Raw genomic sequence first — 144,179 nt, 5'->3', positions numbered from 1 at the left:
TGATGCTGGTTTTTGTCTGATCCACTTCAGTTTTTATTGTTTTTAAGGCTGTCCATCATGTCCAATTCTCCATCAAAACAGTTTTTAAAATAATATTAGATATAATGAAATCTCAGGTTGCAAATCCCAAATAACCTTAAATTCATACAATCCCACTGTGAGCAATCAGTACATATTTAAATCCATTGCAATAGTTGCATTCATCCAGATGACTGTTGAAAAGCTTCACAAATTCAGAAGTGAAATATATATTTACTCTTCATCATTTTCATATTATCTTGCTGCAAAACTTCAATTTTGTCAGGAGCAGAAAATAAATAAGACAATTTTGGTGACTGCTTATAAGCTTTGAATAGTATCTTTAAATGCTTGAGAACAGAATTCAGTCTCACTGTCTGTGATCATCCTTAATTGTTCTTAAATGTCAGACACAGTTGAAAATATTTCATAAAGTTGGTAAATATAAATAAATATATGAATGTTCACAATGTTTTATTGCATTGTGACCCTGGGTTACCCTCAGTGAAATTTTTATAAATTATTTTTCGAACAGTTGAGATTGCATGTGAAATCTTACTGAAATCTAAGTTGCTCTTTTACCAATAGGCAGAAAAAAGGGGTTAATTCAGCAAGGTGCTTTCAAGTTTTCTAGGCCTTTTATAACTAGGCCTTTTATAATATCGTATGCCCTTGACATGTCAGAAAGAAAAGTTGTTATTTCATATTCAGTAACCTAGCAAATTAGTGGGTGACATGATAACAAGAAACACCAAGAACTTGGACACACAGGTCAGACTTTGTTTTCAAGAAAAAGCTGATGCTTTGTGTAATGTCTCAGGGTGTAATGTCACTGACAATAAAGGCATGTTTAGAACATTTCTGTTCATTGCCTGTTACAGCTCTTGCAGTGGTGCATTGTTCCAGCAGCTCCAGAGTTCACAGCTGATCTGATTTGCTTTTATGAGGAATTTGATCATTATCTGTGGCAGTTTTCTTTTCACTAGGATTATAATCAAATGGAAGGACTGAAGATTTCCTGACTCCTGCACAGCCTTACAACTGTAACAACCGATTTCATAACCATGAAAAATTCTAGACAGATACTAAGTCCTAATGCTCAGAGATGATTCTTGGGTAGCCTTATTCCAAGTGCAATAAATACAACTATCGAAGGATGTATTAAGAAGGTCTGATGTACTTTTTGCTTGCTTCCTCAATTCTAACAACTACCACCAGAAAACAGCTTAGACAAATCAATGACTCTGCTCCCAGTGGAAGTGGAAGTGCCATATTTCTTTTCTGCATTTACATTCATGATGCAAAATACCTGGTGAAGTCTACCAGCAAGCACTAGAGATTTGTATGAGTTTTGAGGACAGCACCAGGGGAGAGGATATATGAATCATTTAAATAAGATCATTTAAGTGTGAAAATGTTCCCCAGCATGAGCAAGGGGTACACAACACCCTGTTACACAATTTTATGTCCACCTTGGAAATTATAGTTAGATTTGCTACAATAGGAATAGTAAGCTCAGAGGTTTACTACTCCCAGAAGACCAAAGGATTTAAGATTAAGTACGATAGTGTGCTGAATAAAACAGTAATTAGAGTAACAGACACAAAAATAACAAATTGCTTTGTCACGTATTGATTTTTAAAAATCTTTTTTTGAGAAAAAAATAAGAGGAATAATGGATTACAAAAGTTTGGATTTGGGAGAAAACACAAGCATGTCAAGAACCATGTTATGCAGAATTAAGTCTATAACTATGATTTTATGTGGAAAACTCTGAAGAAAATATAACTGAACATTAAAGACTATTTTGTGAGAAAGAGTGACTAAGATTTTCACATTTATATGTGTAAGTAAAATCCTCACTCAAAATCTTAATACAAGACACAAAGCATTAGATAACCAGTAAGTTTAGCTTCTACCGAGAGTGGAAAAAAAATTACAAAAGAGATCATTTATAACATTTTAAAAACTGCCAAAGTGATAAGGAATCTTAAGTCCCTTAACAACAGAAAAGGTTTTTCCATCAGCTTCAGTGGAAATCAAGTTGAAGTATATGAAGCAAAAACAATTAAAGATAACTTCCTTCTCTGGGGCTCCTAGTGCCTCCCAGGCTTGGAATCAACACGCTCCAGTGGAAAACTCTATGTGAAGTTGGGATTTTATTCAACACTGGTCCCATTATACTGTGTAATAAGTAAATAGAGATAATAAAATTTATTTCTATATTCAAATGTATCTGCTCAACTTAAATGCTGAACTTTGTTTTTGAGACAGCTTTTCAGAACCATCATGCTGAAATGCTTTTTGAGCAAAATGAAATCCTGACATGATGGTATTTATTTTTCAGAAAGTAAACCCAGGAATTGAAGTGCACAGAGAATGCAGGTTAGACTAAAATCTAAAAAAAAAGCACAATTTTGAACACATTTTGTCTAGTTATTTCCACAAAAAGTCAAAATAGAAAATTCTAAACACTAGGAAGAGGAGGAAGTTCACAGTGGTAAATATAAAGATGTCACTTCCCTAGTGACAGATTTCAAACCCTCTCTTCATTATTATTTTTATAAAGATCTAAATCTAATTCTCTATATAATGTAATTTGCACCTCAAATCCCGTGTTCAGTTCTAGGCTACTCATTACAAAAAAAATGTTAAGGTGCTCGAGTGGGTCCAGAGAGAGTCAACAAAGTTGGTGAAGGGTCTGGAAAACAAGTCTTATGAGGAATGGATGAGGGACATGGGATTGTTTGGTCTGGAGATGAGAAGACTCAGGGGGGACATTATTGCTCTCTACAACTACTTGAAAGGAGTTTGGAACAAGGAGGTGGCTGGTCTCTTTTCCTAAGTAGCAAGTGACAGGACAAGAGGTAACAGCCACAAGGTGCACCAGAGGAGATTTAGATTCTCAATTAGAGCTAATTTCTTCACCAAAAGGGTGGTCAGGCACTGGAACAGGCTACCCAGGGAAGTGGTGGAATCATCATACTTGGAAGTGTTCAAAAAATACGTAGGTGAGGCTTTTAATGACGTGACATGGTTCAGTGGTGAACTTGGCAGTCGTGGGGCAAAGGTGGTACTTGATCTTAAAGAGCTTTTCCAAAGTAATAATGTCATAATGGTTACGACTGTAAAGTATTTTACCCAAAAGGAATTCAAATTACTGGGACCACCAATTTATTTTTTACCTGAAATTCTTCTTTTAGCTATTATGCTTTGGGTGTTGAGGGGTTTTTTTTGTTTGTTCGAAAGACAAATTACCGCTGTGTTAATGAGGCTTAGGCCTTGACTGTTCCCCACTTGGAGTACTGTATGCAGCTCTCATGTCCTCAACATAAAAAGGACATGGAACTGTTGGAACAAGTCCAGAGGAGGGCCACGAGGATGATCAGGGGGCTGGAGCACCTCCCATATGAAGACAGGCTGAGAAAGTTGGGACTGTTCAGCCTGGAGAAGAGAAGGCTGCGTGGAGACCTCATAGCAGCCTTCCAGTATCTGAAGGAGGCCTATAGGGATGCTGAGGAGGGACTCTTCATCAGGGACTGTAGCTATAGGACAAGGGGTAATGGGTTAAAACTTAAACAGGGTAAGTTCAGGTTAGATATAAGGAAGAAGTTCTTTACTGTAAGGGTGGTGAGGCACTGGAATGGGTTGCCTAGAGAAGTGGTAAACACTCCATTCCTGGCAGTGCTCAAGGCCAGGTTGGACAGAGCCTTGGGCGACATGGTCTAGTGCTAGATGTCCCTTCTCATGGCAGGGGTGTTGGAACTAGATAATCTTAAGGTCCTTTCCAAACCTGATTATTCTGTGATTCTATGATAAATGTATTAAATCCTATGGGCTAGTAATAGTGCTAATCATGAGCATCTGATTATCTTAAGAACACTCACAACCAATTACTACACAGCATAAGGCTACTAAGCAATAAAAGCATAATAAAGAGCAAGTCAAACAATAAGAACATATATTAAATAATAACATAGATGTCATCTGTCTCTGAAGATAACTTCGTTGATTCATTATCACTATGATGTGATTGTTCTTAGTACTTCAGATCTCGTTAACAAACAGAAGTTATAGTAGAAGTACTAAAGAGCTATTAGCTGCATGTAAAATGCAGCTTTTATCAGGCAGACACCAGATTTGCTAGCTAGGAATAGCTGTGGTGAGTTTGGTGCTTACTTAACAAGAAGCTTTTCTGTCCTGTTAAATCCTCCTTACCTATTTTTAGATGCCTCTCATACTTATTCATGCAGTGTTCATTGGCGTGTGAAATTAAAGCATGAACTGATCAGTATGTGAAAGTGAGATTCATAAAGTTAATTTATGAATAAATTATAACAAGGATGCTGAATACATTTAAGGAAGGTTATGCCAACTGCTGAAATGAGCTACTACTGCTATATTGAGGGCCAAATCCAAAATGGCTGAGAGTGGAGACTGACTAGAATTTACTAAGGTCAGGCAAATATCAGCAAGTTACTAAATACCATAAATATAAATAAAATAAATTGCATTTTGCTAGGATGGCTAGTATAAAATCTTATCTTTAAACATGAAAGGCAGAATTGCAGAAACTTGTTTTTTACCAAGTTAAAGATGTACAATTTAAAGTCAATTTTTTAATCATAGAATCATGGAATTGTAGAACAGTTAGGGTAGGAAAGGACCTTAAGATCACCTAGTTTTAACCCCCATGCCATGGGCAGGGACACCTCACACTAAACTAAGGCTCTGTCCAACCTGGCCTTGAACACTGCTAGGGATAGAGCATTCACAGCTTCCCTGGGCAGCCCATTCCAGTGCCTCACCACCCTAACAGGAAAGAATTTCCTCCTTATATCCATTGTAAGCTTCCTCTGTTTAAGTTTTAACCCGTTACCCCTTGTCCTATCACTAGTCCCTAATGAACAGTCCATCTCCAGTATCCGTATGGGTCTTTTTCAGATACTGGAAGGCTGCTATGAGGTCTCCACGCAGCCTTCTCTTCTCCAGGCTGAACAGCGCCAATTTTCTCAGCCTATCTTCATATGGGAAGTGGTCCAGCCCCGTGATCATCCTTGTGGCCCCTAAGCTATCAAACTGGTTTACAAGTAAACTGTTTCTGTTTAATTATTGAAATCAACAGCTCCATGTATAGTTGTAATCTCTGTATGTTAGGGATGTGCTTTAGCTCCTCAGAAAAAGGCATTTGGGAGTAAGTAAGAAGTGAATATATCCTGTAGTTAGTCTTGTGCTCCCAAATAAACTGGATCACTTTCATATAGCTTGGGTGCAAAGAGACTGTGAACAACATGTGGAGTTAGGAGTAAAATGACATGGAAAAATGATAACATGGAAAAACTCCAGATAAATTCTCCATTAGACCTGAAATCCTCTGGAAACAGAAAGCATCCAGGAAAGAATTAAGCCATGCACAGAGTACGGGTAGGAAGACAACCAGAAAGTAGACTAATTTCTCATAATAGAAGGTTCTGGTACACTTAAGGCATCTAGACAGATAATTGTGTATGTAAATCAATTTCGTTTGATATAAGGTACATAGCACAGTAATGTTTGACATGATTGATAGTTTATCTACTCCCCACTTGCAAAGTGGTGGGTTTCAACACCATAATAAAAGGCTATTTTACAGAACTGGATAAAAAGTATTGTGAGGGCATGATGAAAACACGTAAGGTAAGCTTCATCTCCTCATGCTCAAAATGCACCTAAAATGTGGTTTTGCTTTCTATTCTGAGCTGTTCCATGAGTATTTGACAAGCCGTATGTATTAACTAATAAAGTTGTAGAAAATTAGCATAAAAAGCCCTTATGATTTAAAATTATTATAAATTTAAAATAATAATAATTTTGAAAATGTTCACAAAATTTTAAATTTCTGGTCATAACTCCACAATCAGCTGTATGTAGATAGAGCTGTGGGCCTACAGAAAAACTGCCGGTAAGGTAGAAGGATACATTCAAGTCCAGCAGCTTCTGAAACTAATGAAGACTATTTCAGATATTTATGGCTCCTATATAGAAACACTCCCCTTCAGATCTGTAGGCCATAACAGTTGTGTTACTCCTCTAAACCAAAACAGATTTGTGATTAAATCATCTAACAAAAAAATAAAGCAGTTACTTCTCAAGTTAGAGATTCATTGCTTACTGAAGGTCTGTGGACAGCAAATGTGAGAGGGCTGGGATACCATACTTTGAGGGGCTTCTGAGATTTATTAATTCAAGCATGCAGTAAGTGCAAGGCTAATCATATATGAGCTAAGTGCCGATAGTGAGTCTCTTTCCTCATTTTGACAAATGGAAGATGCTGATTCTTGGATTCTTCTGAGCTTTGCCTTACTCTCGTGCATTATTTTTCTTTTCCAGCCATCTTACTGATCTTGACTCTTTGCTCTTTGTCTCATTGTCCTGGGTTTAGCAGTAGCAGTCAATTTTTCTCCTTCTTGGTAGCTGGTGCAGCATTGTGTTCTGACTTTCAGCCTGGGAACAGTGCTGATAACACCAATGTTTTCAGTTGTTGCTAAGTAATGTTTACCCTGACCAAGGACTTTGTGAGGCTCATGCTCTGCCAGGGAGGAGGGGAAGCCGGGAGGAAGCAGAGACAGGACACCTGACCTAAGCTAGCCAAAGTATTCCATGCCACAGTACGTAATGCCCGGGGGAGGGTAACTGGGAGTTACCCAGAAGGACACGGGGTCTTCTGGGTTGGACTCATTTTTTTGGCAGGTGGTATTGTATTCTCTTCCCTTGTTATTTTCTTTTACCATTGTTGTCGTTGGTGGTAGCGGTGGTGATTTGTATTGTACATTGGTTTCTGGACTGTTCTTGTCTCAACTCAAGGGTGTTGCATTCTTTCGATTCTCCTCTCCATCCCTGTGGGAGCGGGGAAGGGGAAAGCCCCCGGGAGGGGTGGGGAGGGGGTGCGGGCCTCAACTGCTTCCAGCCTGGAACCACTCACTGGGAGTGAGTGAACGAGCTGGCTGGCTGGGTTTAAGCCACGACACTCATTCATAGCAACTTTCCCAGGCTCTGTAGATTCCAGTCTCTATCTTAATGACACCAGTCACTGTCCCCATCTTTGAATATTTTAAATCAAAATTGAATCAAGAGTAGACATACCATGGAGACTATATTTTTTCTTCCCTTCCAAGTACAACAGATCCATTTATTTCTGGCTAATAATATAATTTTCATATACTCCTAATATTTATTTAAAAATAAGAGGGAAGAAAGGAAAACACACTAAAATCAGCAAACACAAGTATAAAGCACCATGTTTCAGTGTGAAGTTTAAAAAAGTTTTTTGCTGTGCTGAAAGGGTGAAAGTTAAAAAAACAAATTTGATATAATTATCATAATGAATTTCCAAAATCCTAAAATACACATAAGAAGAATCTTTTATTCTTAATATGCCTGCATATTTCCTTAAACATTTGAGTAAGTCCAAGATTAAACTACACTTGCTTATTCAACTCTAAAAATTTCTTAGCCATTTAACATTTTTTCAGGGTAATGTTTTAAAAATTAAATTAGACTGACTTTAATAGATTCTGCAGCTTCATTTTGAGAATAGTTTGTTGGTGTTTTGATTTTTTTTACTAATTTTGGGAATGTAATTTGGTTTTGCACTCTGAAAATGAACCTTTCATTTCATTTAGAAATATATGCACAGTGGAAATTAAAATATTGTATATACATTCACAATTGTTTTTGTCACTGTTTTAATTGATCAAGCAACAATTAGTATTTCTCTTTGTTCCACTGTTGAATGGAAACTTTTAGAAAAGTGTGAAACTGTGTGCAAAAAAATCCCAAACACTCCTGTTTCAACAAAGTAGTAGTTTACTGGAAGTTAAGGCTTATTTGAAGATTCAAAAAGGCTGGAATTTTTCAGAGTTAGAAAGAATAGGGGATATGGTTCAAGAAGTGCAACTAGGAAAGAATGAAGTTAAAGAATCTTGTGGAAAAATTGAAAAAGAAGAAAATGCATAAGAATGTATTTTGTAGCACAGCTTTCGTCATGATTAATGAAGCTTGGTGGATTGAAAATAGGTCTTCTATTTTATGTCATATTGTCTGATATGTCAAATTTAGAGACTAATTTTGAACATATCTGATATTTTCCTATAATTGTTTTCTAGTCCAATGATTTTGTTTTGGCTGTAAGAAGGCATGTGTCAGCTGAAAGGATACAACCACTTATCTTTGCTTCTATTACGACTACATTTATAGAACCTTTTAGCGTTAAAAGAAAATGCTTTAAGTTTATTTAAAAGCAAGTAGGCTTCTAGGCATAAAAATGGAAATGTGATCAGCTTTATTTGTGTAAGTTGTGCATACACTACATTTTAAAGACTAATTCTCTGTGTACTGTTGTTGTTTCATGTATAGAGGTACAACTTGGTGCACAATTACATCACACAAAAATGTTAGAAGCTCTAATGCTGCCTTGTATGGTTTGTGAAATAATGAACATGTTCTGATCACAGCCTCAACCATTATAATGTTATTACATAGTCATTAAATTGAAGCTGTTATTCCACTGCTAAAACAACTGATCAATATCCATTACCATTCAGTGATGGTTGGAGTTGAAATGAGATTATATTGCAAATGAGCCACAGACAAGGTAATGATCCGTCCATTTTGATATATTTAAAGACATTCCCTAAAGCAGATAATTTCCTTAAGAGACAGTGCTTTTCTATCAACTTTCCAATCTAGGCAAATAAAAATGTGTTTAGATTATGAAAAGCCTTGCATAGTATGGTTTATAATGAAATAATAGTGTCCTCAGAAAAGATAACCACTGCTGGATCGATGAAATTGTTTCTAGTTTCTACCTACTGAGTTTTATGTGTTCTGCAGTCATAAATGCTGTGTTATATTGAGCCTGTATCTTACCAAAGAAACAAACTAATTGATGTTGGCTAGAAGTCCTAGTATATCTTAGGGAGGTAAATTTTAAAGCTTGTCCAAGGATTTTAGTGTCTCTTTCCCATAAGACCTATGATAATATAATTTTCCCCTTTCTTATCACTCACAAAGTCTGATCAAAAATCTTCCAAGCTGTGTTTGAGTGATTCCTTCAAGGCCCTGTCAGTCATTGACTAGAGGGATTGACTAGTTTTTTCTATCATCTCAGTTATCTCTGGCTCATTAGCATATTTGGTTTGTTATTATTTATTGGTGTGGGTTTTTTCTTGTATGTTAACCAGATATCCTCACAAGACAGATGTCCTTAGGTGTTCGCATCTCCTTTACATTCTACTTATCCTTGCAACGTGCAGAACACGTCAGGTTCTCCAGTTGCTCCATCTTGCACCTCTTTTCAGCTGATCCTGCAATTTCCTTGTTGAAGCAAAAAGCTTCACAAGCGTCTTAAACAGATTTGGACAGTTTACTAATAAAATATATAGCATAGTAATATATTAATATAAATAAATATATCTTACTATTATATCTCAAGTTCATTTTCAGTTTCCCACTTGTTTTTCTTCCATATTTACCAGATTTTACTCACATTTTTTCCCAGAGTGGCTGTTGTTTAATCATACATAGAAAACATGTTCACCTTCTTCCAAATAGCCCTTTGGAAATGAGAACTACTTTTTATTTTTCTTTTGAACTCAGCCTTCCATGATTTTGAATATACTTCTACAATACTAATAGCACTGTATCCCTCACTAATGTAGGCCAGCTCAAAAAATATAGCTTTACTTTTGACACTATATTGACTATTTGGAGGGAAATATACCAGTAGTTATGATAGGTGAAGATAGGCATTTATATACTAAATATAAATACTTCCCATGGCAGAAAGAAATTTTCAATACTAATGTGAAAACATTGGAAATCTAATATCTCCTTTTCACATGCCTATATTCTTGTAAGTTTTGCTTTCTGTGATACTGCTCAGTCTAAGCTGTGCAGTAAGAGTCTACAAGACTTTTGGCTTGTCCAGAAATCAGTATCTCTGCAAATGTGCAAGACAAAAGCGGCAAAGAAGCTTAGATCCTCCATGGACATAAATTAGGACATTCTCTATGCCCATAAGAAAGGAAGCTGTGATTTAACTCTCTACAAAATGGACAAATTGTCCACCTGAGCTATGCAGTAGAAAAAGCATGTTGGATATAGGGTAGGTTCTGGTTGAAATCTTTGCCATTGCTCTCTTCTTTCTTCCGTAAAGCTAAGGACTCCTTCAGTTTTTGCAAAACTCATGTTTCTAGCCCGTTTCTTCACAGGTCATCCTCAGCTTCTTATCCCTTTGACTTGCTCTTCTCAAAAGTTTTTCCCTCTTGCTGACCCTATTTGATATGTCTGTTTAGCAAATACAATTTGATTTTCTCCACCACTGCTTCTAATACTTGAAAAGACTCCGCAAAGATAACTACTTTTCAAAATCTCCTCCTTTTCTTATGAAAGGTTGAATAAAGGTATCACTAGATAGGCAGCTGGTGTCCTATGACCACTGTGCACATAATACCAGGCCTCACTGCTTCCTCCACTGCCTGCCTATCCCACTTTCACCTTGTCCTATACCTTGTTTGTAATGCCAGTGCATGAACATCAAGCTTCCTGGCTTGGCCACCACCACCATCACTGTTGTACTGCAGACTGCAGTGGGAGCAGCCCACATGAGGCCATACACAAATGAGATCTTAAGATTGTACCAGAATTTGTCAGAGGCAGCCACGGTGCGTGCTATGGTTATTTCACTGCTGTTACACACACTAGAGAGAGTAAAGCTGACCTGCAATGCCACAGTCCTGCCTATGATTGCTCTCTAAACATACACTCAGTCATGGCAGAGCTGTGTACAGCAGCAAGAACAATTGGATCATAGTCCATTGCTACTCTGAGGCATGATAATAATACCAATAATAAATAATAAACAACAGCAATAACCTTGCATCATCTGACAGCTCAAAGGCATATTTAATGTAAAAATAAATAAATCATTGTTATGAAGAGGCTCTTATGGCCCCTTCTATGCTACTATATTCTGCTTCATTTCATGCAAAGTACATATCCTAGCCTGACAGCCCTGACAGCAGAACTGTCAGAAGATTTAGCAGAATTGTGTGATTTTCTTTCTCTGATCAAACTGAGAATAAACTTGTCTTGGCAAATCTATAATGAGGTTTTGAATGTTGACAGAAGAAGGGCATGTTGGGGAGAAGTGAGGTCATAAAAGCTATCTAATCTAATGAACATTATAATTCCTTATGATTTTGCCTTGGTTTTTTTTCTTACATGGTTTTTTGGAGGCAGTCTTCTAGTCATAGTTTATGTATTCTATACGAACGCATTAATTACACCTCAGCTTTCAGAGATCTGAGTGTTGGTGCTGGTAGCAAAACTAGATGCTTCTGTTTATAACAATTGTTTGATCAATAATGTATTGCAGACACACAGCCCATAGTACGTTGCTACAAATATACAAATGGGATGCCTTCATATTGCACATGCTCTGCAGTAGCTTGCTTTGCAGTGCCTAGCACTATTCCACTCAAATAGAGGACAATGAAAATCTGCCTCTTTAATTGCAGGTCCATTAGAACACAACCAAAGGTTAAGTTATTGCAGTTACTGATATTTAAGTGGTAAATAAGCAAGGCCTGGAGAGGAGAAAGGAAGTGGATTGCTATTTTTATGGCATGAAAAGAATAATATTACTGGAGTCATAAGGACACTTCTGTTGTTATTTCAGAGCTGTATTCTAATTGGCTTTGGCTGAATGTTACATAATCATGTAGGAAAAAATAATTTTAAACGTTGAAGTGAAGAAGACCTTAATTCTCTTCTATTTACACCTGCCTCATCAAGACTAACTGCACTGAAGTAACAGTGTAGGTGAACTGATTCTAGTGGATTGATTCTTTCTTTTATGATCCAAACGCCAGCTGAACAGAATCAGATTCTACCCATACTCCATCAAGTTCAGTGGGTACAAATGACAATAATTACTAGTGGAATACAACAATGGATACAGCAGGGTATTTAGACTTGATGTTATTATAATACAAAATGAAAATTACTGCATTATATTCAGCAAGTAATAATGATCAACTGTAGCCAACAAATGCCTCAGCTTGTAAGGATGGCTTAAATAGCCCTAAGATACCTAAATTTTAATTAGAATGTTTCTTCTTCATAAATAAAAATTCAAAATGCTTTTTCCTACCCAAACTAATAACATTGTTAAAAGGAATAACCTGCCTTCATTATTACTTTGAGGGCTTAAATCAGTATTAAAAGTGTATCTTTAATCTGTAAATTCCGGAGCTTCATGCAGAACTGCTTGGTAAATTCTACTACTTGGGTTCCATAGAAAGATATAACTGTCTTCTTAGCTCTAAAAGCTAATAAAATTACTTTTCAAGATATTACATACCTAAGCAGTACAGTCAACATACTTTGTCAAGATGTATGATGTTAAAATAGGGAAAAAAATCGTTTTAATTCTTTCAGAAGCTAAGCAAAAAGCAATTATCTTACTAAATGGAACATTTTGCTGTAATTTTTAATTTCTATTTTTTTTTCATTCAGTCAATTTTGTTATAGAATGATAGAACCATAGAATAGTTAGGGTTGGAAAGGACCTTAAGATCATCAAGTTCCAACCACCCTGCCATGGGCAGGGACACCTCACACTAAACCATATCACCCAAGGCCTCGTCCAACCTAGTTTATTACTACTCACTAGCTTGCATAACTTCCATTGTCTTCATTAGTTTTCAGTCATTTTGTCAGAACTTCATATTGTGTGTTCTACTCAGATGATAACTGAATGTCCAATGACTATTCTGGTGTTTGAGAATAATTTGGGAAAAAACCTGAAAAGTTTTCTGATGATTTTCAGGTATTTTAAAGTATACTTGATTATCCAATCTGTCTTATGAACTCAAAAAGTTACACTGGTGAGACTAATCAGCCTTCTCAGAAAAGTCTATATATTAATGGCCTCTATCAGCTATATTCCCTTTAACATGTTCCTGTCAGAATCTTGAATCCCTCAATTTCTATTACAACAAACACACATTCTGCATTGAGAGATATATAGAGGGTTTTTTTAATTATACACAAGCAAAATTTCATTGCCAACATTGTTCTATAAATAGATCACACAAAGTTTACTGCCTGGCTGTAATCATAATTCTATCATATAAAACTTTAATTCTTTTAATACTGGTCTCATATATTTCCCTGTAAAATTACGTAAGCTTATAATTTGTTGCTTAGTCCTGTTCTGTTCCTAAAAGACCTTTATATATGCTCAAGTTTAGCAATAGAAATGATAGCTACATATTGTTTTATATCTTTTCAGCACTTCAGTTTATAAAGTGAAAAAAAAAAAAAGATCAAACTGTACCAAGTTATCTGGGCCTTCTTGCCTTCTGAGCACAGCATTGATGTGTGTAATGTTGTCTGTGGGATAACACCAATTGATTGATGATACTTTTTTCCTACCTAAATGCTGTGTTATAAATGTTTAGAATAAAATTAGTTTTTCTAATGGAATTTAGTGGAGTATGAACATCACTGGAGAGGATACAAACACAGTTTTTCAATGGTCTAATCCTGCTCCATCTGAAGTAATTGAAAAACATCCATTAATTTTCAGAGAGACAAGTTTAGGGCACAATAAATTCAAGATAGAAAGTCATGAAGATAAAGTGGCTAGATTTCAGTATCTTTTTACCAGATTTTCACAGGTATAACTGTCGAAACCACTGGAGATTCTCCCAGCTACATTGGTGTATATAAAACAGATTGGGCCTATGAAGGTTAGATTAAGACTGAAATTTAAAACAGTCACATGGAGTTATTCACACCTGATTCAGTAATTCTCAATCATCAAAACAAAGAACCTAATTTTTGCAGAATTATCAATGCAGTTTAACAGATACAAAACAGCCCAAAGCAGTAGGAGCCGACATTTCTTTCAGGCATCATTGGCTTAATCATAGTGGAAGATCACATTAAGGTTTTACGCATTCATATGTATATTTGACATGTCTCTGAGGAGTTGAATGTTTATTACTTTGACCCTAGTAAAATGGGAAAAATACTTACTTTTCTTTTAGAAGCTTGATCCTCTGTCGTACTGAGCACATTGTGGAAATGTCAAGGGCTTTGCACTGCCATTGAAGTCAGAAGCTTGAAAGGTTGAGTCACACAGACATTTATTTTACAGCAATTAATAACCTGAGAAATTAAGTCACTAATATACTATACATCTTAATTAGAAGCCCCATCTTCAATTTAATTTAATTACTTTTCTCTACCACATCTTCAATTTAATTACTTTCCTTTGCAGCTTGCATAACAAAGGTGCAGATTCTATATAAGATTTACAATGGATTCAATTGTTCTGTGTTTATATGAAACTTGATGAGAAGAAAGATGAACACTAAGTGATCTATTTTTACTCCCCAGCTGACATGCACAATTCTCACTGATACTGGAAGATGCATCACAGGGCTTTTAGGAGAGTATTGAAGCTACTCTTTATTTTAGATGACTAACTCTTTTTAGTGTATTCCTTCACATCTTTTACATTAATTTATGTCATAGCTTATCTTACTGCATGTCCAATTACAATTATAGGTTCAATACAGTGAAGCAAACAGAACTGAAAGGGCTTCCTTAAATACAAATTTCAAAGCATATCATGAACTAAAATATACCTCTCAACTTTTTAAAAAACCCCATACAACCCAAACAACTCAAACAAAAAAAACCACCCAAACCCAACCAAAAAACCCCAGCACCTCTTTCCTCCACTGTATTCTAGTGTATTTACTAAACCAGTTAAGCTTTTCAGGCTTTGCATAATTTGTTCACTTTTCACTAACTCAATGCTACACATCTAGCTATCACACTGCCTATTCCACTTTTACACATACCTTACCTCACCTACCTAATTCTGCCTTTACTATTCTCCTATACAGTTTACATAAAACAGCTTGCACACAGACATTTTGAATACAATATAAGTTGTGCACCTCATCCATCAGCATTTGTGATCAGATTCCTCATTAATCCAATTCTTCGAATTTATAAGAAATAAGAGGCAATGAGCCAATCTTTCTTTTTTTTTTAGGCAGGGAAACATCTATGCCTAGACTCTAAATCTGTTGTCAAAGGATCTGCCAGAATTTCCTGCCCTTCGAGAGCATGTGAATATTGCCTCTGACAGGGTACAGCTCTTTCCTGCCCTGCTGATTAGCCTAGGTAAATGCTTATATACCATTAATATTGACACTATCCCCCAACTGGCATGGTGTTCCAAATACTTGAATGTGTTTCACATAGCTTTGCCCTTCCTGTACAGCATGGTGTTTTGGTTTTTATGGTGATAGAATGCCCCTTTATTCACAGGAGTCTTCTTTCTCCCTCTGCTTCTTCCAGATGTCAGTGGTTTGGTTTTAGGATACTGCAACAGAACTGTTGGATATTGTAAATATTGTAACAAAATTGTCAAGAAACTCCTAATGTCATAAACCTGAAGAGATCTCAGCCACGTCCTAACCTAAGGTGTTTAGGTGTCTCTCTCTTCCTGTTTGCCTAGCTCCTCAGTGCTTGAGAGAGGAGTTGTAACCTCCCCATTTGTCAGAAGGTGAAGAGGGGCACAGAAAGCCTGGGTCCAAAAAAAAGGTTCATCCCCTAAACGTTCTTTGTATTTTGCAAAAGGAAGGCAAGGTCCCTAAATCAGGGTCTTGGATCCTGTTTCTATGTGTGTTGATATAGGATATTGCTGAATTATAAGTGTAAGTGTGTTAATGGGCAGTCTTAGATGCATGAGTGCCTATTAAATATAATGATCCTTCACTTGGTTCAGGAAATCTCCCAGCTGACAACTTTCAGTTGTGGGATGGGATGTGAGGGTAAGAATGTTGTGTTTCCACACTGTTTCCTGAGACACCTATTGCTAATCACTTTCCAGTTCAGGGCATAGGACTGGAGGGGTTTTGTTGTGATCCTATAAGGCTGTTCATGCATAATTTAGATGTTTATACTAAGAGATATCTTGACTTAAGATACTGAGGATGGCAGAATGAATAAGAATGAGTAATCATGTCTAAAAGGCAAACAGTCAGCACTGAGGATATTAATTTTTGTCATGAATACTATCCTGAAAAAAAGGCACAATTAATAGCAATGATTTTTTTAGATAACAAAGTTTCTTCCAGACTTAATATAATCTTTTACCTTTTAATATAAACTTTTCTATCTCAATGACCTGTACGTTAACATGCTCGAATTAGTTGTATCACAAATCTACAATGATGGCAACTGAAGTTAAGCATACGCATCTATGTGAGTGTGGATTTCCACAGATTTTAATTGTGAAAATATTAAGACATGAAGTGTTGATATTCAGGATTTACAAGTAAGGGCAAAAGACAAACAAACAAAAACCCCAATACAAACAACAAACAAACAAAACAAAAAGAAACAAACAAACAAAAAAAAAACCCAAGGAGAAGAAATATACTTTAAAAAGTGGCTTTGAATTATTTTTGACAATATTAGGAATTCTGCAAATATGTTGAGCCACTTTTGTCCCATGAATCTTCCTAGAGCTGGTGGATTTTGTTTTCTCTGATCTGTTGTGTGAAAAACTGATAAAGTAAATCTATCTTCACAATCCTCCAAAGGCAGTTAGTTTCTTGACATTTTAACGGCCCCGATTCACACCAGATTACTGTTGTTGTAATGTCAGAGCCATTTCAATAAAGAGGGTATTCCCAGTAGCCATGTATCTTGTTGTTCACAAATGCTAGGCCACTGTTTTATAAATAAATGTGTTGTAGGCATAGTGATCAGGGATTGATGGTTCACCTCTTGCGTCCCAGACCCCTAGACTTGTTCAGGCTAGTAAACCAAATGTAAAAAAAAATAAAATTCCTATATTCACAAAATATCTGCTTCATTTTTCAAAAACCTACATGGTAGGGAGTCCACCTCAGGAATATTTCTAAATCACCTTTGGCAGGGCAGACACAAAATGTAACATTGCTGTAGGGACCCTTTACCTGCCTGCAAGAAACATGCTTAAGTGAGGTTTGACCACCTGGCTGACAGCATGTCTCCCAAACAGATCTTTGCATTTTCAGCAAATGAGTAAGGTCAAGGTGGGGAGGACGTCCAAGGGCATAGGTAGGCACATAGTAGTCATCCTAGGGGAGAATGGCACAAAAAGAGTGAGAAAAAGAATCCCTGTGAATGACTGAGGCATATGACTGACTGAAACAGAAGGAAATACTTTATATACACATATATATTTCTCATTCAAATTTATTCTCCTATATCTTCCCTGCACCACTTCTAAAGCAGGATTTGCAAGGTTCTCTCCCAGAAAATTTGAAAAAGCAGTACCATACTCTTTGCAGGGGATGTTCAAATGTCTCCTTGGACAAAGCAATGTCCTGAAAAGGTCCACTAATAGCATGAGAGTCTTCAAAGCTGGCAAAGCTCAAATCTGTCTTTCAAAGAATGCCTTTGACAGAATTCTCTCTGAAAGACCTTTTCCTCTCGCTCATGGTTCAAAATAGCACAGTGTTGCCTCCAAGAGCTCTTGACACAAGCAGATCCCCATACATGAACATGTTTCCTCTTCTTTCCTGCCCCTAGATTTCCTAGGAAAGACCTGAAGTAGTAGTTCATTTTGCAAGAGAACATCCCTCTGCTGGAATGCTGCTGTCTGTGTACATTTTTGCCAGCCTTTGCACTGGTATTGATTTTTTAGTTATGTGCATAGGATCAGAAGAATAAGAGTATATCACTTCTGCATGTCAGCTTCTACAAATATAACAAGAAAGCTTTTTCTCTCCATTCAGAGGTGGTGAGCATTCAGAAAATAGGTGAGAATCTCCCTTTGTCCCTTCCTCTGTTTGGACAACTTTGAGAAAGCATGGCTTGCTCGTTGTTGTTCACCTGGTTAGAGCATAAAGGTTGCTGGTAGCTTGCCAGTAAAATTCTGCATCCCTACCAGAATATCTTTTGTTCACTGAACCACATGCCTAGAGCAGTCCTACCAGTTGGAAGTATTTCTGATTCAAACAGTCCAGCATCTCCAATCTGAGTAGTAACGAGCCACACTCTATGGGGTGCCTGCAAATTAGCAGTGTCCAGTCCTTCCTGCAGGTTACTATATAATTTCCCATGAAAAATCACCCATCACTTGGGAACTGAGAGCAGCTTCTTTGGTGCTTTAGCACATACCTTGCAGACTTGGCTCCTAGCAGTCCCTGAATAACTTTAGGCCTTGGAAACGCTTTTAATTCTTTAGAACATCTTTTCGTGTTTTCCAGCTCAGCCTATTAGGCTCTTCATGGGTCTCATTTTTGGATGGTTACAGTCCTTTTTCCTTGAATGTTCTGTGGTCAAAACATCTGCTTTAAAACAATATTTTACCAGTACATGAAATTCTTCATCAGGGAACTCAGGCTCTTGGAAGTGATTTATCTTCCTTCTGAAGACATTAAAAATAAAAAATAAAGACACAGCAAAAAGGAACAGTGACAGATGATGAAAAGCATTCAGAGACTTATATAGTACATTTCCAGCATTTTTTCAGAAGGTATAAGAAACCAAAGATAGTGTCAGAGGGTCCACTGCTGATACCGTGTGAGTGAGAGTATACGTGTGCATGATGGAGGGAGTGGGGAAGATGACAAAAATGCACGTATTTTATCTGGGAGCTACAGTTCCAGCTCAGGAGCAAAAAAGCTCCCCTCTAAAACAGACTTTCATTTCAAAATTTCTAAAATTCAGGCATAATGAATATTTGCTCAAAAAATGAGGATTTCTTTATTTAGTGACACATTTATTGAATGTGACACCACTGCTAATAAAAACAGTATGCATCCAGGTAAGACTATTAAAGATGTTTGTATATTTTTTAAATACTACTTGTAACTGACAAGGACTTTGTAAGCAACATTCAGAAACTTTTAGCAACATTCTTCCAGTATAACCACTTTTGATGGACAATGTGAGCTCTGTGGTGTGTCCTTAATAGGCTTCTGGAACAGAATTTTAAACTTCTGTTTTTATTTGTTATTATTTGTCTACCATATACATGCTTTTACTAAAGATTACACCCAGAGGTCTCAAATGAATTGATAAGAAAGTCTATTTTTAACACAAACCACCATTTCAATCTTCTTCCAATACTATTGTTGCATTTCTCACTTACTTTCTTCAGGCAAGAGTTAAGTACATTATTATATAGACAAAGAATTATTGTGCCAGCAAAATATACAATGAAGAACTTCATAGGAGATCTTTAGATCTTTCACAGAGAGATTCTTTTTATGCTTAAATACAATGTACATATTAGGAGAATAGTCCATATTTGAAAAATATTATTGAATGAAATATATATTCAAGAATTGTTCACCAGCTGTTGAAACTGGAAAGATCTCAATAGTAATAATAAAAATAATAATGGAATAATATGATAGAATATTACAGACAAAATAATCTAAAATTAAATCAGCCCTGTACCTAGACACAAAGAAGTTACATCTTGCTTTATCTGTTTTAATTTTAGTGTCTTCATGCTATTTTCTTTACCTTAAAAGGGTTACTTAAGATATGTTATTTTTAATTATTTTCTGTGATTTTAAACTTGAAGACATAGAGCTTGTTTCTTCCACTGACAGATAATGAAACAGAAACTTTTTTCCTGTAGGCCCATAATCAGCTAATTTTGCTAACATATCCATGATGAAACCATTGTATCTTGATCCCATAAAAACAGAAACATTGGCAATTTCTAGTTTTGGCTCCCAAGCATGGAAGTTTTACATCAGAAAATGTTTGAATCATTAAGCATTACATATCCGTTGTGTTTTGCTTTGTGTATTTTTTGTTTGGTTGGTTTGGGCATTTTTCCTCTGTTTTACTATGATGCTCATCTGTGATAATTTCATTCAGGTTAATGAAAGCAAAGCTTTTGCCTGCAGAACCTTCTTAAGCTAAATTTTCATGATGCACTTTAAGCCCTGTATAAGTAAGGATTTCATTTTAATCTTATATAAGGTGTCTCCCAAGGAAAAAGAAATAATAAGAACAACAAAAAGAACCCAAGAGATTCCTAAGGTTTGCAGAAATGTTGTTTTAAGTGTTCAGTGATGAAACCTAAGCACCTTCTTGACATCCTAAGCAAATGATTTATGGAAGGTGGGGGAAGAAACTCATGGCAAAACCAGAACATGCATGTTTGTAATTGTCTACAGAATTCCTGCTTGTTTGTTGCTGCATTGTTTAATGAAAATAATTTATGCTGATTTAAAATCATTGTTTTACATTTCTTTATTTTCAGTTTAAGTCTTTTCCGGTATCTAAAGAAGACAACGTTTCATAGATTTTGCAAACGTTTACAATCAAGAAAATTACCATTTCTTAAATATAAATATATTTAAGTATCTGATGTTGGAAATAGCTGACAGAGCAGATGCTCATCATGGGCATTAGGACACTTAAAGATAAGTTTTTCTTACATAATGGCAGATGGAAAATTTCAGGTAATATTTAGAAGAGCCAGCAGAGGTGAAAGAAATCTGTTCTTGTGCACCTCTGAGAAATAATAGATTATAATCAAATGCTTCTTATGAAATAAGCTTTGTTCTAGAACAGGAGGAAGAGAAGACTTGGACAGAAGATGAAGAATTTCAAAAAGATAAAGCAAAGAAGCCTCTCGATTCTTGACGATGCCGTTTGAGTAACTGACTTTTCAAACTGTGAGTAGATGGATATCATAGAATCATAGAATAGTTAGGGTTGGAAAGGACCTTAAGATCATCAAGTTCCAACCCCCCTGCCATGGGCAGGGACACCTCGCTGTAACCCATCACCCAAGGCCTCATACAACCTGGCCTTGAACACTGCCAGGGATGGAGCATACACAACCTCCCTGGGCAACCTATTCCAGTGCCTCACCAACCTAACAGGAAAGAATTTCTTCCTTATATCCAATCTAAACTTCCCCTGTTTAAGTTTTAACCCATTACCCCTTGTCCTACCACTACAGTCCCTAATGAAGTGTCCATCCCCAGCATCCCTATAGACCCCCTTCAGATACTGGGTATCAATAGAGCTAACAGGGGTGTGGTTGCAGTCTTACCTGTGAAGACCTAGCTAATTTCCTAGCTAACTGGAGCTACCAGTACCAAAGCAGATCCACTGTACTAATGATTCCCTTATTTTGTTTTCAGAGTATGTTTGCAGGTGTGATTCCTGCAGTGAAAATAAGAGCTCTAATACTGTCACACCAAATTAGGACACTAATTTCTATCAGCCTTAATATGAAGAGAATTAATAAAGAGAAAAACTCAGCTACGTTTGTGTTGAAAGTTATTGCCAAAGTATAAACTGGGGCTTTCCAATCTAAAGCTGTTGTTGTTTCCCCAGTAGTTGTTACCTAAATCAGCCAAGTCTCATTGGAAGAAAAATACCTGATCTAAAACTTGTTAAAGTTACTGTGCATGTCCCCACTGATTTCAGCTCGCTGTAAGATATTTAATTTAGAAAGTATTTGGCTAAATTTATTTGAAAGGGACAGAACATTAATCCTGCGATCTCTGGGTCACATATGATGGCTAGGGGTCAGATTTCATTCCTAAAGTTCTTGGTTTAAAAACTGTAATCTACTGCTTGCTTTTGATATATTGTCTTTACAAAGACTTTTTTTTTTTTCTTGTTTTGTTCACTGTTAATTTGTTCCATTAGAAGTGATACAGAGTTTGCCTAGTCTCATTATTGAAGTTTAATAACCTTTCTCACAGTTCTTCCTAAATTTTCTCCTTAAAGTACAGAAAACAAATTGGCAAAGACAATACCACATTAATCAGATTGATTTTAAGCCGTTAATGACTGCTAATTACAAAGCAAGGATAAACAAATGTAGCCCCTCAACCATTTTGTTTCCTTCGAGACCCCTTTTCAGCCTTTTGAAAGTTAGATCATTTCTAAGATAAATATGTTCCATCTCATCAGAAATATAATTTAATTCTAATATATTATTTGAAATCAAAGTTCTTATAAAAATAACATGATTTTACTACAATAAATGGTTTGTTTCTGTCATAATGATATTCAATTTCTTTTCTTCTGATTTTAATATGGTACAAGCTAAATGATTTTTCACTGATACACAAATTGTTATTCCAGTCAGACAGTCTACTTGCCCCATGCATCAGAACATTAAAACCTTTTAATTACTTGATGGAAATAGGCAGCTTCCTTTCCCCAGCACTTCCTGAATGCAATAACATAAAGTCTTTACTTCATAGCAGTGTTTCATATCACATTATTAGGAATCTCTAAAAGCAATAAGGACATGTAATTTTGATAATGGCAAAACTGGCAAATTGTAGCATCACCAAATTCAGATACTACTGATACAGAAGAGGGAAACAATAACTTCTATGCAAATATCTTAAGTATCTATCTATTAGAGTTATCATGGTAATGAAAACTCAAGAAAACTCATTGTCAAAATACTTGCTAACTTCAGTGTGTCAGGATGGGCTCAGAAGAAACTCTTAATCTTTCTCTCAAGAAACAGATAACACAATTTGCATTAGTAGGCTCTCTGCACTTCTTCATTCACTATAGTCTAACTTAAATCAAAGACTAGAACTTTCTTATCAGTGAATTTAGTGGAAATGGTCCCCAATTCTTATCAGATATTTTTCATAGCACACTTTTCAATCATTTCTCACTTAGGAATAAGCAGGACAAAGTAGAGAACTTCTGACTGCAGGCTACTGCTGTGACTGGAAAAAGTATTACTTAATGCTGTGAAGTATGCAAGTTTTCTTAATATGATGGATGGCAACAAAGTGGATGTTTGAGAGACAACTAGTTTTCTAAAAAGGAAAATAAAAAATGCTGTGGGTGCTTACATCAACAAATATGAAAAATCACGCATGGATTTTTTAAAAAGTCTGTCTTTTTCATTTAAAATCATATAAAAGAAAGCTGACAGGACATACAATGTGGGAGGGAAAAAGTTATTGACTGAGAGATGCAAATCACAGAGAGAGATGAAAGAAAAATTATATGGAGAATTTTCTGTGATAGATTGGGTAGTCTACATGTTATATACGCATAAATAAAGTGTGTGAAAAGAAGTGATAGTCTGAATTGCATGTCCCTGTGAGAATGACATATCTTCTGTTTCAAAATATTGATTACTCTCAAGGAAATATTTCAAAGGTAATTCAAAGTTTAGTTAATGCATGATGGCAACTGTAAATACAGAAAATAGGAACAGAGAATTATAATTAAAGTATTTGGAGAAAAAAAAAAAGAAAAAAGCAAAGTTCAAAATAACAATAACCTTAGAGGAATGGGATGGGCAACAGAGTCCGTGTGGTGTTTATTTAGCAGAGCACATCTGTTGTAAGAACTGATGTGTGAGCACTGAACCGGAGGGAACTCAGATATGTAGCAGTGAGACAGACAAGAGTTGTGGGCAACGGGAACCAAATTTAATCGCAGTACAGATAACTGAAATCACACAGATCAACAATATGTGATAGGAGGAGTGGGGAGCGGCTCTGTAGAAGATGACACCTGCATGTCTTTGCACTCTGAAGGGCGAGTCTGTCATTATTTCACATATTCTCATTCAGTCTAAACTAAAATGAGGGAAAAGTTGACAGGAAAGTAGAAGGGAAGTAGATGCCACAAGTGGCACCAATAAATGTTTATAGAGACAATGATATATATTTGCATGAAAACAATCCCCAAGATATATCCTTTCTGGGCTGCATGAAAGAAAACATCTGTTTCAGAGAGCACAGAGGCTTTGCATTCACAAGATGTTCAATCTTTTATGCACAATTTGGTCTTTTATGAATATTCTGAGACATTTATAATGGTGCCTCACATAAACTGTGTCTCCCTTGTGGAAGCTAGCATTGGGGTAGGTTATTTAAGACAGTAGCCATTACAGTGGTAATTTGAGCTGGGACAGAGTAATGGCACCACGTTATGAACCAATAATGTGATACTAATATTTGTAGTATGCTCTTACAGTGCATAATAATGAAGGGAAAGTATAAGTTTAAAATCAATCCTTAATTAGGTGGATGATTTTCTGATTCTGACAAACACTGAAACTTGCCCAGAACTTCCGTACTGACTCACAGGGTTTGCCGTATTTCTGCCTTAGTATTCATGCATGTCCTTACTAAGCAGTATTGCAGGCCTGTTTGCTTTAGCATCTATTGAATTAAGCCACCTCTGTGTAGCTTTTCCAGTCCCTTAGATTTGTATAGTTTTATTCCTGTAGCACCAGTGATCTTATGCCATTTGGCAGGACCCACTGCTGCAGTGAACGTGTCATGATTTCAGCAGAGTGAGAAAGGCATATGATTCTATGATTTTTGGAGCAGTCAGCTTGCTTTAGAACAGTGTGAGGAAACAGACACAGCTGATGAAAATATTTCAGTAAAAATACTCTAACATTTCAGGTGGCAAAGGCTATGAAACTTCCCAGTGTGTGTAAAGGCTGGCTACTGGACGCCTTGTGTAGGGAGGACAGTGTTTAAATCAGCCTGTTGCATTAGATCCAGTATGAATGACACCCATAAGGAATGCTGTGGATGCAGCAATTTTCTTCTCTTGGAAGGCCTAGATATCACGTGTTAGTCATATATGGGGGAGGAATTGATAAATTTAAGCAAACATATGGAATGCTTGAGTCTGCAACAGTATTTACACACTGGCCCAAATTCTCTTCTGCTGCACAGTGGCATGAGTTGGAGTTTATAGTCATCTAAATGGAGAGTGAAGTTGGGCTCTTCAAAGCTAAACTGCAGAAACTCTTTTTTATCTCTATGTGGTTCTGTTTTAATAACCTAATTATTTATTTATTTAGGAAGAATGTGTAAGACCTCTGCAGGTGCCCTCAGGTTCAGCTGTACCAGCTTCATAGTCCATTAAGCTAAACGTCCCTGCTATTTTTGCTAATTTCATAGATGTCGTATAAAGGTTAGGGAATTCTGCTAAATATCCAAAAAAACACATTAAAATCTGGACAGCACAGATACTGTATATAGAGCACATTCATCAGTCCATGTCTTCAAACATCTGTGACAGCTCACAAACTACTTGTCAGGCATCCACACCACAAAATAGCAGCAGAAAGAAAACTGTCCATTTAGCATCTCCTGTTTAAAATGCTTATATTAGGAACTCATTCATTCAGAATATTATTTGACACCCCCCTGCTGAAGCCTTTGGGTCTTCCTAGAAATGAATGGAAACTGGTTTAAAATGGTAATCTTCATGGGGTAGGAATTATTATATAAATTATTTGTATTTTCCTAGAGAAGCATTACCTTCCTCTCAGAATATATATTTATTATCAATCCCTCCTCAGTTTGCTATTTATCACCTGTCAGATCAACAAAGTCAATTTTTTAATGTCCAGTCATGATTTTAGGTCATTTAATTTAGGGCAATTAAGTTGCTAGAAATTTCAGCACATTCCAGGTCAATTCATTAAGTTTTGTCATTCTGAAGTTTAACACTTTTCTGCTGAATTACAACTCTAATTAATTATCTTCTATGCTACTCATCAAAAGGACTCTTCTTCTCCTGTCTTAACCTGCTAATAAATGGCAGTGTTTATGAAGAGGAATGTGCCAGATTCTCATTTGCACTAGGGCTCTTCACAGGAAATGACAGTAAAAGAGGCCTAATAGGGGTATAAGATGTTTGTCTCCAGTTTTAAAGACCCCTCTCTACTGATATAATGGGCAGTTATTTTGACATTATCTAAATTAGCAAAGATCTAAGATTTTGTGTGCAGAGAGGTGAATAGGCAACTTATGGCAAATGCTAATTCTAGGATTTAGAACCCATTATGTGTATATATACCATTTTTTGTTTGCTACACTGTTTATATATTACAAGAGGAAGAGATCTTTTCTTGGTATCCCTAGAGACATGTCTAACTCTCCCTGTTGAAAAAGACTTGGTTCTTTATTTTTCTTCTACCAGGTCCATTGTTTTTTAAAAGCCAGTCTTGGCAGCTACATAAATAGAAAGGGGGTAGGGGAATGACACACCACAGATAATGGGGTTATTTGTTTGTTTCTCTGACAAGCAGGTATTTCCACAAGCACATTGATGCTTCATTGTCCTCTGGACTCTTCTGTTCTGGAAGGAGAGCTATATTTTGTGGGCAATAGCTTTCAATAGACAGAGTTACAGCTTCATTCCTGTCCTGTGTTAGTTTAAGTGTATAACCTTTTTGTCCTGAACAAAATTATCATGAGCTGTTTTGAATGCAGGGAATGGGAAATTAGTGGTAAACAGAGCTGTCCAGGGCAGGTATTTGCATAGCTTCTATTCCTTGACCTGAAAAATACAGAAAAATTACAGGAAAGGCATTACTTTTAATCAACCACAATTGTAAAATGACAGGAGCTTTGTTGCTGTTCCTACATTTTTGTGACAATTTTTTTTTTTTCTTTAGCATTCCAGTCTCATTTTTCTTCCTAAGATTACATCTAGTTGAACAGCTCCTGTATGGGTATGTTGTCAGAGACTGTGAGGGCCCTGGGGAGCAAGCAGCAGGGCAGGACCTGGCAGGCAGGGGTTCATACAGAGGCAGACTGGCAGCTTTGGTTACAATTCTGACATGCCAGACGTTTGTTAAACTGTAACTCCTCTGCCACCTAAACACCGAGGTAATTGCCCATCCATCATCACCTAACTGCCCAACTGCCTCCAACCTGAGCACACACCAAATGGTTACACCCCAGGGCTTGTACCCAGGAACAGCCTCAAGCTCATCCAGCAGAACATATGGACAGTCACATCTGCCACATCCTGGAACTCCTTTGCTGCTCCAGTTTTCCCCTAAAGCCTTTCTTTTAATGAGGCGAAGGACACACCTGTTGTGCTGTTGGGGTGGCTCAGTTAGTGATGCTGCAGCTGAGCAGTTGTTCCCCATCACAGATCCGTATCTGATGCACAGAACTGCTGCAATGCAATCGATCAAAAGGCAGCTGGTGAAGAAAGCACTGTGAGCAAATGGGAAAGGAGGGGGAAGGGAAGGCCTGTGCTGGGAGGCAATTATCAGTTCTGGGCCAGACAAGGTTGGCAGAATTCATAAATGCTTCTCCCAATTTCCCTATTATTCAACCTAATTTCCTTCTGGAGGCATGTTTCTACCCTCTGCCACTTGCAAGAGAAGAAACCACCACGTTACCTATTGTATCCCCATCATCCACCTACTGAGCAGTTGCTGCTTATTTTCAAGCCCATGATTCCAGCCTCAAGCTCCCTCTCACACCTAAAGGCACAGAAGTGCTGCTGGCTTCTTCCCAGTGAATCTGCTGATGATTCCAACCTCAACCCAGGAAAAGCATGTTCTCTGAGCACACTGAACCTTCCTTTCCTCCCTTCAGGACCCTCTGCAGCCACTTTTCCCACTCAGTGTCACAGCAGTGCAGTGAGAGCCCAGACCCTACTAGTGCAGGGGGCCATAAGCCTTTTCCTCCTGTAGCTCTATACCCTGCCAATTCAGGAGTAGCTGATATCAGCTTATTGCCATCACCATCACCTGTGCTCTGCTTGGTTAGGAGCCACACATCTGCAGACTCCTATCTGTCTATACAAACATGGTTTAAGACTCCTTCTGTGGGGCAGCAACTCAGCAACTTGCTGCATCTTGGGTGAGTGTTGCATGGTTGATACAAGCTGCTGTGTGACCTTCCACTGCCCGTTCTGCACTTCCCACTAGCTCTGTCTTATTTTTATTCAAGGAGAGACAAAGTTGGCTGCAAGCCCGGATTTGCAGCTGGTGTCTCTGGAAGAAAGCTTACAGAAGGAAAAAAACCCACAAACCAATAAACATAATAACCCAAATTCCATGCTGAATTTGCAGACTATGCAGTTGGCATCATTCAAACATATAAGACATTGGAGACCGAGAAGGAGGTTAAGGCTGTGACTACTTTCTTTTATGATGGGGAGAGTAGCAGTAGTGATTCTCCTCCAGTGGTGTCCAATAAACGTAGAATTCCAGGTGGAGGCAATGCTTTTAGTTACATGGCTCTGCTGTACAGTGCAGGAGTTAGACCCTGAAAAGGAGGAAGAAAATAAGAATTTGCTGATGGCTTGCAGAGAATATACTATGCCACTGCCAGAAAATATCCCCACTGCCATAAAAAGTAGCTCTCTTTCAAAAAAAAAACAAAACTTAAAAATAGCAGCTTGTTTTCCCACCTGTATTATATACAAAACAGCAGAGCATAGAAGGTACAGAAAGGGTGATTCTGCAATGAGGTGAATACACCTTTTCTACAATTCAGCATTGTGCTTGGTAATGTAAGTGGACTTGCATATGTTAATGTCCTGGGTTTAGCAGTAGCAGTTATTTTTTCTCCTCCTTGGTAGCTGGTGCAGTGTTGTGTTTTGGCTTTCGGACTGGGAACAAAGCTGATAAAAATGATGTTTTGGTTTGGCCAAGGACTTTGTGAGCCTCATGCTCTGCCAGAGAGGAGGGGAGGCCGGGAGGAAGCAGAGACAGGACACCTGACCCAAACTGACCAAAGAGGTATTCCATACCACAGCACGTCATGCCCAGGATGTAACTGGGAGAGTTACCCGGAAAGGCTAGGTGGACTGCAGGGTTGGACGAGGTATCGGTCGGTGCTTGGTAGGGCTGGGGGGGCGAGTTATCGGTCGGCTGGTGATGAGGTGTTTTATTCTCTTCCCTTGTTATTTCCTTTATCATTACTGTTATTGGTGGTAGCAGTAGTGATTTGTGTTATACCTTAGTTACGAAACTGTTCTTATCTCAACATGTGGGAGTTGCATTCTTTCTGATTCCCCTCTCTGTCCCTCCAGGAGTAGGGGGAGGGCAAGAAGGGGGGGAGAGTGAGTGGACAAGCTGTCTGGCTGGGGTTAAACCATGACAGTTAAACATTGCAACAATTAAAGGCAGTCACGGGCCAGCAAATTATTTCTAACAGGTGCCTTCCACAGAGGCTAAGTAGTCCTTTTTCAGTGTTGTTCTAAGGGGCTTCAGGACCAATGTCCTATGCAGTCAACAAGCAGAAAAGTACCTTCCATCCACCTACCCGAGTACTTCTGCTGTAGTAGATGAAGTTACCAGCTGTGCAGCATTAAGCTGGATAGACCTCTCCTTGAGCCTCTGGAAAGGTCTGAGGCTCCATTCTTAGAAGTAACTGAGCTTGTAAACTGCTAAATGTTCATTTGTTTGTTTAACCACTCCTTCTGAGAAAGATGATGCCCTTCCAGCTATCATTCTTCCATGAGGTAAGATCTCATGGCTACCAGATGCATCACAATATTGCTCTACACTGCTAGCACTTGAACAGATGGGAAGCTTAAGGGCTCAATTTGAAGGCATTAATCCTGCAACGGGATACCCATGGGCAAGAACCCCATGCATACAAACAGACTTTGCCCAACTACAGCATCTTGCTTAAACATTAGTTCGCAGCACTGGGGCCTATGAAAAAAAAACACAACCTCATCCATTCAGGAGGTTTCCTGCTTACTGACACATGATGAAAGATCTCAGCTATCAGAAGAAAACTTAGCTACCACCCAGAGTGTTCAATATGGGAATAGGTTGTATGTAAGAGCTTTTTCACCCCTATTTTGCATTTGTATGATATGATTTTTAAGTTAGTTGATCACACAGTTGATAAGCAAACAATAGGTCAAAATAATTTGATAAATCGTAAAAATGTGAAAGTGTCAAAGAGGAAGATGGATAATTAGGAAAATTTGGTGCAGAAAAAAAATGGACTAGACACAACTTGATTTAACTCACAAGGAGTTTCATTGGTTTAACCATGCCAAGTGCAAGGCCCTACACCTGGGTTGGAGCAATCCCAGACACAGCTACAGGCTGGGCAGAGAAGAGATTCAGAGCAGCCCTGTGGAGAAGGACTTGGGGGTGCTGGTCAATGAGAAAATGAACATGAGCTGGCAGTGTGCGCTTGCAGCCCAGAAAGCAAACCATATCCTGGGCTGCATTAAAAGGAGCATGACCAGCAGGTCGAAGGAGGTGATCCTGCCCCTTTATTCTGCTCTCGTGAGACCTCACTTGGAGTACTGTGTGCAGTTCTGGTGTCCTCAACATAAAAAGGACATGGATCTGTTGGAACAAGTCCAGAGGAGGGCCACGAGAATGATCAGGGGGCTGGAGCACCTCCCATATGAAGACAGGCTGAGAAAGTTTGGGCTGTTCAGCCTGGAGAAGGCAGTGTGGAGACCTCATAGCAGCCTTCCAGTATCTGAAGGGGGCCTATAGGGATGCTGGGGAAGAACTCTTCATTAGGGACTGTAGTGGTAGGACAAGGGGTAATGGGTTAAAACTTACAGGGGAAGTTTAGATTGGATATAAGGAGGAAATTCTTTCCTGTTAGGGTGGTGAGGCACTGGAATAGGTTGCCCAAGGAGGTTGTGAATTCTCCATCCTTGGCAGTGTTCAAGGCCAGGTTGTACGAGGCCTTGGGTGATATGGTTTAGAGCAAGGTGTCCCTGCCCATGGCAGGGGGGTTGGAACTTGATGATCTTATGGTCCTTTCCAACCCTAACTATTCTATGATTCTAAGATTGTGATCTTACTCCATACTGTAATAAATTTTAAACAGAATCGTTCTAGGGAGTACTAATAGAAATTGCAGAAAACGACTAGTTTTTGCACTTATGTTATATTTATTTCAATGGCCGCAGTTCTTGTTTTGCCATTTTTAATTGTCTTGGGGCAGGAGACAAGTCTATATACTTAAGTGTAAAGCTCTAACCATGCATGTCATGCAAAATAAATTAAAAAAATGAATTATAATAGGCATTCTGGAATAGTAAGTAAATCAGCACATGACTACTGCATCAATAATAATTCTCACTGAATATCTTTGAGTGACTGGCACCAGCAGGGAGGAAGAGAAAAAAATAACACATCTTCAGAACTGGGGGGAAGCAGCAATCAGATAGTCAGATAAGCACATGTACAGGCTTAAAACCCTGGTATCTTACTGGCTGAAAATAATCCTTTGATTTTTACAGTAAAAAGTAGATATCATAATTCTGGACATGGGTCCTGCACAATATGGCAGTTTTACTGAGCTCTTCTGAAGTCAAGCTCAGGATGGGATGTGGCACACATCCAAAACCGTAATTCCTAGGTGTAGTATCACTTGTATCACTGTTAAGGCATGATCTATGAAATTTCATCTGTGTTTTCTAAAATGGGGATATTGATGGTGTTCAGGAGATGAGGCCCTTGATGGCTGGCTGCTATGAAGTCAAGCAGGATCTCAGCTCCTAAGCATCAGCTAGGAACTATTCAATAATCTGAGAGCTCCAGTCCACAGGTTGTCCATCAGCAGACAATCAAGGTAATCATGCAGGGAAGATTGAAGTACCTAAAGATCTCACTGCTCTCCAGGGACTTGGAGATGGGAGAAAACTACTCAAATCACTTTCAATGCCATGGAGAAGTTTTTTGTCCTGCTCTTGATTTGGTTTCCCTCTCTTCACCCCACGACAGCTTCACTGTACATAGATTTACAGAGGGACACAGAAGACTTTGGCAAATTGCTGTAGGTATTAAGAAACACGGAAGTACAGCTAATTTATTAGAAGCTTGTATGTGTTAGAGTTCTTTTAATTTCTGTACCCCACAGAGCAGCACCATTGCTTAACTCCTGCTGAGATGTCTATCACAAACTAGCTGTTTACCACAGTATGAGACAGACCCACAAGGGATATTAAAACATAGCTCTTTTCAGAAAAGCTTGATTATTCCTTTCAATAAGCACTAAAGAATTAGTGGATGAAGGGAATGGGACAGTATAATCATTCCTGATTTCAATTTCAAGAAACCCTACTTGTAAAATTAATTCAAATTGACTTGAAGTGGAAGTGGAAAGCTGTGGTTAAAGGTTATTGACAGGGCCTATTCTGATATGGGAAAGGGCATAGGGATCACAGCAGAGACAACATGAGTTTTTCAGAGACAGAAAAGAAAAAGTTACACGCCCACGTTTCAGTCAATGCTAAATGGAATTAGAGATCTGAATCTCTCACCTGTGTTCTTTTGAAAATCTCTCATTTATGTTTTATTTGCCATCTTCTTTAATTATCTAAGATGAAATAAGTGGGATGTTCATGAAATTCAGTTTAAAAAAGAAAAGAAAGGCTCATGAATAATTAGAAACACAGGGGAAGGTAAAATATGACTGAATTTTTGAAGTGGTCTGGTTAGAAATAATCGAATATCTGTGCTGTGTATTTCCAGGGGGATGAAGTAATCAGGAGAAAGACAAGTGACATATGTTTGCAATATAAGGAGGCAGTAAAAATTCATTCTATATATGGAAACAAACCATCAAAGTGCAGGAAGGTATAACCTTTGTTTTCTACCTCTGTCTTTTCATTACTAACCAAAACCCCACCATCTGCATTTGTGGGTATCTGTTTCTAAAAAGAGTATTGAACAGTTGGAAGAAGTTCAAGGAGAGTCACAAGACATGTTTTAAAAGAGAGACCTGCACTTGTCAGGGAAATTTCAGGTGATTATTCACATAAATTTAGTAACTAGTCACAAAAATAAAAGCCAATCCTACTTTCTCTACAGGGACCAGGAAGATGCTACTCAATTTCTCCTTGAGGACATTCAGGACTAACGTCATAGAACCTGTGAAAGAGCAACTGTTTTTTCCCAAAGACAGCTTAGTTCTGCAAGATGGTGAAACCAAGCTTTCCTTTCAGGAAGAGTATGCAAAGGCTCCCCATCCCTCCCTGTCCAGAGATGGAATCACTGCATATAGCTTATTGGTGATACCCCCTTTATGTTAATTTAATTTACTTCTTGTTACTGTCACTCATCTGTTCTGGAGTGACTTCTTGCTAAAAATTACAATACACTGTAATTGAAGCACTTCACATGCTCAATACTAGAAATTAATCAAATGTATGAATGAAAGATTAAACAATCTAGTATCTCAGAACTAATCCCATCAAGCTATTTCTACATGCTCTTTTTCTGTATATAAAGGAACATAAAGTAACATTGTGAAGAAATATGGGAATTTTAAAAGACAATGCAACACAGACACAGAAATTCCCACTACCTCCATCTAATCTATTATTGTTTTATCACAATCTGCTTTTGTTTCTTATTATCTGAAGAGAAGAAATGGCCCAGTAAGAACATGAGGACTCCTTAGGGGAGGAGAAAATTCTCCAACATCTATTCTCCTATGTTCATCACTAACTGCACTAACTCCATTTGTGCTTTTCCCCCACTGTGTCTTACACAACCTAATGCCTGCAGCTGAGGACTGCCACGGTGCCAAGCTCCAAATAGATGGGAGCACAGTGGGTGCTGAGTTTATCTTCTGGGCACCATTTGTACTCTTTCTTCTCAGCACCCCTTTTCACAGTCACGAGCCCATTTTCATAGAAGGAAAAGTGCGGTAAAGCAGCAGAGATTTCCTATCTTCTGTTGTGTATCTACACGTAGGGATACTATGATTTGGTCTCATGGGACAGCTGTTTTCTGTGCAAACAAGTGATGATTCAGCTGAATAAAACAATCCCAGTTCCAATACAGTGATGCAGGGTGTACCCATATGAAGGCAAGTATATGTACAGCAGCCTGCAGTAAGTACTATGCCCCCATGAACAGATGTACTGCATGAGTAGTACCTATTAACAGCTCTTACCTGCACTAGCCTCGGGCAGCCCAGCATCACATATCTGAACTGGGATGACCAATTTAGCTGCAGTGCCACAGCAGGTATGGATGGCAAACTGGATGATGACAGCATCAGCAGGCTATTTATTGGTGAATAATGTCTTTGTGGATACCTTCATTGTATGACTGGACAGCACTAAAGGGATTTGATGCCTGACAGTCTGAAAAAGAGCATGGGGGGTATATGACTTTGCCTTCCAGCTTATGCTTTATGTTTTTTTCTTGTCAGCAGTGAAGAAGTTTATTCAAACCAGCAAAATTACCAATTGCCCAGCTTCCCCCATCATTTTCCAGTGTGAAGACTATGGTGGTCCCTTCTGAATTTGGATATGGATCTTCCAGCAAGGAACAGATAAGCTCTTAAATACAAGTGATCGTATGAATAGTAGCAATTGAAAAGAGAGGGGTAGAGAGGAAATATAAAACAGGTTGAGCATTTACTTCTAGATAACAGATCCAGTAAAAGAAACAACTTGATGGCCCACAACATACAAGCTGAAGCAATGTGTGAGCACTATTTTTATGAGGACCCACATCAGTGGTGTGATCCTGCAAAAAGCTAAAGGCTTCCTGAGAATTTCTGTTCATCTCAAAGAGTTTGGTTCAGGACACGAATCACTCATAAAGGGAAACCAGGATTGCCCTCTTGTTACCAAGTATAAAAGCAAATGATTTTACATAAGCACTTTTTTTAAAAAAGGCCACAAAATTATGGTTTTTATACAATTTTGCATTTTTAAAATTCATTCAAAGTGAATCAAAGAGAATTCTGAAATTCCATTTCAGAATTAATTTCAATTATTCTAAGACTTGTAAATTTTTCTTACTGAAAGAAGAGCCCAGAAATATTCCTTCAGCAACAGGCTAATTAGTCCACCATGCCATTCTGATCTCTGTTCACACATTTTAAAGGTGTATTATTGTATGACAAAACTGTATCTCTATTTCCCATCTATCCAGTTAGAACAGGAAAGTATTCAAAAACTGGTGCACGTAGAACCTATTATGAAGTCTTAAAATTAATTTTTATAGTGAATAAACATGGCCAATGATAGCAGTATTTCTGCAGCAGATTCTGATATATTTATCGTGTGAAATATTAGCTTAACTGGAAGACTACTTGGTGAAGGAAGATTTGTTTTTATCAGATCCAAATCTTTAAACATAATCTAGAATATATCATTCTATATTGCTGAACATGTTAAAATTAAGAACTGATAAACATACAGGGATATGAATTTCATGTTGAATCCCCAATATGACCATAATTCAATGGATTGTGTTGAGTCAGAAAAAAAATCTGAAAAATAAATACTTCTTTTTTATAAGAATTAATTTCTTTAAAGAAATACACTATGTTTACATGTTATATTACTTTCTGCATTCTATCTGGATTTCAAAATTTTTAAAATATATTTAATCAAATCAATTATTAATTAGAATTTATAATAGCAACTGCTGACTAAAAACTAGTTGGTCTTTAATGACACTAAATTTATAAAAGGGTAGAAAGGAGGCCCCTGGTAAGTACACACCTGCCAGCTCACGTCTTTGTCTGGCAAGATCATGAAACAGATCCTCCTAGACAATACGCTAAGGCACATGGAGGACAGGGAGGTGATTAAGACAGCCAGCAAAGCTTCACCAAGGGCAAGTTTTGCCTGTGGCCTTCTGTGATGGAGTGACTACGTCTGCAAACAAGGGAAGAGCACTCACAGCCCAGAAAGCCAAACATAACTTGGGCTGCATCAAAAAGGCCAGCAGGTTGTGGGAGGTGATTCTGCCCCTCTGCTCTGCTCTAGTGATACCCCACCTGGAATATTGCATCCAGCTGTGGGGTCTTCAGTGCAGGAAAGGTATGGACCTGTCAGAATGGGTATAGAGGAGGCCACAAAAATGATCAGTCTGGAGCACCTCTCCTGTGAAGACACATTGAGCGTTGTGGTTTTTCAGTCTGGAAAAGAGAAGGCTCTGGGGAGACCTTATTGCAGCCTTCCAGTAGCAAAAGGGGGCTACAAGAAATCTGGAGGGGTACTTACTTTTTACAAGGGCATGTAGTGATAGGAGAACTGGGAATGGCTTTAAAATGAGAGAGCGTAGATTTAGATCATATATTAGAAAAAATTTCTTCACTGTGAGGGTGGTGAGGCACTGGCACAGGTTGCCCAAAGAAGCTGTATATGCCCCATTCCTGGCAGTGATTGTAGGCCAGGCTGCATGGGACTTTGAGCAACCTGGTTTAACTGAAGATGTCCCTGCTCGTTTCAGAAAGGCATTTAGACTACATGATCTTCAAAGGTCCTTTCCAACCCAAACTACTCTAATAAATACTCCATATACATAACTGTGAAACATAATTCTATAGAATGTGAAATTAATATAAAAATTATCACATATATTGAAAGAAAAATATACAAACTTTATTATTTACATTCCTTTTTTAAGTTAAGATTTTCAAAAGTCAGCTCACCTTTCCTTTCCAGAAAAATTATGTGTGTTAAAACCGTAAACCTCACATAAAGTGGAATTTTAATGTACTGACCACTTCCATGAAGTCCGATAAAAGGCACGGGTTCCATGGCAGACTATTCCCGTGTGTAACAAAATGAATAGCTGAAGAGAAAAAGACTGAAATGCAAAAAGAAAAAGGAGTCATCATCCAAAAGTAAGAAAAACATAAGACAAAGTGTGAAATCATCCGCCACCATGTGCTTCTAATACACAATTCTCTTGTAGCACCTAAGAATTTCCTAACAGCCGTAGCCATCTGAATGTTCACAAGCTCTAATATATCACCAGTGGTCTCAGCTTGCTTCCTCCCGAATTACAGGCCGTTGTCTGGATACTGTAGATTAACAACCATATAGATAGGGTTGGAGCTGTAACTGGGTGAACCAGATGAGAAGTGTAATGAGAATTAGAGAATATGACCAAAGGACACACAGGAGCTGTTGTTTTCTCCCACTCTGACTATAACATCCCAATTTTTCACACTGAAAAAAGGAGAACAGTGTAGACTGTGCAATTCCAAAACCAAAACACTTCACCTTCAGATGCCGGTGTGGTTGCTAAGTAACAGCAATGTAGTTTATTTCCTACATCCTACATTTCACATGCCTCGTGAGAAGCAGTTAAGGTATAGGCTGCCTGCATATTAAGATATGCATTAAGATAATATTCTGTTCTCTGTAAGAATGAATTAAAAATGTTCTAAGAAATTTTTGGTAGTATGATAAAAGGAAAAAATAAAACCTCATAAGAACATCTATATAAAAACAAATTAAAATGAATGGACAGGGAATAAATTCAGATACTGCCTGGAGTATTGAAAGTGACTAGGAAGGCAAAACAAACCTCCAAACTAAGGGCAACATTTAATGGGAGGTTCACGATGCTGTCTGAACCTAAAAGCTATCACCCCAGATGGAAACATAGCCTTAAGAAAGGTGACGGAAAACAGCATGAGGAATGAGAAGTGCAATGAGGACAGATTCAAAAAGGCTAAAAGAGATCCTAAATCTCAGTGTGAGATTTTCCAAAGCTCTCAATAATAGTCTAACTTTAGACAAAATAAAAACAGAATTGTACCTACTGGAGGTTAGTAAGTCATAGTTAAATAGCTGGAAATTCCATCAGGAAAAGATTATGAAGCCAAAGATTAAAAAAGAGAGAAAGTAAATTCTAAACATATCTAAGCATGAAACTTTCAAAAGAAGGAATAGGTCTCTGACATCAGAGAAAGAAGAAGGCAGGGAACATAATGGCAGAACTGAGAAGGTAACTGGTTTCACATTAGACTGCATCACTTATGCTGACAGAGTTATACCCTGCAACAGTATACTTTATACTGTTTCAAGTTATAAAAATGTCATCAAAAGATGAAATGTTGGAGACAACTGGTTAACTGAATAGAGTAACCAGCTGTAGATAGGTTAAAAACAAACAAATAAAAAAAGTGAATAAAGTTGCTGGGCTACTATCAAAAGTATGCATTCTTTTCTTAAAGTGGTTTGTCAGGACTGAAAAGGAATACAGACATTAGGAATAACCCTGGAAATTACAACATAAGAATTCCTGTTTACTTTAGCTAAATCAATTAAAATTACCATCAGATGTAAAACATCTATTCTGACAGAATTGTATAGTTCCTGCTATAAAACATATACAGGAATGGACTCCTTTAAATGTGTATGTGTATGTTTGTGTGTGCATGCAGTAACATTTTCAAGTCTGTAAGAACTCAGGAGCTCTCTCACTAACTCCAGGGCCCTTATCCATTCCAGCTATGACTGTCTGAACCACAAGTTGTCTTCTTGGTGATGTTGTAATAAGAAAGGTATTAATATTCTTGTATCTGGGCTGAGAAAACAGGTTTGTAATATAGAGTTAACTATTCATAGAAAACTCTTCATTTGTAAATGTATCACACTGCTGTGATATTTTAACTCTTCCATTTCTAAGCTGAATTTTGTGAATTTATAGAATTTGAGCTCCTTTCAGCTCTGTAAGTAAAACTACTCAGTTTTCTAGCTCATTTCCTACTGCTTCTTAGCATAACTCTCTTCTTCTTGGACAATCTGTACAGTGGTTCCAATTAAAAGTCCCTACCCCGATAATTTTTTAGCCACTCTTTTAAACATTTGGTTTTGTTTTCCCTTGTTTTGTTTGTTGGGTTTTTTTGTTTGATTTAGGTTTTGGGGTTTTTTTTGTGTTTGTTTTTTTTTTAGAGGAGTACTTATGAAAAAATGAAGCAAAAAGTTAACAATTTCCTTGATTCTATTTTTAAAAGAGAGGAGATAATGACAGCCAAGAAAATCTACCAGATGGTTCTTTTAATAAATACATTAAAGTCTCTTTTATTTTAATTCAGTTTTAGCGACTAACATAACAGAAACTTTCAGACCATCAAACCAGTTTTCACAATCTGCCATAAGTTTGCATTTCACAGAAATAATCCTGACAAGCACTAATAGATGAACGTCGTTTGTGCAATAATAAAACAGTATAAGGCATATTTACACCATCCTTACATACAGAACACTGTACACACAAAAAATCACAGATCCAGAACAAAGAAAATTCAGTCCCTTAGAAGTTTTAGTTTTATAGGCTTGGTTTCAAACAAATAACTCTCCAAGCAACAGACAACCTCTTGCTCCTGTGTGATTTATTTGCAACATTGTGCTCATGCAAAATAGGTATTTTATTGCATTAACATTGAAAGAAGGTTGGGAATTAGTTCTGAAACCAGTACAATCAAATTTTACACCCTGTTTCTCTTCATCCATAGCAAGTCTGAGTCATTGTTATTGGTGACATAAAATGAGGCGTTAACTGATGATTGAGATTTTTATTTGGTAAGTTCCAAAACCATAATGAAGCTCAACAGACTACAGTTCGAAAACCATCTTTCTTAACCATGCACTTTTTTCTTTTCTATTATGTGGTGGTTTAGATGAGATGCTTTTTGTATTTTTTAAGTTTCTATCTTTTTCTACATATTATTAGAGAAATCATGTACTATCCAACATCCACTGTTCACAGAAAGAAATAAGCAGCAGGAACAGCTCTGGTGGCAGAGTTGGCCAGGAAGAGGACATCAGCAAGTTAGTAGCAACTTAATAAACATCAAATGCCCCAAAGATACGTCATGAAAGAGCTGGTTACTATAACCCATATTTCTGTAAGAGTTCAGACTGCCAGGGACGTTTGCGCTCTGGAAAGTAATCTGGAATGTGGATTTTTTTAAAATCTTGGATGCATTTTCTCATTTCTTCCTCAACACTCAGCTTCTCACATACCTTCTTTTTGGAAAGATTTGTTTCTCTGGACTTGCTAATGAGAGTTTGAAAGAGTTCACTGTTCCTGCGTTTGTCTGGTGGTGGCATCCACTGCACTGGTGCCTTCTTAGATGGACGATCCAAAGTCAGAGTATTTGGCTGGTGGGCTGTGGATGGCTGAGTGCTGGTGGCATTTTCTTGAGGGGTGCTCGCTTCTGAGTGGCTGTCACAGCTTGAGGTGGACAACTCGTTACAGGAAGTCCCACTTTCACTGCCTTTGTCCAAGACTTTGTCATGCTTCCTTTCTTCGTGGTCTTGTTTGGGGGAAACAGTTCTCTGAGGGGGCCCTAATACAAGGCAGGAGAGAAAAAGTATTAAGCGAGCACTAGTTTACACCAAAAACTGATTAGATACCATTTAGAAAAGCATGACTCAGAGTCTTGGCTGGCATAAGTCAGTGGCATTTCCTTGTAGTCAAAAGGATTATACCAGACTGGTAGACGAGATGAAGGTCTAGTCCTCCAAATTCTTACTCCTAAAATGTTTATAGCAAGAATAACTTCACTGCCTGCCTAAGAATGCAGGTAATGAAACATGCAAAATGCTCATAGATTATCTGCACCAGAAATCCCTGCAGGCAAGTTTAAATGAGCTAGTTTGCTATTACACCCCAAGAAGTTAGGAGAAATTAGATTTTATAGTACTAGGAAAATACTATCATACAATTTACAAACTATTTGCTTAAATAAGAATATTCCAAGGGCTTCAGTTTCCTTTTTGAATGCTCTTAACTCACCTTCCCAAAACAGTCTAATGATACAATGCTCTGCAGATGTCGACTCTGCAGAAGCCCTGCACAGAAAAAGAAGCATTAATCCTAGAATAACAGAGAGATTGCTCACTACTGACAGAGTCTTTAGGCTATTTTTTTACTTTTTCTTCTTCTTCTTTTTGTATCCTATAGTGATTTCACCACACTTCTTACTGTCAGTTATTATCCCTGGCTTGCCTCAGTGCAAGCTCAGAATTCAGCTGTACTCCTCTTACTGCACAAGCTGGCAAGGAAAAGTAGGTTATGAAGTTATTGATGAAGAGGCACTCTGCAATGGTGTGATGGCCTATCAGCAGGCATTGCTCAGCACTTTACATGTCAGAAAATCAGATCTAGGCTGTTATTCTCTCCAGATACCACTTTTGCTTTGAAGTCTTAAGCAGCATACAAATGTGAAAATTAAGTGGTAGCTGCTAAATCTGTGCAAGTGTTTTAATTTCTGAAGCCTTATTTCAGAACTCCAGCTGTGAAGTGAGATGACGCTATGCTGACATCATATAAACGTCACAATCTTAATTTAGGACACTAAGGCTTACAGACGTTTACAGAGTTCAAGAGGCACTGGATCAGATGGAAAGAAGAATTTCAAAGGTGTTTAAACATCTAAATGAAAATGTAAACTGTGCCTGCTACGAATCCTGAAATATCCAAACAGTTTAGCCATCTAAATATTTTACAAAATCTAGATTATCCTTACAGTTTCTCCAAACACCACCAGCATCAGTTAACTGCCCTTGCAGAACCAAAACTCTGAATGAGAGCCCAGCCTTCAGTTACTGAGGCAGAGTAGCAAAGAGATTTCTTTGAGTCACTCTGTTTTTCAGAATTACAAATTAGCAATATAATTACAATTATAAAGAATACAGAAGCAATATGAACACTCTTGTGTCTTTTTGACAGTGCAGTTCTACAATTCAAAGGAATCTAAGAAGATTGCAGTATTTCATATTTTATTTATGAGACACAGAGGAAAACAAAAGAAAGCGGGGGAAAAAAAAAGCTGCAAATCAGTAATAATCTAATAACAGAAGCATTCAACAACCTGCTTTGCTTTTGTTTTAGTCAGCATCCCAGGATGCCATGTCACATTTCTGTAGTCCATCCAGAGAAACCCATGGGTAACCAAGATCCAAAGAGGAGAGACAACGATCCATCAGGGCTTGTACTTACAGTATTCAGAGTGAAAAAGACACGTAATTTTCTACTTCATTATATTCAACCTAAATATTTAGCACATGGTTGCAGTGATTTCCCTCCTCTTCCAGAAGTATGTTCACCTTCTTAAAGAGGTGTATATGCTTTCCTGGTATTGTTGTATCAAGCATTTCATTTCATATCTCAAACCATTATATGAATGAGAGTCAGCTGTCATGGAAGTATTCTGGCTTTGCAGCATGTGATTATAAAACCGAGTACTTAATCAGTTAATGATTTCAGTACTGTTACTCTGATTTTCAGTAACATGATTAACAACAATATCTAATCTAGTTTACAATCTTACCTTCTACAAATGTATCAGCACACTCTGTGACTAAGAAATTAAAATTTTATGTTAGCAACACCCTGTAGTCTTCAACTGTCTTTCCTGCACATTTTTTGCTGTAATATTAGAAATCAAGATATTATTTCTACTTATACTTACTTATTTTGGTACTCCTTGCTTTTCAAGGGCTCAAATCTGCATGTACTAAGGCTCTAATTCAAAAAGGCACTGAAATACACCTTTTCAAGAGTACAAAAAATTCCACTTCCTGCTACATGATTGTTCAGGAGCCTGACCACAGGCAGGTATTTAAATGCTTTTTTGGATCACAGCCCTAAGGTTCAGTACCTTACAGCACTGAGCTCTGTATGCTTCATTGAATCACCTAAATTCACAATGATTTTAATCCAGACACACATTTCTCCCACACCTCCCCTTTTAAAAATTAACAAATCCTCCCTCACAAAGAATTCTTTACATGCTCCTGCACTTCTTTCTCAGCAGTGTATTAATTAACAGAAGCACCAGTTCAGCTACAGGGGAGGTTTTTCTCACAATATTTTCTGCTGGCTGAAATCCAAAAGAATTTATAAATACATAAGAAAAAATCCTCAGGAGATATTTAATTTTCAACATCAGGGATTATCAGATAAATTTAGCTGCATCTCTAACTTGGAAAGCATCTCTTTATTGCGCTCCAAGCTGGCATGCTAATCTGTGGCTGGGATAGGGTGATGGGATGCTGTCTCCACTGTACCTTCTCAGCCCTTCCAGAATAATACCAAAGACTTTCAAATACGTGTCTGTTTGAAACTACTTATTTTCCAGGAGTGCAGAATAGTTCTTAAAAACTCAGAGAAAGTGTATTTGCTCCATTGTGCACAGAATCATACAGTGATAGAATCATTTAGGCTGGAAAAGGCCTTCAAGATTATCAAGTCTAACTGTTAACCTGGCACTGCAAGTCCACACAACACTAAAAAAACTTCAGTGACTTACAACCTGTCCCTCTTGCTCCTGCCCTTTCTAGGATCTCCCACCTGCTGCTGTTTCCCTAACCTAGATGCTGGAACTGAGTCACTGCATCTCAGACCTCTCTGACTCATTCTTAACAGTCTTAAAGTTAAGGAAATAATAGTAAAATTCAATTAACCTGAGTGCTCCATTATCTTGCTTCACCAAGGGCAACCCCTGCTATAGTGGGCTTCTATGATGGAGTGACATCAGTGGACAAGGGAAGAGCTACAAACGTCATCTCTTTGGACTTCTGTAAGGCCTTTGACATGGTCTTCCACAACATCCTTCTCTCCAAATTGGAAAGATATGGATTTGATGGGGGGACAGTTCAATGGAGGAGGAATTGTTTGGATGGTCTCATCCAGAGGGTAGTGGTCAACAGCTCAATGTCCAGATGGAGACTGATGACCAATTGGTGTCCCTCAGGAGCCCATACTGGGACCAGCACTGTGTGGTATCTACATCAGTGACTGACAGTGGGATCAAGTTCACCTTCAGCAAGTTTACAGATGACACCAAGTTGAGTGGTGCCGTTGAAACACCAGAGGGATCGGATGCCATACAGAAGGACTTTTACAAAGTCAAGAAATTGGTCCATGTGAACCTCATGAGGTTCAACAAGGCCAGTGCAGTGTCCTGCATCCGGGTTGGGGCAACCACTGGTATCAGTACAGGCTGGGAGCCTAGGGGACTGAGAAAGTATGTTTATACTGAATGTAAGGAAGAAATTTTTTACAATAAGGGTAGTGATACACTGGCACATGTTGCCCAGAGAGGTTGTGGATGCCCCATCCCTGGAAACATTCAAGGTCAGGGAAGGGGCTGGAAGGGGATCCGAGCAACCTGATCAACTTGAAGTAGTTCCTGCCCATTGCAAAGGGGTTGGACTAGCTGATCTTTAAAGATTCCTTCGAACACAAACCATTCTATTATTCTATGACTGATTCTACAATTCTCTTCTCTCTCTCTCTGTAGGTTAAACTCCCATTTTATTGAGTGCACAGTGGCAGATTCAAGAATTAACTTCTTCCTCACACAGCTTCTTTATTCCTGCAGAGTCTCAAAGATCATTTGTTTATGAATCAGTTTATTTTTACTGCAGAATGTAAAAGAAGTTGTGAACATATGTACAGATTGCTGTGGTTAGCTATTTTAATAGCTACTGTATTGACAAGAACGGAAAACCTTAGCTCTGAAGTACAACAGTTACAGCTGGATCTAAGAGATGTAGATAAAAGTTGAATTATATAAATACTGTCATTTGGAAACAAAACTTGAACAACACTTTAAAAGTGTTCAGTAGGCAGTACCTCAATCAAGAATGGAATCTGTTAGAGAGATGCTTTTATTATTCCAGAAAATATACATAAAAAACTGAAATTATTTGAAGTTTGCCAATCTCCTTGCCAGTACTGTTTGTTGATTTAAATAAAAAACTAAACCAATTAAAAAGCCCCAACAACAACAAACCAACCAACCAAACAGACAACAAAAAAAAAAACCAACACCAAAAAACCCCCAAACAAACAAAAAACCCAAAATCTTGAGTTTTTCTATGATATAATTTTAGTGAGACAAAGTTCTTTGGGGTATTATCTTCATTGTTTTCTGTTTTGTTTATTATACCTTTAAAAAAAATCCAACAGAACAAAGGCTATTTCTATTTGTACTAGTAGAAGATTTAATATCTAATCCAAAAATAGTATTTTCAGTTTAATTAATAATTTCTGCATGCTTAAAAATATTGGTTGTATATGATTTGCACATGACTTTGCATGAAATGCAATTTTTTTCACCTTGTTTTGCATAAAGAATCCTTAGTTTATAGGCTTTACAAACATTTTTAACCTATCAGCTATGTTAAACCCCTGAATGAACATTTCCTCTACCTATTATCTCAAAATTTTATTATATTCAGAATGAATATATGATGAATCCATGTTTTATGATTTAATCTTAAGAGTCTAAGCAAAACTAACTATAATTAATATGCAATAACACAAAACCCCTCATAAAATATCACATTAGAATGGACTTATCCATCTTCAATATCTAGGGGTTTTTGTTACTTTTCATCAACATTCAAAGTATTACACTAAACTGAATGCTTAGAGAAGCCACCTATGAAATCTGATAACAGGTTATAGCTACTGTGGGAATCTTTTCACTACCAGACTTTTAAGTACTTAATATCACATTTCAATGGCAAATGATTTTCTTTCATGCCTAATTTTACTTTTTTTTTAATATTATTTTTAAGAGATATAAAAGGATAGCTTTAAGCCCCTGACATTTTCTGTGGTATATCAATGATATTTCCAGGTTTAGAAGAAAATACTGTTCTTAGAGCCCAGCTCAATACATGAATTCACTCCCTGAAAACAGAAAGGGATTCAGCTTGCCTCTTACCACTGGAGTTGTAGATTACAAATGGCTTTATGGCACGCAAATTTACAAGTGACTTCCTTACCACTGCACTCTGTCATCTTTAATGCACAATAAAACCAAGCTAAATCCACTGCTTGGATTTAGCAGTGAGAGTTTACGTGGTTTTCTTTAATGCCATACAGTTTGTCAAGGAAACTTTTCTACTTATTTTAGTTATTGCAATTTACATCTAACTTAGGCTTGTTGGGAGCCGGGAGAGAGAAGGCCATGTCCCACTTACTTAATTTCTATTTTCAGGCTAATATGCTGGTTTACACAGGAATTAAGTGGCATGCAGTCCTTAGCTGTCCCTCTGCCTACAGATCAATTTTATCCATTATGAACATACCAAGCAAACAATACTAATGACTAAGCATATAATGTAAGAAATATCTAAGTGCTTTCGACAAGCTCTGCTCTTGACAGCCTGCACTTACAGGAAAAATTGAAGAATTCAGTGTAGAGATTTCAGTGCAATGAAACTTTGTGTGGGAGTCTTTATGCTGTGTGGTTTGAAATCGCTTCAAGAAAAAAAAAATCAGTTCCCAATTTCGGCCTCGGTACAAAATTTCAAACCACTTTTTTGGACTAAAGGCCTGGTCTGAAGAATGCTTAGTGTATAATAGTGAAGTATTTTTCAGAAATGAGGATTAAACCTCAGCATTTCCTATATTCTTCCTCCTTTTAGATGAGTGATGAATTACTATGGATAGCCAAATATTTACACTTTCCTGTTGTTTGACCCAACTGAAGCTTAGCTTTAGTCAGCGCAAAGTAGAATAGTTTCAATAAAATGAACAGAATGTTCCTTTCACCTTTGATTACTTCAGGGTAACATATTCATTTGGAAAAAGTGAGTTAACTTCCCTCAGGCACAAGAGAGAATTAGCATCTGGGAGGGTTTGATTTATTAATGTGCTAAGCCCTGAACCCTTAGGTAGAAGGCCAGCACTGTTGACATATCAACTTCAGGACTTTGAGCAGAACTTGAATTGTATGTGATTTAAGAAAGCCAAGCAAGTCGTCTGCACATGAGTCTGCCACAGACAGGTTTTGCGAGTCTCAGCACGGCTTCCCTGACATGAAATATAGCACTTAGGCTCCTCACATTTTATTAAAGCAGTTTTGTAAATATGCCCTATGCTCTGGCAAAACTTCAAATTCATATCTACAGGGCATGTAAATTGGCTTGGCTTCACTAACAAGCTGATGGTAAGCTCTGAGTGTGGGTCCAAAACTGCATAATTTAAAAAAAGGGTTATACTTAAATGTCGACCCCATTCAAGTCGAAGTTAGCACAGTCTGTGACCTTAAGTTACAAAGCAATAATTAAAATGTAAAGACTTTTCATTCTAGTATGAAAAAAAAAAAGATCTTAGAAGGAAAGCAACTTAATGGTGAAAGCAAAACGGGTAAAAATACTCTCTTCTTGCAAAAAGAAAAAAAAAGGAAGTTAGAGTGATTTCTATGATTTCTCACTACTTTACTCAGAAAGCATAATTTTATTGGAAGCCCTGGAAAATTCATCTTTAGGTGAAGCCAAGCAAAATTACTTTCAGATAATACTTTAGCCCCCAAGTATTTTCACAAGAACATATGAAAGCCTAAAAAAAAAAAAAAGTAAAAAAAAAAGTAAATAATGGTGACTATGAGAGATGGTGAAATGTACTTCTTGATCAGCAAGTTTGCTGATGACACTGAGCTGTGTGGTTCGGTTGATACGCTGGAGGGAAGGAATGCCATCCAGAGGGACCTTGACAAGCTTGTGAGGTGGGCTGATGCCAACCTCATGAAGTTTAACCATGACAAGTGCAAGTCCTACACCTGGGTTGGAGCAATCCCAGGCACAGCTACAGGCTGGGCAAAGAAGAGAGTCAGAGCAGCCCTGTGGAGAAGGACTTGGGGATGCTGGTCGATGAGAAAATGAACATGAGCCAGCAGTGTGCACTTGCAGCCCAGAAAGACAACCGTACCCTGGGCTGCATCAAAAGCAGTGCGACCAGCAGGTCGAAGGACGTGATCCTGCCCCTCTACTCTGCTGTCGTGAGACCTCACTTGGAGTATTGTGTACAGTTCTGGTGTCCTCAACATAAAAAGGACATGGAACTGTTGGAACAAATCCAGAGGAGGGCCACGAGAATGATCAGGGGACTGGAGCAGCTCCCATATGAAGATCGGCTGAGAAAGTTGGGGCTGTTCAGCCTGGAGAAGAGAAGGCTGCATGGAGACCTCCTAGCAGCCTTCCAGTATCTGAAGGGGGCCTATAGGGATGCTGGGGAGGGACTCTTCATTAGGGACTGTAGTGGTAGGACAAGGGGTAATGGGTTCAAACTTAAACAGGGGAAGTTTAGATTGGATATAAACAGGAAATTATTTCCTGTTAGGGTGGTGAGGCACTGGAATAGGTTGCCCAGGGAGGTTGTGAATGCTCCATCCCTGGCAGTGTTCAAGGCCAGGTTGGAAGAGGCCTTGGGTGATATAGTTTAGAGCGAGGTGTCCCTGCCCATGGCAGGGGGGTTGGAACTTGATGATCTTAAGGTCCTTTCCAACCCTAACTATTCTATGATTCTATGATTATTCAGAAATATTTTACCACATTCAGAATTTAATAGGAAATACAAATTTTCCCATAATAGCTCCTGTCCCCTACTGACAAGCCCAAGAGGCATTTCACATGCTTTGATTCCAACACAAAATTGTGAGAAATTGTACACTGAAGTCTTAAGACTGAAAGTCAGGAAACCCCCGATACTGTCAATATGCACCCACGGTGCATGATGCATGACAGATGTTACCAATTTCAGGACTATATTGCTAGATCAATACTTTGCAAAAATTTGTCAACCCTGCTAATGACCCTGGAAGAGACCAGTGTTCAGCAGATTGCAAGATCTTCTACTAAGGAAAAACTTAAAAAAAATTATCCCAGCTAAATGCATACTGTAAAGTTATCTGACACGTTCATAGCAGGCAACATAAATATCCAGAATCAAACAGATGCTTCACGTTTTGTATGTTGGGTATTTGGAGAAATCACTGAAGCAGTACAGAATATTCTTCCTGAAGCAAGACCTGGATAAGTTAACACAGTTTTCATATGCTATATTAATCTTGTTAACAGTAGAGTAATAGCTCTACTAGAGAATTTGAGTGTCAAGGATATAGAATCATAGAATCATATAAATGTCCTTAAGCTGTTTTTTCTTAACCATTTTCTTGAAATCACCTCTAACACAGGCTTAAGCTACAAGAAGATTAAAAAAAAAAAAAAAAAGCCCCAAACAAATTAAAAGTCAACAATACTCTTACAAAACCTATGTTAAGGGCAGAAGTGAAAAAAAGAAAGAAAATCACTCCATCTTGGCATCACAGAAACACATCCCAGATGAGTCTCCCTCCCATGATTCACAGGACAAACTATAAATGACTGCTTAACCCATGGGTTTAGAGACTAAGTTGTATTTCCTTTTTGGTGTTCTCAGACCACATTTAGGGAAAACAGCTGTTGGGCTGTGGGAGAATACTGGCTTCTATAACCCTGTTTATTCCTCTTATAGGCTCAGATCCTTGGGGTCCCTCTGGAGTTGCCATTATTATCATTCTCCTTTCTCACTCCCTTCCCCTTTATTCTAATAACATATTTATTTGTAAGTCCACTAGGAATTTCAGTCTGTTGTCAACCATACTGCTGGCTGCTTCTTCCTGCTTTGTAAATATTAATATTGGTTGGGCATCCCCTGAAGTGTGAAACAGTCTTTTAGCCAGAAAGTCTGTGTTTGGCAAAGCCCTAACCAGAGTTTTAGGCAACGTGAAGCTGAATCTTTTTCCACACAAATAAGCAATGCATTTCTTTGAACCGCTCACCTTTAATTTTTCCTGAATTATTTTTTACTTCTCAGCTGTCAGATGTGGATCTCTATGTGGCCACATAAATGCTTGTGTGGGAACAAAAATGGGAAACATTCAAGGGAAGGAACTGCACTCCTCCTTATGGCAATTTGAAACATACTTGAAGCAATTACTTGCCTTCTTGTGACATACACATATGTTAAATATATTGACTTAATAATGTCACCATCAAATATAGTTTACTTTCAATAAATGTATACATAGAATGTAAAAAATGACATCTCAAATAAGATCTACCAGTCACAAATGTATTTCAGGGGTACTACAGGGATTCAATCACTTCCAAAATCACTGCTTCTCTCTTAGAAGCTCCACCCTGAGTTAAAGCAGAGTGTGATTAACACAGCCATCTCAGGATTCTTTGTTCTGATTTTTATTTTAAGAAAAGTTCATTCATAACTTATTTGTAAGAATTCTCCTCTGAAGGGACTGTCAGTGGCCTCAGACTCGCTTACTTTGTCCTTACAGTAGGCGAAACAGGCAAAAATACCTCCAAACCAACCAAAAAAAACCATAACAAAAAAGGTACAGAATCAACCACCACATTTGTGGCTTTCTTCCCCATTTAGTTTCAGACATCTAAGCAATAGTTTTCCTTATTAACTTTTATTTCTGTTTTTCTAGTATGATCTCACATTACTTTGGTTTGTCAATTATTCTAGTATGATCTCACATTACTTTGGTTTGTCAATTACTTTGTCAATTGCTTTAGCTAAAATGTGTCATCTTCATTTGTTCCTTCCATCTCTTTCAATTTTACAGGTTTCTTTCCTACTGGCATGCAAAATAAATTAATGTTAATGTGGATTTACAGAATGTGTACAAAATATGATAGCAGAAAGTTGTCAAAATACTGTGCACTGGCTTTGGCATTAGAAAAAGTCACAAATTAAAGAAACACTGCAGACAGCAGCAATCTTGGCAGGCTTACATAATATATATGACAGCACTTCAGGCAGTAAGTAAGTGGAAAACAATTGGAAATGCACACTTGAATCAAATTTGCATTTTACTGAGATCTAGCAGTGAATTATCTGAACTGGGCAAGAGTCCACAGTGAATTATCCTAAGGGTTCAAGCACTAAGAGGGAAGCAATGCAGAATACCCTCAGATTATATTTGTATAGTTTCATGCCTTTCCTCTCTGGATCCCTGGAGTAACAGAAGAGTCTCAATCTGCAAGAGTTCTGTGAACAGACCAGAAACGTTTACTGAAAGCTTTCCCTAAGTAACACTGATGGTCATCACTGAGGTCTTTCTCACTTCTGTGTACACAGCATGAAGTACATTTCAGACTAACATTTCAACTATAGCAGTGCCATTCATCTGTTTTGCCATTAAGGTTTGGTACATGAAAACTAAAGTAAAACAATATGAAATAAATGGGGCATTGAATCCTAAAGTATGTAAACACATGCCAATAATAACACACTATCTTTAGATCCAAATTCCTAGAGCTGCCTTATGGAACATTCGAAGCATTCACCCCAAGTAAATAGCTACAGAAAATATTAAAACATATGCAGAAAAAAATCTTACTTATATGGTATATATCTAAGTAAAATAAAAAATTATTAAATATGTGAAGGATAATGAATTCACTCTGCACACATCTTGTTCTCCACAAAAAATAGTTTGCAAATAATTTGCATGTAAAAAACATATCCACACAAACAAAATATTATGGCTATAGGACATAAACCCACAAACAGCAAAAATGAATGTTGAATTCATTAAATTAATTCTCCTTGAGAAACAGTGAAACCACACAGATTACAACTACAGTATAGTAAACACAATATGAAGTTCTTAAAAGAAATCCTTAGTATTTGCAGAACAAACTACATTTTTTACAGGACAGAACCAACAGCATTTAAGGGGCAGGATTACAGTGGTCACATTTAGAAATTCAAAACTTATAGGGATTCTTAACAGCAATATTAGAAATACTGTAAAATTTCTTCAGACAATCCTTAGATAACATTTGAAGATAAAAGTGGTATTATGTATCTTGAACTAACCTGATATTATGTACCTTGAACTAACCTAAATGCTTCATCATTACTTAATCCTCTAAAGGTAATAAAAGGGAAGTCTAAAAAAGGATCTACTGCTATTACTGAGGTGGCTGTTAGTAATATTCATTTTATTTCCCCTGCAGACTGTACGTTCTAGTAACAGACTACATTGTGCATAATGTAGTTTTGCTGCATAATAATTAATAGATTACCTTTGCCCTGAACAGGTTAAAATCTAAGAACAATACAAGAAACAGCAGATGGGAAGAGACAGACAGATGGGAAAGTACCAAAAAATGCAGTACTGGTCAGCACAATAGGCTGGTTGTCTCAGACCTCCAGCTGTCTAATCTTTTCTCAAAATTTATATGAGCAACACAAAGCCAGAGAGTCTTAAGGAGGATTTGGAAGGAAAATACTACAATAGCTTTGCAGATGTTAGTGGTATCTTCTCCCTTAAGTACAAAGTAGCATCAGAGGTGACATGAATGTGAGCCATAAAGTCACAATGGACTGGCTGAGGCTAAGAGTTACCATTGCAACAACAAATGATAGAGGCTAGGTGAGGACAGGCAACCAAAGTCCTTAAGTGTGGGGATAAGCAACCCATGTCTGATATAAAAATGTGAGATTTAATGTAGGGACTGAGAGGCAGAGGTGAAAGCAATAAACTACAAAAATTTTTTTTTCTACCAACACAAAGCAGATATTCTGGAAGCAGATAAAGTAGTATTTCCCACAGCTACATAAAGTCTGGATGGAAGAGGTAGAAAATTAGTTGCATCCAATAGTTGCATTTACATGTCACATTTCCATCCCTGACCAAGTAACAAAGAGTCTGATTACCAGCTCAGGTGAAACCAGCATCAGAAAGTGTAGGAAGATTTAATCCTCCTCTTATTCCAAATGTTTCAGATATTTACCAGGAAACACAACATATATAACTGAGATATTTAATTACTTACTACAGTTTGCAATGAATAAATTATGCCCAGCTCAGATTGAAATGTGTTTGTTTAAATTCGTTCTTTCTTGACATATTAACCACATTTGAAAAGTTTTAAATAATAAAAATGTTAAATATTAAAACATGGACTGGTTTTCGACTGTCCTGCAAACTGAATACCAAATAAGTACAGAAGGCTCTCTAAAGAGGGTGACAGCATTCTTTAGTGAAAATTTATTTTCTTACATTATTCTTAGCAATTTTTTAGAAAAAATATACACAAGCTTGAGCGATTCACAAAATATGTCTTGGCAGTACTAGAGTATAGATACCATTAACTGATACCTAATTTAGCCCTAATGGAGGCAAAGAAAACAAACAAAAAGCTGTAAAGAAAAAGTATGAGAGTTTCAGAGGAGAAATACACATTTATTTATACATCTCACCACAATTCTACATTCCAGTAAATTACCTAAAGAATGTTTCAATTTTGTAGCTTTGCATAGCAACAAAAAGAGTGAGCAGGAAGAAAAAATACACCATAAAGCATCCTGAGAGAGTGAACAAACAGTACTACTGAAAAATTTTACATCAAATTTCATTTGCCAAATCAACCTGAGCAATTTTCACTTTATCATAGTAACCTACCTTGTAGTAAAAACATTACATAACCTCATTCTGGTTATCACTAATAGTTCTGCCTCAGTTTGATCAAAGGCACAGTCAAAAGCTGTTTACTAGTTTCATTAGAACTAAAGTAGTCTACTTTCTCTTATTTTCTTTTCCTATCTTTGACTGGCTCAACAGAGGAATGACCAGCAGATGGAATAATTAATTTGGAATGTTATAAAAAAAAAAAAAAAGTCACTGTGTTATTAAAGCAGCATCCAGTGCATTTTATTAAGTGATCATTTATAATGAATATAATCTTAATTTTTTATTAATTTGCATTTTCATTACATTCATGTAAGAGCTATCATATGTTGGCTATAGAAAAACCTAAAATACATAGAATATAAAAATTAAGAAAAAGCTAATTTTTTTCTAATAGGTATAAGGCTTGGGGACATTTACTCTTTCAGAATACAGGACTCATTTGTTGCATTATGGATGTGGACATGAGTTTGGAGTAAGAGTTGCAGTTCTGCATTTTTAAGTTTCCAACATCAACCCAAACTGAAACCTGCTTCTGCTGACAGCTGAGATGGTGCTTCTTCTTTGTCACCATGCAGAGCTGACAAAAAAGACCAGTCTATAGGCATAAGGGCTGTCAAGGGCCAATGATAACTTTATTGACTCAGATTTCCAAGTGCAAATTGTGCAGTTATTAACCAGGGAAAGGGCTATACGTGCCCTTTCTTCTCACTTTTTGTATTTCCAAAAAAAGAACCCAAGATCAAAATACTGCTATTGTTACAGTCATTGGTCCAAGGTTTCTTGTAATGAAATATTTTCCTTCCTACATCCTTGTTTCTCCTACTATTACTACTCTGATTCCCTTATATGCTAGCTTAATTGCCGCAAGCTTTACCAATGATAGTGTATCTTTCCTATTCAGGTGTACATTGAGCTTTTAAATACAACAAAGTAGTTACGCAGAACAAACCCGGTTTGTGTCTAAAAATGTAATATTCTTCTGCTTTCCGATATCAATATGAAAGTCAGGGTACTTCTGTCTCAATGACTGAATTTCTCCATCTGTAAAATGAGAGTTGTCCCTTCTGTAAAAATCTTAAAGACCTACTGTTAAAAACAATATATGACAACTGGATGCTAATAATATACTAGAATAAATCCTGATAATCTCTTACAAAATAAATTCCAAATTTATTTTGGGGTTACAAAATAAAGTACAGATGGAAAAAGAGAAGGTAAAGTCAAGATCATAAACAAGGTAACAGGTTTATCTAATAAGACTGTAGAAGAGGTCTCACTTGTACATTCTTAATTCTATTTCTCTCCCAATGAGTGGTATGCCACAGTATTATTCTGGCTTGACAGATTTAGGAAAGCAAAGAAAGACAAAGTCCTTAATGGAAAAGATGAATGAAAATCTAGTAGTCACAGTGTTGGTTCTTCAGGCTGCTTCTGGTAGACTTTGTCTGATTTTCACTCTGCAGTCAAAAGTTTATGAACTTACACATTCTTACTTGCTTTTTATTAGCCTTAAAAAGAGCAAACAAATGTGGAAAAAAGGAAGGGAACTGTGCTACATTCTTCCCACAAGATACTGTAACTTGCACACTTACGATGTAGCTTTCCAGTTATCCTTGGTATGAATGAATGGCAGAGCTTTAGAGCTGCCTGTATTACAGTCAAGGTCACAGACAGGAGATGAACACTGGCAGGGACTTCTACTGACAGAACAAAACCTTTGAGATTTCCTTTGAAAGAGGCTGTCTGCATTTAAACAAAGCAAAACAAAAAAGGAAATGCGTAGAGAGAGCTCTCCTGATAATATCCTTCCATTTCCCCACAGCTAAGCTTAGGAGCTTCACAAACTGGGAATGGTGACTGCAATAGGCTGCTATTTCATTATTCTAGTTTAGCGTGTTCATAATTATGCTAACATGAAGCAAGAGGCACAGTCTTGGCTATACGTTCTATTTGTTTAGAGAAAGGCTTTAAACCAGATTCTTTAAACCCGGCATGAAATGCTTTCTGACACAAATAACATAAGCACTTCCTTGTATAAAAAAACAAAATAAAAGACCACTCTTCACAGTAAAATTAATAACATATTTGATTTTACTTTTCAGTCTTTTGTCACTGCTATTATTTGTTTATAATTTATCCTCCTCAGCAGATGTTCATATAAGAAAACAGAAAACACAGGTATTTGTTATATCTAATTATAGTGGATATATTGTGTTTTTTATAATATGCAAGGGTCTATAACAGAACAGAATTGCTTTTTCCCCTGCTCAGGGTGGGTTTTGACTTTTGCCTCTTGTTTTAAGACACAAGATTTTCCATTTCAGTAACTAGGATGCTTGTTGTATTTTTATAAAATAATGTAAAGAAAATTGGGAAAATAATGTAAATAAAGTTTTTACTTACTTTTATAACAAAAAAATAAATAAAAAAATAAAGCTATTAAATTAGCTTCCAATGATTTTGGAAATCACCTGCTTTTCTTCTTAAAATTACTTTTTCTAGGAAAAAAAATTAAATCCATGTGTTTAAAATATTTTAGCTTTTTATAAAACCCAGTTTTTCAAATAAAAAAAATATTTCAGTATATTTTTCTGAACATAGCCAGTGTTGTACGTCCTGCACATTTTTCACCGCCCTGTGCCTGTGACACAACTGAACCTATAGTTCCACAGATCACTTTTATGATATTTCTCAGAAGCTATTTAGTATATTTATATGGAAGAATGAAATGGAGAAAGGGACAAAGAACAAGAATAATTTTAACATGTATGGTAAGGAAATCAGAAAAAGAGTATCTCTGGATTGCACAGTATCTATGGATAATGCAGATACAGTACTAAAAATACAGATATAGAAATACATTTCTACTAATGGCAAGACATTACATAATATATCCATATAACATTAAAAAAAAAGCCACTTTTTCCCTCAGCAGATGGAGGCAGGCAATTATTTTACAATCATCATCTCCTTTACTTCCTACTACTATTGTTGTGCTCAGTAATAAGAATTTCAACCCTGGCACATTCATATGGATAAATTTCTGATACTGTTGCTCAGATTCTGAACAGTTACACTGCTTCACATCAGCAATGCTGATGGAATTGCTCTGGTTTTTCACCATGCTCACAACAAAACATAATTAAGTTCAGTGAGCTCATCTCTCTTATTCTTATACATTAACCCGAAGAAGTGCAAGAAAGACATGCTCCTGTATCCAGCAGCCTTACAGCTGGACCTGCATGTTCTCAGCTTCTCTTCTTTTTTAGCACCTTCTAAAAATTCTCAGTTTCCAAAAACCAGGAAACGTTTTCATACTTGCCATCAACCAGCACTGTTAGGATTATGTTCTATATTGGAACCGTTGTGTTGCCCTTGCAGTTCATTTTTTAATCATTTCTCTAGTTAGGTATGTTTTCTAAAACATAGCTGCTAAGAAAGGATTCACCACTTTTAGATGATTGTCTTCTGCCTTATGGAACCTCAGTAGGCAGTGGAGGCATGTGCACATGGAAATCTAAAAGCCTGGAAAGTGGGAAACTTTGCCAGAGATTGCAAGTGTTCCCATAGTGAAGCTTTCTTAGGATGACATTTTGGACTTAGGGGTCTAAGTTCCACCATATATGTCTAAATCCTCTTTTTTTGATGTGGCTTTAAGTTTTCCCCTAACTGAAACACTGCTCAGAGATATTTGCTACTCTCCTGTCATGTAAGAAATGAAAAATTTCACGGTTTTCTCTCCATCACATTTTTTTTGATAGCAACTTCATTGATCACTTTCAGCATTTCATTGCGATGAAAATAAAAGCTAAAGCTTACGGTTAGAAAGTGAGTAAGTGAAAAAGATTTGCAAATGGTAGTACATGCAGTATCTGATCAGAGACAAAGCTAATAAAAGTAACATGGGATGAAATCCACCAACAAAGTCCTGTTTTACCTGGGTGAAAAACTTGGTGTTGCCTGCCCATCCCTGCTTTGAAGCATCCATGTAGGCAAAAGGTGCCTGCTTCTTGCAAAGAGGTCCCTTGCTGACTGTGAGGGCAGTGCAGCCAGGCATCCTGCCTGGTGTGTTGGATGCACGGCTGGATGCACCAACGCTTGCCTAGCCTAGGTGTCAGGACAGGGTCACCCAAGGTGAGAACCCTTTCAGAGCACAGATGGGAGCTAACACTCTCTAAGGAGAAGCATTGGTGCTCACCTTCAAGACATGCTGCAAACCTGCTTTCCACTCCTCTCTGCTCAGGGGCACAAGCTAGACAACCATTTTAGTTAAGTCTATTGCTTTCATTTGAGCTTTTTTTTCAGAAATAAATGAAACTCCTGATTGCATCAAGGGACACTCTGAGAATGGGCTCAATTTATAGAGAAGCAAATATTACCTGATGTCCATGATTTCAGATGTAAGAAACGGTGATAGTCACTGAATGACAGTGCGCAGCATTAAACTACCCCCCTCTGAGAGCAGCATGTTTTTTCAGGATTAACAATTTATGAAGTTAATGCCCATCTAAGTATGCAGCTGTCCTTTTCTATTTTTAATAACGAAAAAGAAATGTCATCAAGTGAATGGGGAAAAAGCTGCTTCTCAGTTGGGACTGTACATAAAATAGTAGCAGCATTATCCTCTGTGATGTAAAATGGTCCCAACAAGTTTTGTCATGGAGCTTAAAAATACAAGGTAGACCTAAAAATTTAAACTCTCTTCATTTTCTGTTCACATTATTATTAAATTGTTCTTTGTATTCACTTCTTTTAACTGTGGTCACAAAATGGGTATGACCTCATGCGTGTGGCTTGGTATAAACATGCATTAAACAAAGGTACTTGAGGTATTCCAGAATTTAATTCAATTTTCCTTCTGTTTTACACAAAAATTAATACAAATAATCCCTTACTTTCCTTGGCATTTAAGTATGAAGAATACTTAAGTCCTTTGCAAAATTATACATGTGAAAGAAAAATGTTCAGTGCTTAAATAGAGCAGTCCTCTGAATGGGCCTTGTGTAAATAAGTATTTTTCTGCTTGCCACGGGTTTCTTGGACTTTGGTGATGGGTGTGCCATAAATACTTTGATAAGAATAGAGTCCACAGCTGCATGAAAAGATGAATTCTGAGAAATAAATATTTTGCTAAGACATCAGTACAACTTCTCACTCATTTGAGGACTATTGTGAAACTTGTGCAGCAATGATCAACAAAAAGCCAGACGAGAAGCATACTGATACAAGAATACAAAGGTGGCTACAGACTTGAGTAAATGGGAAGTGAAGACACACTGAAAATTCAATTGTTGAGCTATAGAAAAGTGACAAGAGTTTATTGTTAGGAATCATTCTTGAGATAAGTCTCATTTAGTAAGTGTATCTCATTTCATTTTATGAGTGTATCTTTAATGAATAATATGTTAGAAGAGGGAAGATCAGGATATACTGGAGAAATGAAGAGATGCAGAAGCAGCATGAAATGTAATGGTAAAAAACACATCTTGGACATAACATTAACAAGAATTTCTTCTTAGCACCTGAGTGGAAGCAAAAGGAGAGGAAAAAAATGCTGTGCTAATTGACCACAGCTCCTCTAAGCAAAGTAATACAAGCATTAAAGAAAAAGTTGCAGAACATGACAAATAAGGCATACCCAGAAGGAAATACTGTATTGCTCTACAAAGCAAAGGTAAGACCTGACCTGACTTGAATACTGTGTTAATTATGGCTTCCCATGCTTATGAAAGACAATTTCAAACTAAAGAAAATTCTTCTAGATATTTTTATTCCTTTTTTTTTTTTTGTAATTCAAAAGCTCAGAAGAAGAAAAAGTAATGCAAACAGAAATTACAATGGTAAAAAAATAGCTTGATTTTAACAATTATGAATTCAGAAGTAAGTTTCTGAACAGGATTATGTGTGGTTGCTTTTGATAATGCAAATTCAGTAAACTGGGAATTGTCTTCCAGCGCATCTATGATGAGCCTCCCAGATAAACTACAGCTTTGGGGTGGATCTGCCTATATAATTTCCTTATACATATTCCTTAAAGGCTTAAAGCCTTTTAACAATTGAGAGGAGAACAAAACCAAAACCAGTTTTCCTTGAATTGCTTATGCTACCATTTATTTCTTTTTCTGGGAATTGCACACCCAGCAGCTTTGCAGATCTTTCCCATCTGTACACCTGGTGAGGGCACCAGGAAGAAGCAATCTTTCCCTCTTCACCCAGCCTATCTGAAAAAGCACAGTGTACCAGCTTAAGAACAAGCAAATGCAACATGCATTCTGTCACACCTCACAATGAAGCTCATAATTCATACACAAAATAATTTTTATACATCCTGTATTCTGCTTAGGAAAACAAACAAACAAACCCCTATCCAGCAGGTCATCCTAATAATTTGCTCTGCAGTTGGCAGTAGCACATATATTACATGTGTGTTGCTACGAACATGGTAATATCAGCCACATTCCCGTACAGTGTATGGGACCAAGACAGTGTGCCATCCCCGACAAGAAGGAGCTACAAAATATTTTGAAGACAGATGCGTATAATAATCCAAACCAGAATGGAAAAAATAGTTCATAGTTCAAACTTCATAGTAGTAGGAGAGAGTATAAGACTGTGTTAGAAGAGCTGATGGATTCAACCAACATTTATAACCTATTTCAAACTATATATCCTGCTTTTGATCTTTTGGAAATTTTCTTAACAAACAGCTCTGTTTGCGTGTAATGATAGTGGGTCCACGTTTTAGTGAAACCTTGTCATCATAATTGGTGAGTATGTATACCTTACATACTGCTGATTTCATGAGACTTCATCACTTCCATGGCTGTCAGTCTCAGCATTCGCAATGTTATGTTTCTTCCTCCCACACTCTTAATTCCTTTAGCACAGGGCAGGCAGTGGAGCATGATGATTATGCTGCTATCTCTGCTGCTGCTGCTACTACTTAATGTAATGCATCTGTGATACAAGTTGTTAAATCATCACGAGAATAATACGTTATGAAGCAGGCTACTTTATTATATAAGAACTATGAAGTTCTTATGGTATTTTTAATGTACAGCTTAACTGCTATCATCACTGCAGTCTGCATAGAGCCACCTCTAAGTCTAGAACAAAACCAAATAATTGTAATTCAGTGTCATTAGTGCTGCAGGTTATGAAGTCAAACCATAAACACATACGAAAACGTTTCTTGTAATTCAGTAACGTAGCTCTTTTAAGGTTATGTTAACAAAATGTACATTCCCCCAGTTTATCTGCGTTAGGTTTCAGTTACTCTTATTTTGAAAAAAAAAAAAGTATACTGTGTCCACTTCTGGGGCAAAATGTAACATACTTTGCTCCTTTTATGGTCTCAGCAGCAAATGAGTAGAATACAGCATTCACTGCCACTGGACCCTAAATATCAGTACATGGGAGAGGAACCCTAAAGGTTTTTTCCATATTGATCCTGAAACCCCTAAATTTATCCACAAGTGCTATGATTCCAGGGGGGAAACTTAGACTTACCAGTCCCTCTGGAAGACAAAGCAATTTGTCTCTTGTTTATAGTATATTTGTAGGGCAGATACCAGCATACATCAACACAAGTGGTCATCAACAGGGGCAGAATTCAAGTGATATATAGAAGTAGCAAAGGCAGACATCCTCTGGTAGAGCTTGCTGAAGGTGGACAGAAGATCTAAAGCTTAAACTCCCTCTTCTTCTCCGTGCATCTGTAGAAGAGGTTATTGCCCCCAGAAACAGTAAAGAAAAAAATGTGCTGGCACCTCCGCTGCCTCAAATCACAGCCCAATAGTCAAATCTATTAATAAAAAACAACTTCAGTGTTGCATAATTATATCTCTTTCTTGCTTGGTTGTATCACAACCCTTGCTTTGGACTAAGCTTCCCACAACAGCCCCCATGCCTTTAATGATGTAGCTTGCCATATAATCACTCTTCTGGTCTAAAGGATACCTACCGGTACAAGACACTAAGGATAAGAAGTGAGGGGACAGTCTTTTCTGCAGCTCTATCTCCAAATGAAACAAGGGGGCATTACAATTTATCAAGATATTACAGTTGAAACGATTAGAAGTTTTGTCGTGGTTTAAGCCCAGGCCGTAAATCAGAACCACGCAGTCTAGTCCCCCCCCCCCCACCCCGCCCTTTCTTCCCCCTGCTGCCAGAGGGATGGGAAGGAGAAGGGAAAAGAATGTTAACTCCCATGGGCTGAGATAAGAACAGTCCGGTAACTAAGGTATAACACAAACCACTGCTGCTACCACCAATAATAAGAATGATAAGGGAATAACAAGGGAAGAGAATACAATACCACCCGCTGACCGATACCGATACCCAGCCCAACCAAGCAGAGAGCTATCCCTTCCAGGTAAATGCCCCCAGTTTACACACTGGGCATGACATGCTGTGGTATGGAATACCTCTTTGGTCAGGTGTTCTGTCTCTGTTTCCTCTGCCTCCCTGGCAGAGCATGAGACTCAGAAAGTCCTTGGTCAGACCAAACCTTTGAGCAGTAACTAAAACATTGATGTTATCAGCACTGTTCCCAGCCTGAAAGTCAAAACCACAGCGCTGCACCAGCTACTAAGAAAGAGAAAAAAATGACTGCTACTGCTAAACCCACGACAAGTTTCTTGCTGCAAAATGGTTTGGAAAAAAAAAGAAATACATTCTAGCTTAAAAGCAGATTTGCATATAGGAGCTTAACTTATCAGAATGAGGGATGTATTTTGGAAAGAGAGAGTACAGGTGGAGGAGAAGAAAAGGATATTTAATATGATTATGCCTTCCAGTTACGCCCTGTATACTTTACCTTCTAACATGTAAAACTTCTGTTATCCAAACAAAACACCTCAACATCTTAATTGAAATCAAATACAATGTAAAACAGAAGAAGCATTTCCTACTCCTATAAGGTAAAGTGATATAAAGTCAGCCAACACCATAATATGATAAGAAATACAGTCTAATTGCTGATAAAATGTCAATATTCCAATAGATGTATACTAGCAGTCAATTAGATTTAATTAGGCTCTCTCAGCAAGCAATAAATAATATAAAAGAGAAATTGAAAGGGAAATCAGCTGACTGCTGTGAAACACTCATGGATTGGTTTACCAAAGCTAATCTTTGGGTAAATTAAGAACCCGCATAGACATGTTAAACAGAGTATTTGAAAAAAAGACCAATGTCGAATTTTAGTTAAGGGTTAAGAGATTACACATGAAAATCTAAAGGCACTGTTGATTTGCTCAGGTTTTAATTATGATCTCATTATTGATATCATAAAAAGCATTAAGAAAGATTTGAATGAAGGGAAGCACTAGATTGGAAAACTGGGCTGCTTACGCACAGCCCCATTCTGGAAACTGATAATGACTAGTGTGCAGCATGTGGACACTCATCCTGTGTTCAGCAGGCCACCGTGTAGCTGCCTCTGTGCACACTATCAACCATATTAAAACCTATAGTTCACAGGACATGAATGGAAAATTAAATACAAATGAACTGGCAGCCACATTTGCAGGATGAGGGCAGAAAAGCAGCAAGTGCAACTCACTTGGGCTGCATCAAAAGAAGCATAACCAGTAGGCCGAAGGAGGTGATCCTGCACCTCGTGAGACCTCACCTGGAGCACTGTATGCAGTTCTGGTGTCCTCAACATAAGAAGGACATGGAACTGTTGGAGCAAATCCAGAGGAGAGCCACGAGGATGATCAGGGGACTGGAGTACCTCCCATATGAAGATAGGCTGAGAAAGTTGGGGCTGTTCAGCCTGGAGAAGAGAAGCTGTGCAGAGACCTCAGAGCAGCCTTCCAGTATCTGAAGGGGGCCTATAAGGATGCTGGGGAGGGACTCTTCATCAGGGACTGTACCGACAGAACAAGGGGTGATGGGTTCAAACTTAAACAGTTGAAGTTTAGATTGGATATAAGGAAGAAGTTCTTTACTGTGAGGGTGGTGAGGCACTGGAACAGGTTGCCCAGAAAAGTGGTAAATGCTCCATCCCTTGCAGTGTTCAAGACCAGGTTGGACAGAGGCTTAGGTGACATGGTCTACTGTGAAGCACCCCTGCTCTTGGCAGAGGGGTTAGAACTTGATGTTCTTAAAGTCCTTTCCAAACCAAACCATTCTATGAACACATTAAAACCAAGTAGGCAGAGGGGATAGAACTATGAAAAAATAAAAGCAGTATTTACTGTATTACAGCAAACTCTGAGGAATGAAAAGTCAATAGAATATAGTTCATCTGTCTGAATTAAAATTACACTTTTAGGTTGAGCTCAGTGATGAGATTTTGTATTTCCACGGCTCTTTTCATTAAAGAGATGTCTGAAAATGGGTACATGACATTTTAATAAACTAAAGGCAAATGAAACACAGAGCACATGGAAGCAAAAGAAGGGGAGGTTTTATGTTACTGTTTGGTGGAAGATAAGTCATGATAGGAATAAGGGGATTCAAGAAAACACACTTTCTGATTATTTTTTTTTCCAAAGTAATCACAATAGTTGCCATTTTTACTCTATTTACATAGCATCTGATGAAACTCGGATAGGAGAAAATGACAGAGTGACATTTCCCACAAGCAAGACCCACTCTTGTCATGTGCAAAGCACAATAGTCTTCATTTATTCAAAAGTGATGCTATGACAGTTTGCATTAAGCACTGAGATGGGCATTGAGTCTGCACATTACAAATTGAATGGGACTGGTGAGAGGTGGAGGTTGAAGAGAAGTTTCTGTGTTTTTTGGCTTTATGGAAAAATTCTATATTCTTTTAAAACTTCTGGCACTAATCTGCCCTCTGTGAAATTACCAGAAGGAGAGGAATTGAGAGGCAAATTTCTACATGTGGTTTTAGATTTAACTATTACCTGAGTTTGCCTTTTTTTAACTGCATATTAATATTCTATGAAATTAGCTCAGTGGTAAAAATGCTAAATGGAACACCGATTAGATGGGAAAAACAGAGAATAGCAGCAGCAAATAAGCTTTTAATTTGTAAACTTGTAAATTTCCAATTTGTGTCTCTCTGTATGAGATTGCCTTAATGTATCAAAAATATTTTAAATTGAAGGTTAATAAGCAGTTTCTATTAACTTTCTTTAGCTGCTGTAAAAATAAGTTGAATATTTGCCTTTGGAATAGTTGTGCTTGATGTGTGTATAAAACCCATTAATGAAGAGAAATTTTGCACTCATTTAAAAAAATAATTAGCTGATCTTCATGTTTCCTGCAAATATATGTCTCTCTTTGTTGGACACCAGAGTGATTTCTTCTGCAAAACTCTAACCTCTCAAGAGAAGCCGTATTTACTGAGGAAAAGTAGTTCAGTATAGACGTGGATTGAGCATCCTGTTCATTTAGTATAAGTCTGGACTGTTAACCCCATGGTTTACAAAGCATATGCTCTGGTTTTCCAGATGTGTTTTATTCCTCCACATAGAGAATGCCATACCTCAAATCCAGAAGTCCAAAACACCTGGATCCACTAAGTTGCACTGCTTTAAGAACACAGTACTTTAAGAACACAGTAGTCCACACTACTTGAAGAACAAAAGTTGTGCTTCAGCCAGTAGCAGGGATTTATTTTCTTAGCTTATGTACAAAACTCTGTCAGTATTGTAACAACCATTAGCTCTGGGCAACGTTTCAGTTTGAGACTACCCAAGATACTGACAGCTAACACACTACAGTGAGAATTATCTACGGCATATTTTCAGTGCTACACCTGAGCACCAGGGGAGTACTAACATGCATCAAGTCTATCGCTTCTGGCATCGGACAACCTTCATCAGCACTTAGAGATGTGCTCCACTGCACTCTGTAGACTTGTCCTATGGAAGTGAAAGTCTGTTCAAGCTCCACTATGCCTTGAGCACCTCATTCTTCTCCATTTTGGTTTTAATAATTTGGAGATGTCTTTTATATTTTCAGTTTACAAAAATGGAAGTGTGTCCATGCAAACTCTGCATGGTTGCTATGTTTTATATGCATTACTATTATGTCAGCAACTAGTGAGTCCACACAGAAGGGGAAAATTTGCTCAACGATTACTTTCAAACTATGCAGTTTTGGGAAGACTGGAGCTTGTCACCTGGCACCTTCTGATAAATAAGGTCCGATAAACTTTTTCTCAACAGGTTTCCTGATAAACTTGATTTTTTTTCCTACTGGATAAATATATGGAAAAGGTTTAAATCTCCATGTGATTTTTTTTTTATTTTAATATTATTTCCTTTAAAAATGTAATTTAGGCTTTAGAGCATAGCCTTATGGCAGTATTAAAGCACTCACCTATTTAAATTATTCAGTGAAACAACTCCGGGAAAATTCTTTAGTTAGGATCTGCAACACACACATGCAGCCACTTCCTTAGACTCACTTAAAGACAAGATATTTTTGGTATTAACTTGAGGATTTAATTAGTTTGATTATCTAATTCCACTTCAGCAGAGAATAATTTCCTGATTTGACCTTGCTGTGATAAATTGCTTTATATTTGCTCAGTTTAAGATTATGTACAGTATCTTAGGTTTGGTGATGTGTTTCCATAAGTGTTTTATTAAATTCTACTAATGCTGTCACATTTTGTGAAATAAATAATTTGGTTTAGGACTTTGAGTGATAAAAGGACATTAAACATTCACCTGAATCAGACTTTGTTTCTCACAAAAACCTTGCACTGAACTTTTCTTGACAAAGTTACTGAACAAGGATTAAATATAATTAAAGCTTGCAAACCATCCTATACATTAATTTGATAATCATTACAAATTATTTGTCTAGTGGAAATTGACTATATAAAGAAGAATTTGGCATCTAAATTCTGTTTCAAACTGTTTACATAGAAGAAAAATATGAAATCAAACAGGACCATTACATCTGATCAATACATGATAGACTAACCCATCTGAGGAAGCACTTTGGTCATGGTTACTGAAAATCACCCAGACATTTCTGCTGATGCATAGATAGAGTCTTCTAATAATCAAAGAAACTATTTAAAAAGAAAGCTTATTAGGTGTTTTCTGAAACTGAGGTTGTATTCAGACAATGAACAGCATATACCACCACCCCACCCCCCCCAGGCCAACCACCTTCAGTAGTACCTCTGAATTATTTGCTGGTAGTGGAAGGAAAGCTAGTAAGGCCATGAAAACTAGAGGTTGAAAGTAAAGTGTACCTGTACGATCCAGAGCTGTTCCCTTGTGGGGATCATCTAGTCCAAATTCCCACTCAAATCAAAGTCAACTCCAGCAGATTGCCCAGTGCCATGTCCAGTCAAGTTTTTACTGTCTCCCAGGATGGAGACTCCACAACTTCTCTCAGCAATCCTAGGATTGTACCATTGCTCAATCATTCCCAGAGTAAAAAGGTATGCGGGGGTTATATTTAAACAGAATTCCCTGTATTCCCTGTTGTGATCATTGCCCTTATCCTGTCACTGGGTAACCGCCCAAAGGGATCTTGTTCCATCTTTACTCTCTCGCATACTCATTGGTATGATCCCCTTGAGCCTTTACTTTTCTAGGTTAAACAGTCCCATCTCTCTTTGCCTGTTCCTATGTAACAGATGCTCTAAGCTTGTAAGCATCTTTGTGGCTGTATTTTCTCCAATATGTCCACGTCTTTCTTGTACTGGGGAGTCCACCACAGGAGACATCACTCCAGATGTATCTCACAAGGTCTAAGCAGCTGAGCAGTATCCAGTATGTATCCTAGACATTTATACATGAAAGAAGTTTGCGACTTGGGGATATTCTTGAACTACCTGATATCAGAGGTCACAACAGACATTCACGGGAGACTGAAAGTGTCTAACATGGAAGTATGACGATATACTTATTGATTTTTTAATTAATTCCTGTTCTTTCATTAGATTTATGCAGTTTGATTTGATTAATTTCAAACTAAGGGGTTGAAAAGCATGCAATACTGCTTTTACTCATGTTACCAGATTTCTGTATCATACTGGCAGGAAACTTTAGGTTCTCTGAACTAAGCAGCAAAGGCACAAGGAGGCAATACTTTTCTCACTCAGAATTGGAATCAGAGTCACCTAAAAGTATCATGCAAACAATTTCTTATAATTAATAAATAACCTCTAATTACATTTTCTCTATGAAGAGTTTTGCATAAGATCCTGATAGAGAGAACCATGCACAAAACCAGAAGGGACTCAAGAGCTGCCAAAGCCATCCAGAATGTGACTTGCTTAAATTCTTAAGAACCCAAAGAACTGCTTTGCAGTGAGAGAAGGTTGCACACTCCCCCTTTGCCTAGCCTGATATTTTGAATTTGGCAGTGAAGATTATTAACTCAGCTTTTCTCTGCTGCTTCTGTGTAGGCTACATCAACAATAGCACTAGGTTGAATGTTTGTTACACTTACAGACCATCCTCAGGAGTAAACATCCTGTTCTCCACAGCCTGGTCAACTTCTGTTCAGAGGCTGCCTAAGCAGAAGATAAGCAAGCCCTTGCGCTCAGGCAAGGCTTACAGGCCCTGTGGATGTGGCTACCTCTAGTATCCGTTTCTAGTACACAACATGGGAAAGAGCAGGAGATACAGAAGTGTCTTAACAGGTTGTTACAGTTTTTTATCTCAAGAAACTTCACAACTCAGTATACTGTCACAGTTACTGTGTTTGCTTCAAAGCTATTATTCTATTAGTGTACTCCCCATCACCTACGCATCACTATTCTTTCAGATAAAGAAGTAAAAAGCTTTGATATTTCTCAAAACTAATAGTTGTAAGGAAGGAAAATTTCTGTCAGTTTTGGCAAAATATTTAACCATTTTTATCAGCCATACCTTCATAAATACAAAGATGAGGAACACTGTATTCATGTGGAGACCTCCACCCCTAGCATTAGTTCTCTTAAAAGACTGTGTTTTTCTCTAACTCTCCATGTGTTCATTGTAAATGTGAGCTTCAGAAAAGAGTTCAAAGTATCCCTGGTTTAGGTATCTTTTTCTGCTGTGGTACCCATGTGCCACTGTATTGCTGCTTATATTGTACCACTACTGTACTGGAAAGAGAAGTGTTTTATTTACTAAGAGAGGAACACAGGCAACAAACATCTACTTAGAAAATGGAAAATAAGTGACTCTAAATTCAGTGCCTGTTCAAAGTATTTTGAATGTTACATATAACAGTTCATTTATCTTATTCATCAACTTTTCATTCAAATACTATCAATGAGTATGTTCTAATAAAACTATTTTTAACACTTATAAATATTCCAAAGAAAAATGCTTTTCCTTTGGGGCACATATTCATTCATTTGTTCTACTCAACTAGCATCAGCATCCAGACCAATTCCATAGTGAGAAATTGATATTATCCATGTGTGGTGTAAAGTTTGGAATTTGTGATTGAATACTGTTTCTTGTAGATATGAGGCATCAATTTACCAGTAGTGATCTTTCTATAAGAAGCTGAAGAATTCTGAAGGCTAGTGCTTTCTGAAGCTCTTAAGGTTTTAAAGCTTGAAGAGATGTTTATTAAAAAATGGTGGGGTACAGGAAGCCTGAAGGAGTTTTTTAGACTGGATGACATGAAGGAGGCTGCAGACCATGACTTCAAAGTTGTATGTACAAGGTGAGAGTAATATTTTGAAATCTTTCAAGTTTGCTTTTTATACTTTTAATTTTTGAAACATTTTGAGTCATACTATCATATATGAGTGAAAAACACTGATAGCTATACTCTGATGATAAATCATCATTCGGGGATATTTTCATTTAATCTGTTCATCAAATACAAACTTTACAGAAGTCTTGATTTCTCATGTCTTTAAAATAAAAAAAATAATTAGAAAAACCATGTAATCAAAGCACAAACTCAATATATAGAGATAGGTGTATTTTCCTAGATGTAATAGACTGAATCCGTCTTGTTCAACATCTTCGTCGACGACATGGACAATGGGATTGAGTGCACCCTCAGCAAGTTTGCCAATGACACCAAGCTGTGTGGTTCGGTTGATACACTGGAGGGAAGGAATGCCATCCAGAGGGACGTTGACACGCTTGTGAGGTGGGCTTATGCCAACCTCATGAAGCTTAAGCATGCCAAGTGCAAGGCCCTACACCTGGGTCAGAGCAATCCCAGGCACAGCTACAGGCTGGGCAGAGAAGAGATTCAGAGCAGCCCTGAGGAGAAGGACTCGGGGGTGCTGGTCAATGAGAAAATGAACATGAGCCAGCAGTGTGCGCTTGCAGCCCAGAAAGCCAACCGTATCCTGGGCTGCATTAAAAGGAGCATGACCAGCAGGCTGAAGGAGGTGATCCTGCCCCTTTATTCTGCTCTCGTGAGACCTCACTTGGAGTATTGCGTACAGTTCTGGTGTCCTCAACATAAAAAGGACATGGATCTGTTGGAACAAGTCCAGAGGAGGGCCACGAGAATGATCAGGGGACTGGAGTACCTCCCATATGAAGATCGCCTGAGAAAGTTGGGGCTGTTCAGCCTGGAGAAGAAAAGGCCGCGTGGAGACCTCATAGCAGCCTTCCAGTATCTGAAGGGGGCCTATAGGGATGCTGGGGATGGACTATTCATTAGGGACTGTAGTGATAGGACAAGGGGTAATGGGTTAAAACTTAAACAGGGGAAGTTTAGATTGGATATAAGGAGGAAATTCTTTCCTGTTAGGGTGGTGAGGCACTGGAATAGGTTGTCCAAGGAGGTTGCGAATGCTTCATCCCTGGCAGTGCTCAAGGCTAGGTTAGACAAGGCCTTGGGTAATATGGTTTAGAGCAAGGTGTCCCTGCCCACAGCAGGGGGGTTGGAACTTGATGATCTTAAGGTCCTTTCCAACCCTAACTATTCTATGATTCTACGAATTGTATAGAGAAAGTTACAAGTAAAAGAGGCAACAAAGTTAATGAGAAAATAGTCTTATATTTTTTATTATTTAGGCTGGAAAAGAACTTTAGTATTATTCAGTCCAGTCATTAAATCAGCACTGCCAAGTCTACCACTAAATCATGTCCCTAAGCTCCATATCTACACATCTTTTAAACATCTCCAGGGATGGTGACTCAGCCACATCCCTCGGCAGGCTGTTCCAATGCTTGACAACCCTTTTGGTGAAGAAATTTTTCCTAATGTCCAGCTTAAACCTCCCCTGGCACAACTTGAGGTCTTTTCCTTTCATCCTGACGTCTGCAACTCAGAAGGAGAGAATGACATTCACCTCACGACAATCTCCTTTCAGGTAGTTGTAGAAAGCAATAAGGTCTCCCCTGAGCCTCCTTGTCTCCAACTAAGCAAACCCAGTACCATCAACCACTTTTTGTAAGACTTGTGCTCTAGACCCTTCACCAGCTTCATTACCCTTCTTTGGACATTCAAAATGTTTACATTTCTAAATATTTATAATATTTATATAAATAAAAATATTTATTTTATATAATAAATATAAATATTTATCTATAGAAGTATATATTTATTTACATATTTATTTATATAAATAAATACGTATAATATAAATGTAAATATCTATTATATATAATATAAATATATATTTATATATAAATATTTATAATATTTATATAAATGAAATTATAGGAATAAATATAAATATTTATTTATATAAATAAAAATATTTATTTTTTAAATATTTTGAAAGCCCCTTTTTGAAGGAAGAAGGTGATTTACTGAACATCTTCCAGCTTACAGAACTTACCCTGTGACTACCGACTGAAGGAGTCACAGGACTGGGGTATCAACACTGACTAGGGTATTCAACACCTAGTGCAGAATAAACACCACTATATGAGCACTGTTTTGGTGAAATAGTTGTTTATTTCCTTCTTCTTAATTATCCATAGATGGGCTTACTGGCTCATTATTAATTCAATTACATGGAAAAATGTGAGCTGGAATTTCTCTGGTGTGGATAAACTCATTTGACTATTCAAACAGCTACATACTTCGCCATATCAACAAATGATACAGGTTACGTTCTAAACATCCCAGCCTTTGAAAGTGAAAACATAATACACAAAGAATGCTGACAGATCTTTACAGAAAATTAATTATAATTGTTCACTGTGCCAGATGCCACCCTTCCCAATTGTGCTAGGCAGGGCCCCACTGCACAGGCAGTCCTCAGATCTCTGCTGCAGTCTACTTAAAAAAACTTTTGAAAAAATGAGAAATCTCCATCCCCACAATGGAGGCCAAGATAAATTGATGCTCCAAAAAATATTTTTTTTAATTATTTTAAGCAATACTTAAAAATGCCAATAATTAATTTGCCTCTAAGGGGCTGATAAGCTGTCTGATAATAGAAACTTTCAGAGAGAATTCTAGCTAACCTAAATTACTGAATTTTACAGTGAATGCTAACTATGAAAAAAAACATTGCCTACTAATGATAACCAGGAATTTTACAGTTACTGTGGCTAGATTGTGGATGCTCAAAAGAGCAAAATAATATAATTGGACTGAAAGGCAATAATGTTAATCCTTTATTATAGCACCTGAATGCAGTAGCATGAGAAGCACCAGCATATCCTAATGACATATTTTGGAAAGAATTACTTCTCTTTTATATAAAACAGAGCAATTACAAATCCTGTTCAAGTGATTTCACTTAAATACACTTATCAACGTCATGCCTCTCACTATATTGTGCCAGTAATCAGCAGTGGCAATCATATTTTTCTGTTTCCAGATGAGAAGTATGTTCATCTTGTATGATAAGACTGTTTGAAATACAATCTTTTTCTACCTAACAACCATGTCATCCAAACAGAGGTGAAGCTTTTCCACCATTTCAAGAAAAAGAAGCATCATTTGTCCTTGAAAGCACAGGAACACAAAAGGCTTAATTAATAAAGAGTCAGGAAATACCAGTCACCTGCTAGACCAGAACAGCAACTGATGCACAACAATCTTATGCTTTTCACAGTCATCAAATGCTTAATCCTAGATACCCCACTTACCCCCACTATCCCACCAGCTGCCATAGTTCACCCACCTGCAGCAGGTAAGCTAAGATGCCAGGAGACAAGAACACACTGTATTTGTAGCTATGCATCTGTCAGATCAAAAAAAAAGAAAAAAAGCTTTCCACTTGATGTGTTCTGATAGCAAATGTGTGACCCAGGCTGAGTTATCAGGCTAACCCAAGCAACTCTGTGTAATACAGAACAGATAATAAACATTGCAAGGGTATGGGAAACCCACTGTTAGTGACCAATACAAAAGTCAGTGGTGACTGCATTGTAGTGTAGAAGCCCATGGTTTAGGTTCAGTTAACTTCAAACTACTGAGATCATATTCTGTTAGACATCTAATTACATTAGCACAAAGCTCATCCAAGACCCACGCCACAGAATTAATTCTGTTCCTTGAGCAATGCTGTGATCCTCACAGCTGCAAACCCTGTTTCGCAGTCAGGGCAAAGAACAGCAAACACTGTAAAAGAAATAAATCCTATTACTACAAGAAAGCACTGAAGGTGTTAAGTTTACTAGAACAGTGAAGAGGCATATAACTCTTACAGCATCACCTCAACGTCTTCAGTTTGAGAGACAGGAAAAATATATTAATTCACCCTGAGATTCCTCCTAGTCGCCTTTCTGATGCTTAAGAGACAACTATTGACTTAATAGTGCTGATAAATGAATGAGAAGTTCAATTGAGGTCTATGAAATGGTACTTTCAGAAGTAAATTCCAACTCATGTTACATTCAGAAGCAAAATAGCTGTCAGAGAGATTTAACTCTCTAAGAGAAGTGTTTGGTAGGAAGATATGTTAAGTTTTATGTTCTTATCAAAACACAGTAATTCAAAACAGATTTACATTTTAGGAATGAAAACTGATAGATCAAGAACACTTAAATTATCTTAAGTAAATAAAAACCATAAAAGCATAGTAGTTCACTTTCATTAATGTTTCAGGCTGCCCTTCTCTCAAGAATTGATTCAGGGAGAACAGTTATCTGTCTACTCCATCTCAGTACTACTGAAATTGGCTCTTGCTATTCAAGCAATAAGCATCCTCCCAGATTAGGTGGTGTAATCAACTAGCCTAAGAAAGAAAATTTGATTAGTTTTAGTTTAGACTGGCAGGTCTTGAGAGCAGATGACTGATTTTTTTTTCAATATAATATGCTAAATAAAGGAATTACGAAGTATAATTCATAACCCCAAATGATAAAGTACTTGGTAGACAGCTTGAAACAGTGTTCCTATGGTTTCTCTTTCAACTCCTTTTTCCAGTTCCCTACTGTACCTCAACCTCAAACACAGGTCAGTCTTTCAGGAACAGGTCACTGACACACTTCTTTCAAAAACCAGAAGCTTTGTGAATGCTTACTGCTGTCAGTTCTACTGTAAGAAAACAACAAATACATACTCAAATTATTTAAAAGAAAAAAATCTGAATTCCAAGCTAATATATAATTTTACTACACAAATAATGTATCTTCACTTGTATCTTTCTGTAAACCATTTTTTTATTACTGTGTTTAAGGAAAGTATAAAACTAGAAACTCAGTGACAAACTTCAGGAAAGGGTTTCAATTTTTTTATTTAAACAGTTAAAAACTCCCATGGTTACAGGGACTGCTATAATAAAGCTTAATAATAACCCTTTGGGATCTTGCCAGCAAATACTTTGGTTTTGGCTACTTCATCATATGGAGGAAGACTTACAAAGTGTGACTTTGTTTAAAACTGAAAAGTCTACAGAGCGTATCTGAAAATAATCTGTACTTTAAGTGGAATAAGAAATGTTTCACATCCTCTGCTGTAGCAGTAGATGCAAAAACATTTTAAAGGAACAATATATATGTACAAGGAAAGATTTTATTGGAGAAAAGGAGCAAAAAAACTCAAGAGAAAAAAATCCCAAATCAACATAAAACAGGCATCAGGGTGGAACTTGGACATAATTATACTCTTAAATTATCTTACATGGATGATTCTGGAGTTTATTGCATGTAAAGGAGGAAAAATTTATTGGTATTGGTATCTTACTAGTCAAGTGTGGTCTAAAATCAAACAACATATAGTAAGCAGGCCTCCATCAAGATCAAAGCACTGTAAATTGCCAGATACAGAAATACAGTGTTAGAGGTTGATTTCCAATGCACTATATGACTGCCAATTTTCTCATGTCTAGCCTTCCTGTAAAAGATCGAGAACCACTAATGGCAGACTGGCAGATTGCCTACTGATACCCACGGGCATCCAGACATGCACTACACTTGTCACCCATGTTTTGAGCCAAAACCAGATGGGAAACTTCAGTGTAAGAGGAACACGTGTCCACAATAATGAGCTTTTGCAAGACCATGTATTTCTGTTAAACTGGACTCAGCACATGTTGCTGCGCCAAACGCTGAGCAATGTTTGGATTCGAGCTTGCTCAGAACTTGAGCAGGTTTCATCTCCATCAGCCAGAAATCTACCATATTTGGCCTAAGATTGAAAATTACCCTGATACAGACACCACCTGCAGTAGTGATGCAGAGACTCCTGCATTAAAGATTCATTAAAGCGATAGGGCTCTTCAATGCATCTCCCAGACACCTCAAGCTCACTCATCTCAAAGTATCCCAGAGTCATCATCACCTGTCTTTAAATGATTTCTGAAAATCAGCATTACTATCTGTGCAATTTTCAGTACCAAAATACATACTGGTAAAGAGTCTTCTGTCAGAACAGTTATGTAGGTATTTCTTCATAGAATCTTAAGAAAAAGTCCAGCAAAAGCTACAGAAGGAGCCCAAGAGACTAACCCTAATGCCTTCATATATTTTATTTCACTAAGATCTTAATATGTTTCATTTTATTTTATAAGAAGATTTATGAGCACCCTTGAAGAAACAATATCATTTTCAGATAAATCCTATCTTTATCTACTGGAACCAGAAGACAAATCAAATTTTCAATAATAATTACAAGAGGAGAGATATAAGTCTAGACACTCAATCAAAACTGAAAAAGCAATAGGGGCAGATGGCCTGAAATAAGAAGTCTTTCATGCAGTGCAAAATCTCTATATCCTTAAGATGGAAAAAAAATCAGACAGTTTCTAAAATTATTTGGCCTAAGACTTGCAACTACTTCTGATGTTTTTCTTTAGAGTGTTCAATGTAGATTGTAATGCATTTCTAGCAGCTGCACGTTAAATTGAAAGAATTTTTGCTTAAAACATTTCCACAATATGAGGATTAACAATACTTCATTGTATTGAAAAAAAAAAGACAAAATCCACCTCTGATAGCCTGTGCTAGAATTGCATTTCCTTTTAGATAAGATTTCCTATATAATTTCTTTTCCGTATTTTCCATTTGGTGATGCCATATTAAAATTACAAAATTCATGAAGAAATCCAATTTTCCATGGGAAATCTATGTATTGACTGATGGAGGCAAAAGATAAAATAGGCCAGAAGCTTTCTCTGTCCAGCTGTAAGCTTGAGAGAGGTAACTGATCCTTAACACAATGGAATACAACTGTGTAATGATTTTTTTAAAAGTTATAAAGCTTCTTGAAAATCATGGCCTAAAGATTTTCGAGCTTTTCAGTTTCTTTCTTTTGGCTTTGGATTTCTATAAACCTCCAAGAAAGTTTCAGATGAACTGAAGTTCTTAAGAGGGTCTGAAGTTAATAATTACAAAATCCTCATAAATAACTCCAATTTTCTAGTCCTGTTACACTGCCAAATAGTGGTAACCATCAACTGCTTCCTCAGCTAGGAACTCCTTGATAAAGTTTAAGGACCCAAAAAAGTGAACTCCTACCACCATCAATTGATAGGATTACATGAAAATGAATGCCTGGCAGAGATGCTTAGTTTGCTTGATGTTATTTCATTAATATATATATGCACGGAATAAACAATTCATTCTAACTGCTGCGATCACCTCAGCTCTTTAGCAATTAGGAGGTTTCATTACTGGGCTCTGAAGTTGCCTTCTTTGACCTTATTTTTAGGGAAAAATCCAGATGGTCTAATCTTGCTGTTGTCAGCATTAGAGACGAAGCTGAGCCTAATTCCAATTAAAACCTTGCCGGCTCTTTGATCACACTAAACAAGGTTTAATTTATTTTACCTGAAGGTGTACCCTGCAAAACTCAAAAGAGTAAGTGCTACAAAGGAGCAATAGAAGTATTCATAATTTAAATGACAGCACGTTTTATACAAAAGACTGTCAAGGAACACGACAAGGCTATGAATTAAATCGAATGGAATTTAAGGAATCTAATGCAGTTGGTAGAGCTAAATAAGAAAGATTAAAATCCTAGGTAAAGGAAAGGGCAATGGAAATGAAAGTGGTTAGAGATAGATGTAAAATCACTTTTGTGATTGCCTAACACATTTCTAGTATTTTACAAATAAAAAATAATTGTCAATTAGGAGAAAATAGTTATTAATAGCATAATATAAAACAGAATTGAAGGAACTCAAAGATCAAAAGACTTGGAAAAGAAGATGCGGCACCTGCAAACAATTTTTCAGTTACAATTTGAGGCTCTTTTATTTCTTTTAGTGGTTGAAGTTCTCTTAATGATGAAAAAGGTACGGAGTCTTACATAGTTCACATGGTCTTTTAGAAGTGTCAGCACAAAGATGCTGTATGAAGACATCATGGAAGTGAAAATGGAGTAGCTTAGATTCTGTTTTTTTCCACTAATTTCTTCAGTTTTGTGCAATACGGAACATTTTGTCAGGTGTTGTATTTGAGTTGTTAATGGAAAATAAATTGAGTTCTTTTTCCTCTCTCCAATTCATTCACATGCACACAGCAGTCTTATAAAACTTTGGAACAGCTGAATAAATATCAAAATGCTGCAAAATAGTTTATCTAAATATAAAGCTTTATGCTCTAATTACCAGCAAGCTGACAAAAGACGTAACTAGAGTAGGGAACATGAGAAGAGCCACTGAAATGTATAAAGCCATGAGACATCCCAGGGATGTTTTTTTGTCTGTACTCATGTCCCTGAGATGTTCTCATTTGCCTGGCATCTCATTAAGATGAATGGAACACTTCACAAGTCTTTGGAGAGTTTCTGAAAGGGCACAGAGACATGAAAGAGAGAAATGGTAGCATTTACCTTCTGCACCATTTAATGGATATTTATTGGCATGGGGATCAGGTGCTTACATTTTGAAAAATAACACAAAGAACCACTCCAGTTCTTTGAGGTTTTTCACTTTTCTTGCCTAAACTTTCACAAGCCAGTATTGAGGGTTTTCTTGCTATTGTTGTTCTGTTTCTTGTAATTAACGAGTTTAATGTTTCAAATTCTGGGTGGTAACAACAGGAGAACTATATAAAGTAGTAGCTCTCAAATATAGCTTCACAACAGATAATCTAAATACCTTCAGTATGCATAGGTTTCTTTGAAAACCTGTTAAAGCAGCCCACTTCCTTTTTTAGTACAGATGTACTTAATGTACCTTCTTCAGATGATCTGAAAGTTGTTAGTTTGTTTCAGAGATCATGCTGACTGAAATCTGAGCAATCCTTAAAGCAGCAGGATAAGAATGCTATTAGACTAGCTTAACAGAAATTTCAGCCTGCTTATTAAAGAAGAAATGGTGGTAGGTAGAAAGAAATGGCAGTAGGTGAAGTTCTAGTGTAGCTCTAATTAGGCCAATGTAATTTCCCAGGGAGCTGTAAGGGCTTAGAAAATTTCAAGTCAATATCCTGTTTAAAATAAGCACAGACGGTACACTCCATACACCACATGGTGGTATCTAACCATGCTCCCTCCCCTCTGAGCCAAACTGCCTCTGGATGATGGTGAAGATTTCCTTGCTGCCTGGGACAACTGAATGTCTCTTGATGGAAAAAAGGACATCCTACAAAACCAGGGCCACTGCTGCATCTTCTCCTTATTCTGTATGTATTCCTCTTTTGCCTTCCTATAAGGAATTACAAAAGTAAGTCATGGTGTTATGCCTTCACTGTTAATGTGAGGAGAGAAAGGGTTTTAGCAATACCTGCCATCTCCTCCAACACCTGTAAATAAGAGACTGATTGACCCCACAATTATTTGATGGTTAGGTATACACATGATGGAACAAAACTCATGCTGACAGAGACAGATATGGTAGTAAGATGATGTAACCTAGTGACAAACAGTCAAAATGAACTATTAAGTTTGTTTGTTAGCATATTAAAGCTTTAGCTTTAAGGAATCTGTAGCCCCCTTAGTAAGCTGAGAACATGAGATCTGCATTCCTTTCTCATGTTTTTAAAACCATTGACAATACTGGAGTGTGTTACAATGCCAAAAGGTAACAGACAAGTTTTCTTCCTGAACTGGAAATTCTCATATTCTCAATTTTAACAATTGCTATATATAATATGGCAGTGAAAGTCTCACCTCACAATATAACGCCTCTGTCTTACGGAACAATGAAGATCTATCACTATTTTACATTTGCATAAAGGCAATTATTTATACAGGTATATAAAAAAACAGGTTTATTGAATAGAAATTTATCTATACTACTGAACATATATTATTTTCAGCATTTTCAGTCTCTTGTTCTGGTGGTTCAAGCCTTTAACACCTCAAGATTTTGTGGCATGCACTGCAAATAGAAGAATAAGGAAAATGCAGAAGACATATGTATTGTATTTTATAAGTATTTTAGCACGTATTTAGAAGATTAAGACTTTTCTTGAAGCATTTCCAGTTAAGTAGCGGTAATTTTTAAATATCCTGAAGTTTGTTTAATGTGTTGTGAAGTTACAAGCTTCGCAGAATTCAATTCTAAAAAGAACAATAATCTAGAAGATCACATCTCTTATGCTAAGATTTCTATTCACTAATTCATAGTTTGCTTTGGACATCTAGAAGTATATTATTTTTTTAAATAAGTGATGTTTAAAAAAAAAAGTGTGAATTTGATTCCAGTAAGCAATTTTAAACTGAATTTTAGTGAAAGATTTTTTTATGCAAGCATCTTTTCAATTAAATCTATTAAAAAAGCAGTTCCTTGCTATCCCCAGATATGATAAGCTTACATTCCAACAGTTTTATAAATGCAAATTCACCCTAAGTGGGCATAGATTCAAACAAAACATCTTAAGAAAACCTTTTAAAGTAGGTTTTACATAGAACTTTTTCAAGAGTTATGATTTTTTTCTCCTCCCCCCCTCTGATACAATGTTTGTAATACCCAAGTATTAATTTTCTATTAAAAATACATATTACATTAAGATTGTTCAATAGATGTTTTCATTTTTAAATCACTGCTTCTAATGGTTCAGTCTTTTTGGTTTAAGAATTGAAATGAAACAATAAAAATATGCACTTTAAGCCAGTTGGGTTTAAGTCAACTTGGCATGATTAATTGCTAAAATACAGAAATTAGCACACTTATACCCAACTGAATAAACATTCAGTCTTCATGAAACAGAGCCATATATCTATGGGCATTAATTCCATAATTAAGATAAGTGACAATAACAATGCAGAGTAGCCAAAGGACTCTATTTACTAAAAGAGTGATTTTAATAACTCACAGATAAAGGAAACAGTTGGGATTATATCATCTTCCCATCTTTTAAAAATTCTAGTGAAAAGAACAGCTCATGTGGAGCCTTTTAACTTTTCCTATGTTGATGTCAGCTTTGCAGTTATACTTGGCATAACAGCTTTGATTAAACATTTTATATAATTGTAAGCTTCCTGAGGGGACTCAGAATGCAACTATCAGGTGCTTGGGTTACATTCCAGATGGCAAGAGATTTGCTCAGCTTCACACTCCTCTTCCCACTGATGATACTAAACCACAGTGGAATTACTTTGCAAGTAATTCTGGAACCATCAGGTTGAATTTCAGAGAATTAAAAAAAATCAGAAACTCTGCTTTTACAACAAAGCAGATGATTTGTAGTTATTTTTTAAGCAATTCCCAGGCTTCCCCTTGAGTAATTTTTAAACCCCTGTCTGCAAGCATTATACTTACTCTAAAAGCACTGCTGTTGCATTAAGTTTACAAGTGAACTGAAAAGACTTTCTACAATTAACCCTTTCCCACTTCCAATTTAACATTTAGCTAAATGGACAGTAATGTCAACAACATCTAGATGCAGATATGTATGGTAAGGGAATGAAGAGAAGGCAGTCCATAATCAGATTCATTTGGAATACTATCACACCTGGCCACTACCTAGATAAACTTTCTTTACCACAGAAAGTTAGCTTCTGCAAGAGAAGGGAAGCTGGATGGGATCTAATCTCACCTGCAGAAATAGCAATGCCAAGGTACACCTTAAGGATGTTTGGGGACAAAGCTAGGGACACTGCTTCTCTATATTCCAGAGAGATGCTTCAAATGTGGAGAGCTCGGAGGACAATCATAACAAATATTCTCGGAAATCCCTAATAACCATGTTCCTCTGTTTTCCATTTCCCTGGTTCTAGTGAGCTGTTGACTGGCCATGCTTGTTTCTGACTTGCAAGTAGAACATTTTAATGTGTGTTTATACATGCCTAATGATAAAGCTGGACTGGATTCAGGAATTTTCCTACCCCACAAAAATGGGGCTTGAACACAGTGGAGGTCTTTCCATACAAAGCTTCACCCCAAAAATTCTCATTGGTGACTGAAGATACCTAAATTCACTGTTCTGAGTTCAGATCCACTGTTTCTCATCATGTACAAAATCGAACCAGGCTGATCTAAGTGCCTGTTTAGACTGAACTGGACAGTCTTTTATTTCAGCACCCTAAAAGACTTCATTTGCTGTATTTCAGGCTTAACACAGAATCTGACCAGCTTTCCTCTTCCCATGCTAAGTAGCACATGGCTGTGACAGATTGAAAATGCCTGAGAAAGAGCAAGTGGCCATACAGGACTGAGTACTGGTTTTGCATTTCATCAAAATCATCATCATCATAATAATAGTAATAATAAGAACAACAACATGATTCTTCTGCAAGAACTCTTTGAAAGAGTGGCTATAGGCACCCAGTCAGAGGGGAGGAGTTTAAAAAGATGGTTTTTTTCCCTGACCTGGAACCAGAGTTTTGTGCTGCAATGCAGAATGAGAACTAAACTAATGCTAACTACAAGGAGGCTGCTGGCTAAAACAAAGGCTCATCAGAGATACTGCTATGTATGAATTCACTTGAAGTTATTGCAGCAGACAACAGTAGAAGTGGTGACTGCAGTGAAGTTAATGCCTGATAACCAGGATGGAGAACAACAAACACAAAAGTAATTTGTCACTCCAATTCCTTTTCTTCATTCTATTATAGACTTTTTTATTGATAACAGGGGAAGGAGGCAGAGGAAATACGTATACAAAATTTAGACTGACTTGCTTTTTCTGTCAAAAGCTACAGAGTGAATGGCACACCTTTGAATGGACTTCACTGTTATATCAGGGTAGTTTTCAGCTGAAGATCCATCAAAATACTGTCTGACAGAATTCATTACCCTCTGTAAAACCATCAAGGAATTTAACTGTGTGTAGTAATTTGAAAAATTAACAACAGCAATCTAATGTCAGACTGTCTCACCAATGTAGGATAAGACTGAGCAACTCTTGGATCGCAGCCTCAGGTTATTTCAGGACACAGATATTCCAAACCCCGTTTCACTCTGCAGAAGCAGAATAGAGAGCCATCGCAGTGGAGCATCTTAACATAGTAACACTATGAACATGAACAAATTAAAGTCCTGTACTTTCTTACCAATACAATTTGCAGATATTACCTTTGACTGACAGGAAAAAAAAAAACTTAAAGCAGTATTTCACAATATGTAATTCTTTGAATCAAAGAATTAAACACAGAGTAAAGGTCAGATGAATCTGATCTTGGAAGATAGGGATGTTGAACTGCAACACATTAAAGCCTCTGAAATCTCAAAAAAAAAAATAAATGAAAGGTCAATAAAGGATTTAGTCGGTTTGCTGATGGGTAACACTTTAATGAAAAATAAATCTTCTGTTCTATCAGATGATTAAAATGTCATGCCTGAACTGTATTCTAGATCTAGCAACATAAATGGGAATTTAAAAGAACATAATTTCATCTCCAATATATACAACAGTATGTGACAAGTATAAGTTTTAAACAGTAATGTATAGATTTAAAGAGTTTTTCATTAAAATAATGCTTAGAAACTAACATTGCAATAATATGAAAAGTCACAGAAAGTTAAGTTAAAAAATGAATATATACCCAAAAGGATACAACTTACTTCAATTTTAAATTTGAACACTGTTTTGAAATAACTATGATGGACATTTAAGTTATTTGTATACAGTACTAATATTTTTGTGTTCTTAGAGCTGAACATCAGTTGTGATGTTTTGATCCATCAGTTTGGTTTTTAAACTATGACAATACCAGTCCTGAATCTGAATAAAGTCTTCAGGACATAAGCATCAGCAACTAGTTCAATTTACGTAACAAAGGATTACCTCTTCTGTAGCTCTTAAAGAGACCTTTGCTCAAGAGAAGGGTCAAAAATGGATAGAGCTCTCCTAGCCTAGAAGGAAACCCTCACAAACACTACCAGGCAGGATGGTGGACTTTTGGGAGTAATGGTTTTGCTTGCAGTTCAGCTGATTTCCATTTATGATTTCCTTCTAACTACTTCAAAATTTTTTTAAGAGACAAAAAATTTCAAAAGAATCTCTGAAATTATTCTCTAAATAAAACTGTGAACAAATGCCTCATCCCATCTAGAAACTGCTATGTAATTATGTAAACATCCAAAATTTCAGAAAGTTAGATTGCAATGTAATAATTACTGAGCCTTCACCGGATATCCATGGACTTTCAATGTTGATATATTAGAAAAAGTAACTATGATTAATCTGTTTATGCAAAATACTATTCTCTATTCCTATTAGAAGTATATAAAGCAGAGAAAATAAACAAATCACTTTAAGCTACACTAATTCTTCATACAGAGTTATTTTGGAACCAAAGCATTATATATATTTATTCATGCTCATGTTTTGTCCCTGCCAAGGCTTGTCACAAACACCCAGGAAAGATCATATTCCTAGCTCACTTCCGAGCAATCCTTATACTTTTAGGAATTTTTTGTTTTATCAGTCCTTCTGAAATGCTTTAATGGAACACAGTAAAAGTTTGCCTGTTGCTCTTGAATGGATATATGTGCAGCTGCAGTGATGCTACCACACTGATGTCTACCCAAGAAACAGCTTTTCCATGCTACACTATTAACAGTACTTATTTAAATAATAAATATCTGAAACTCAATTATTTTTTTTTAAGTTAGGAATCTATTGGGTGTCTTCTGCATTTTGAATCTGGCAAGGTCTTCTCTGTTCAGTTTTACCATCATTTCCTTACCTCTGAAGTAGAAAACATGATTATTACCTACAGTGAGATAAAATGGGAAGTTCCATGAAGAAATTTAATTAAAAATTAATCACATGAATAATTTCAAAAATAGGTAAGAAAGATTCCTTCTTTTTTTTTTTAAGAACTGTGGTCAATATGATCACAAAGCTGCCTGCCTTATTTGCTCGTCATTAAAAGTATTCAACATATTTGTGGGAAAACATGAATTGATAATGAAACCATCTTAATGTTTATAGGTTTTTCTTTTCTTTCAATGCAGGCTTGTATCACCCATTGCTTTTAGATGTTTCAGGAGGCACCCATGAACATTTCAAATAAATATGTGGCACCTTCTTAGGAATTTACATTACATATTTCAAACAGCAATTGTGGGTCAGATGGTGTCTGGCTTCTGTGAAGCTGCACAGAGCTGCAGAAAGGCATAAATCTCAGTGTCTTCTTTTGTACACCCAGCTCTGACTGGTGAACAGCACCTCTGACACTGAGTAACACAGCTGTTCTTTCTGCATTTTTGCTCTAAGTTTCTGGACTGCTTAGATCATCCTTGGGAACGGAGAAGGAAGTGAATTTTCTGCTCTCTCTTAACAGATGTTGCTTGAGGTGCACATTAGCTGCATGCCATGCCTTTGGGAGGTCATTGAAAGGACATGGATTTTTCCGAAGGATTCAAAAGGGAAGTAAACTGCATGCTGGATTTGTTAAAATACTGGTTTTTGTTAACAGTCTAGTATAAACATACCTGACCCTTTCAGATGTTCCTGTCTAAAGAAATCTGGGACAAAAGTACATCTCCAGCTATACTAAAAAAAGAGCAAGGAAATTGGTAAGAAGATAAGGAAAAAGGCAATTTTTGGTTCCATGACTAAGTGAAAGAAAGGATAAGTCATCCTTCTAAACAAGATACAAACATTAGCATAGTCTTTATCCTCAAGGCAAATGAGACAGCTCAGACTGGCAATGAAAACCTTCCAAGGTAATCAGTAAATACAGGTTCTACATTTTTAGGACTGAGGCTCTGGAACTGCCTACCCAAAAGATCCATCAAATATTTACTGGAGTTGGCAGTAGGGCAGCTTTATTCCTCAAGCAGAACTTCAGTGGAAACCCACAGATGCTCAAACTTTTCTAAGAAAAGCAACAATGTTCATTTTTTCTGTGCAGCCCCTTGTACCTGTACCTTCTTATGTCAGAAAAAATGTTATGATCTGAACTTTTACAATGAAGAGAAAGACTTTAAAGATAACGAGAAAACACAACAAAATATGCAATAGAGCAAGCAAAAGGGAGAGCAAGTCATTGCTGGGTGCTGTTTAAGGGCAATTTTGTTATTGAATAAGCTTACAATTATAGAGTATCTGTCGGATATGACAAAACATTAAGGAAGAATGAATGAAAGATTGTACTATAGGAAAAATATAGTTCATAATGAGCAAAGTACAAAATTATCTCCTATAGACTCTCAGAAGAATAGTAGGTTGTATCATAGGAGGAACAAACTAAATGTGCTCATTTATGAACACAGCCACATCTGACTGAGTCCAAGAGAAAAGAGTGACCTTTTAGTCTCAGATTTAGTGCAGATTGACACTTTTGGGTGGCTGAAATCACAGAGCTAAATACTCATTAGAGAATATACACATTATAAATGCAGGTAAGCCCTTTCTGAGACAATAAAGCATTTGTAAGTGTGCATTTTCCAAATATTTTCATTTTTTTCATAATTCAGACAGTTTAGCTGAATTTATTTTTGCTGGGAAACATCATGAACAACCTACCAGGACTGCTTTTGTTCCTTATTTTTGGTATTATTGTTGGAATTATTTGTCAATAATGAAACCAAGGAGAAGAAAATAGAGAATGAGACTATGTAACTGTTTTTCAAGAAGCACTTGCCAAAATACACACATCCTGAAATTACAGTTTAAGATGTGCATTTTTTCCTGTACTGACCTTGTATAGTGAATAATATGCAGATACATCTAATGTGATTTTTATATTAATTTGAAGCAGCTAATAATAAAAATATTCTTAAATCCCAAGAATTTTCACATGCAACTGGAAAGTTTCTGTGTAATCATAATCATGGATAATCTTTTGACATAGAAATCACAACAGTATAGCTTTAACTTTTATTCATGGAGTTGTTTCAAAATCTGCTTATATCTCTAACCATATTACTATTCTCTGTTCATCCCAGAACTACCTATATAGCACCTTTTAATCATTTGTCACTTACTAAAAAATACAGGAAAGGTTAATGCTGCCCTTTCATATTCTGCACATCTTTTGCAAGAACAGCCAGATAGCAAGTTGCTTCAGCTGAGTCCCTGCCATGTTGGTTTGGTATGTGTGTATTCATAGGACAGTGCCAGACAGATTTCCACCATCAGTTATATCGCAGGTTAATTCTATACCAACAAAAATATATAGCAGCATTGCTGATTGAAGAAGACGATATGCTAAAAAGCACCAATGCATTTTAAGAAAGAGTTGCAGTAAAGCAGCTCTAAATCTCAGTAACTGCTATATGGCTGCTGCTATAACTAGGAAAATTCGTACTTCTGCAGTCTAAGCCAGCAGTGATACAGTGAATTGGGACTGCCCAACTTGCTCATCTTCTCCTTTCTGCCTCCTAAGAGTCATTATTTTATTTTTGCATTTCTACTCTCTTTATCCTTTAATATAATTCTACACTGGAGATCAAAGCATGGGGAAAAATGTTTCCTTAACAATATCAAATTAATTATTAAAACTAAAGTTGATTTTATTGTCTTGGCCTCAAATACTTCCAAAGCATATGTATTTCCCCTAACTGTACCTGAGGAATTAAAAATGCAATGCTGCTGTGCAATTCTGCTATTAACATACTTTATCTAATGACATTTAAATTAAATATCTTTTGTGGCCTTTATCCCTAAAAGTCAGGTTTATTTTTTTTATTTTCCAGGACAAGGCAATACTAGTTTTACATTCCAATTGAAAGCAGTCGTTGTAGCAAACAGTTTCCAGTTAATACTTTCCTCTCTGCTTAGGTGTTTACATGTCCCTTGGCATATGTCTCCTTTCTTGTAGCAGCCCAACATTTATTTGGTCTACAGGGTAAATCCAAGCAGGTTATCAACTGCTGTGACTGAAGTTATGAAGGCAAGGGAGTAAAAGATGAGGATATTCTCATATGTACTTATATTCCTTCTTATTACTTCCTTTCCTCATCAGCCATACTGAGCCCACACATGATAGGAAGCAGATAGTACCAAATGGTGTGTCTCAGGAGGAGCTGTGCCTGGGAACATGGTCCCTGTGTTTGTCCAATAGACCAGTGTTGTTCAGTATGAAATGCTTCTTAGCTGCATCTACCATAGGGAAAAGCTATAATCAAAAAGCTTGTATTTTTCATTATACAGTATTCGCTAAGATGCAGGACACAATAAAAAGGAGTCTGACTTAAAAATTATTCATGCAAGCAACTTGTAACTATGGACAATGCTCTTCTCCCACCCAACAAAGCTTCCTCTCCAGAGCTTCTTTTTTCTTTACGGATGAAACATCTTGCAGTCCTAGCATGATTCATTTTGTTGAATAACATAATATATATAATTAAAAGTTTATTTATGTTTTGATACAAAAAAGCTTTTGCATAGTTGCAACAGAAAGACATGAAGCTAATATCAAATATAAAATTTTGGCTCTCATTCTGTACATTAAATCCAGTTAAGCTTTCACAGAGAATCTGCAAAGACTTCCTTGAACTCTCCCAATGTTTGCTTTGGTGTGAACTGGGTTCATCCCTCTAAAGGATGATAGCTGGCAGCAACTTTAAATTATTCACAGTTAACGAGGTATAGGAAAGCCCTCAGCACTTCTGAGGTTAGAAGCACAGACATAGTGTTAGACTCATATTCTGTCACATGTGTTGAAGTCATGATGCCTGTACGGCTACTAAAATAGCCTTAAATTGACAATAGGCCTCTACGCCACTGAATAGGAATGGCTCTGAACCCCACAGTTCAGGCCATATTCTTCTGGGTATTCTGTAAAGAGAAAAGCAGATATAGTTCCTGGTACAAATAACACATGAATAAACTAACAGATTATTAAATACAATGTTTTAAAACATCCTATGACCAGTTTCTGACCTCAGTTATACTGGTACCAATCTCTTTTAACTTCCTTGTAATTTGTTAATCAGTGTTTTTTTACACAAGGTTCCAGAGTATGTATGAAATTCTTCTTTCATAGCGTGTTTTATAAAAAGCAACTATCATTGTTCCCCTGAATCTCTAATAGAAGTACTTAGTCTCCTTCCAAAATTGATTTAAACAGAGCATAATCATGCATATATTTTGACTGACATATCCACTTTTAAATCAATCAGTTCAGTCTTTTGGATTCCAGGATGCTAATAAGACATCTGGACACCCATGAAAGAAAAAAACAGTGGTTATTTCTAGACATGACTGCTCAGGCAACAAACTCTTTATCTATCCTATGATCTACTGAAGACAGTGATCAACCATAGCTGCAGGCTGCACACTCAGTTATTCCTATTCATGTACAAATTTTGCATTCCAACATGACTGTGAAGACACCATGATAATTATCTCCTGTGTGCTGTCTTCACTTAACAGCATCTCAGTCATCTGCTGTTTCCCAGCATTTGAGCATTCCTGTAGGACTTTTCCCAGCCTTCCCCCTTCTTCCCTTCTCAAGCATGGTGATTTTCTACAATACCTCTGATTCCCTGAAATGCTGAAATTTTACAGTAAAGGAAAAGTATTCTCAATTCACTGGAACCAGAAAAGATAAATGAACTAACTACATGAAGAAACATAAAATTATTGTGGGCGATATTAATGAGAAACGGCAAAATGAACTCTCTTCCTTGGTTCATCCTCATTGTCTCCATAAACATGTAGAAACACCTGCAGAAACACATTTACATGAAAGTACACCCACACAGGCTTGGGGTTTGCTTCTTGTAAATAAATATGAAGATTTGCAATGCATTCTAAAAAATAAAGTACACATTATTTTATAGCTAATTCTTTTTTTATAATACTTAAGATTTAATTCTTAGCTGTACCTCAGTCAGCTTTTTGTCAGATGGGGAATCTCTTTTAAGGAGAACCCTTAGTTTGCCACGTAGAATACCCTGACTACCTGAAATGGCCACAAAAATCACCTTTTTCAATTAGGGTTGTTACAAGTTCTTCTCAGTATTTCTATAGATTATGAAATTACAAGTATAAACTAGAAAAAGGCTGTAAGAAAAAACATACATTTTACCATACATGGATCATTCCAAAACAGATTTGTGTTCAGTTTGTAAGATGGAGAACAAATTTTAGCAACAACTAGCAGGATTTTTCCAATGTCAGAAAACTTACACATTAAGAAGAAATTTGGAAAAACAGTATGTAATAGTGCCAGCCAGTAATGCCTATCAAATTGTGTCCCACTGACAGGAACCCTACTGCAGCATTCCTCAACACAAGCAAAATATTTTGTTGATACTTAAGAATGGCAACTATAATATCTATTTAATCTTATTACACTTCCTGTTATTAACATTGATTTATGATAATAAAGCAATTTCCTTTTGCTATAATTTTTCTATAAAGCAAACGATGCTTCTTTATAATTCATTAGATACATGCACTGTGTCTGTGTTGTACATTACACTAATATTTTATTCTGAAACAAATCCCAGAGGTCTATCATTGGATAGCAGATGGAATTGATAAACCCATGAGCAGGGCTGCCTTTATTCTTTTTAGTGGCTGGAAAACTTCCCAAAGCAATATACGTTTTGCTCATGTATTCATCACTCATTTCTGATGTACTCTGAGTAATTTTCAAGTTAGAAAAAACCTACATAGAAAAGGACCTGAATGCATATTCCCTTTTCAGGGAAGATTTATCCTTCCAAGATGTTCAACGAAAGCATTGGGACCATTCACTGAGCACTGCTGATCACTGCCTGTGAGGATGTGAACTTCACTGACTTTGTGGAAAGTCAGTGACTATGGAGATACTCAGGACTTTGATGCTAAAACTGACCTTTGATAATTAGTTAGAGTAAGAAAAAAAAAAGCAGTCTATTACATGCATGAATAACCTTATCTTAATTGCCAGCAAATGGAACCAGCCTTTTTTTTTTTTTTTAATACCTCAAACTTCCACACACTGACCATAAAAAGTTATCTTTGTGGCACTTGCAGGCAACTGAAGCTCAGGAGGGCCAATTAAGATGAGTAGAGCCAAATGTACACATTCTGACACCGGGAAGAACAGACTGTGAAAGAACAAATACTTTGATCTGAACCCCAGCCTGAGTAAGAGGGCACATATAATGAAACCTCATTATAAAGCACTGCCTGGCATTAAACAGTTGCCAAGAAAGGGAGACTGGGCTCCTTTCACTTCAGTAAAAATGTGAGGCTCAGTATTGTGCCAGTTCAAGATTTTGGTTTATTTTCACATCTGTCTCCAGAATGAAATGAGACAGTATTATGACATTAATGGAATATTCAAATAAATTTTACTGTATTTAGAAAAGCCCTCCTTTGACTTCAGAACCTGTAATTTTTACTATTTCACTCGTCACAGGAGTTTGTGATGATTTAGTTTCCTCTGTGCTCTTTTATAGGATGGTCTGTAACAACCTTGATTTTGAGTAGGGCTTATGAATGCCATTTTCTTCAGGTTTAGATCTCGTTTGCAAGAACTCTTCTTCTTTATACCATTCTTCTCTCTCTGTGTATCCAGCTCTGTTTCCATCTGCATGCAGGTCTTCCTAACCCCTCAGTTTCAGAAGTTGCATGAATATGGTTGCTTTTCAGGTAAGCTTCAGTTCAGTAAGAATTTCAAAATTTCATAGCAGGGTTTTCAGTTTCAGTTTGGGGCAGGCTGCCTGAAGTTTCCAATAGGGAAGTTTAACCCAGAGTTTTCAAATCTACAGAATGAGACACATGGCTATACACATACCTCAGTAGGTCTCATAGTCTGAAAGTGTCTTCCTCTCTAAAGGTGTATCTACTCCCTAATACCTATTGTTATTCTACAGTGGTTTGACCATTTTGGATTATGAAAACATGGAATATTTCAATTCTCCATAGAGTATTCATACATGATAGAGCTATGCTAATATATTTTAACAGATAAACTTACTCAGTAGGTGAACTTTATGGTCCTCTCTCATCTATGAAACATAAGGGGACATAAATCTACAAATGTGAACTGTGCTTGGGAGTCAGGTACTTAATGACTAATGTGGGTAGACAAAGAATTTTAAATAAATAATATCAGTTCAAGCATCAAAATTCAAGAGAAGTCTGCAATAATAACATTGGCTTTAAAAGTCATGATAGTAAGAAGGGTGCACTTGTCAATCTTTCTAACTTACGTGTCAATCTTTTCTTTCCAACTTACGAAAGATAGTAATCATTTAAAATCTAATAGAAAAGCTTAAATTCTGAGTAATCAGATTAATCCAGGAGCTTGATTTAGATTTTTGGAGAAAGAAGAACAAGATGGAGTGAGGAGTGAGGATTCTTGGTATATCCTGGGACTTCACAAAGAATTCGGGGTGGAATAAATGTTACATGATTTTTTTTAATAAAAAGATATATATTAATGAATGTTAGAATAGAATACTAACTGCATGTGGCACTTAAAAGTCATCATCTTATAAACAGGTATCAAAACACTTCAAGAAAGTAGTCAGAATGAGTAGAACTACTTTACAGATGAAAAAAACTGGGACATAGAGGACTGAAACCATATGACAAAGGGTGCATCAAGCAACACCCGCATATTGAACTTGTATCTCAAAAAACCCACAGAAGTATTCCTTATCCAATAGTATTCCAAAAAGACACATCTCTACACTTGCAGATTTTACTCATAAACTTTTCAAGTTAAACAAAATGCAGATTAATATTATCCGCAGCACCTTGCAATTTGTTCATATATTTTGTCTGAAAATCTTGTTTCAGTGCTTAGCATACCTACCTGATAAGAACCATTTTCTGCAAGAGTCAGATCTAATAGAATATAAATACTTGTTCATATTGTCTTTGTGAATATGTAATGCTTACAGGCCTTAAACTGAAAACACATCAAATTCTAATTGCTTTGACTCTGCTACTTTGACACCAAACAAATAAGTAAGGGCAAAGTATAAAAAGAGAAGGGAAAAGTGAAAAAGATGAAGTTAATGCTTACATTCATTATTTATTTGTCATCGAGACAGGTAAAACTTTAACTCGTTAGAGGAACCAGCCATAGCACAGTTGTTGCTAATTTAGCAATACAATACAACAGTATCTTCCATTCAGTAACATTTATTTGTCTTTGCCCTAAGCAAGGGAAAAATCAAGGGGTGGCATATCACTAAATTAGGTTTATTAATTATTTTGCAATCAGCACCTAAATTTTATTATTTAATCCTGGGAAGATTTACATGCAAACCTAAATTTACTCAAATGCTTAACGTTTATACTGTACATAAATCTTTGGGATCATGTCTGAGTCATACATTTTATCACTGTGATATAAACCAACATGTCACTATATAATATATCACTGCCATTATGTTTGGAATATGAACTTTGCCTCTGAATCTCACTCTGACCACATGAGCTGACAAGGCAACATTTCCAAAACTGCACAAGAATACTGCACATAGGAAAAGCTGGACAGGAGAATAATCAGAATTTTCAGAATTTCAGCTCATGTTTACAAATCTCAGTGATTTTGAAACATAAGATCATCTGGCTGATTATTTACAGGTTACATTCGCCTAGCTATGACCTGTTACATATGGAAAGCCACCAAGTTCTGACAGTGAAAAAAAACATATGAATGGAAGCATGGCCCTAAAAAATAAAGCATAAAAAACAGCTTTTACTTGTAAAGTCTTAACTGTACTTCAAAGAGACAGTATTCAGACAGCTTCCATTCATTATAGAGTGTGTTTCTAATTTCCTACTGCTGACTCACAGCAATTAAGCTAGGAAACATAGCTGAGACAGACTGGCAGACAATCCACTGTTGGCAGATAAGCTTATTCACAATGGTGAATTTGGCTTTAGGGGCAAGAAATGAGGTGTCATGAAATCCTAGAGAAGGAAAGTTTTTTCATGTGCTTTAATTTGAAAATTACAGAAAATGGAAAGAGGTGTATGGAATAATTAGGCTGACAACACTATGCTTTTAGTTATAGCAGGCAAAGCTGCAACAAAAACAAGCAGCTGAAAACAGAAACAAGGTATATAAAGCACTGGGTTTTTTTCCACCCTGAATGTTTCTTTAATGATGGAATAATCTCTGTCACATCAAAGAAAAAGTTTGGGTAAAAAAATGCATTGTTTTGACAATATTCAAGTAGCATATGCAAGCAAACAAACAAATAAAGTGTACAGCTGCAGTGGTGCAAAGCACAACAGAATTCAAGTCATAAATAGGGCTTTTACATATGACCTCAATATAAATACTCAGAGACATCAAGTTTTCAATAGTTAAGACAACTACACAGCCACAGAAACTAGTAAGTACAGACACATTTCCAAACCTGTAACCTTTAATCACATGAGGTTTTATTTATTTATTTAAACCAACTGTGAAACTAAATGGGCTCAGTACAGAATAAAGAGAAGTTCCCAACAGGTCACAACAGAAGTACTATGCATATTACTGGTTTTTCTGATCACCAGTCATCCAGAGTATCTTGTATTGTAAGATTATACATATTCAAGAACATCAAGGTTAGTTTATGTTAGAAAATATCCTTGGTGGTGCTGTACTCATCATTAAGGTATTAAGTGCAAACTATTGGTCTGTACAAGCTTTCCAGTGCAGATGGGCTGCCCCTGAAATCCAGAGATTTTGAGTAGCTGAAGAAAGAAACAATTATTTCTAACTTTGTCCCTGAGCACTTGGAACAAAACAAATAAATGAAATAAATCTCTGATTGGTGGTAAAGTGGAAACACTCGTAGTGGAAACACTGCACAGGAACAAACACTATGTGCTCAGTTTTCTAAATAAAAGTAGGTGTGTGATAACAGATACATACAATTTAAATAACTATATATTTAGAGCTAGAGAGCTTACAAATATTTTTATATATTTACATATTTTTACAATCAAATCAGAAAGGTGTGTGATTTTTTTCTTCTGCACTGTGCTAATATCCTTCACCATCTTATTGCCATTTAAAACTTTCAAGCACATAGCCATATTATTTACAACCAGGAGACTACTTATCATTCTCAAGGTCAGATGCTTGTCTACAACCAACTAGACTTTAATCAGCACTTCTGCTCTGTGAGAATAAACATCTCAGACCAAGGGTTCTCTTTCATACTATGACAAAAACATGAGGATGAAAAATTCTGTTTCTCCTGAACTCCATAAAAGCATTTGCAGTTCCCCATTACTGGTCTCTAGCTTTTGATTATACTTTTTTGTTTTCGTCTACTTTTCATGTTGTCACTGATCCAATAACAAACTTGTTCTAAGTTTATAAACACCTACACTTCACACTCTTTTTCACTGTTGCAAACATTATAGCACTCATTTTTAGGGGAAAAGGTATTATATTCTATTTTTATTGAACATTCTCTAGTGAAAGAATTTCAATGCCATTGGTCATGGACCTCAGAAGTCCAGACAGGAAATCATGGAGACATCTGAAAACCGAGATGCTAATGCCTAAGAGTAAATATTTTTTATTCCCATTTCTACTAGAAGAGTGGTGTACAGAGTTACAGCAAGAGACAAGAACACCTTATCAATCCAAACATGCCAAGTGTTTGTAAATTCAGTAACCATTAGGAAAAAAAAAAAAAAAAGAGTAAAAACTTTGAACTTAAAACTAACCCACTTCTCAACACCTGAAAGTCTGGTACTAGGAAAGTGTTCTATGTGAAGTATTCAGGAAGAAGAGGGGGGAAAAGTAAAATCCAGCAAATAAATTATGAATTATTTTCTCAGCTCTTTTCAGAACACCATTGATGTGCTTTGGTGTCTCAAAGTTTTCTCATCTTTAAACATAAAACATTATCATATTTTAAAATTTAATGAACAAGTCAAAAATATATTACAAAGGATCTGTGAATAACAGCTACTTCAAAAGTATTTTAGGTAAGTAAAGTTTAATGTTGGTTTTAAAATAAATAGTTTATAATTTGCCAACAAAATTATCTACCTTTTCTCACTGAGACATTTTCTTCTGGACAAGAGGTAGCAAATTCTAGGGAAAATACACAGTTTGCAAAATTATTCCTCAAATAAAGGTACTTCCAGTTGAAATTAAGTTAACACTAAAGGAGGTAATGTCATGATCTTAAAATAGGTATGCAACTTCTGTCCTTCCAGGTTCATCTAAAGGCACCTCTCTCCATTGACTATATAGAATTAAACACAGATGCTTGGAACCTTACCCAGGTTACGTATTTGAAGGTATCCTAAAGTTTGCAGTGTGAAGATTCACCATGAACACATTCAAACCATAAGCATGTCTTTGAACATTACTAGATATACACTCTAGTATGTAGCAAAAAGTGAGGAATGGACAATCTCATACACAACAGAAATCATATGTTCATAGCACCAACTTCAGTATCATAGCACCAAGGCCATCAATTCTCACTTGCAAGTCTGTATTTCAGAACACCAAAATTATATCTGTGTACATAAAGAACAAAATATTTGTATGTGTTTGAAACATAGCTTCTAAATAAATATTTTAGATATTACTAACATATTATCACTGTTGTTTAAATTTTGTATATTGTGCTATCCATTATTATTTCTTAATAATGTTTTAGCATCAGCAAGTAATTAATTTTCATGACAGTTTTCTACTTGAAAGACTTCAAGAACCAAAAGGCATTCTGTGAAAGCTTTGAACTTTCTATTTCCTTTGTACTTTCTATGTCTCTCTCTATTCTGCTCATTCACACATATCGAAAGATGTAACAGAAAGGTCACAAGTAAAAAAGACAGATCTAGCAGTCCTAAAACTAATACAGTATTCAAGTAAACAGAATGAAAACATAGTTCATGAAGGAAACAGAAACTGTTGTTGAAATGATTTAGTAAACTGCTCTTTAGTGCCATTGTGTCACTAAAGTGTACATCTCATCTCTGAAGCTACTAAACTGAATGCCCTTGGCATTCCAGCTTTCTAAACCACGAATTAAATTAATTCTCGAGTGGACTTAAATTACTAAGCCTTTATGTTTTGCAAATTTCCCCAAGAATCTCATAATTTTCATACGAGAACCTTTCCTTTTATTCATTATATACTTCTTGGAAAGAGAAACCATTAGCTGTTCCCAACTAGGACTGTCAACAAGTAAAATCATCCATGTATCTTTACTCATCTAAAAGGAAAAATCCACTGAGTTTAGTTCAGAGCATTTCCAAACAACCATGCCTACATGATACTCAGGTGGAATAATCTGCTCCCTGTAGCAACAATTCAACAAAGCATGTGTAATATCTTCTGAAAGTACTGTTATTTAGAAACAGCGAGTAGTTTTCAAACACCAGTGGCAAGATTTGACATCTACAGACTTCAATATAGATCACTGTTGGTGATATACATATGGTGATATTTTGCATATTCTTTCATTTGATAGTGTTACTTTGAATGCAGAGCATGCGCCCAGCTATAGTAATGATTTACTGGTGGTGTTGGCTAAGCATTTAAAAAAAGCTGCTTCAGTAATATTCACAGAACGACTCTATTTTTTTCATTAATTTATAAAAGAAAAAAAGCCAGATTTCAAAGAATTACAAAAGGCAATTAGTAAGCAGCAAATATATCTATTGCCAACATTACACTTTCTCAGTGCCAGTCAAGAAATGATACATGGACAAAACCAGACAGGCTGCTAGCTGGCAACCAGGTAAGTAAACAATAAAGAGACAACGTTTTAACACTTAAAGTATGTGTTTGCTATGTCAAGCTGTTGATGAGTTTCTGAAGAGATGCAAGGACTAAAGAAAGACAGGTGAAGAGAAATCTTGTTATTGAAAAATGCAAAGAAAGGCAATAGCATTAGTGGTAATGTTTGACTTGCTGTTTTTCTGTCTGAAAAAGCAGACTCTTACACAGACAGGGAAATAAAAGCAGGAGGCAAAAATGTTCTATATGCATAAAAGGCCACTTAAATTACTTGAGGTATGAATATCCAGATGAGATATCACTGCGGCGCATGCAGAATATTGTTTGGCCTATGAGGAAATAACATCACATAGCTCCTGCTTGTGAAAGTGCAGATGGGGTGGTTTTGTTCATACTGCTAACCACAAAAAGTCACACGTGTTTGCTGCTGGCTTCTTCCGCAAGATACGTCCCATTCTAAATTTGAGGCTTTGCCAGAAATACTGCAGAAGAATGAGCAGAACCAGCAGGAGTGTGCATTGCTCCCCAGAAGCAGTGCTTCTGATGACAAGCAGCAAGCACTCACAATATAAAGGGTGACACAGTCTCTGAAACAGTGTTCTTGCCTGGAAATTAGGTCAGCATATCTGGGATGCTTTAAGCGACTCAATATCAGTGCTTCTGTATGATGGGATTTTGTCTCAGAATTCTCTGAATTCAATAATAATTTTGAAACAAAAGAGTTTATTCCCAAACCAAAACATGCTGTTCTTCAACCGCCTGTGTTTGCCACTACAGGCATTTATTGTGCCAGCTGTGCTGAAGAACAAGGCATAAGATGGTATCATATCAGTTACATTTCTGCCTATGTTATCTGTCATTGACTGGATATTTCAGTTCCCCAAATTCAGTAAACTGTCATCAGTACTGCTGCCCTACCACCAAGCTCTGATGAATTACTGAATGCTACATTGTCCATTCCTTCAACTACATGTTGTAAGGTCTGTGATTCACCTGTGCAGTACTTCATTGACATCCTTGTGAGGTACTACTGCAACAGGCTGCCAGATCTACCTGTAGAAAGTCTGGATATTTACTTCCCTCCTTCATAAACCAAGTTCCTAAAATGACTGCCACATATCCACCACCAGAACATGCTCTGCCTTAATATTAAGAGGAAAAACTGCTTCAAAAAATATTCAGAAGGGAAAATCATATCCCCAGAAGGGAAAATCATATCCATAACAGAAGATTGTTGCACAATCTTAGCCACACTGCAGCAGGTTGCAGAAAGTTCTGAGTTTCAAGCATATCCTGAAAAAAAGTGATAAATGAGTGTATCACTAGACAGATTATTCTGTGTGATATGAAAGATGCCATTAAAGAAGCTGTTGTTTCAAATCTGTCAATGCCCCTGTGTTTTTCAAAACAGAATTCTCAGACTGTGGAAGACTTTTACTTGAAACGAGTCAAGATCACAAACACCTACTGTAGCAGTAGTGCTCTTTGTCAGGTGTGACTACTGAGTTACCAGGTTCTGTCATATCCAGCAACACAGATTTGCATTTCTAATGAATTTGAGGACTTTGCCAAAAACCTTGCTGATTTAAGCTATCACCATCAAATGATCAGGCTGAATAAATGATGCAGAGTTAAAGTGTCTTGCAAAGGCAGACTGGCCAACCAGGCTCATCAGATTCCTCACCCATAACAGGTCATGTCCACAGCTGGGCAAGGACAGCCTGAGCAGCAGTGCTGTAACATGGACTCCACCTATGTTTCTGTTGAATGTACAGGGGGTTATTCCATTGATTCACAACCTGACTCTCCTTATTCTTGTTACTCAAGAAAGGCATATTGCTGCTGTGCTTGGGGTACACAGGAGTTCCAGTCTCCCAAGAAACTTGCCCATCTAAGGGAGGTAGACATTGCAGAAATGTGCTACATGCTCATGATGGAGATGGGCATTTCATATAAGGAGAAGGAATATTTATGCAGAAGGGAGACTAAAATTTTGGTGGATAGGATGAAAGTTTACATAACATGTAAGGAGATATTAAAAATACAGATGGAAGAGGTAGAACTGGATTTATAGACTGCTCCAGGAGCCTCCTAGATAGACCAAGCAATAGAGGCAGGAAATAGGAAGTATGTTTAGTTTTGCATGCTGTGAGCAATTGTACAACTTCTGTCTCAGTGGTGGTGTAGAGTTAGCTACGCATGGAATTAACCTGTGCAGATATTTGAGCTTCATCGCATGTGGGTTAATTACAATGTTGCTCTGATAAAGCAGCTCTGTGGATCTGCTGTGGAGCCACTCCTGCTATCAATGGCCAAGGTCCCAGCTAAGATATGAAAGACTAGTGTTGGGGAGATTTTAGTCACACTACTGCAGGAAATCTGTCAACATGCACACTACAGGCTTCCAAAACATGTCGTTCTTTCAAATGACCTGGTGTAGAGGAACAAAAGACTGCCCAGATGATTTGTATTCTTCTGTGCTTACGGTGTTCAGCATGGGAATACCTGAGTCAAGTGAAGACAGAATGCCATCTCTTCCAATTCCCACCCACGTTTTCTCTCAGTAAGGAGCCTCTGCCAAACATGCACTGGTGAGTGATACATAACTTTCAGACCCACATAGCTTCAGAGCCAGGAAGGATGAGTAGAGTTAAGTATCTGCCTCTTTACTAGCTGTCGGCAGGCAGATGATCATTGCAGGAATAAGTACACAGAAACAACAAACTTAACAGAAAATCAAGATACTTTTGCAGAACCCTGTAGCAGGCTTGAGAAGCTGAAGCTAAAGGTAAAGATACAGGTATTGAAAGTGAGTGAAAGAAAGAAGGAATGAAAACTATTGTTTGGAAGACTTGTTACTGATGATAACTTTTGATAAGATTCATACCTAACAATTTTATTTGGACTGCTTCTAAAGCCTGAGAAAAGAAAAGTAAGGATCATGCTCCAGGGGCCTTCAGGGCTCTTATTCCACCCCTTCTTTCTCCTTCCTCTTTCTCCACTCTGCTTCTCCTATTCTTGTCAGCTTGGCCATGCCTTTGTACTCTTCTGGTGACACCTTCATGACATAGAGCTCACTAATCCACTGGGGCAACATCCACAAGATGAAACTGATGAGTAAGAACAGAGTCCCACCCTCACCATGTAAGTGCTGAGAGAGAATGCTGCATCTCTTTTTCTGTGTGTTCTGTGTACACTTTACAGGCTTGTAGCTGTAACACATTTTGGTGAGCCTAAAAGATGTCGTACTACCCAAGATGGACGCCTAACAACTCTTAAGTACATACTGCATACAGTAAATTAGCCCACCTGGTCTGAAGCAGCTGCATAATGATCAAATGTAGGCACTTGGCTTGCATGGACAGCTAATTTCCCACCATCCTGTCTTTGGACTGGAGCAACTTAAACCCTCTTAAAATCAACATAGAGGAGGTTCTACAATACACAGTAAAAAAGAAGCCGCAGATACACACACTGGATGGGTACTGCTGAGGACAGTGATAGTAGATTGACCTTAATTGGAGGGAAGGGCACAGGATGATGCAAAAGGTAGTAAAATAATTATTTTTACCAACAGTGCATGAGAATGGGAAGGCTGAGGTTGGAAGAGTAGTCTCTAATGCTGACAGGCTACAAGTAGGGATGAAAGAGAAAAGGCAGATTAAACAAACAGGCATAGATGAAACGTAGCTAGTTATGGCTGGGAAGGACAATGATCAAATGATTGAGGGTCGCTCAGCAAGAGACAATCTTTATGAACCCACAGCTCATATGAACTTATAACTTGCACAAAAGCTGCTTGAAACAAGCGTGAAAATGGGTCATGACTGCAACAGCCCGAAGCAGCATGAATAAATAAGCAGAACACTTTCTGTTGTGAGAGTCAGAAATATAAAACCTGAACAGATGTAGGAGTGTGAATTACTTGTGAAGTGCTCTCATAACAGAAATAAGTATATGCATCCTCCCTCCATTCTTCTTTTATGCATCATAATTTACTAAGGATTATGATGAAAGTCATAGGAAACTGAAGACAAATAGTTAATTTTAGGGGCAGAAACTTTTCTGACTTTACTGGTGATTGTGGGCTGGTAATGAGTAATCCTGAAAACTAAAGATATAAATGTGAAAAACCTTCTTATCTTTACTGCCACATGTTCCAAAACAAATGCTACCTATGGTCTTATTAGCAACATCAAAGCTTTTGAAATTTTTGTGTAAGTCTTACATTTACCATTTGCTCAAAGACACAGAGGAAGGCTCTTCAAAGCCTTTGGGAATATATCACAAGCACAGTTACATATATTAATAAGAAAATGTCCTGGCCTTGTAACAAAAATACCAGCTTGCACATTATAGCTAAGTCCAAAGAGACATATGCAGGTGGGTTGAATTACAGGTGGACTAATGGGCAAAAATACTGATACCAGCTTATTTCCATTTCAACAGGAGCCTACTATATATTAGATAAAAAAGTTGGAAATCATTCAAAGAAAAATTTGCTGGGTATTTTTAAAGCAACTATCATTCTAGCATATTATGTAGAACTAAAGGCCAGAGGAAAGGACTACAATTTAAAATGCCTTTTTTTTTTTTTTTCCTTCCTTACTCAGATAGTCCCTGGCAGAAATGGTGAAAATGCAGATTTTAACCTTTTCACGTAATTTCACAGAGTGTAATATTACGCCATCATATTTCTCTGTGAGGCAGTTGATGTTGATGAAACAAATGAGATCTTATGATTACAGAGGTAATGCTGTTGGCTGACCAAGAACTCAATTATAGACTTTTCATGGACAGAATCTAAAAGTTTTCAAAGCTTTAACCTGGTAGGTGAAGTCATCCCAGGTAGAGTGTTTTGATGCACTGTTATTTCTATCATGGAAGTAACCAAAAGACATAAAGCGTTTTACATGATGTGAAAGCTTGATTAGATCTTACATCCTGGAACATAACTCAAATATAAATGGTTATGCTAAGCATTTCAAATGATGTTACTAAAAAAGGGTAGTTAAGAAACTACATATTAGTAGTACAATTTACAATTTTATTTAATTTAGAAGCAACAGGAATACATCTCAGGAGTGGATTTCTATTACGCTGCTCCCAAATGATTGTGCCTAAGGTAGTCTATAAATAGAAAGCCAACTCACAAGACACAGATAGGACTCTGTGGTTGACAATCAATGGGTCTGGCAGTGCCAGTGTTGCCTTCTGTTAGAATAAAATATTGTTACATATATAAAATAGATGTGCATAACTGCCACTCCAAAACACATGGCATGTTATGGCAAGCATTAAAAACAATCAATGAGAATTTTAAAATTCTCAATGTAGATGTACAAATACCATAATGTGGGACTTAACTAATATTTATTGTGAAAAGGATCTGAAATAAAACCATGTGAAATTTACATCTTACACAACTTCCTATTTATTGCAGAGTTCATCTACTCCACACAAAGTTCTGAAGTGGATGGTCTTATCAATTTTTGCAGAATAATTACATTGCAGGAATGGTTTAAATTCACTGTGTATCAAAAGCCCAAGGCAAGCAAAATGTTTAAGTTAGTAGTAAGAATGTCTTTCTGCCACTAGAAGAGATAATGAACCCTATTACTAAAACACAGCAGTAAGCCTAATTTTGAAGCCACATATAACTTATAACTTTAAAATTAGCATTTTTAATTTTATTCCTACTTTTAATATAGTTTCCTAGCAAACTGGTACATAAAAAATGTAAAGAGAAACAGCAGGCAACAATCAACTCTTGATTATATGCTCTCAGACTCTGAAGGGGTTGTATAACCTGGGTAACTCAAAACCACATATAATACAAGATACACACAACATTTGGCCATAAGAACACACAGCAAGGGTTCAGTGGGAAAAGGGCAGGGCTGCTGCTGAGTGTAGTGCAGGGAGATTCCCCAGCTGGCACCTGGAAGGCAGTCAAGAACATATTGTGTGCTCAGCCTCAGCATGCCTGAACTCCTCCTGAAATGAAACCAGCTCATGCAGAGCCAGCTCTGGTGGCTCTGCGTCAGTGCACACTTAACCCTGAGACTGCACAATTCATCCTCAGATAAACAACGGTTGACTGTATCTGGATGAGTTGAGTCCATTTATTAAACATGTCACCTGTAACTGTGGCTATAGGCAAAGGGAAGTTTTCCCTTGCCATATGCTCTTTACTGAGTGGGGTTCAAATATTCAGATCTTCAGTACATTAGCTGCTTATTCAATTTAAAGACTAAGATAATATTTCCTATAATGAGCTTCCACCCGATATTACGAATGTTGCTTCAGCCTGCCTTTTTGCTACTGTTAGTTATCAATTTTTTACATAAGCTCAGCATGGAGACCTAGTTTGCACTGAATTGACTAAAAGTATTTTCTTTCTACTCTCCTTTTATTCCTATTTCAAACACTCATATTTATTAATGTAATTCCTCACCTTAGTTTTAATTCTGCAAAGCGCTATGATTTCCAGTTACTCCCATGCTCAGTGTAGCCTTTATAAATGCCTTGCAGATTTGTATTTTCTTCTCTGACTGCATTATGCTGTATTTAAAGGAAATGGTAATTCTCACATATCCTAGAGATGATGTGAGCACTAAATCATATATTTAAAGTGCACTAAAATCTTCAAGTATGAGGGGCCTCCAAAGTTTAAAATATTATTACTAATACTACGAGAAAGAAGACTAATTGCTGTTATACCTCCTCATAATACCATACTGACACTGTCTCTGGTGGAGACCAATCTGTGCTGTCAACCTGTTTAGCTTCAGTTAAGGAATTTAGAAACATTTTTACTACAAACTTTGGGAACATCTATCAAACATAAAATATGACTGAAAAGTGCTGCTGAATATATTGACTTGACTAAATATTGTTTTAATGTCGCTTTTTAGTTACTCCTGCAAAAGGTAGTGTTCCGACAAACACAGAATGTGCTTTTCACACTAACTCATGCTAAATACTTCCCCTTAAAGTTACTAATACTTAATAAATCATATAATTGGTACCATTCTTTAACACACACATTCTTTAACACACATAATATTCTTTGCTTTTAAATCATTCAAATGTTTAAGTATTCTATGCAGCTGATTTTCTCAAAGCGGTACATTGAAGTTCAGTGACAATACATTCAAAAAAAAGGCAACAAGCTACTGTGTAAAAATCTAAAACTATAATTTTAAAACAGGAAAATTTAGGGCTATATGTAAAATGTGAAGCCACTTTAATCCTAATGTATGTAGCTGTATGGCTACCATAGTTAGCAGCCCGGTTAAAAATGTAATTAGACCAACACTTTTGTGCAAAGATATATACTGTTATTATCACAGTGGGAAATAACCCTGGCCTTTAACTTGAAGTAACTCAGCAAGTTACCTTCCTGATAAACAATGCAATATTAATGTCACAGTTGGGAGCAGTTCTCTCAACACTCACAGTAGGTATCAAATTTGTTGTTCAGTTTTCATTGGAAATGTAGCATTCCTTTCTAATGGGTGTCTTTAGCTTCAAGTAAGAGGAACAAGTAGAGTTCAAGATATAATTAAAGTAAATTTACATTAAGCTAAAGGACAAAACAATCCACAGAGCAGCAAACAGTAAATCATGAAAAGCATAAATCTTACAAATTATTCAAGTCACAGGTAATGGTATGGCACAAGATTCTTAATTATCAGTTCCCAAGAAAGCACATGAGAATTGAAAAAAAAACATACCAACACTTTGGGAAACACTTGCATACGAGTTCAGTTTATGCTGAGATTCTAAGTCAAACTGCATGATCTATTATGGTCTCATAGATAACCCACTTTTTTTTTTTTTTTAATAAAAAAGTCCTCTTAAAAAAAATATCAGTGACAACCCTAAGCACTTTCTAGACTTCTAAAATACAAGAAACACTGGTTTGAACAGGAAAGGGTGAAAGTCTGACACAGTTATTTCTTCCACTTTTGAACATTACTGATCCTAACATAAACTTCTGCACCTTTTAGTACACAAGATGAGAGGTTTTCTTTGTGACAAAGCACATTATTTGGTAACTGAAAATCAATTGTAACACAGACTCATAATAGGCCTGCTCAACAACTCTGCTCAATTTCCAACAACTCTGCTCAATTGTATAACCAATGAATTCTCTTGAAAAAACACTAAACTGTACGTAGCATAAGATTTCCATATCTAATAAAATTTTCAATTAGCAAGTCGTGATAAATGCTCCTAAGTTTTCTGCTGTTCTTTTATTCTCAGATGAATTTCACCCACAACTCACTTTGGCATTCGCCATGGCTCCTCTTCCCCTTCTGTTAACACCTGAGATACAAGGTTGAGGGCTTATTGTACTGAAAAACTCAAAAATGGAAAATGACATTTCCTGAGGAAAAACAAAATTGCACTCAAAATTTGAAAAATGCCTTTTTTTTTTTTCTCTTGTGTTTATGATAGTCAGGTTGTAAGGAATTTTAGTATACAGTACTTAGATTCTTTTTAAAAGCGCCCTTCACATTTTTTCTAAAGTAGCTTCGCCAATTTCAAAGAGCAAGGAGATTTTATAGCTACAGAGTTCACAGCAATTTATGCACCAGAACAGTCAAAAAGAAACTTCAGAAATCCCACAGTCAGCTGCTCTTATCTACAGTTGCTTTTAGTTCTACATAAAATAAAGTGAGATTAATCAGAATGTCAGCTGTCCTGCCTGTCAGTATTATTTGCTGCTGGAATAAACACACCACAGAAAGTAGAAGAGCCTGTGTATTGTAGCATAGTGATGTTTTGCTGCACAACCAAAAAAACCCACTATCAGTGATTTTCTGTTGCCTTTTATAGAAATCTTCCTCCAAAAATTCCTTTTGTAATTTTAGCAGGTGTTGAGTTCAGATAGATGCATATATATAAAAGATGTACAAAAGTTATTGTTAAAGGCCTCTATTCCCTGATAAATTTCCTATATTAAATAAAAAAAAACAAACCCATAGGTTTATATGGTGTATATCCTTATAAAAATAATGCCAAGAAACCAATGGAGACTGACTGTTGAAGCATCTGCACAGTATGACAAACAAATATGGATCTAAAGCAATATGAAAAAGTATCTGGACTACCCCACTCAAGTAACCAGTGGAACCATGTGTCGAAGAAATACTTTACAGAAAGAAAAGCGGTTTTCCTTAAAAAGCAGCTTTGCATTCACCCTGGCCATACTGTCCTGGATCTCTAGGCTGTAAAAAGTGCAGCATAGTTGTACCATGGCTGCAAAGACACAAGAGCTTATAGACAAAAAAGAAAAAAGAAGAAAAAATAAATAAAACCCACATAAAACAAACAGAAACAGAAGAAATCAAGTTTTTTTTTTCCAGAGACATTTTCCTGACAATAGAGGGTTCAGGCAAGTCAATAAGCTAAGATCAGAATATCATAGAAGTAGTGTGAAACCTAATGGGGTGAAATGTAATGCTACCAAGTGAAATCACTGCTAGGCTAATGACAAGAAATTTCTCAGCTGGAGAAGACAGAAAGATATTACTATCTTAAATGGGTAAACTAACGTCTGCATGATATGGCTTTGTAAAAATTATGAATGTTATCTTAAAATGCCTCAGCAATGATAAAATCTCATTTAGAAAGTTATCTTTCTTCAGATGATGTACAGTTACACAAGATCAGATGCAAAAACTAAAGCTACTAGAAAGATAAGCATGGCAACACTGTCAAATAATAGTACATGACAAAACCATATCCTGTTCATCCTAGCAAACCAATACACAGAAAAAATATGACCATTCTTTATAATGGAACAAGAAGACCTATTTAAACTGAAGCAGTATCAGCATCAGCACATAACAAAAAGAATAAACTGACTCTGACTATAGCTAAAGCTGGACATCTTAAAGTGGTTTCTAACCAACAAAAGTAGTGACAGTGAACAAAGTGATAGTTTTAAAATTGATACAGATGTAGTAACAGGATGATATACATTTACTTATTAAGGCAAAGGCATAGATTGTTAGTATCTGGAATGTCACTCCCATGTTTATCTCCTACTTTCTACAAGCCAACCAGTAGAGCTGGACGTTGCACAAGGAGAACAATAGAACAGAAAGCTACAAACGCCTCAGTGCATCACTAGACAAAACCTATTATTTTATCTTTACCCTTGTCTCGAAACACAGAATGTATTCCTAAATGAAGACTGAGAGAGCAAACAATCCACCTCATCCAATTCTTTGTGATATTTGATTACTAATTATAATTTGTTCTTTAATTAAATGTTTGGATAATATCTGGTTACCTTACCTTTCCTACAAAAGGAGATGCAGGATTACATACAAAAAAAAGGTTCACTACTACCCTGTGGGAAGGAAGACTGATCTTGTGATAAAAATAAAGGCACTGTCATTCCTCTCCCACACAGCTGCAGTAGAAAGAGCTGAGAATCTCTAATCTTTGCAGACCTCATCATAATGTGATCAACTGCATTTTAGCTCACAGAAATAAAATTATTATTGTATCCCATTAATTTACATACGCTTTGAAGTATGTAAAAAATGCATCAGACTGCAACTGAATCCTTGTCAGACTTCAGGTGGATCCATTCCTTCTTACTTGTCCTAGGCATTACTTAAGCAATTATGAATGTGCAAGTTTGGAGCACATGGCTGTATTTCCAGCAACTACACCAGCCCCATCAGTATTAGTTTTCAGAGATTTCACTCCCAGAGAACACAACATCAATAAGGTGTATACTTATGTCACCAAAGAGGCAACATATATTGGCAATTTTGAAACATAAATACATGCAATACCAATAGTTAAGAAAAAGAAACAGGATTTCAAAACCTATATATTATGCTACGTTTTTCATAACAGGTCTGTAACAACGCTAAAGGTTGCGGCTTTCTTCACTAAGCTCCTCCATTCAATAAATAGAGCAGGTGAATAAAACTTTAATGACATTAAGAAGTTAAACTGTCTACACAGACTGCCACTGAACACTACTGCCTTCATCTGCACGTCACACGGATTGCTCTTTATATTGCCATGAGGAGTCAGAGCCCAGTAAAACATGAAGCAAAACTCACAATGCCAAACATCTATTCATAACAGACAACAGAACCATGCAATAAAATCAAACTTTTGCAAATATTCTACTGATGTTATTATGGACAGCTAAGATGCTAAGATGTTCTTTTCAGACAGTCCATTTTCATCTGCTACAAAATCATATTTTAAAGTCATAGAACCACAGAATCATTTAGGCTGGAAAAGATGAGACCTTTAAGATCATCAAGTCCAACCATTAACCTAAGACTGTCAAGTCCACCATTAAACCAAGTCCTTCGGGAAGATCCAAAACTTTTGTAAGCTGCAAGGACTGAAGTAACATTTCTGATTTCCTTTTCTAAAAAACATCACAGATGGAAACAAGTTCCACCCTCCAGCTGGGTAAAGGAGAATTAAAAAATCAGAGTACAAATTCAGCCTAAAGATTTTTGGCAAATACTTCAAATAAAGATTTACATCATGTCCAACCCAAACAATTTAAAAAAGGTAAACAGAAAGGAGGAAAATATATATGGCACATGGTTTCAAAATGGAGGGAAAACTGTGATGTGATTTTGAAAGAACATGCAGAAATTGGGATTCTGCTCTGTGTCAAACAAAAATTTCTATCTGTTTTGAGTGATTTTCAGTTGGTCTCTCTGATTAAATAGCGATTAGTACTAAAAGGTATGGATAGAAAATAATGGAATGAAATGCTATAGGGTGGATGTTCTGTTTTGCAAGATTTAATTCAACTGATACTTTAAATGTCAAATAGGAAACTAATTACACTACGATCCAGAATGGTACGATACTAGGCATGTGCATCAAGTCCAACAGGAATGTACATGTGAATACATTGTGTTCTAGGGTTTGTACCACCAGCTGATCAACTAAGTCATCCCTAGACACTTAGGAAATGGAAAAGCTTTCTCTCACCTGGCCTTGCTCTTGTTTCAACCTCCTATATCTGCTCTAATTTTCTGCATCTAAAAAGGCTTTGCCCATGCCAGAAACAGGAGAAAGTGCTGGTGCAATCTACCCACTGTATCTGAATGTCAGAAATGGATGAGCAGTGGCAAGGCATGAGCAACACACAGCATCCATGTGATGGACAGTGTGTGATGACCACACTCAGAATCCTAAACTGAAGATCATCTGTAACAAGCTTCCAAAGTAAGAAAAACTATAATAGTGGTAACTGGGTTCCTTGGGACCGGCAATTTTTGACACATAAATTAAAATGCCAGTTCTGGTTTTGCCTCCTCTCTGTATGCAATGCTGTAATCATTCCAGAGAAACATCCCGTGCCTTTTGTTGTTGACTTCTTAAGAAATAGCATGACTGAATATGATGTTCCCTTCCCCCTCAAACAATTCCTCTTGAATTTTTAATGCTTCATGATTCTCTTGCCATCTTTGTAGAGAACAGTATTTTCCATAAACACTCACTTTAATGTTAAATTTCACAAAGTTAAAAAGACAGTGAGGCAATGCTATAATTACACACCTAAAACTGAAAATCAAGCCTACAGAATACAGGATAGGGAATAAAAATAGCTGATAGACAGTAGTTTTTATGATAGCCTTTTTTGTGTTTTTTTTTTTTCTTAATAAAATAACTTACAAGTTGGGCAAAAATTTCTTAGAACCTTCTTTAAAAAGAAAAAAAATCATTACATAATTATGCAGCAATATTAGCACAGAAATTACTGCATTTCAGTTTTACAAGGTATTGCCTCTAACAGTGGGATAAATCTACCTCACTACCTTTGCTATTATTAGATAGTACATTCACACATATGGTGAATCTGAAATGAGGCAGAAACTTTAAAAGCTGCAACAAACAATGAAACAGACAAAAACAGAAGACTCTAAAATCTTATTAGCTGTTATTTAATCTTTTTGCCTTTTTATTTTTTTATGTATCTGTCTTAAGAAATGAAAATGCTTAAAGCCCTACTACTTGTCTGCTGTTAAGGGCAGCCACAATTTACCACATGTACCAACCTTTGAAGAGTATGTCCTGATCCTCACATAGGAAGGAGATCTAACTGCTTTCCATCTGAAGGAAATAGGAATTTGCTAGATTAAAAAAAGAATACACCTAAATATGGATAACAGGAGTAGCCACAGCAAGCACTGGAAATCAGAGGGCCTTGCTGGACCTGCTGTGAGCATCAATCAGTACGTTGGGAAAACGTTCACCAGAGAGGTGGGCTGGTGGGAACCCAAACATCCTGAGGGATCCTGCTGCCTATCAGCTCCTTTTTTCAATTTTTCTAGAAAAGAGTCTGCATCCCATGTGAAATTGTCCTCATATACAAAGAGAGGGATCTGCACGAGTTGTCAACTAAGTGTACTGGCTCTGTGATTAACCCAGGGCAGGTAAATGATAGCAAGAAAAACGCTAATTTAGTTGCTGCTCTAGATCCACTGGCCGAACATATTCACAGCAGTTCTGCAGGCTATAGCAGAAGTTTCTCACTTCTTCACTTGCATGTGAACCTTTTCTCTAGCAGCCAGCTTGGCTTTTCAGCTGGACTGAAGATTTGAATCTATGGCAGCAACCAAAAGCAGTAAATGGAAGTGAAGGATTTTGAGTATGCTGCAAAATTTTACTGGTGAATGCAGTAAATTACGAAAGCATTAACATGAAAATATGTATTTCAGCCCCTATTTTAAAACATATGAATTGAGAGAAAAAAAATAGAAAATATGGCATTTTATAAAGGAAAAAACAATTCCTTATCTCTATTATGCCACCCAAAGAGCTTGCATTGATTTGGAACAGCATGTGACCATAGGAAGTAATAGTTAAGGAATGGAAACAGGGAACCAGCTGTTTTCCATATGCCTAGCAGGATGGAGATGAGAAAACAGAGACAATTAAGAAACAACCAAAGCTGCTGCCTTTGAAAGGTTTTAACTTTGCTAGAAATGAAATAAAGTGTGATAGTACAGACTCCATGTTATGAAAACCACAAGTACATAGTCTTCAAGTGCCGGTAGAACAATGTATTCAATTTCCAAGCAACTGTACAAAGAAGCAGGAATTTTCAAACTAAAACAAAACAAAACAAAACAAAACACCTTCCAGGTTATTAAAGAGAAAAAAAAACAACAAACCAACAAATAAAACCAAACCAAGGACAAAACACTGGTGGACGTTAACAGCAAAGAACACAAAAAAAGAGAAAAGAAAGATAAAAGAAAAGCCATATCACAGTGGAAAAGCTAATGAACTCATTTATAAACCTCTGAAGAAGAAACCAATCTACATCACCTGTCAATGTGTGTTTGCAGACCAAGAAGCCAACCATATGCTGGGCTATATCAAAAGGCGTGGGGCCAGCAGATCAAGCAAGCTGGTTCTCCCTCTCTACTCTGTTCTTATCAGACCCTACCTTGAGCACTGTGTTTAGCTTTGGGGGCTCCAACATAAGCGGACGTGGACCTGCTCAAGCAAGTTCAGGGGAGGACCACAAAGATGATCACAGGGCTGGAGCACCTACCCTATGAAGACAGACTGAGAGAGCTGGGCTTGTTCAGCCTGGAGAAGGCTCAAGGGAGACCTTACAGCAGCATTCCAGTACCCAAAGGGGGCCTACAAGAAAGCTAGAGAGGGACTTTTTACAAGAGTATGTGGGGACAGAACAAGAGCAAACTGCTTTAAACTGAAAGAGGATAGATTTAGATTAGATATAAGGAAGAAATTTTTTACTGTGAGGGTGCTGAGGCACTGGAACAGGTTCCCCGGAGGAGCTGATGCCCCATCCCTGGCAGTGTTGAAGGCCAGGTTGGATGGGGCTTTGAGCAACCTGATCTAGTGGAAGGTGTCCCTGCATGTGGCGGGGGACTGGAACTGGATGATCTTTAAGGTCCCTTCCAACCCAAACCATTCTATGATTCTGTGATGGCAAAAAAAGAAATAAAGCTGTATAGGTCCAAGTAAGGAATGAAAAAATTAGGGGGACAACAGGAGCACTTAATTAATATTTTGCAAGAGTAACTATGGCAACAAAAGCTGTTCAAAACTGAATTTATGAAATTTATGTTAGGATGCATTTCCCAGGTCAAATGAGTCAGAAGGATAACTTCAAGTGCAATGCGCAAAACTTGACTAATAAGTGATTGGGCAGTAGGGAATGCTGCAATGAGGAATGTTAGTATTAATTTAGCAGAAGTAGAAACTCTTGCATTACTATGGTGTTGACATTTCTGAATCAGAATGAGGCAAGCAAAATACTGGGGAGGGGAAGCAGTAATACAGATCCATAAGCAACACCTTGAATGTTTTCCTTATGAATGACAGATTATCGAACGACAGCCTTGGCATTTTGTTTGCTTTTATTTTTCAAAAGCACAACCACAGTAAACTCAAGTAAATAGTCTGGAAGAGCACATTGCCTTTTTGAGGAAATAAAGTTTTAATTATGGGTGTTAACATTTAACAAATAAGGGCAGTCCTTATGCTTACAAAGCCCAATTCTTGAAGGCAAACCTAATGCTTACAATTAAATCATGGATATGAGTAAAGACAAGTCAGTTGGGTGGTTTGAAGGATCGTATCATTCATTTGATATTCAGATCTAATCAGAACTGCCATGCAAGCAAGATAAAAATCTTCTATTCAAGTGAGCTGCTCCTGGCTTGCATGAACAAAAAGATGAGGGTTACCGTTGCTTTGTGAAGTGCTGGTCATGGCTGTTAGAAAAAGTGAAAATGGCTACAGAACTACGGATGAGATAATCAGATTTCAATGAGACATTTGAATCATTGTTAAGGTATCAATGTCATGTTTCTTTGGTACTTACATTAAAAGTTTGCCTTTCTTCTTTTTTAATTAGAATTTGATCTGCGTACTACACAGATTGGTTAGAGGAATCTCTGAAAGTGGTATTTTGTTAGTGATAACAAAACTCTAGCACTGGGGTACCCAAAGGGCTTCTATATCTCCAATAACTGTACATCATGCAGTCTGTGAAACTGTGCTCAGGAATACTGAAACTCTGGTAGGAATTCACTTACTCTCCATATGACTTCCTTTTCTCAGACTTCCCAAAGAGCTATACAAAGGGAAAATCCCAGTTTATCATCTAACCACAAGATGAAAGAGAACCCAACCAAGAGAGAACATTAACACAAGCCCTCCAAACTCAACAACAAACCTCACCAAGCTCAAATTTCTACAAATATTGTTCATATAAATGCTCATTTTTTTTCTCGAACAACTATGCGTCACACTTCCTACTGATGTGAAGAAGCCTAATTGGAAAACAAGCTTCTGTTTTATTGTAGCCTTCAAGGCAAGATATATATATTCAAATTCAAGATATGTACCTTAAAATTCAGAAAGAAAAAAACTTTGTAAAATGAACAGGTACTTTTCTTAACAACCTAACCTGGTGGTTAGAAAATCCATCTCAGAGGTGGGAGGTCTATATTCAATCACTTGTTCTCTCTGATTTAAAGAATTGGAAACTTTTACCTCCCACATAACTGCCCCAAGCATGAGGCTCACTCTCTAGCACCAAATTCCTGACAAATTCAGCACCATTTGCTGCTTCCCCTAACTAATAAGGAATCGTCTAAGTGGTACTATCAAATATAATTTGCACTGCATTTTTATAGCAAGCCATCTGCGTCTTCTGGTCTGGCAGAATTATGTAATAAGTTACAGGCAGGACTATCACTTTCTGTGACATGCAAAAAAATGACAGCAAATAATAGCGGCATATTTTGCAAAAAGATTCAGTTTCTGTGAATGTTGTGGTAGAAGACAGGCAAACATTCCTTTGGCCTGCCTGCCTTCCAGCATCATTAATGAAATTTCAGCTACTGCTGCAGATTCACTAAAAAAACAGTGAGAGAAAATTTATTTTCCTGTATTTCAATTTGTTTTTATCCAGCTCAATCAGTAGGGATGTAGCAAAAAATAAAGTAAAACTGAATAAATAAGGCAGAAGCTGCATGCAGCCTTGTCCCAGGAGATACTAAGTTTAGTTAAATTTTCTTTAAGTAAATGTGTTCATGGAAGTATTCTTCGCAGCCTCAGGCAAGAGCTTTCCTGATTTTAAAATGTTTAACTCCAGTGAGCAAGATAAAGGTACTGCATCAAATTTACCTCCTGTTAAGTATAAATTGGATTGGAACTTGAAACAATTCCAATATTTTTTGAGCAAAATCCATGATGAAGAAACTGTTCAGGAATTTTACATAAAATTGTTTCTGTTGTGGTTCTCCATGTCCTGACACCTTTTTCTTAAGGCTCTTTTATACCTTTCAGCTGTTTCTCATACAATCAGTTATTCCTATGCCAGGCTGGCTTTTTTTTTTTACTGTTATTTGTCTTTTATGGTATTTAATTTCTCCTGATCATGTTAGGCAACTGTAACTGCAGATCCTATTGGTATTTTCTGGTTTTTAAATTCCTGTTTTCACAGGAACTTTTCAATTTTAAATTCCTTCTTTAACAGGATCAGGTGCAGGATTTCTTCCAAGCCTGTGAACACAAGATTGAAAACATGAACACCCGATACACAAAAAACAAAAGACAAAGGGTTTTTCTGTTTGTTTGCTTTAATAACCTGCAGTTTTAAGGAACTCATCCATAAATTTTGAACACTGTATCTTAATTTCAAAATTAGGTTGAACTTCAACTCTGAGCTTCCAGGTTTTAGCTTTCACCTCTAACTGCCACATTTACACTTCCAGAGCCCACGTTTCTAATCATGATCTCACATCAGCGGTCACCATCAGAGTTCCACTGACTTTTCAGTTAGCTAAAATACTTCAACCTATTAAACTCACAGTCTTTCACATAACATGCAATCCAGGACTGCATCCCAGCATGCACATGTCCTGGCTTTCTTCTAGCTTTAACACAGCAATACTCAGATGCATCCCATCAGTTCTCAGCTCTCCATACCCACCTCTCCAGCACCTGGTTTTCTTGGAAAGAGAAGGAAGCTGTGTTTTCTCTCACTGACTTCTCAGTATAGACAACATATGGCTCAAAACTGTGAGGCAATCTGCTCAGAGTCTGGAGGCACTCTCAGCTCTAACTCAGTACAGCGTTTCATGTGAAGTTTCTATGAACACAGTTCTTTGGGGACAGCACCGAGAGATAACCCCATTTGATCTCACCTACGGCAAATTCAAGCCTGGTTCATTTGTACAAAGGAAGAGGGGAAATAATTTTCATCTTCCTTTGCCCATCCATATGTGGCTAATGATAATTCAGTCTCCCATCTGCAATTCTTTGAGCCATGTATGTGAAAGAAAACATGAAACAGAAGGATTTCTTCCCCCCACCACCCCGGACAAATTAAATCAATTCCCCTATCATGCACTAGTGCTAAGGCACTGCCATCTAGCGTAGAAAATCAATATAACAAAGAAATAGGAGAAAAGTATTTGCAACATGGCAGATTAAATTCTATCGGCTTCCATCAAACATTTTACATGCCTACACATCATATTCATAACACTAGTCATTGTACTTTATCAAAGCACACGTACGCTCTCCCTTTTATAGGAAACTCCCTGACTTGATGGACTGCAAGGTACTGATTGTACTGTGTCATGTCAGACAAGCTCAGCAGAGCAGTTAGTTCCTGCAGCCTCATTTGGAGTAACTTTGTGAAAGTAAAAATACAATTCTACAGTATATAATGGCAGCAATCATTTGGCAGAAAACAGATTTTTCTGAATTACCACATACTTTGTTGTAAATTTACAATTTCAAGATTTTACTCTCTAATACACATGATCTGGAAAGCATTGCAACGTTAACAGTCTGCATGACCGAAAATAAGGAACTTCTGAGTTTCGCCTCTTCATCTATACTAGCTGACGATTTTATCTTGTCTTCCAAGAACATTCCTGTCCATATAGCCACAAGTTTCCACTGGTTGTGTCCTGTGCAATTACTTACAACTGTTCAATGAACATGTAAAGGATTTGACCTGTTTTGCTTGGACCAACTTTGTGCAGATGAAGTTAAGTACACATGACATGAGCTAACATTGCATAGGCATGGTAATTTTACAAAACTGGAACAGCTGTCACAACAATCAGCTATTATAAATACCTTTATATTATTTAGTGTTTCTACAATTTCTTGTAATCTCTGTATCACTACTGAGCTAATCAAGGCTTTTAAATTCTCAAGGAGCAACAGAGTCTACATCTTTCCAGAACCATAAGAAGACAATGTTATATACTATTTGGCTGGTGCAGATATTCTACATCATCTTCATCATCATACACAAACCGCATCAATGACTCTCAAAGTGCATATAGCAAGATTCTGCATCCTGATAAAAATATGGCTATTTTTGTCTTGCTAACAATGCAGAAGAAACACTGCTAATCTGGACAGCAAGATAGTAAAGAGAAAATAGCCTTATGTGGCAGTGAGACTACCTCCCTACCCACTAAGGCCTGGAACATCACAATCTTCAAAAAGAAATACGTGGAGGGAAAATCCTATTTAAAAAGCAGAAGTCAGAAAGAAGAATACAAAAAAAAGCAGAGTTACTTTAGTATAATATTTTACACTTGATAGCACAATTCTTATGTATTTGATGTAGGATTTAGCACAGCATAAAATGATTATTAAATCAATATTTATATTTTGGTAACTGTATATACTCTGGGTCTTTACATACACATATTAAATCACTAAACTGAATGCAAATATTTCAAGAAGCTTTGAACCAAAATGAAACAAACAGTTCTTAGTTTGTGTAAAATAAGTCAGGAACTGTTTTGTATTGCAAGTCATACTGCAAACAATTTCAACATTCTAAACATTCTAATAATGCCATGGATCACTGAAGTATGCCTTTAGTGTTGTTTTTTTTTAATGTACAGAATAATGATAATTATATATGATATGTCAATATGCTGAATTGCATTGGTACAACCATTTATTTCATGGATGTTATAAAAAAAGAAAGGAAATAAAGCATCTTGCCAAGTATTTAAAGCCTGTCAGTAACATTATAAGGAAAACACTTTTGATAAAGAACTGTATTTAAGTTCCTCCCAAGCCACCATAATATGATTCAGTTACGTTGCCACAATCTAGCTAATGCCTTTTCTTTAAACAGATTACTAAATACAGATGAATGTAAATACATACAGATATATATGTATGATGCATAGATTTAAGATTATGATACATTAAATGTCAGAAATATCTGGGGATACTGGGTTGCTAAATTACTAATGTAGTTCAAATGGTAGTCTACAAATGAGGGTGTACAGAGGGCAGTGAAAAGATAATGTAAACATAGTACAGTAAATACTATGCTCCTGATACACATGATCAGATGTGAATTTCAGGCTTTAACTTTGTAAAACAAATATCTGGTCTCAACTCAGAAGTTGAGAAGAAAAGCTTGTAGCTCATGACATAAAACATAAGCAGTTAAGAAACCAGTTAAAGTCTAGAGAAGAACCTGAAAGTAGTCCTGAGGCCACCCATACAAACCCCCAGGGAGCTATGCTCCATGATCCTCTGCTTCTAAGTCACCACACATGCTTAGGAGGCGGGGAAGGGATGTGCTGAAATCCTGTGGCTGCTGTTCCTCAGAATCCCTTCCTCCCCTCTCTAAGGAACCCACCTCCACCGCTCTCTCAGAAGCAAAATACAGCCAAGCCGCAGGGTTTTAAATACAGTGTCACATAAGTCTTGTATCATGTTTAATGTGGACACAAACTAGCTAACACCATCAAGAAGACATCTCTAAGTGGATGTAGGTGAGCTCATAACAAGGGTATCAGTACGAATCGGCCCAATCCCTTTTTTAACCATGAATGCAGTGAAAATATTCTGTACCTTAACAACACATTCCCTGCCCAAGAGGGTAACTTTAAAGAAGGAAACACATTACCAGGCATACTGACATAATTTCATTGACATCAAGTGTTTTGACAACCTGCAACTGACATAAGACCTGTCTGAAGATCTTGTTATGCTGCTTCTCCATGACTATATATGTATACTTACCTATTAGGTGTCAATCAATGCCAGCAATATTTCTGGTTTAGTTTGTTGTCATAAGCAACTTTTAATAGCAAAAAATCTTCCAGACACATCACTTCACCAATCTTTTCAGTAATGTGGGAAAGGTAAGAGGAACATTCAACTTTTTTCATATAATCCTAGTTACTAGTGCCCCGTGCTCCATTCTTACATTAAAATTTCAAGACGGAAAAAAAAAACCAAATTGTTTAAATATCCTAATAATTAACTATCTTGCTATTACGCTATGCATTCATTCAACAATGTATTGCTGAAAAGTAATTCAGCATTGTTCATATTTGCTTTATGATTTATTTCTTTTTTTATGTTTCCAAGCTACCTATAAATTCCTATTTGGCATTTTTGCAGTTGCTACATAAACTGATTCAAGCCATGGTAACGGAAAACATGGAGGCTGAAAACTCAAAAAAAGTAATGTAAAAGGAATTAAACAATATCAAAATGGAGGAAACCCCAAAGAAATCCAAGGTGGTCTGTCATCTTTGTGATATATTGCACCAGAATCCATCTAAAGAATGACAATAAAAATGGTTAGATACTAAACCGATGGTGATTTGCTAAATTCTTGAGATTTCTTTCTTCAAGCAACATATGATCAATAATCATAGTCCTATTCAACATTCATTCTGAACATTTGTTTCAGATACTTTCTTAACTGTGGCCTATTTAACATTCTATGATTTTGAATTTGGGCCAGGAAGTCCTCTAAGAAACTTCCTCCTGAAACATTTCTTCCAATTCTGACTACAAGTAGGACACACAGAAGTAAGTAATAAAGTAACATAAAGTTAAAGCTTTAAAGCTTGTGATTTTTAGAATAATCACAATTTACAGCTCTATAGAACCAGCTTCATTCTGGAAGCAGTTTACTCTTCATTTCCTGAGACGTGATTTCAAACAGCCAATGCCAACTTAAATCACATCAGAGAAGAGAATCACAGGATAACTTAGGTGTCTGGTCCAACCTCCTGCTCAACAGTGTGGTCAGTACTGGGGCTTGATTCAGATGAGCCCTGAAAACCTCCAAGGATGCACATGCACAGCATCACTGCACAGCCTGTCCCAACACCTGACTGCCTTAATGGGGGAAATGTTTTTCCTTTTATCAAGGAACTTATAAATCTATTAAGAAGCTTGAAATCTGAGAGTTTTATATAGCTAGCACATGTAACATTTAATAGCCTTAATTTACTGATCCACAGTCTAACACACATACCTTCTTGAATAGAAATTATTTCAACCTGCTCCAAAGCAGCAGTAATTATATAGTAACTTGCAGTACTCTTGCTATATGACTGCTTGATAATACAGTAAATAGCTTTTACCACTATCGCTTTCACTGTTATAAACTGAGCAAATTAATGCCTGAGAGATAACCACTGCTAAAAATGAAGGTGAACTTTGGTGCAATGTCAATTTCTGTGTTATTAAACCTCTAACATAACCACAAGATTAGGAAGAGAAGAAACAAGTGCAGTTTATTGCCAGTTTCAGGTGACAAGAACTAAATTTTCCAAACGATCAGCCTAAATTTAAATTTGTCTATCCCTGCTCCTTGCGCAGAATTCACAAGTGCGGATGGAAATTTTCGCTAAACTTGGCTGGATTTCCTGCAAATATATTCTAGATTGCTAGCATTGATTTGGAGGTCAATTTTAGACTCGTATTATTCTCAAACGTGATTTGTTGCATGGTTCATTAAAAAGGCTAGCTATTTTTCTTCTAGTAGCCCCACTACCCTAGTATCCTCATTGGCAGAGGATAAGCCTAATTCCAGAAACATGTATTAAAATACTTTTCAAAAACCCACTGCATCTTCTTAAACTTCAGAGCTTTTTTACTGTTTCAAAGTGCAGCCAAGCAACCTCCCAAACTCCTTCGTACATTTTATGCATAAGTGTGACAATATAGAAGGGCTTGCATACAGTCAAATCATTAATATTAAATCTAAATAAAACATTTCTGCATACTCTAAAAAGCAATTCTTTTTTTCTAATATGTTTTTCTTTGGTTTAGCAATTACTTGTAACAAGTGTTTTTCATTCCACATTTTGCAGACAAATATAAAGAATATTTAGATCAAGTGTACTGAATTGAAGTTTACTTTTAAATTTCTGCTGCTTCAGCAGTATGGTTGCAGAAACACAGTGTGCCACACCACTGAGTATAGGTAAGATACTACTCTTGCTTTAGTGGTGTCTTTGACCAAGAACTGTCTTCATAATTAAAGGAGTTATTTCTCATGCATTTTATGATATAAAAAGTTGGTGAAATAGTAGTAAACCCCACCCTGAATCATTGCTCTAGTATTTTGAGGCCCTGAAGCAGACCTGTGATGATGGCACCTGGTCACAGGCCCTTGAATGATGCAGCACTTGACTTATTTCACAGAATCACAGAACCACAGAATGGTTTGGGTTGGAAGGGACCTCAAAGCTCATCCAGCTCCAGCCCCCTTCCACTAGACCAGGTTGCTCAAAGCCCCATCCAACCTGGCCTTGAACAGTGCCAGGGATGGAGCACTTTCTTTGGGCAACCTACTCCAGTACCTCAGCAACCTCACACTAAAGAACTTCTTCCTTATATCTAATCTAAATCTACCCTCTTTCAGTTTAAAGCCATTCCCCTTTGTCCTATCACTACATGCCCTTGAGGAAAGGTATTCACAGAAAACAGACATGGCCACCACAGCGCCAGGCCCCAAGGGGACACTATCAAGCTGTAACAGTGTCTCTCTCAACTCCGCCCAGGGCCTCATCCTGCCCCCCTACTCCCCTCCCAGGGCCCCAAGGCCACAAGCAGTCCCCAAGTCCACAGCAGAGCCAGTCTCTGTCCTTACCAGTCACATAGCCCTGTCCTGATCAGCCACAAGCCAACAAAGCGCACCATGAGGTCCACAAGTGTGTTTGGCAGGTGTGAACAATGTTCAGCCTTGCTCTTAAGTCCATATCAGACCCACAAATCAGAAAAGGAAAAACATCTGAAGACATGGACTTGCATAAGCTGCACAGCTTTTATTCATCGCGTCAACAGCAACGGGATTTAAGAAAACACTGCCAGAAGTCAGTCACCGGGGATCTGATTAGACAGAGAGCATTTAACATAATCTCTACTGTGAGCACATTCTTCTTCCTGTAATTAAATGTCATCACAGATGCAATTATTTAGGGGCATAATTCCACCAATTTAGACACCAAACTACTTCAGCTGCAGGTGGAAAAAGTAAATAAAGGACAGGAATGAAAACGTGGGTGTTGTTATGACTAGAGGCTGGACTGCTAGGCAACTAAAAGTCATAGGAAAAAGCAGGTTATGAGGTAGAACTTCAAAAAACTTAAGTAGTGCTCAAAATTATCACACACTAACTGAAATATTTCTGAAAAGTTTGTCCCTTCTGTCCTAAAGAATTACAGGATTATTTTGAAGCCAAAGGATGGATATCCTATCTGTTACTCCAGATGTTTTTTTGGGAAGCAAAAACACATAACTTTGTTTATCTCTGTCTACAACATTTAGAAACACTATATTTATTTCTAATATGTATATTATATTAACATTACATTCATTTGTATCCCCAAAGACAAACAAATGGCATGAAGATCAGAAACTTATGTTTGCAAACTATGACAGACAAAAACAGGTAAATATGCACATCTTTCTGAGGGACTGTTAACAGACTGTTAACTGAGAGAAAATTAAAGTCTATGGCTGCTGGGAAAGTAAAAATTCCATGAAGGATTGAAAATTACAGTGGTCTTAGTTAAATTCTTTATGTAACTCTGGTTTAGCTTATCTACCCGTACAGATGCTGACAGCTTCTGCTCTGAAGAAATGGTACTTTGAATGGGTATGCCACTCAGAAAAGCAGGTGTGGGTTTTGATGCCAAAATTTTGGAAGTAAGAGAGTCCAGGCACAACCCAACTTGAACATTAGTCCCATTCTATCTTGTATAAAAAACAGCTGAATTATTTTGGTTCTGGTTTCTTTTCCTGAAGTTCACATAACTTCAGCAAAGTTGATCACACTTTTATAAGGCTGTATACTGGTATATTTAGACAGATGATACAAGTGATATTTCTATTCCCAAACACTGGAAAGTGACAGAACTATGCGGCAAGAGTAGCTATGCCTCTGCTTGTTTCAGATCAGCTTAGAAACCATAATAGGCATTAACAACAGAAACAGTTAACAGGTGTCTGAAAAAAACAATACTGAGAAGCAACAGGCCATAAATGAGTGATTGTGGGACAAAAGGGAAAGAAAATGCGTTTATTAGGAAAAACTAGTAAAATACTGTTTAATCTTTCTTCACTATATTATCTACACATCACACTGATTAAATTGTTGTCACTTTTACTGACTTACTTTATCCGTCTTCTAACACTTTTGTAGTTGATTTTCATATTATTTTGTATTTGTGAGTTCCAATAAGAATTAAAGAACCTTGGATTAACAACCAGAAGTGTTAGAGAATACTTCTGAACACACAAAATAGACATTTGTCATTACCCTCACAGCTTTGCAGGAATGATAGTTTTAATGGGGATTTGAGTAACAGACAGAAAAAACATCTGGTGTAATTAAACTGTTATGAAACATATGAAAGTATATATGATCATGTATAAATGCAAACCTGGGCCTTTCTCCCTCCTGTTATTAAACAAATATAAACAGCTTCACAGATAGGCACCTGAGACATATATAAAATATTCATTGATAAAATGCATGTGGAATCATAGCACACTTTCAATAACTTCCATGGAACACACAGAAACTGTTGTAATCCTTACAGGAATTTCTAAACATCTACATTCAATAAAATATAAAACAACTTTACTATTAGCTTAAGTTGCAGGAGGCTGTTTATAACAAAATGTGACAAAAGTCCCTGAACACCAACCCATCTCTCTTTGGGAATATTTGTTAATAGTACTAAATGGTAATTCCCAGTAAGGATGAAAGAGAAAATATAAAAATGCATCTGAAGGTTATTGTTGTTTGTTCATATAAAAAATAAAATATACTGACAGATTTAATTTCTGAATCATATCTTTCTGCTAATGCAAAGAGAACATCCCCATATGTATTAAGTGTAATACAACTGAATGTATGCTAAGTGAATACCTGGAATATTTGATTTTATTAATAAAAGTTAATGATGGTGTTGATTTCTCTCTTCAGTTTCTCAGCCCACTCCTTCCCCCCACAAAGATGTGCAGTGTATCTACTTCAATGTATTAGCTATTGTCACCATGTGTACTTGCACTTGTAATTGAGTTGCTGTATCTGGATTGAGTCACTGTATTTATTTTTTTAATGTTGCAGTATTCCCTTCAAAAGAAGTAATTTTTTAATTATTATTCCATAAGCCGCTCTAGTTTTCTTTATTTGCTAAGTGCATGTCACCGGAACAGAAAACAAGTTAGGCAAGAGTACATGACACAAGCTGTACAAAGCACACCTGAGGCGCACACAGCCCAGAGGCAGTGGCAGCCCTCAGAAGCAGTAGCACCTCCTTTGCTTGGATCTTTGCTCAAAGCCCCATCCTAGGAGTCAGGCATACGGGGTTCAATTAGAAAGGGAACAATTGAATTCTGACCCTACTACTCTTATCTGCAAAGTACTGATGAAGGAATTGGTGCACCACCTGTAACTGAAATCAGTACTGACACAGCTTACAGCCATGCAAACCCCACAGGGCTAAGAATGGGTAAACACACTGTTCTCTACTTTTAAATCCTTTTTTGAGCAACTTTGGGGAAGACAGTATCAAAATAGAAGCCATTCCATAGAGAAGAAGCAATATTTGCATAAACATTTCAAAGCACTGTATTCATCTTCTTGCTAGAAACATAAAACTCATTAACACCACTCTGATTTTTACAAGTGTGGTGAAGTCCTCAAAATATTTAGATGCATGGTATAAATAGAGTGACACCTTGCAATAAGATGCACTCTTTAATTTAAATGTCTTCTGAAGCTAAATTGTCAAAATGTAAGAAATATGACAAGTTTTGTTACCACGATTTGCTAAAATGCAACCAAAATGGAATGTCATTAGTTTCTAGAAGTGCCATGAAAACTTAAAAACATCACTGCTTACCACTGCCAAGATTATTTGTACTAGAAACAGTTATGAAAGCAAATAATCACTTATATAGTTTCAATTTCACTTTTGCATGAAAGACAGCAAGACATTTGCTGCTTCAGTCTCAGTGAAGGTCTATTTTACAGATGTGAATGGGACATGAGTGCAAGCTTCACACACTGTTAGTCACTGTTTACACAATTAATTCCATTCAGGTCCTAAATAAATAAATAAACTGAATAATCCTGAATAAAAATAAAAATCATATAATACTTAAACTCTGTTGAGAAAGCTAATTTAATTTTAGACATAGCACTTTTTAATCCTAACAGTTTTAACTAGAGTATAAATTACCTTCTCTCAAAAAGAACATGCAGTTTTATCAAGCTGGAGTAAGCAGCCTCCATGGGAAATCCATCATGAAGCATTTAATTTGCTAAAGCAAAATGAAATTTGCCTGGTCATTTTTTTAAGGATTTTCCACTGAAGTACCACTGGCTCAGTTTATAAAAGAGCCATGATTTGAGTGTTGTTAGTATTCTACCTGCCTTAAGAAATAAGGATCTGATAGACAGAAATGAAATAAAATCATCCTTGGATATAAAAGTAACATCCCAGTTTAGGATGTTAGCTAGGATAGTGAGTCCTGCTTTTTTCAACAGTTACACCAAGTCAACAGGGCTTTGAGCAATATGGTCTAATGGAAGGTGTCCCAGCCCTTGGCAGGGGGAGGGCGGCTGGAACTAGGTGATGATTATGGTCCCTTCCAACACGAACCATTCTGTGATTCTATGAAACAAGCACCAATCAAATAACCAGTCTGTGGCATGGAAAAGCCCTGCAGACATAGCCTTGATTAACTTAACTCTGTGCAGACTTCCTGCATGACTGGCAATAAAGTAATCTAAAACTGGAGATGGAAAATCAGAGGGTAAATCTGTGCTGTGCTATTTCTTTCTCTGCAATGACACCCAGGATTTGCCTAGTTGCTGAGACAATGGAGGACAATGATAAGCTGTTTCTGAGCTACACTGGGTACCACACAAGTCTCAAGTAGCCCAGGATCCCAGAAGCATGAGATGGCTGCACACCACCTTATACACTTACCCTCTGTGCCCATCTAGGTATCTGGCTTCATAGATTTTGCCCTTAAACTGGTAACACACTCAAACATGACCAATTATTTCTGGTCATTTTGTTTAGGCCATAGTGATGCTCACCTGGACCAAGAAGAGAGCGTTTCTTTCTGCCACTTCTCATAGCATACTACTTCTGACATCTGCAAGAGCTGCCTGAGCAGTTTTTCCTTTCTGGAAACCTATGTTTAAATGTGGAACTGTGGCAGAAAGAGGATAATGTGAGAGTCTATGAAATCTCTCTTGGTGTAATGCTTAGTGAATTTTTCTTGGACACACAAATTCTCATCACAATGTAACAACTGGGGTATTTGATGCAAAGGAACAAAAAAAAAAAAGCAGTGAAATACCAGCCATATCATGTTGAAAAATCAAGTATATTGAAAAATGTATTTTATTAGCAGCAACATTTTAATTTTAAATCATGTGCCTGGCACAGTATCATACAGAAAACTTTTGTACACATAAATTCTGCACTTGAACAGCAGATAACTAGAAGTTCATGTTGACAATAAAGAATAAAATGTGATTTGTTCATACTACTGTGGAAAAGTAAACATTTATTTGCAACTACTGTCATAAATCCTCGAAAATGCATGAAGTGATCTGACACCAAGAAGCAGTTTTCCTGCAAAATATTACAGATCCAGCAAAGTCAGCTTCTTCAACACCATCACTGTTCCCACATAATCCACAAGAAGTGCAAGTCCAGGGTAATATCAAAACCCAGTGTGTTTCCATTTCCCAGCATCATAAATACCAGCTGCTTGTATCAAGGTGCTTATTGCTTATTTAGTATTGATTCTGGCAACATCCAGGATAGTTGATTTTCTCAGTTAATCCCTAATTTTACTTTTACAATACTGCACAACAGTTCCAATCCTCAGATCCAAATATCAAGTGGCTCTAAAGTACTGAAAAAAAAAATGTTTTATTGTAATAAGACTAGGAATTGGATATAGTGATTAAAATTTAATCACAAATCTTTGCATTGAGTCTTGTGCATTTCTACTGAAGCGTAAGAAAACTCCAAAGGTTTCTGGCACAGTTTTTCACTGTAGAGGAATGCAGGTTGGTTTCCTTATTTATTTATTAAAAGAATGAATTTGTTGAAGCTTCTTTTTAATCTCACATATTAAAATCATTCTCAAATGAAGTTTCCTGGTTGAAATTATCACTAAAATGAGAACACCAGTTTCAGTAGTCTAGATTAGCATATGTTATGTCAAGTGGTGGCATGAGAGATATTCTCATATTAGTAATTTATGACTGTACACTTTGATTCATTCCTTTACATTCAGAGACATATCTTTTTGGAAAAAAATACAAATAAAGAGTAGTCTATTATTTATTTATTTTTAAACTTTATTAAAGTTCATCTGGAATCACAAAGCAGAAAATCCTTAACTTTTATGTCAGTTTTCCAGTCACAGGACCAGAACTGCCTACAGAGTCTTTCTTTAAAGGGCTTTGCTCAGTAGTCCTACCAGAAATAACTTTCTGAGATCTTGAGACTGTCAAATCTGAAACTTTCCTATGTCATGCTTGTGATACTGATTTAACTCTTCATGACAGTTTCCACTGCAACATGATGGACAGAGAGCAACTTGGCATGGTCACAGAAACCACATGCAGTGTGGCTTTTATACCACTCTACCCTCAGAAGAGCAGTTTATCTGCTGACCCACCAACCCCTCACTTTCCTCAGGAATGATGAGCTGAATTTAGCATTCACAGAGCAACTAACACTTCAAAGTATTTTGTGAACATGTTTGTTCCCCATGTTTCAACTGTCAGCCAGGTTTTGTTGTGGGTGAGTTTTTTTAGGGGGTTTGGTGCTGTGGTTTTGCAGGTTTGGGAGTTTTGTTTTTTTCAAAATTCCATATTGTTTCCTAAAAGTTAATTGCTTCCAACTGCTTATTCCCCACTGATTACGGAATTATTATCACTTGCTTATGACAATTTCCACAGCAACACATATCATCTCAGACTGCTGTGACTTCAAGTGGAAAATAAGCACCATAAATTCATGCAAATGTCACCTGTTTAAAGCAAGAGACAAGAAAAAGATATTGTCACATGTGATACAGGAATGTCAAAATAGAACACGTCAAAAATTTTTGCATGAAATATTACTGCATTTTTCTTACAATAAATCTGTCAGTTCAGCACAGAGAGCTTCCAGCTGAGCACGATGCTCTCAACACCCGTAAGTCAGATTGAGTAGCAGATGTTAAATGTAAAATCCATTAAGACCAATTAGATTCTACAGAAGAAAAAAACACTAATAGCATGCACAGGCAACGCTACATTGCACAACAGTACTGAGAGATACAGTGAACCTCAAAAAAAAACCCCATGAACACAAATAAACAAGCTTAAAAATATAAATTACGCTTTTTCCTCACAAAGAGGACAAGCTAACAGAAGGTATGTTACGTTGCCTGCAGCCTTGTGAAGCAAGGTCTCCTGCCTCCTGGTCTCCTGTCTCCAGCTAGAAGCAACTTTTGTGAAGGCCATCACCTACAGTGCACCAACAGGTAATTAATCAGTGGTCCTCTATGAAGCTTGAAACTCAGCAGCAAAAGAGTTTAAGCCTCTTTCCCAAACTTCATATGCATTACATGTCATGTTAACTGACTCAAATCATCCTCATGTATGCTAAGGTGACAGCTTCAATATCATGGAGCCAAGCTATCGGGGAGAGCAGGGGGGAATAAGGAAAAGCTTATGGTATACTCAGTAGACCCTTTTCACTACCACATAAGATTTTACTCCTTTTATTAACTATTAAAAGACAGGATTTATAATGGGCACATGGAACAGATCTGTGAGCACTTTTCAGAACTAATCCACCAATACTAGGTGCAGGTTGAATTCTGGCCATGTAGTAATAATTGTCTAGACAAATGAAGCTGTCGCTGTATACATGATAGCCTGAACACCACTGGGGGCAGAACTTAATGTTTTTGTAGGAATTATGCACAGTAAGAGGAAAGTCTGTCTCTGTACTTGTCAGGACATGTTGCCAAAGGCTGAAGCATTATTTTCTGGTAAGAAGTTTCAAATGACCTCTGGTTCTTCAATCAGAATTAGTCTTGCAACAATTAATCCATCCCTAGATATTAAGGAACTCATAGAGTAATTAAATATATATGTAGTATCCAAGATGAATTTAATCTGCCTGAAGGTTTAATAATATAATTTCCTTTTTTTAAAGAAAAAAAAAAAGAAAAAAAAAGTGATATATCATCATTTCAACTCAAAATACCTACTGAAGTTTGAGAGATACTAGAAACAGACCTCAACCTGAAATCTGTACCACAAACCATAAATTAAACCTCTGGCCACCAAATACGCCTTAGTAGCTCTGAGAAACACACTCTGTTACTCAGGACCTAAGGAAATGGGCCAAACATATATATCCTAATGTATTTTTCCAAACACTTTCAGAGTTGAACACAAGTCCTGAGGAGAAAGGGTGAAAGAGAAGTTTGTGTAATTGCTATAGAGGTACAGACTAACAACCAATATAGTTGCTGGTTGCAGATGCTCATGCTGTGAATAACAAATGCAAACACAGCTAGAGGTTTTCCAGTAGAACATAACACTAGGTTTCTTCTCTGCTAGCACCAAATTAAGTCTCAGGTGCTGGCCAAAACCAGAATAAGTTCCCTGAAGTTTTTTGTCTTGATACTTTCCTCTGCAAGGCACAGTCCAGAGCTGGACATTCCCCATGACAGCTCTTGAAATTAGCAACCTCCCAAACAAAACTGGGGTTCATGGGGACATGTGGCAAGGAACAAATTGAAAAGTGTCTGCTCTTCTCTGTATATTAAGGTCTGTTTATGAGCGAGGAAAGAATATAGTCCGGGCTAATGCTGTTGGAGAGCCTGCAGCCAGTAACCCTGACCACTATTCTCACCCCTGGTGCAGGCTTCCAAGGTTTGCTCTCCCTTTGATGAATTCTTTTGCAGCATCCAGGGCATTTAATAATAATGTTCTGTTTTGTCAACAGTCATCATCAATTGGACACTTAGTTTAAAAACGAACGAGCAAACAAAGCTAAAGCATTACTTCAGACGTGTTTTGTTTGTTTCTCTTCCCATTTTGGTGATTTGTCTCCATATTGATATATTTCAGGAAAATGTATCTAATCATATGAACATGTATAAAATTGTTAAACAAAAAAAAGATGGCTAAACACATAACAAGCAGCCAAAATTAAAATATGCTCCCCATCTTTTCAGCCTACTTTTTTTTCTCAGCCATTTTTGCACTCAGTAGTAAAAAAAAAACCAAAACATACACACCAAAAACATTAAACTAAAAAAAAAAAAAAAGGTTAAGTGTATCAATTTAAGTAATAACTGTTTTACTTATCATAACATTGTAACTTGGAAGACTGAAAATCAAAACAAAAATCATGATGTAGAGCATCAAATTCATCCCTGGCATTATTCCACACAAATCAGTGGTATTACACCAGGGACTAATTTGGAACACTAATCTGAATTACAGCACTGTTCTATAAAGCAACCACACGCGAAATATAACCCAAAACATTATGAGCATCACAAATGCACACAAATAATTCTGCACCTACATATTTATTTCTCAGCAAACAGAACCAAGTGTTCACAGCCTTGATAAGAACAATAAGGAACTTCTGCTATTTATAAAATCATTATGACTATTTTTCTCAGGAAGGAGATTTAATAACCATGTAAAATACTTGATAAAAGTCCACCCTGTAGATTGTAAAGCTCCTCTACAACTCAATTTCTACATATCCTAATGAAATATGATTGACAATAATTTATGCAATTAATCTTCAAAAACTCATTTAATATAGTGTGAAGATTGATTTTTAAGTACTTAAGTCTGCTCAGCAAAGGGTGGTCACCACCCATACCATATACAGTAGTGTAAATTATTTAATTAATTTCTCCCCCAACTAGAAACCCCTCCACATTTCCATCCTTTATTAAATACCATGCTTAGGCTCGGTTTTAGACACTAAACAGGTTGCTTCTGTTTAGCTGCCCTGATGATGAAATTAGTTAGAGGCTGCATCTCCCACCTCCACTACAGTGGCAGGCGGATGCTCTACGAGAGCATCCGTCCTGCGCTCAGGGAGCGTGAGACCACGCAGAGGCAGAAGAAAGAAGCGAATGGAGAACACCTCACTCTTCCATAGGCTCAGCTGGCTCTCAAAAACATCTGTTACGTTTAAGGCTGCCTGTGCCTTCAAAGACAAATCTCAGATAAGGGCTTGTGCTCTCCATCCAGCTGCGGTTTCATTACTCGAAACCACTGCCCATCCAGTGCCCTACATAGCACTACATACTTTGCCAGATTTAAACTCACTCGTTATTGCTTGATTTTCCTATTTGCAAGTGATCTGAAACCTTAAAGCCTAACCCACAGCCAGCTAGCGAAGTTCATTAGGAGCTGTGAACCGAACACGGAGTGGTTTATTTTCTTTCTTCCATTGCCCCCCCCCGTCCCCCTATGTTGGAACCACGCTGTTTCTTGCTCCTCGGGAAGTTGGCCGTGCCCCAGCTGCCCCTTCCCTCACGGAGACCGTGCCCAGGCGCAGTGCGCTCACTCGGGAAATAAAAGCACCCATAAAATATTAAAACCCTTCCCCGCTCGGGGCTCCGCCGTTCCGATCTCCGCACCGCCCCGATGGGTGGGAGCGCCGCAACCCTCCGCCGCGGGGCCAGCACTGCGCCCGGCCACGGGAATGGGACCCCCGCTGCCGCAGCCCCCCGACCCGGCACCGGCGCGACACCACCCCAGAGACCCCGACACGGGCCAGGTGGTGCAGGGGGACGGTTCTTCCCTTGGCACACTCGGCACCAAAAGGTGGGCGCAGCTCCCGCTGCTCCAATACGAGGGAGAAGATGGTCCCCCACCGCGCCTCGAACGGGGCACTAGGCAGCCCTGTCCCTCCCACTCCCCAAAGCATGGAATAAAATGTGACCTGTGGCGGTGGCAGCACCGAATGCGGGTGGAGAGGGTGCAGCCCCAGTTCCTCTTGAGCTACATGTTGCTTTAGGACAGCAAGGGTCGGAGTACAGGGGTGCGGATGCACTTTTAACTGCACAGCACAGAGCAACCCCCCCCAGGGGCCGGGGCGCGGGCAGTACTTACTAAAGAAGATGTACTCGGTGTAGCTGCTCCAGATCTTGTCGTCCCTGTACTGGTTGATGAATGCGGCGGTGCCGGTGGAGTTGCAAGCCACCATGTGGAAGCCCGCCTCGGAGAGCCGGTCGAAAGCTTGCTCTAGGTAGGTAAATTTGAGGTAGAAGCGGGAGGTGTACTTCTCGGGGGGGCGGTCGGGGTCGCGGCTCTCGTTAAGGGTCTCCCCGAAGACCTCCTTGGCCAGGGCGATCCTGCCGCACACCATGATGCGGGCGACGCGACGGAACTTGGCATCTGCCTGGTTGTCCCGCACCGTGGTGTAGGAGCCGCGGTAGCCCACGGTGAGGAAGCCTGAGCGCTTGTCCAGCGCCGCCCGCTGCAGCCGGTCGCTGCTGCCCTGCGAGTTGCTGTCCTCCAGGTCGCTCTGGCAGCCCTCGTCGTTGAGCGAGCTCTGCTTGGTGACCTTGGGCGACAGCAGCTTCACCAGGTCGCCCAGCTGGAAGTATTCGGCCTCCCGCAGGAGCCGCTCCTTCTCGGGGAAGTGCTCGGGCAGCGCCAGCTGCTTGTCCCGCAGGTAATCCAGCACGTACCTGAAGAGGAAGCCGTCGCGGTCGATGAAGAAGCGCGCCCGGCTGTCCCTGGGCAGCTGGCGAGCTGCCGCCGGGCCGCCCCGGCACGGGGAGAACATGGTGGCCAGCGTGCTGTCCGGGACACTGAGCAGCGTGGAGTGCCTCGTCACGTACACCTGGCCCCCCACGTTCAGCTCCACCACCTCGGGGAACGGCGAGCCCGACGGCCCCGACACCATGTCGCTGATGGGCAGGATGCTGCCGCCCGCCTCCTTCAAAGCCATGGCTGCGAGCGGGCGGCCGCGAAGGAGGGTCTCCCTCCTAAAAAAGCCGGCCTCCCTCCCTCCCCTCTACCCACCCCACCCCTCTCCTCCCTCCTTTCCTTCCCCTCCTCCTTCTCCTCCTTCCACCGCCGAGCCCGGAAGCGCCTGGACGGAGCCGCTGCTCCCGCCGCCCTCCGGAGCAGCCCCGCGGCGCGGAGCCAGCCCTCACCTGCTCCCCCTGAGCCCCCTCGCTGCCCCGGCGGCGGCACGGGTCGAGCTGGCCTGGCCTGGACCCGCCTGGCGCGACCCACTCCGCCCCGAGCTCTGCCCCTGCCCCTACCCGCGCTCCGCCCGGCGGTGGGGCCGCGGAGACCCGCAACCGCGCTGGGCTCACGGCCGAGCGGCCGCCAGAGCCGGCTGCCGTTTGGAGAAGCGCTGCCAGGCCCGGCCCAGGGAAGAGCCAAGCCCCTACCTCGGCTCCTCCCTCCTCCTCGGCTGGGTGTCTTTTTTGGTTCGCTTTGGGTTTCCTATTTGTTTTCCCCCTGCAAACCTCGCAGCCTCTCCCAGATCCGTCTGGCTCCCTTATACTGTCACTCCGGTTGGCACTTACAGGGTGCTAGAATGAAGAATGATGGTCGTCCTTCCAAAAGTAGTGTTCTGCTAGGCGCACATGATAGCATTTTTCTCCATCTTCCTTATATTACCATACCTTTACCATGAGGGAAGGCGGGGGGGGGGGGATTTAATTGAGGACACAAAAGAAAACCATGTTTGCTGTGCTGATGATACAAATATACCCTCTTGCCCTGGTGGGACACAAATGCTGCATTTGATGTCCTACTGCTTTGCTGGGGCACAGCACACAGCGGTCTTGATTTTGAGAGAATCTTAATGTGCGCTCTAGTTTGACGATGGAATTGGGGTGATTCAGAGCAGAAAAAGTCAGCTGCCATTAGGATCCAGATACTAGATATAGATTTTGATTTGGAAATCAAATACACATCAGTGTAGGGATTCTTGGCCGCAAGGCAACTAAATTCATACTCTGTTTAAGCAGTAATTTTTTTAAATTTGTATTGTTTTTAGGCAGAGCCACAACTAACCAACATTCAGATTTCTGATGCTTGTACGTTCAGGCTGTGCTGCTGGAATGTATCAGAGCACAGACTGGTGCACATGTGTCAGATGAGAGGTGTGCAATTCCTCATGCCAACAAAAAGTGAGGCCTAAATCTGAGTACATTTCTCTGACTACCAGTGCCAGGTCTAAGTGTGACTGTTTGCTGGGTGGTTCATGCATGGAAATGCTTTAGTTTTGTTTCATTTAAACAAGGGTCACTTCATCCCTGGGGGTAAAAGCCATCAATTTGCAGGCAGATAGAGCTGCAGCTTTTTCCTTCTCACTAGCGCTTGGTGATCAAGAAAACCAGTCATTCAAAGCTTAGTCACGTTCTTTAAATTACTTGTGTAGACTTACCACTTTTAAAGCAGTAACACAGACCTCTTGACAGCACCTCATCCCACCTATCTGACATACCTTTTTCAAGGTGGGATGAATCAGCCTCTGGTGCTACCTTCCTCCCTCCATTTGCCATAAACAACCCCTAAATCTGCGTTGAGAGGGAACTTCTAGCTTTTACATGGCTAGTGCTAAGGGAAGCACATCTACCACCCACCCATCAGGCAGGGAGTGCTGGGAAGACTGAGCAAAGACTCCTAGAAACTAGATATGTTTTGTTCAAACATAAGAATTATGTGGGAGTGGAAGGGCTTGTAGCACAGAACAAATGTACAGGAAAGATTTCTGCGGTGCCCCTTCTTGCTTATTTACTGAAACTGATTAATAGTTTTGGAAAAGGGGAAGACTGTAAGTAACTAAGTAACATTCTTTCTCTTTCCTTGGTTATTTCATCTGAAATGCTCTTAAGGTCAGAAAAACCACTCAGTCTGCTAGGCAACAAGAAATCAGGGCATCATTTTTTATTGACCATTTTGTCATGCATTTCTTTAGGTGCAAATCCTTAAAACACAAGAAGACAATTTTCATTGTTTTGGTCTTGCCTGTAGGGGATATTGTTTTTCCCGAGGGCTCATTTGAGATTTTTTTGCTAATTTCATGGCCACCCTCTTCTGTGCAATATGGAATAGTAATTTAACCATATCTAAGACAACTCATGCCAGAGCACTACATGGCTCATAACACCACATTATCATAGTGGGCTACTGCCATACCCAGTGCAGTGCCACTAGAGAGGGGACAATTCCATTTCCTATGTGCAGAAGCCTGTGACCGCAACAGAACTATGTCTTAAACCTTCTCTCTAGAGACTTGTGTTTGTAAGGATATGTAATGTAAGGATATGTAGCTTGACAAATGTCAGAGTGAGATCATTTACCGCACAGGATTGCCCAGGTTTGGCAGGTTGCATAGAAGTCATGCATAAAATAAATGTTAATATATTACTCAGGGAAAGAAGAAATTTCTTCCCAGTATTATCAGGGAAAGAAGGGAGAATCAGTGCTTCGTTCTTTCTAGGCTCAACAGCCATAACCTGAAGCACTGGAAAAATCCTTATACCAAATACTTGCAGTCACTTCTGTATTAAGCTTCTGTATGCTGCCTATTATTTGGTCAGCTCATGTCTTCCTCTGTAAATAAGTATATGCTAGGCCCAGCAACGTCTTTGAGTTGATGAAGAAAGCTCACATGAATTCCAAAAATAATTTTTCATGAGAATGGGCAGAGAGAACATATTTGTGCTCTGTGGGGTAAGAAACATCTTCCTACACACTTACATTATGCATAGTGCAACAGCACCCTGCAGTGCCATTTGAGTGAAGTCTAAGGCCAGTACAATGGAAGTAAGTAAAGCTGCAAGTACGTAAGTAAATATCCTTAAAGTTTAGGTATGTAAGGGTTCTGATGCTTAAAGAAGAGTAAAAAAACTGCAGGTGAAAGTCTGCCATGATTTGTCTTCTTATCTGTGGGAGTGTTTTGAGATAGGGCTGAAGACTTCATGTAAGGGAGAATTTCTTTCAGAGATTCCCTTAGGTAGGCAGAGTGATGAAAGCAGGCAACACCACCACCCCCTTGAAAGCAGCCTGGAAGGGCACAAGGCAGGACATGTTTCTCAGCAAAGATCTTTTCACTGTAGTTCTTTCTGCTTTGGAGTTAGTCAGTGTGCTGGTTTGACCAGGCTACATGGGGAGAGACATTTTAGCAGGGCCTGTTGTGGTAGGATGAGGGGATATTCAGGCTGGACGTGAGGAAAAAATTCTTTACGATGAGGGTGATAAAATACTGGAACAGGTTATCCAGGGAGGTGTAGATGTGCCATCCCTGGAGACATTCAAGGCCAGGTTGGATATGGTTCTGGGCAACCTGATCTAGATGGAAATGCCCCTGCTCACTGCAGGGGGAGTGAGTTAGACTAGATGAACTTTGAAGGTCCCTTCCAACCCAAACTATTCAATGATTCTATTATTCTAGACTTATTGGAGAGGATTGTGGTGGGAGAGGGGGGAAACAACAGAAAGGAGGGTCAGGAAGATCATCCAGACTACATCATGTAGATCAATCAGGGCATCCTTATGAAAAAAACATGTAGATAAAACACATTTACTGCTACTGAGACTGTCCAGTTCTGGAATGGAAATTAGGATATCAGGAATTAATACATTTACCTGGCTTATTGCTCCGTCAGGTTTTGAACTGATACACCCAGAAAAAGGTTATTTTCTTACATTTTAAGAACATTTCAGTAATGTCTTGTGATACTGTACCTGGTAAAAACTGTTAAATAAAACAGCTGGAGTTTCTGACAAGGGAGAGGTGGAAGTGAAAGTTTTCTTCACAAGAGACTTGTTTTAAAGCAACACTTCAGCAATATTAAGTGTTCACTAATACAATCCAAGGTGATTCTTGCAATTACAGTCTTATTTTTTAATATCATTGAATAGCACAAAAGGAAGGATACAAAACCACATTTCAAACTGAGTTGTAAAATACATCTTATTTGTCTACTTAAAATTAAAAAAGTAGGGGATAATGTGTAGAAGAGCAAAAACTGAAATCAGACACTTAATTGGAAGTTCTTAGAGAACTATGAAAATTCCATAAATCCAGCAAGTTAATAAATAAGAACTAGTAGGATGAAGATTTTTCTGGCAGAATCCCAGTGAAGTCAAAGGGAATCGTTCCTTTGTCCTGAACTGCAGGATCAGGCAGGAAGAGTAGTTCATCATGCAGAAAAAGTTCCAGCTGATTACTGCGAGCGTGTCTGCAATAATTACAGAAATCACCTAATAAGCATTTAAGATGATTATGTTGTCTTTCAAAAAGTCATCAGCCCAAGAAAAGACATTAAAATTCTAGACAAGAATGTGACAAACTGCTAGCAGAATCATATTTCTAACACTGCTGTACTCTGGCTTGGTAAGCCTTGGAAGTCTTGGCCACTTTCCTGATTCACTCCTTTTGGTTGTCATTTCTGTCACTTTCCAAGTTATTAATATTTTCCTATTAAGAATTCTTAGATCATACTAGTTCCCTTACATCTTATTCTCTGATGACAACAAAGCATCTTTCCAAAGAAATGTCTTTTTGAAAGACTCTGGGCTTGTCAATTTTCCATCCACCTTACAGTCAACACCTCAATATATATGTTACATTTGTTCCTTATTAGCTGTTCTCCATACACTTTCCTTCCAGTCACAACATTCATATTTTTTAAACTTTAAAAGTATTTTTGTGTAACATTGCTTCGTTCCAAAATGATTGGAACTCTGTCCTACAAGGATTTATAAATGTATGTATTTATGTAACTAATTCTCAGAGTTAAACAGAAGCACTCGTATGTGTAAAGTTAATACTGTGAGAATTTGTACATTCAGGACCTTAACACCATTGCATTTAGATTAATATTATAGATTATTTAGTTGCACTGCTGGGACTAAGAGCAGAAATTACTCTGCACACTTGATGATTCTCAGAATGTAGAAACTCTCTTTTCACAGTCCATAGAGATACATAAGTTGCATTTGAAACATAGCAAGTTTCAAAGACTATGTATTCTCAGGGAAAAAAAAAGTTAGGTAAGAAATTTTGCCAGCCAGGTTAATCAAAAAAGAATTTAGCAAATTTTGTTTCCCAAAGACTGGAAGTTTCTGCTGCTAATAGCTACTGAATACATTTTCTGACAATATTTACAGAGGTTACCACGTGAAGTCAGCTACATCCTACTCTAACTGAAATGTTTTGTTTGAGTTATTTATGGCAACAGCTGCATTAGCTTTATCCGATGAGTTCTTTGGGTCCAGAGTCATTTATGAAAGTTAAAATAAAGCCTGTTCTTTTGTACGATAGCTGTTTGGAGCATTTCCTACATTACGCTATAATACAAGAGCAAAAACAATACAAAGAACAACACCAGGAATTACAAGCCAGTCTAGCTTCATTAAAATATTCCAATTATATTGTTTTATCCAAACATACAGAAGAATAATTTGATATTCTATGTTATTGAATTTGTTCCACTAAGAATGCACAATTTCTTTTCATCATTACGACTGGTGCTTAGAATTAGCATTTCCAAAGTACTTAGGCTCATAGGTCCTTTTTAGGGCTGATGTGTCCTCTATGTGAATTTGCACTAACCTAAATCTAACTAAGTTCTAACTTCAGTGTATCAAGTTCTACATTTAGCATGTTCTGAATATAAACACCCCCATAGTAAGAGTCTGTTAGCATTCTGTTAATTAGGCCTAATAGACTGAACAGTTATGCAAGTGTGTCTCCAGTATGGCAATGACATTTTTCTCACTTTTTCTCAGTGTAGGCTGTATTCAGCATTTAAATGTACTATTTTTTATCTTCTTAATTCATTTATCATTTAAAAATAATAAATCTTTTAAATGTTGATCAATGTGAAGTGATCTGCATAGAAGTATTGCGTATTGATGTTCTGCTCAGCTGCGCATTTCTTTTTATTCTTAAGCAGCAGTTTTCCAGATTCAGCTAAAATAAACAGCTCAACAAGACAAACATATATATCTGGCACCATATTGTTTCATTATAGCGGTTAGGTTATATTTCTTTAACACCTGGCTCCTGAATATTAAAGCATATATTACGGACACTTGTGATGGCAGATTTTATGTAATTATGCACCTTTTTGCTGTCACCAGAACAGGGAATCTCACATTCTCTCACTGCCACTTCCTCATGAACCTAAATTGAATCAAATCCAGAAACATCAGGTACTGATAGAAAATAGGTATATTAGTGCATACTTCTTCTGGAGCAGCTACAGTACGGCTGTAAGTGTTCTGTCAATAAAGATTTTGCTTTTCCTGTATTCTGATAGAGTCTACATAATCACAGCTCCCTCTGGCTTCAGCTTGTGTTTGTGGTATTCAGGAGTTCTGATAAGTAGGCACTTAACGTCTGAGTGGGTATATATCTACAGTCTAGCACACAGAAATTAATGCAGCAGTGTTTATTTCAGGAAGTCCCTACAGTAGTACAAATTATGGTTCCACGAAACTCAGTATAGATTTTTCCTGTTTGTTGTAGGTTATCTAATATTGGAATGGATGATCGCAACAATTTTTCCTTCTTCATCAAGGGAGAAAATATAAGAGAAAATATAATACACAATAATTTCTCAGTATAAGATTATGCTTGATCTTTTTAATGTGGAAAGCCAAGAAATGTGGTGTTTCTGGTAATGTCCTAACTTGCTATATTGTATGTCAACATTTCTGTTGATTATGTGAAAAAGAAAAAGGAAATGTTGGGCATGCCTCTGATTCTGCAAAACATGACCAGATCTATAACAGAATATACAAGAGCTTGTCCTGATTCACTGAAATTAATATGAGTGAAATGCCTAAACAGGAGGTAAGTGCTTTAATACCATATTGGCACTGGACATACAAACACTTTTGCAGCTTTTGAAGAGCCCCATTGGCTATGACTAGAGTACTGATCAATGTAAAAATATTCACATGCAATGCAGGATCAGAGATTATAGCAAGTCTTTGCTTCTTTGTCAGTTATACTGATATTTCCTTACTATGAAACAATATTTATGTAGAGTATAAAGTAATAATTCATAATGCTTTAGAGCTCAATGTCTACTCAGTTTATTCAGCAAGAGAAAAAATATCATAGTGAAATATGAATATTTGTTTGTAACTTCCATATATATTTTCTTCTTTCTTTGAGTACATGGCATTTTCTTCCTGATGTTGCATTGAAGAACCAAATCAGACTATAAAGGTAGAATTTCTTTGTCATGCAGGAGGCTGCATTCACAAAAGAGGGCAAAAGTTATTATAATGATAAATTAATGATAGCTTTAAAAGCAAAATTATGAAAGTGACAAGATTACAAAGAATAGCACAGTAAATTAACACGTGAATGTGAAAGTCAGTAGTAAGTACTAATAACAATGTGCATTTGATTTTGCAGCCAACCAAATTGTTGTCACTATCTAAATACTATTAATAAAAGCCATAAAGGAAAAAGAATCAAGTAAAATTTTTTGTGGTGGCTGCCCAAACGGATTTAGAGACAGCTGCCTCCCATGTCTGAGAAGATAACAATTAAAAAAAAAAAAAAAAAAAAAGTCAGGATTTTTACAGCTGTGAGGGAAAATAGAAAATAACAGACAAATGAACACATAACACTGTAAAAGGCATATTTTGGATGAAACGCTCTACCAGGCTATTTTCTCTTACTGTCATACTGGTAGCTTATAACTGTTCTGTGTTGTGATTGACAGACTTCTTTTTTTTAAGGAACATAGTAACAGGCATATATATTTATATATATATTCTTTACATTAAAGTATGTGATGAAAAATGTAAAATGCATGACTTGACTTGTACATAACCACTTCACTGTTACAAGGTTTTTCTATCAAAATAGGCAATTGTATTATATATATATATATATATATATATATATACACACGTAAGATATTAAGACACCCAACTGTCCTGCCTACTGTGAATTACTCCTTTGATTCCTGCTGACCGTCTCTGATTTAATATATTGAACTGGGGAGGAAAGACTTCTGGAAATTATCTGGGTGCATCAGTAATGCAGGAGCTTTTTGGTATTTTTCTGTTAGAAGAACATATTATGATCAATAAGGTCGTATCCTGTAGTCAGCTGGACCTATGGAAGCATACCCAAATCTTTCTGAATGCAGCCTCTCTAACATGTACATGAAGAAGATGTAAACAAAAAGAGAGTAAATGCTAACAGAAAAATGTTTGCTTTAGGTTTTGGTTTTGGTTTTGTGATTGGAATGTGCTATATAAAAGAGGAATGGAGAATTTATAGACAATATACAGTAATGTAAGTTACATAATGAAAGGCTATTAAAATGCCTATGTAAAAATTTAAAGAAGTCTAACAAAGTAGGAAGGAGAATCAGAGACCTAGTCCTTTAAAGTAGGATGTTATGGGCATAACTTAAATCTAGCTTGAAGATTACATTAACTGGGCTATTAACAATAAAATAAATAGATTAGATGAAGCCAACAGAAATGTGAAATAGGAAGTCTGTGAAACAGGAAGCCTGTGCTTTCCTAACAAATACAGCCCTTAGGAATGAGGCTACTTCATCCCCTTTTGCTTTGGGGCAAAGTACTTGGTGAAGAGACAAGGTGTAATACCAGCTTAAACTAGCCAGCAGATTCAACATAGAGAGGAGATATTTAGGATTTCCTTCCAGCTGGTCCACTCCATGCTATGAGAAAAGGCAGATGGGAGTCAAAGGGTTTCTTTCTTCATGCTTTCCCACTGCAGGTGTTTGTATGAGCATCAGTTTCCTTGCACCTTGAGTGAAGAACAGTGGCAACCTGGTCATTTCTAAGTCTGCAATGTCACTCAGGGTTGAATTTTAATTGGTCTTGCAGAATAAACTAGTTACAGGAATATGCTGTATCTTGCCTTCTTCAAAATCATCTCAAGTGTGAAATGACTGAGCAAATGAAAAGGCATATGGAAAGGTCAAGAGAGCTGTAGGAGTAACGGGAGATTTTCTTAACCTCGACATAGATTTGAGAGAATCAAGTGGAAGAAATGAAGCAGGTAGTATATATGTGGAGATAAAACACAGTCACTATTTTCTACATAGTAAGTTTCAAAACACTTTTAGCACAAATACTGCTGAGAGTGACAAACCCCACAAATGAGAGAAGTAAGTACAGAGGATATCAAGCATAAATCTGAGACTGAAAGTTAAAAATAGAGGTGAAACAGGCTTCTGCTATTAAACATCAGACCAAAGTGCTTCAGGAACTAATAATTAAAATCCAGTGGGTTGAGGTACTATGAAATGCAGAGATTTTAATACAATTATTGAACATACTAAAGGTATTTAGTGCTTCAAGCAGGTAATAAATGTTATATAAACACCTATACATAAAGTTCTAATAAAGTATTAACACAGAATTAAGAACATGGCAAATGATTTTTGGATTTGACTAATAAACTTTGTCTTAAAATTGGTTTCAGCTTTATGAAGTGTACTTGATATTATTAATCATAAAACATGACAGGTGTTTCTCATTTTTCCATCTGCTGGAAATTGAGGGATCATATTCCTAAAATCTACAAAACATGCAAATCTTCAAACTGACTTTTTTTGTACTTCATTTATTTGTTCATTGCATATGAGGTATATGTATATGTACTGCTGAGGTGAGGAGCTCGAGAGAGGATGCCTTGAACACCGGAACAGGGGGGAGATCAGCATCCAGGAGCCTCAGCTCAGAGCGACAAGAGCCACCGAGGGAGCCTCAAGTCCTCGACAGGACCTGCCCAGGAGCCGGCAGCTCAGCTGACGCGGGCAGGGACTCACAGGGGGGGAGCCAGGAGGAACGGCACCAGCCCTGAGTGGGTAAAAACCAGCCCCAGGGAGCGTGAGCGAGCAGGAGTGCGGAGAGGCAGTTTGCGCGGGATGGTGAGCACTAGCCATATGACCAGGGCCCGGTCTGGGAGCTCTGCTCTGGCTGGCCCGGAGGTGGCCACCGTAGGCACCCAGACAGAGCCGATGACAGGGGAGGCTGCAGTGGAGACTTCGGGATGTAGAGAGTGCCTGCACTGCTCTGGTGAGGGAAAGTTGCACAATGGGCAGGGCTGCACTCGGTGCTCCCTGGTGGAGGTCCTCCTGCAGCAGGTGGCTGAGCTGCAAGATGCTATTAATAGGCTACAAGATGTCAGGGTAGGTGAGAGGAAGCAGGAATGCTTGCTCCTGGCCCAAACTTCAGAGTCCTCAAGCTTCCCCTCTAGCTCATGGAGGAAAGAAGGAGGTTGTTAACCTGCGAAGCTGGGAATTGGTGACAAAAAGAAAACAACAAAAAAAGGAGGAAAAGGACAATTAAAAGCAAGGGACTTCCTCCTAAATCTGTTGTCCCCATGCAAAACCACTTTGCTGTCCTGCAGGGGGCTCATGAGGAAACGCACTCGCCGGGAACAGCCGGCTGATGCACTAGTAAAGAAGATCTCTGCTGGTGCCTCCAGGAAAAAGTGGTGGGTAGTAGGGGATTCTACTTTGAAAGACACAGAAGCACTCATCTGTCTGCCTGACCTGGTCTCAAGGGAGGTGTGTTGCCTACCAAGGGCACGGATCAGGGATGTGGCAGAGAGGCTGCCTGCTCTGGTAAGACCCACGGACTATTACCCACTTCTGGTGATACATGTGGGTGCTAGGGATATAGATAGTAGTAGCCTGAGGAACATAAAGAAGGACTACAGAGCCTTGGGAGAGGTGGTTAAGGGCTCTGGAGCTCAGATAGTCTTTTCATCAATTCTCCAGGATACAGGGGAGGACCTAAAAAAAGCTAGGAGGATTAGCCAGGTTAATAAATGGTTAAAAGGGTGGTGTCACAGTCAGGGGTTTGGGTGTCTTGAACATGGGACCCAAGTTTGTAGGCCAGGTCTAGTGGGGGCTGGTGGAGCTGGTCTGATAAAGAAGGGGAAGAGCAGTTTTGGTAGGAGGCTTGCCAGACTGATCAAGGAGGCTTTAAACTAGATGTGTTGGGGGAGGGGGGCATCATTCCATCCCAACACACCCAGTCAGTTGCCAGCACCTATAATAAATGCTCGGAGCAATGTAGAGATATTCCAGCTGCTCCAGCCAATGAGCGGCTTCATTTGGAGCTCGGCTCAGATGCCTCTATACAAATGCCCGTAGCATGGGGAACAAACAAGAGGAATTAGAGATGTGTGCACGTCTACGGGGGTATGATATAATAGGCATCGCAGAAACATGGTGGGATGGCTCCTATGACTGGAGTGTTGGAATGGAAGGTTACAGACTCTTTAGAAAAGACAGGCCTGGCAGGCGCGGAGGGGGAGTTGCCCTTTATGTTAGGGATAGGCTGGAGAGTATGGAACTCTGTCTGGGGACAGGTGAGCAGTTAACAGAGAGCTTGTGGGTCAGGGTTAAAGGGAAAACAGCGATGGGAGACATTACTGTGGGGATCTGTTACAGACCGCCTGATCAAGAGGAGTCTGCAGATGAAGCACTCTATAGGCAGATAGGAAAAGCCTCACGCTCACAGGCCCTTGTTCTCATGGGTGACTTCAAGCACCCTTACATCTGTTGGAATGACGGTACAGCCCGGCACAAGCAATCCAGGAGGTTCCTCGATTGCGTGGAACACAACTTCCTTCTGCAAGTAATAGAGGAACCGACAAGGAGAGGTGTCATGCTTGACCCTGTGCTCACCAACAGGGATGAGCTTGTTGGAGATGTGGCACTCCAGGGCAGCCTTGGATGCAGCAATCATGAGATGGTGGAATTTGAGATCCTTAGGACAGCAAGAAGAGCGTGCAGCAAGCTTACTGCCCTGGAGTTCAAGAGAGCAGACTTTGGCCTCTTCAGGAACCTGCTTAGTAAGGTTCCATGGGATATAGCCCTAGAGGGCAGGGGGGCTCAAGACTCTTGGTTGATCTTCAAGGATCACCTGCTACAAGCTCAGGAGTGTTGCATCCCAACTAGAAGGAAGTGCAGCAGGAGGGCCAGGAGACCTCCTTGGATGGATAAGGAGCTCCTGAGGAAAATTCAAATGAAAAAAGAGCTTTATAGAAAGCAAAAGCAAGGACAGGCAGCCTGGGAAGAGTACAGGATTGTTGTCTGGAAAGCTAGAGACCAGGTTAGGAAAGCTAAGGCCCAGTTAGAATTAAACTTGGCTAGGGATATTAAGGATAACAGGAAGGGATTCTACATAGCAAATAAAAAACAGACTAGGGAGAATGTAGGCCCCCTCAGGAAGCTCTCGGGTGAACTAGTTACACAGGATTTGGAGAAGGCTGAGGTTCTGAATGACTTCTTTACCTCAGTCTTCACTGGCAAAGACTCTGACCACACAACCCAAGTCTTGGAAGGCAGACACAGGGACTGTGAGAATGAAGACCTTGGGCCCTCTGTAGGAGAGGATCTGGTTCGACACCGTCTTAAAAACCTGAACATGCACAAGTCCATGAAACCTGATGAAATCCATCCATGGGTCCTGAAGGAGCTGGCAAATGAAGTTGCTAAGCTCCTGGCCATCATATTTGAAAAACCACGGCAGTCAGGTGAAGTTCCCGATGACTGGAAAAAGGGAAATATAACCCCCATTTTCAAGAAGGGGAAAATGAATGACCCAGGGAATTACAGACCAGTCAGTCTCACCTCTGTGCC

At 37.7% G+C, this 144,179-nt stretch overlaps 1 protein-coding gene across 3 annotated transcripts; it reads right to left on the bottom strand.

The window, feature by feature from the left end:
* Nucleotides 1-38,625: 38,625 nt before the first annotated feature.
* Nucleotides 38,626-131,544, bottom strand: KCTD8 (potassium channel tetramerization domain containing 8). Of its 3 annotated transcripts, XR_009724335.1 has the most exons (3): nt 130,651-131,544; nt 67,281-67,344; nt 39,866-39,935 (listed from the first exon to the last, which is right to left on the bottom strand). XR_009724335.1 is itself a non-coding variant. In XM_061346159.1 (2 exons), the coding sequence occupies exons 1-2, from the start codon at nt 131,492-131,494 to the stop codon at nt 39,475-39,477; spliced, it is 1,305 nt and encodes a 434-aa protein (XP_061202143.1). In that variant the 5' UTR covers nt 131,495-131,544; the 3' UTR covers nt 38,626-39,474. The 3 variants fall into 3 exon arrangements, 2 of the variants coding, with proteins under 2 accessions (XP_061202143.1, XP_061202144.1); XM_061346159.1 differs by lacking the exon at nt 67,281-67,344 and having other exon boundaries at nt 38,626-39,935; XM_061346160.1 differs by lacking the exons at nt 39,866-39,935; nt 67,281-67,344 and adding an exon at nt 123,801-127,014.
* Between the last annotated feature and the right edge of the window lie 12,635 nt (nt 131,545-144,179).

This window comes from Neopsephotus bourkii, unplaced genomic scaffold (genome assembly GCF_033783945.1).
Source record: "Neopsephotus bourkii isolate Nb327-2 ecotype Australia unplaced genomic scaffold, CSIRO-AGI_Nbou_v1 NB_259, whole genome shotgun sequence".
NCBI lineage: Eukaryota > Metazoa > Chordata > Aves > Psittaciformes > Psittacidae > Neopsephotus > Neopsephotus bourkii.
This window is presented reverse-complemented; position numbering and strand designations above follow the sequence as displayed.

Bases quoted from the DNA above. Each gene is read 5' to 3' on its own strand.
- KCTD8 (XM_061346159.1), bottom strand. From the start codon at position 131,494: ATGGCTTTGAAGGAGGCGGGCGGCAGCATCCTGCCCATCAGCGACATG. The intron at 39,936-130,650 runs GTAAGTACTGCC...GCCTTGTATTAG, and splicing joins CACCGAGTACATCTTCTTTA to GGCCCCCTCAGAGAACTGTT.